Raw genomic sequence first — 144,179 nt, forward strand, 5'->3', positions numbered from 1 at the left:
GAGAAGCAAAGAGAGAGAAAGAGAGAGAGAGAGAGAGAGAGAGAGACCTCCCATTTGCTGGTTCACTCCCCAATTTATATTTTTACCTCCTTGTCTAAATTGTACCTGTCCCATTTGTGGTTGACTACACACCAGATCTTCAGGCTTCTTGTTGTTTTCACTCACCTATATTTTAACTCAGTATTAGAGCAGTTAAGCATAACATTTAAAAATCAACAAAAGAAAAATGACAGAGGACTATTGCAGATGTGATGTCTGCATAGATTTGGTTGCCTAATTCATTGACAGTTAACAATTATAAGCCACATGTTGGTGCATCCTAGTTTCTAGCAAAGTTGAATTTTTTTGGAATTTTTATTGATTTTGTAAGAATATATTAATTGCCCTTTTTGACTTAAAAGTGTCTCCTGTACAGTTGCCATAGCTTAGTGCCTTCTTTATTTTATGAGCTACATCACTTGTACATTTTTTTATTTAATTATTTTCATCTACTTGAAAGGCAGAATGACAGAGAGAGAGAGAAAGAGAAGGAGAGAGATATCTTCCATCTGCTGGTTCACTCCTCAAATGCCTGCAACATCACTTGTACATTTTTTTATTTAATTATTTTCATCTACTTGAAAGGCAGAATGACAGAGAGAGAGAGAGAAAGAGAAGGAGAGAGATATCTTCCATCTGCTGGTTCACTCCTCAAATGCCTGCAACAGACAGAGCTGGGCCAGGCCTAACCCAGGAACCTGGAACTCCCAACACGGATAGCAGGGACCTAAGCACTTGGGCCATTGACTCTGCCTCCCAGAATTCATGGCAGAGAGCTGGATCAGAAGCAGAGCAGCCAGGACCCAAACAAATACTCTTCTGATATGAGATGCGGAAGTTATAGCAGTGGCTTAACCTGCTGCTGCCCCTAAATACATCATTTATCATTAGTTTTTACTGATCTGGATGTTGTTTTTCTTTGCATTCTGGAGAACTGTTTAAATCCTCAGAGTTCCTTGATCTTTTTTCTTCAACTTACAGTAGTCAACAACAGCAACAAACAGCCAGTCAACCAAGCAAAAAAACCAAACCACACACATAAGGGCCTTTCATGACAATTCTTTTCCAATGAGATTTTCCTCTGCCTGACCACCTCCTTTGTTCTTAGCTCTTTGCCCTTTGGAGTCACTATTTATATTTATTTCAATTTTGAATTGAAAGGTCAAGGGGCAGCCCCCATGAATACAAAATCAGATAGCTCTGTACCTTTGGAAGATTAGTATATTAAACAAACAAAAATTCTAGAATAGATCCAAATCTATTTTAATATATTTAAATAAATTTTCATTTTAAACGTACACTCACATGTCTATAATAAAATGCTTCTGACAATGATGAGTAATTTGTACATGATTTTTTAAGAAATAAGCTGATCATTGTATTTAACTTACTTGAGGATCAGAGAGTAACAGCAACTTCCTTACTGTGTTAAGGTGAGGATTAAATGAGGTAACACTTGTAAAGTAAAGTGTTTAGTGGGGCCAGTGCTGTTGCATAGTGGGTAAAGCCACCACCTGCAGTGTTGGCATCCCATATGGGCACCAGTTCAAGTCCCAGCTGCTCCACTTCTGATCCAGCTCTCTGCTATGTCCTGAGAAAGCAGTAGAAGATGGCCCGAGTCCTTGGGCCCCTGCACCCTTGTGGGAGACCCGGAAGAAGCTCCTGGCTCCTGGCTTCAGATTGGTCCAGCTCTGGCCATTGCGGCCATTTGGGGAATGAACCAGTGGATGGAAGACCTCTCTCTCTCTCTGCCTCTGCCCTTCTGTAACTCTGCCTTTCAAATAAATAAATCTTTAATTAAAAAAGTGTTAGCAAAAGGCTTATACTTGTTTTAATCTACTTAGTCAACACATACACTGAGGATGTCTAAAAGACATTCCATATGAGTCAAAAGAAAAGAAGAAAAGAGGGAAGGAAGGAGAAAGGAAGGAAGAAAGAAGAAAGAAAAAACTCATCTGTTTCAGATTTTCTGCACTCTGTCTTCACTGTTTCAATAAAAGGAAATTTCATTTCTTCCAGTTACAAAGTCTAATAGAACTTGGAGGCATACTTGAGAACTTTGTCTCTTTCCCTTCCCACTCCTACTGGCTAAATTCTAATTATGCCCAGAATTCAACTTTTTCTCTCCACATCACTCACTACCACTGTGTCCAAACCACTAGCAGCCTGGGGCTGCACGATTTAATCAGCTCTCTGCATGTACCTTTTCTTTGTCTCTGTGCAGGAGAAAGAAACTTTGGCTGCTGGGATGCTATTGTAAGCCCAACAACCAGAGTGATCATCCAATATATGTCACATCATATCTTTCTTTTGCTCAAAACGCCCATCTATTCAGAGTGAAATCTGAAGTTTTTCCAGAACCCAAAACCCTCTTTGAGCTGACTCTGTTTTGCTTTTCTAGTATAACCTATTACAATTGCCCCTCTAGTTCCTTCTGCTCCAATCACATTTTCCCATTGCTGTTTGTTGGACAAACCAGGCAATTGCTAGTCTTGGCTTTGCATTGGCTACCTTTACAGGGAATACACTTTCTCCAGTAAATATTACTTTCTCCAGAATATTACTTCCTCCAGTAAACCACCTGGCTCATCCTAGACCCCCTGCAAGCCTTGCTCATATTTGCTTTCACTGAGTGTTGTCTTTGATCATCCCATTGAAAATTGCAATCCCCACCTCCTTAGCCCTATACCCCATGGATTTGATCACACTTACATCTCTCTATATTTAATCTATGACACCTATTACCTGTTAAAATGCTAACTAGGCCGTCTCAGCGGCTCACTAGGCTAATCCTCCGCCTTGCAGCGCCAGCACACCGGGTTCTAGTCCCGGTTGGGGCGCCGGATTCTGTCCCGGTTGCCCCTCTTCCAGGCCAGCTCTCTGCTGTGGCCAGGGAGTGCAGTGGAGGATGGCCCAAGTACTTGGGCCCTGCACCCCATGGGAGACCAGGAGAAGTACCTGGCTCCTGCCATCGGATCAGCGTGGTGCGCCGGCCGCGGCGGCCATTGGAGGGTGAACCAACGGCAAAAGAAGACCTTTCTCTCTGTCTCTCTCTCTCACTGTCCACTCTGCCTGTCAAAAAATTAAAAAAAAAATGCTAACTAGACAAAGGGCCACTGTAAATGGGAGAGGAAAAAATATTCATAAAGGAAAGTCAGTCAGGAACCAAAACTATCAATTATAGAAAAGAATAAGCATATGAATAACAAGCATTGAAATATAGTCAACATCACTTTGTTGACAAAGATATTAATTAATAACTTTTAGGGCTTACTTTAGTTGTAGAAGAGTGAGAATTCTTATTCAAAGTTGATAGAAATAAAATCATTATAACCGGCCGGCGCCGCGGCTCACTAGGCTAATCCTCCGCCTAGCGGCGCCGGCACACCGGGTTCTAGTCCCGGTCGGGGCGCCGGATTCTGTCCCGGTTGCCCCTCTTCCAGGCCAGCTCTCTGCTGTGGCCAGGGAGTGCAGTGGAGGATGGCCCAGGTGCTTGGGCCCTGCACCCCATGGGAGACCAGGAGAAGTACCTGGCTCCTGCCATCGGATCAGCGTGGTGCGCCGACCGCGGCGGCCATTGGAGGGTGAACCAACGGCAAAGGAAGACCTTTCTCTCTGTCTCTCTCTCTCACTGTCCACTCTGCCTGTCAAAAAAATAAATAAAAAAATAAAAAAAAATCATTATAACCAATTTGGAAAAGAAGTTAGAAGCACTATTAAAAGATACAATGTTCATGAGACAACATAACTTTGGTAAATTAATTCTTTCTAAATAAAGTACCAGTAATCTAAGAACATATCTGGACAGGTATTTCTATTATACATTAATTTTAGTGATATTAAAAAAGAAAAGAAATTAAGTAGAAACAATGTGATACTCCATCATATGGAAATACTAATACTAATTATAACAATAGGGTGGCCTGAAGGAAGAATAAATTATATTATTAACTTTTTATAATCACTACGGTTTGCTTGCTACGGAGAGAGAGGATGTATTTTTACAAATCAAAAATGTCTAATAAAGAAAAAATAAAACAGGTCATGATTTGAAAATACATGGCTCAGTGTTCCAACAAGTAGATAACAAGTCTGTGTCATTTCAGATGAACTCAATTTTTATCTCAACGCATAATAAAGATGACATTTAAAATCAGTTATGTGATTTCAACTTGGGAGTTGGCCTAGTTCAGTTCCTTAGGTTTACGAATAAGGAAACAGAGATCTTCACACACACAGCGGGTTCTTCATATGTGCATTCATCAACACACAAGCGAGCAGGGTAATTATTGCTCCAATCACAGTTGGTAACAGGACATCTCATATCCAGGTCTGATTCCAAATCCAGCTCTCTTTCTATGAGAACACAAGCCTGGGACACAGTATGCAGACATGTGCATTGCCTGAAGCAATGATTGACTAGGCCAGAATGTGTTTTTGAACATTCTGCTTCTAAATTTGCCTAACACAGATATCACAATGCCCAGAATGAACAGCCATGGTTATGCTTTTCTCTGAGAAAATCTATAGATTTTTATTTTGGATGTTGGAGTTTCGGTTTCTGTTTGCTTGCTTGCTATTTGAAGCACACAAAATAAAGCTTGGAGATGATCTTAAATGCATGAAATAGAACTCAATGCCTAGGGATCTGGATGTTCCATTCGGAGCCACTGTACTGTCTGAGGCTGGCCAGTGACCCTGCCCATCGCCTCAGGGTTTCCGAGTGAGTCCTCGTCTGATCCTTCCAGGTAATCAATGAAGCATTAACACAGCCATGCAGCTGTTGCCTTTCGTGGAACATTTGAATAGCACGTTTTCTGGACTTTCCTCACACCTCTAAATTTCCTTTCTTGCCCTCTACTCAAGCAGGTGCATCATTCGAGTCCATTCACAAATTAACCATAGTTATTGTGGCCACCAAATTTCCCCTTGACCTTCGACTCCTACTCTCCTCCCCTGCTCACAGTTCCACTTTTACTAATGTTCAGAGACTCTTAATAAAGAGTGACCTTTACTTTCACTCTCCCCTACAGATCCAGAGAGGCAGTTTCACTTTGTGGCACTTCTCTCTGGGTTTACTTCCACCCATTATAAGTTATTTTCCAGTACAGTTGTGTTTGTTCTATTAACAGGGCCTGGGCAGAAGACATGAAATAGGCAGCTGAGATGGAGCTCCAGAAATATACTGGGGGAAAGGGAACAAAAAGCTCTCTGGAGAAATTACAACCAAAATAAGCAGACAGCCTGTTGGGGAAAAGATAGCCAAGGTAGTACCTGGTTGCTGGCAGCAGCTCAGTGGACATTGAATCAATAACTTAGGTAGTTTCAGCCACAGTTCTCCTTGAACCAGACTGTTTTGTCTTAGGAAAAGGATGTTTTCTAATGTACAGTTTGTCGGTGGTTACCCAAAGCACCCAGGCACCCTAGAGCACGTGTGCTCAGGTGTCTGTCTCAGCATCCAGTGTTTGCCAGGGACCCAGCAGCTGCCAACTGCCAAACTCTGCGTAAAGATGAAAAACATTGCTCAGAGTGTGGAAAACCCCCTCAGCCTGGCAAGTTCAAACTCGGTACAGTTTTGAGAAATGGAGTCTAAATAAAGAATGCTGAGGACCCTCCTTGAAAGTTTTTGAGAAATCTTGGACTGTAAATATTCGTCTTCTTAAGATTATGCTAAAGGCAATTTGTAATGTTGGGAGTGTCTTCCTTACAAAAACTCTCCTGCAACTGTCCTAGTAAACCCACTGTTCAGCACTCTCAGGTGTGGTTGCTGTTACCTGTTTGAGCCAGAACGAAGACAGGAGGAAGTCAGTTAGCATGTTTGTGTCCATCTGGGGGCAATAAAGGAAGCAAGAGAAAGTATTCACCATTTCTCAACACACAAATGGAAGAAATGCCAAATACCATCCCAAATGGCCAGGTAAGCTCTTTGGCACAGAGAGTGATTTTTGAAAGGGGGCCCAGTTCCCAGTTCACAGCAAGCCTTTATGGTGCCTTTGTGCAGCTGAAGAAAAGGTGCCTCCCCTTCTGGGCAGGTGCAGCCCCAGAATGGCGGTACTCTGGGCTGGGTGAGGAGAATGTGGACAGGATCCCAGCCTCCCTGCCAAGCCAGCTGCTCCTAGACAGCACTACACAGACTGACTCTTAGTGACCCTGGCAAATCACCTGCTCTGATGTCATCTGAAAAACATTGAGCTTCCTTTTTTCATGTGAGGCTGTCAAAGGGAGGTGTTAGCTCTGGACATTGTGGATTTGGATTTCCATGATCACCACTCTTCACTGGGACATCTTGTAGCCATTGCAGCTTGGCACACACACCGGGCAAAGCTGAGTGGGAAGAGATGGGTATTTGGGAGATGGACTTAATCTCACACCTCTGTTCTTTATGGGTTGAAATATTTATTTTATTTTTTAAAGATTTATTTATTTGAGAGGAAAGTTAAAAAGAGAGAGAGAGAGAGAGAGAGAGAGAAAGTGCTTCCATCCCTAGTTTGTTAAAAAAAAGATTTTGCTCTTTAGCCTTGTGATGGGCACACACATCTTCAATGCCTTGTCAGTTTCTTTGTAACTGAAAATTTGGGCCATAAATATCAAACCCATATGTTTTGGGTTGTTTTTTACTCTGAAAGCAATTCATCACAATAAATGTCAAGCACTATCTTTCAGCCTATTCCTATATACCTGTGCAATGTTACTGCTGTTTACTCTTTTTGCTTTAGCATTTGGATTTTAAATGGTTTAAAAGTGTCATTGTTTACTTTAGCTTCCTGGTACTTTATTACAAAAAAAATAATTTATCTTAATTCACATTCCTAAGGGAAACTAAATATTATTTACACTCACCCAGAAATACACTTTATTAGCCATATTCTTTAGTTCTTTTCAAAATCTACTTTTAAAACATAACAAAACATTTCATAAATGCTCAATTTTTAAATTGCCAATGCTGGTAGTTTCAGTGCAGGTCTCACATGTATTCAGCCAAGCAATAATTGTCCTAGAAACTTCTTTGTCCACAGATTGAGTTTACTTAATGGCAGTGAGTTTATATCATGATATCCTACTGCTCATCAACAAGGTTTTTTGACTGTATTATGTGGCTCTCTTTATTACCTGGAGTAGTCACCATCTTTGTTTCTCTTTCATGGTGGCAGACATATTTTGAGCAAGTTTCCTATATTTGCTCTTAAATCCTTTCAGAATTGTTGGGTGAATCTCAATTTTTTTGTACTACTTTTGTTTTCCAGCTACTTGGGAACAGATTTTGTGTGTACCTGAGTTTGCACTTAGGTTTTCTTAATGAGAAACCCAACATGTTTAATAGTAAAGCCAAAAACCAAGTTTTGTCTCTTAGCAGCCATCTGTTTGTGATTTGTAGAACTTTTACATTGCCCTGATAAGTAGCCCCATTGCTTTCTCATTGGTTTTTGCCCATCTTTGGTCAACTAAAGTATGCTATGTTTCTGCTTATCTATCTATCTATCTATCTATCTATCTATCTATCATCTATCTATCTATCTATCATCTATCTATCTTGGAAGGCAGAGAGACATACAAACATCAGTTGGTTCATTCCCCAAGTGCTGGTGCAGCCCTGACTGTGCTAGTGCTGGCAACAATTGGGGCTAGGCCAACACTGCAGCCAGGATCCCAAAACTCAATTTGGGTCTCCACATGAGTGGCAGGGACCCAAGTACTAGACCCATCATCACCAGCTATCTTTCAGGGAGCACATTAGCAGACAGCTGGAATCAGGAGTGGAACTGGGACACTTTAAAAAAAAAAAAAAGCTTCATAAAACCTTTTAATGTTCTGATTATGCATTAATCAGAAAAAATTTAAAAATGTGTCTTATATCCTTAATATCAACTTTTTCACTTGACATTTTCATAGTGTGTGGGGTGATATTCCTACTCATGTATATAGCTTATATTGATCAATCTGTGCAACCAGTTCTTTCATCTTATCTCCTCTCTGTTTTCAAAACACACATGCATACACACATAGAAAAAAATAGAAGATCTACCATGACTTTATTAAGTTTTTTATATTGAAATTATACTATAGAAATCACTATAAAAATCTTGGGCAGGCACTATGGCACAGCAGGTGAAGCCACTGCTTAGGGCACCCATATCCTGTATTGGAGTGCTGAGATGGGTCCCTGGATATCCCACCTTGTATCCAGCTTCCTGGTGATGCATCCTGGGAGGCAGCAGATGATGGCTCATGTCCTTGGGCTCCTGCAGCTCACATGGAAAACTGGGATAGAGTTCCAGGCTATGGCCTGATCAAAAGCCAGGAACCAGGAGTTTCTTCCTGGTCTCCCACATGGGTGAAGGGCCAAGGATTTGGGTCATCTTCCATTTCCTCCCCAGGCCATAGCAGGGAGCTGGATCAAAAGTGGAGCAGCCAGAACTCAAACTGGCACCCATATAGGATGCTGGCACTGCAGGCAGCGGATCTACCTGTTACTTCACAGCACCAGCCTCTCAATAAGTTTTGCACCAAAATAAACTTGTTTTGTAATTCCCTTTCCTACCAATATTTTGAAGGGCCTACATGTGTGAGGCAAGCGTTTCTGCTGTGTTTTCTAATTTGCCCAGCTTTGGGGGAATTTTCTTCTAGCCTTTGATTAGTGTCATTTCTACAAGTACCAGAGGTGCTTTTATGTCAATCCTATAAAAAAGACAAATGAAGATCAACAGCTGTTGATCTGGTAATGAAGATCAGTAGCTATTACTTTAGTTATTTTTGCTTTGTGTACTCATAACCCTTGATAATTCCAATTTGAATTCAATGATTTAGTTTTGCCATTTCAGATAGGAAAAAATGATCTGTTCTCTATGCTCACAAGGACATAGACAAGGTCCATAATTCACTGGCTTTATAGTGTTTACATAAAATAATGCTGTGATAAATATCCATTTTAAACTGTATAAAAGTCACTACATTGTGGGATAATTTTTTCAAGTATTTAGTTAAAAAATAAAAGCTCTCTTTTATACAAATTTATTTCCTCTGGAATCTCATTCAAATCATGAAGACTCAAGTGGTTGGTGTTGACAATCAATGGGTCTTACACAAAATAGTTTTTTAAAGACTATTTTCTTAATTAAATGAGAAAAAAGCCTTTTGGCATTATTTTTCTGCTGTGCCTGTATGTGAGTGCTGGCCACATTTCTGAAGTCAGGCGTCTGTCATCCAAGGATTTCATCAGAGCCTATCTGTTTATTGTGAGATGTGCACAGGAAGGTGAAATGCCAGCCAGCAGACAGAGAAACTGGGAAGACATTCAAGGTTTGGGGGTTTTGTTTGTTTGTTGTGTAATTTTTATAATTCAGACTGTAAATATTAACATGGGAAATTTCTCTTTCTGGTGTCCTTGGACTACAACAGGCCAGCAAAGTAATTTTTTTCACATAAGTGCTCTTCCTCTACTTCCTTTTAGGAAAACAAAACAGAACCCTAAGTCATCCTAACTGCTTCAGTTTGCCCTAATTTTATCAATCACAAGAAAGATTTATCAACATATATCTTAGTTCTTGATGCATATGAGATGGTAATTTTATTTTATAAAATGATTCCTAATTTACGTATCAAATCAGAACTTACTTCAGTTTAATATTTTCAGTACTTTTGCCTTCAAATAATTTCAAGCCTAGAAAAAATTCCTGAGATTCCTGAGAAGTATACAGAGATATTTTTTTCTCTCCATTTGGAAGTAAATTACCACTGGATAGTTTGATGTGTCTTTCCTACATTCAGGGACATTATCCAATACTACTGTAAGACAACCATCAAAATTAGAAAAGGAACATTGGTACCTTGCTATCATATAATCCTCCAGCTCCCTTTAAGTTCTTCCAACTAGCCTGTTACTGTCCTTCACAGAAAAAAAAGATCCAATCCAAGATCATATGTTACACTTAGCTTCAATGGATTTGAATCTCCAGTAATCTGGCACAATTCCTTAGTCTTTGCTTGGCTTTCATTATCTGGTAGCTTTAGAAAATGAGACGCCCAGTATTCCATTGGATGTCTCTCTACTTGCTTTTGGTTACTGTTTCTTGATACTTGGATTCAGGTTTTGTATTTTTGGCAGGAATACCACACATGTGAGGCTGAGTCTTTTAAATGCCACCTCTCATATGATTACAGTTTGGATTCTTCTCTGTACAGGAGATTTTAACTTTGATCAGTTGATTAAAACAGTGTTTGCCAAGATTCTCCAATGTAAAGTTTTTCTTTACTGTTTCCTTTTGTATCCCCTAAGTATTTGAAGGGTTGGGGAAAATTTTATGAAATTATAAAACTATCCCATTCCTCATCAAAATTGTAGTCACAAGCTTTAGCATCATTGGTATTTCCTATTTGTAAATATTCATTCATTTTTTTTTTTTTTTGAAAGCCAGAGTGAGAGAGGGAGAGGGAGAAACAGAAAACTATCTTCTATATTCTGGTTCACTCTCCTAACGATCACAAAAGCCAGGTCTGAGCCAGGCCAAAGCCAGGAGCCATAAACTCCATCCCTGTCTCTCACAGAGATGGCAGGGGACTAAGGATTTGGGCCATCTGCCACTGCCTTCCCAGGTACATCAGCAGGGAGCTGGGTTGGAAACAGAGTGCCCAGTACTCGAACCAGCATTCTGATATGGGATGTAGTATTGTAAGTGATGGTTTAACCAGATGTACCACAATGCCTCCCCAAGATATTTCTTATTTGAATTACCACTATGATAGTTGTCAAATAGTGACTTTCTTAAAGGACTCATTTTATTTATTTGAAAGACAGAGTGACAGAAAGAGAGAGAGAGGTGTGGGGGGGGGCATACAGAGAGAGATACCTTCTCAAATGGCTGACAACATCCAAATCTGGGCCAGGTGAAGCCAGGAACCTGGAACCCTATCCTGGTCTCGCATGGATGTATTTTGGCCATCTTCCGCTGCTTTCCCAGGTGCATTAGCAGGGAGATGGGTTGGAAGTAGAGGAGCTGGGATTGAGCCAGAGCACTGATATGGGATACCAGTGGTGCAGGCAGTAGCTTAACCTATGGCACTGCAACACTGACCCCAGATAAAGATTTTCTAATAATTTGACCTACATTTGTTGACAGGCATTCCAATGTAAAGAAAAGATTTTTCTGGGGCCAGTGCTGTCTCTCTGACTGTCTGTAACTCTACCTGTCAAAAAAAAAAAAAAAAAAAAAAAAAGAAAAGAAAAGAAAAGAAAAGAAAAATAAAAAAGAGAAGCTTTTTCTTAGCCCTTTTAAAATTTATTTTCAAGTCTTCTTGTCAGTATAGATTGATGATTGCTATTTTAAGTAATGAATTACAAGACATTCTTAACATTATTAATTTTGATTTTATATGTGCTCCTTATTTGATCAGTTCTTTGAGTACTTCCTAATTTTGGACACAAAAATAAACTCCAGGAATTTCACATCCATATAAACATGATGAAAGAAAAGAATTTAATGGATTATTGCTTTCATAAAATCAACTTACGGGGCCAACACTATGGCCTACCAGGTAAAGCCATTGCTTGCAGTGCCATATGGGCACCAGTTCAAGTCCCAGCTGCTCCACTTCTGATCCAGCTCTCTGCTATGGCCTGGGAAAGCAATAGAAGATGGCCCAAGCCCTTGGGCCCCTGCACCCACATGGGAGACCTGGAAGAAGCTCCTGGTTCCTGGCTTTGGATTGGCATAGCTCTGGCCATTGCTGCCAACTGGGAAGTGAACCAGCAAATGGAAGACCTCTCTCTCTCTTCCCCTTTCTCTCTCTCTCTCTCTCTCTCCTTTTCTCTCTGTGTAACTCTGCCTTTCAAAAAAATAAATAAATCTTTAAAAAAAAAAAAATCAAGGCTGGCACCGCGTCTCTATAGGCTAATCATCTGCCTGCGGCGCCAGCACACCGGGTTCTAGTCCTGGTAACTCCTCTTCTTGTCCAGCTCTCTGCTGTGGCCTGGGAGTGCAGTGGAGGATGGCCCAAGTGCTTGGGCCCTGCACCCCATAGGAGACCAGGAAAAGCACCTGGCTCCTGGCTTCGGATCAGCATGGTGCGCCAGCTGCATTGCACTGGCCGAAGTGGCCATTGGGGGGTAAACCAATGGAAAAGGAAGTCCTTTCTCTCTGTCTCTCTCTCTCACTGTCCACTCTGCCTGTCAAAAAAAAAAAAAAATCAACTTACTTACAACTTAATGTTCTCATCTTTGATGGCATAGTCCTGAAACTTTGACCTCACTGATAGAGTGCAAAATATTTTTTGTCAGATACCTTACGTTAGTTTTGTTATAGGTAGTTCAAACTGTGCTGAATTGAATCACAAGCAGTTATTTTTCATTGTAATTCTATACATTTAAAAATACCTGCTTCAGAAAAGCTCCTACATAGCATACAGAAGGAAAGCTGTTTGAATTTTTTACATAAGTGCACAACAAGGATCACAACTTAAAAGAAGCTATTGAAGAGGAAATAATTGTGCCCACTTTGGCTTTATCTATAGTAAAACTAGAACAAGGCAGAGATTATTATGACTTCTGTGTAAGGATGAAATGCAGATTTGTGAAGCATTCCATGTTTTTTAAAAAAGATAATTAAATCATTTTTATTAGAAGTTTTAAGATAAGTAAAGCAAAACAGATGTAGTTATTTATATGAACAGCACACGTTCTCTGCACTTCTGTCTCAACCTTAAGTAAAAATTGAGCAACATGAGGAAGTATTTTCTACCTGAACTGAATGCATAGTGCCCTCTAGCGGCTCTATTAAATCAGTGCACTATTTCCAACCGCAAATAAACTTAAGGAGGCTCTAAAGGGACAGACAGCACGTGTAATCTCACTGACCAGTCTGGCTTCTCTGTGCACACAGTCCTCCTGGGCATAGCCACAAGAGGTTTGGCTCAGGTATAAAACATCAGTATGGTGTCCTGGCACATCACAAAAACTGAGAGGAGGCCGGCGCTGCGGCTCAATAGGCTAATTCTCTGCCTGCGGCACCGGCACCCCAGGTTCTACTCCCGGTCGGGACGCCGGATTCTGTCCCGCTTGCCCCTCTTCCAGGCCAGCTCTCTGCTGTGGCCAGGGAGTGCAGTGGAGGATAGCCCAAGTGCTTGGGCCCTGCACCCCATGGGAGACCAAGAGAAGCACCTGGCTCCTGCCATGGGATCAGCGCGGTGTGCCGGTCGCAGCGCGCCGGCCGCGGCAGCCATTGGAGGGTGAACCAATGGAAAAAGGAAGACCTTTCTCTCTGTCTCTCTCTCTCACTATCCACTTCGCTTGTCAAAAAAAAAAAAAAAAAAAAAAAAAAAAAAAAAAAAGAGAGAGAGAGAGAGAGAGGAAATAAACAGCCATTCAGCCAAGAATGCAAATTGAGGGTAATGACACAGTCCATGTTTATAAGAACTATCTCCTAATCCTCTGGGTTTTCATTTCAGATATGGAAAATCAATTTTTATACACTTAGTTCAATGATTAAACCACACAGGCTTGTATAAAACTTTTAGAAATATTCCTTCTTGCCTGAGGATCTTGCTACTTTAAAATTTTTTCAGGTAAACTCTTGCCTTCTACCACCTTTCAAACTTCAACTGCTAATCTTTCCAATTATTAAAAATAATTAGATAACAGGAGTAAATCATCCAAAACACATATACACAGAATAGTTCCTTTTTTAAAAAAATCATTTTAGTTTTTGAAAGGCAGAATTACAGATGGCCAGTGCCGCAGCTCAATAGGCAAATCCTCTACCTGCTGCGCCGGCACACCAGGTTCTAGTCCTGGTTGGGGTGCTGGATTCTGTCCTGGTTGCCCCTCTTCCAGTCCAGCTCTCTGCTGTGGCCAGGGAGTGCAGTGGAGGATGGCCCAGGTCTTTGGGCCCTGCACCCCCATGGGAGACCAGGAGAAGCACCTGGCTCCTGGCTTCGGATCAGCGCGGTACGCTGGACGCAGTGGCCATTGGGGGGTGAACCAATGGAAAAGGAAGACCTTTCTCTCTGTCTCTCTCTCTCTCACTGTCCACTCTGCCTGTCAAAAAAAAGAAAAATAAAAAAGAAAAGAAAGAAAGGCAGAATTACAGAGACAGGTCAAGATAGACAGAGAGGTCTTCTGTCCGCTGGTTCACTCCCCAATTGGCTGGGCCAAGCCAAAGCCAGGAGTCAGGAGCTTCATCTGGTCTCCCACGTGGGTGCAAGGATGCAAAGACTTGGACCATTTTCTCCTGCTTTCCCAGGCCATTAGCAGAGAACTCGATCAGAGTGGAGCAGCTGGAACTCAAACCAGCTCCCATATGGGATGTTGCATGGTGGGAAATGGCTTAACCCGTTACACCACAATGCCAACCCCCGAATAATTTCTTTATCAAGTAATGTGTTTCACTCAAAATTAGTCAAAAACATCTTTAAGAGCCCTAATCATAATAACAAGGGACTACATCTAAATTCTGCTGCTTGATTAGAGTCTTCCGGACAATGCGATAATTCTGGTTCACCACAGACTATGATTTCTGGTCTCTGAACATCTTGAAGCATTTCCATTCTAGATGTTTCCTTGTCTCAGATTTGAAAATGTGGTTTGTTCTCGAGAATCTTTCTTTTAAAAGACCTGGCTTATGACACAAGATCAGAGCAGAAAATGTGATTTGGGCAGCAGACCCAGTGGGCTGTTGGTAGTGGGCGAGTCTGTGGAAGAAGGCAGAACTCTAGTATCCTAAATTCCTCCTTGCTTTGCCATCATGTTCGCCGTGCACCTTCTATATCTTTGCCATTGAAATACCTGCAAGTGATTTCCAAGATGGTGGCTATCTGGTTTGTCCATCGAGTGTAATTATTTTCTTCAGCTTGTCAATATTAATGAAGGAACCATGCCATGTAACCATAAAAACTAAGTCTGTTGATCTGGGATTGCACATTCACCAAGTGTCACTAATGCCAACTAGCAACTCAGTGACCTTAAAGTGCTGATTTCTGGTAATGTTAACATTCAGTTTGCAAAAAGATAAAAGCACAACTCTCATACAAACATACAATGAACCTATAGAATCAAGATTTTATCCAAAGTAATTATTATAGCTCACTTCTTTTCTTTTGTGAATTAATGAGGTATCCAGAAAGACAAGAAAGCTTATTCAAACAGAATTTGAAGAGCTGAGTATTTACAGGCAGTTTAATACCAGAATGTTAGAACAAGTTTGTAGTAGATAGGAAACAACCTTAAAAGGCAATAAACTATAACTATTTATTTTTATTTTATTTATTTATTTGTTTGTTTTCTGGCAAACAAGTGTCCATCCTCTAATCAATACATAGAACTCAAATAAGTAAATAATCCTTGGATGAAATTGTTAAACAATGGCATTCAGGGGCCGGAATTGTGGGTTAGGCTGATGCCTGCAGCACCAGCATACCACATGGGCGCTGGTTCGAGTCCCTACTGTTCTGCTTCTGATCTAGTTTCATGAGAGACTTAGGAGAAGCTCCTGGCTCCTGGTTTGGGCCTGGCCCAGCCCTGGTCATTGTGTGGCTATGTAGGCAGTGAACCTTAGATGGAAGTTCTCTCTCTCCCTCTCCCTCTCTCTTTCTTTGGAACTCAGCCTTTAAAATAAATAAATAAATATTTTAAAACAACAAGACAACAGAAACAATGGCATTCATGTTTCATCCTCTGTGTAATTTTTTGGAGGCCTTTGTACTACACATTCTTGAATAGTTAGTAACAGTGCTGAGGGCTCCAAATATCACTGGAAACCATCCATTCCCTGTCCTCTCAGGTTGCTTGCTAGGGTACTAGGCAGAATGTTACTCCCCAATGTGATTCTAGGAAAAAAAAAAACCTTGCAATCATATGCACCTTAAGGGAAACATTTAAAAAGTTACTATTCAAGCTGGCTTAGTGTGTGATCCTATTGGTAAAAATCTAATTCATACAGGAATCATTGTTCTGTACTCTCTGTTTATTTATTCTTCTGAGTGAAAAGCAGGAACTGGGCAGGTAACAGTAGAGGAGATTTGTGTTTACATAAGTTTAAAATAAGCTGAGAAGGGCCTGTGCCATGGTGCACTAGGTTAATCCTCCATCTGCAGCGCCAGCATCCCATATGGGCACCAGTTCTAGTCCTGGTTGCTCCTCTTCCAGTCCAGCTCTCTGCTGTGGCCTGGGATACCAGTAGAAGATGACCCAAGTGCTTGGGTCCCTGCATCCACATGGGAGACCAGGAAGAAACACCTGGCTCCTGGCTTCGGATCGGCGTAGCTCCGGCCGTTGGAGCCATTTGGGGAGTGAACCAACGGAAGGAAGATCTTTCTGTCTCTCTTTCTGTCTATAACTCTACCTGTTAAATAAATAAATAAAATCTTTTAAAAATAATAAGCTGAGAATAAGCCAAGAGCTCCACCAGTATTAATGAATTTCCTTTCATTCTGTCGCACTCATCTTGAACTCTTAGTCTGAAAACATTGCCTCTATAATCATCTGTTCATTTATAATTTAGCAAGGAGGCTGCCTCAAATAAGATTTTAGTAGTAGTGTTTAAATCAAAGAGTCATTTCTAAATTTTTATAATTTCAATGTGAAGGGAAAGAAAGGAGGGAAAAGAAGGAAGAAATTAAAGTCAACTCTTAGATAAAGAAAGCCATGGTATGATTTTTATCTTAAAGTGGTCACTTATCACAGTAACCGAAGTTGAGCCTGTGCTTATTGGCTGATTTTTTTGTGGGTCAAGAACTTGATTGAAATTTTAAAAAAATGTTGTCTTCAGAAAAGACAATACACACATGCATGCTATTTTGTATTTGATTCCAGATGACTCACATATTCCTGGATCCTGTCCAGGGACTCTGGTCACTCACAATAAGGAGCCACACGAAAGACTATTGAGTACCTGATCTCCCAAGCCTCTCCTAACAGTTGACTTTATAAGTCAGCCATGTTGCAGTTGGAAGAACCAATAGGTTGTTTTCTTTAGAAATATAGCACAAATGCCTATCAAATTGAAAACCTAAAACAGATTATTGAGAAGCAATACAGTCATCCATGCTGCACTAACCACTCCTGAAGTCACTAACAGCCCCATGGTAGAGTAGTAAAAATTGTAGACTTCAGAGTGGATCCTGGCTCTGCCCCTCATAAATTAACTGACCTTTGAGAGTTTACTTACCCTCACTGGGTGTCAGATTTCCTATCTGGGAAACAGAAATGATGAAGGCACAGTCCTCAGGGTAAAGAGCATTGGAACCATAAATCTTTTCTAATCCGTGAGCAGAATCAGAGAATAGATCCCAAGGTGAGGGTAATGCGTACCAGTGAAATGAATGCACAGATTGTGTAGGATTTGTCCTATTTGTGTTTAAAAGTCTGGTAGGGTGATTTTCTTTTTTTATTCAATTGTCAGATCATGGTGTTATAGTAAAAATGTAATTACATTGGATGCAATTATTTAGTGATTGAAAGAGAAACGAGGGTTTATCAACTTTAATTACTTCTTTCAATTGTCAGGAATCTGAACTTTGTAGAAAATAAAGAAACCTTGATAAATTCTGCTTTCTTTTGTAAAGTAAATCTAAAGCAAACTGAAATTCATAAAACATAATGAATTTTACTAATTCAAAACAGAAGGTAAAAATATTTTATCTGCTTAAGTCTTGCAATTAAGTAAAGAATAATCTAAAAGAGTAGCTAAGAATGTTATACAACTCGAATGGATGACACAGCTGTCTTTTATTTAAAGCAAGGCTAAACTTTTTGATTATCTTTTGAACTAAATTGAAAATTTTTGCACTTTTTATTTTACTTTCATCAACATACCAAATTTATGCTTGTGACTTTCCAAATTCATTTGTTAGAATGGTTAGTAACTATGTCTAGCTCTCAGAATAATAACTATCAATTACTCAGTATCTACAGTATACTTAGCTCTGAGCTAAGCATTGTGCATGTATTATCATTAATCCCACTGATAGCCTTATGATATTACTTTTCTCTTTTTAGAAGCCAGGCCAATAGGCTTCACAGATATTTAGAGATTTATACTAGGCCCTACTGTTATGTTCACACATACGCTTCTTTCATAGGTGCCACATGTAACTTCTGAGACACATTAATCATTGTGACAATGACAATGGCCATGAAATGGCGATCATGAAAGAAAGTGAGCCCAAATCCTAAAGTATAACCCCTGGAGCTCCACTACTTCCTTGTCCTGTGGATTCCCAGCTGAGTTCCCACGTGCTGCAGCCCTGTGAGTGCCATAGTGGTCCCTACCGAGACTCACTCTCTCCATGGACAGCTCCTGTGATGGCCGTGGTGGTCCATTCTGAGACTCACTCTCTCCATGGACAGCTCCTGTAATGGCCATGGTGGTCCATTCTGAGACTCACTCTCTCCATGGATAGCTCCAGATCTCCAGTCACCATCACCTGGTACTCTTCTTTGCTATTACTTCTCTTTCTGTGGTGACCAAGATCACTGACGCTGTGGTAACTACACCGAGCTTCACTCTGTACCAAATGCAGGAGCCCACAACCCCTATAATGTCTCTTCCCCCTTGGGTTGCACCTCAGGGGGATGCCTGCTGAACCATTCCCCTAATGGTACAGAGGGAGCAGTTCTGAGGTTAAACATCAGCACTTGTCCAAATGAAAAGGCAAGAGTAACTCTTGGCCTCTATACACATTCCCCACTGAAGTAAACCAGAATCATCACTGCACGTGGTTATTGCTGTGCAAATTCAGTGCCTTGTAATAACGGATACTCAGTGAGTTATTGCGTAAGGAAGAACACATTCACTCATAATTCAGGTAGAGAAGAACAAGACAGCCAGGAGAGCAGTAGCAATAGAGATCAAGTGCCCATTCTGAAGCTGCTGCTATTAGTGTTCCTTGCTTAAAGATTTATGCTACAGTTTCATCAGTCTTATGGGCTTGAGGGGTTTTGCATACATTTTAGAAACACATGTAACTTAATGGTTAGGTGTTTTGAGTTAAAACTCATCATGGAACCACATTTATTTATTTATTTTAAAGGAGAAAGCACATTTTATTTTCTTTTTTTAAAGGTTTTATTTATTTATTTGAGAGGTAGAGTTACAGACAGTGAGAGGGAGAGACAGAGAGAAAGGTCTTCCGTCCGTTGGTTCACTCCCCAAATGACTGCAATGGCTGCAGCTGTGCCGATCCGAAGCCAGGAGCCAGGTGCTTCTTCCTGTTCGCTCATGCAGGTGCAGGGGCCCAAGCATTGAGCCATCTTCTACTGCCTTCCCAGGCCATAGCAGAGAGCTGGATTGGAAGAGGAGCAACTGGGACTAGAACCGGTGCCCTTATGGAAAGCTGGTGCCGCAGGCAAAGGATTAACCCACTGTGCCATGGTGCTGGCCCTCTTTTCTTTTCAAGATTTACTTATTTATTTGTAAGAGTTACAGAGAGAGTGAGAGGTCCTGCATCTACTGGTTCACTCCTCAAATGGCCACAATGGCTGGTGCTGAGCCGATCCAAAGCCAGGAGCCAGGAGCTTCCTCCGAGTCTCTCATGTGGGTTCAGGAGCCCAAGCAAGTGAAATTATAAAAATTTAGAAATGACTCTTTGAACTAGACACTAATACTAAAATATTTGAGGCGGCCTCCTTGCTAAATTGTAACAGATGATTATAGAGACAATACTTTCAGACTAAGAGTTCAAGATGAGGGGGACAAAATGAAAGGAAATTCAGCAATACTGGCTTGTCATGGTTATCCAGCTGTGAAAATCTCTATTGTTGTCTGTTTTTCACTTTGTGCCAGTGAGTGCTTTTATGGTATGGGCTAAATGAAACAAATTGTGGTCTGAGTTTGGGAGATTCTAGAGAAGGATCCTGCATGAATAACACCTCCATGTTATTCATAAAGTTGCTGTACCCTGGAATGATTTTTCATTGCCTTTGTAAACTGTAACTTTCCCATTCTCCTGGACAGATGTGAAAGCATGGAGCTGGACAATGAAATCCGGGACCTGATTGAGAGAAGTGCTCCTGATCCAAAAGGGGTCACCCCAGAGGCCACGCCTCATCACAGAAACCCATGTTCTCCCAAGGTAAGGAAACCCGGCCTGTGTATTTTGTGTGATATGTTCTGCAGCCATCTGTTCACCAGGAACTTACGGGGACAGTCCCCACATCATTTACAGTCATTCATGTACTTCCTTGACGACGGAGAGGATCAAGTGAAGCAGAATAAAACTCCTCTCAACAGTCACTTCCTGTTGCCAAAGAAAGCCTCTGGCAGAAGAAGCTTTCCAGTCTGCCATGGCAGGCAGCTGTGGCCACAAAGGCCATAGGAAAAAAAATGCTCCACGCAGTGACAACTCTTTCGGACGGGGTGACCAAATTTAAGCAAATCCATTTAAATTGGGTTACCCAAACCAGCACAACTCATGTCCATGCTTTTTTGGAGTCATTGTTTCTGTTTTGTTTTGAAAGAAAAAAAAAAGCTTTACTGATTAAAGGAGTTGTTTGAATTTCCTCTTGTTTCGGGGTATTTGTCTATGGTGGTTTTATGTAAGCAAATAAAATTCAAGGGGAAGCTTGAGGAAGAAATTTTGTGGATACAAAATGCATCTTTCTAGAAATGTATCAAAAATGACAAAATGAACTCTTAAGCTCTGTAATTCTCCCAGTTAGAAACCATTTTTCATGATCTTTACAAAACATCTGATGAGAGTTTATTTGAGAGCATGGCTGACATTAACAATTACTTACTCCTTCTCTTTAAAATGCCATTAGTTCTTTCTAAGGTAACCATGTTCATTGTATGAAATATGTATACATAAATACAGACAAAATATAAAAATCATATAGAGAAGGATTTACTGTGGAGATAATTGAACTTGGGCTCCCCTAAATAAATAATTACCCTTATAATTAAGTTACATCCATAAACTTGTATCTTTTTCTTGTAAAGGAGGCCCCATAATTGTATAAACATCAGCACTCACTAAACATAGATCTGTCTCAGAAATCCCCAGATGTGCCACTTCTAGAGAGCATCTCTAACACTTGGGTGTCTTCCTGTGTTTTCCTTACACACACACCTGTTTATTCAAATACCTTTTCTTTTTTCAGTTTAATAATACACTGTGGATACTCCCATACCTCTGTCTGTCATTCATGTAGTGGATAATCAGTATTGTATGCCTTCTTAGACCTTTAGATAGTTTTCCTGTCTAAAAACTCATTTCTGCCTTAAAATGCTATTATGTTTTATTTTTTTCTTTAAACTTACAAATCAACATCTGCTAATGGCTAGGACTTCAAAGGCTTCTTCCTCTCCTTTCCTCCATCTCCTCTCACCCCAAACTCCATGGTATCTACCTCTAATTCACAACTGGAATTCTTTACTTCATCAAATGTGTGCTTTCTCCAGTGGGCTTCCTATCCAATGCCACAAAGAAATTCATGGTGATAATTTTATTCCTTCTAGTATCGTTATGCTCATAGTCTCTGGTTATCTCCTGAGTCTTATTTGCTCATGACTGAACTTCCTTACAAGTCTTTCACTCAGTCTTGAGAATCCTTCCTGACATGATAAAAGCATGCTTACTTATACATACTTATCACCATCCTCTTGGTATTAATCAGTTTTGTTACTCTGGGAACTTCACTGAAACGCATCTTCCTCTAAGATGCTTCTACTCCTATTACCTCATTTGTGAAGGTTGTCCATTCTCCTACCTCCACATTTCCAGGTAAAAAGCAGCAGAATCTTAGCTGGCATTCTCAGTTTTCCTGGTGAACTCTAAGGTAAAAGCTTCTACAGAGGGTAAGAGGTAAGGAAAGTTGGAAACACATAGAATGTCATTGGAAACAGAAGAGATAAATAAAACTAAAATGAGTTGTGCTGAGTAGTAGTGAGGGCCACATTTGAAACCATCCCTTATGACAAAACCACTTGCTGAACAACATCGGGGTTCCTATATCTTTAAAGTCTTCATCACCTCTCTCCATCTTAAAATACACTCAATTCTCCTCTACTTTTCAACAGATATTATGAGACCCCATAGTACTTTAAGAGTAATATTATAACTCACTTTTGCATATCATAGCTCAGCTTATTGGACACAGCAACCAAGATTTTCCCTAACCCATCACACCACTAATAACCTCTACTTTGAACAATTGAATAATCACTCTGCATCTTATTTTTCCCTTGTCCACTCATTTGTATCTGATGCTATCCACTAATTCATCTTTCTTAAAATGTCTTTCTCAACTGACATCTATAATTTTAACCCCTGAAATCCCCACACACATATATATCATTTTTTCCTCTGTTCTCTCCTTCTCACTCACCCTCACTGGCTTTCCTTATATCACCTGTTGTGTTACATTAGTTTTGTTGACAAATCTGTCTATAGCCCTTGAATTATTTTTTTAAAGATTTATTTCTTTATTTGAAAGTCAGAGTTATACAGAGAGAGGAGGAGAGGCAGAAAGAAAGAGAAAGAGAAAGAGAAAGAGAAAGAGAAAGAGAAAGAGAAAGAGAAAGAGAAAGAGAAAGAGAAAGAGAAAGAGAAAGAGAAAGAGAGAAGTCTTCCATCCTCTGGTTCACTCCCCAATTGGCCACAACAGCCAGAGCTGCACAGATCCGAAGCCAGGAGCCAGGAGCTTCCTCCAGGTCTCCCACGTGGGTTCAGGGGCCCAGGGACTTGGGCCATCTTCTACTGTTTTCTGAGGCCATATCAGAGAGCTAGATTGGAAGTGGAGCAGCCAGGACTTGAACTGGCACCCATATGGGATGTTGGCACTGCAGGCAGCGGCTTTACTTGCTACACCACAGCGCTGGCACCATATAGCTCTTGACTTATGAAACTACATGATATGTGTCAGTGACTGCAGACACATGTACTTGTTAAAAATGGAATTCTTTTTTTTCTTAGGTATGCTTTAGTTTCACGCAATATTTACAAAAGTGAAGTCATTACCTTTTCTGCTACATCTGCGTGTCCTCACATATTTTATGCCACTTAATAGATCACTATTCAACCAGTCACTCAGCTGGGTGCACTCCAGCATTCCACCAGCACCACATGCTGCACAATCCTAGGGACCAGCACTCACAGAGCAGTGCTGTCTTTCTTTTAGCTTGCAACTTCCCTAAGGATCTGACTATTCTACCTTCAAAACATCTTTGGATTTTTTTCCTTTTTCTTTTATTCTACTAATATCAATTTTACTAATTACAAGTGCTTTAAACTTAAAAGTAGGTCCTTTTTGCCTATATCAAAAAATCCAAATGTCTTTGCATGATATATAAATCCTACCTCAATCTAGCCTCTGCCAACATTTAGAACAAAAGTTTAGAAGGAAGATCTAATATTTCTTGGGCATCTACCACAACAGATACTGGAGTAAACATTGCATACACATGTTTTGAAAATTGTATTTATATGAGAGGTCAAGACAGACAGAATGAGACCGGGAAGGGACAGACAGACAGACTGAAGAGCTACTTTCCACTGGTTCACTCTCAAATGCCCACACAGCTGGACTGGGCCAGTCCAAAGATGGGATCCTACGACTCAGTTTGGGTCTCACGTGAGTGTCAGGAGCCCATAACTTGAGCCATCATCACTGCTTCCCAGAATCTGCATGAACAGGAAGCTGGATTCAGGAGCTGAACCAAATATCAAGTTCAAGCATTTTATCTAGGCTGGCTGCCTGTCCTTCCATTCTGTATAATTTCTATAAAAACACTTAAATATGGCTGTCTTTTTCCTCATTTTCAGATGAGGACATTAAAGTTCCTAGAAATTTTAAGACATTGCATACAGTTGTAAAGTGCTAATCACAGGGCAAGAAGCCTCACTGTGCATAGTTTTCTTACAGTGCCATGTTGTCTTCTGCATATTCTACCGCTTCTCAAAATGCACCCTGTGTTCTTTGCCACACCATGAAGTTTTATGTACTGTATCGTTCACATGCTGTTTACTCATTTTGGAAATGCTTGCCTCCTTGCCCTTGGATGAACACTCTTTTGTGCCGATTCAAACCACTCATGGTGTCTTTACCTACCCTCTGTGGTCCTGCACAGCAGTACTCAACCCCTTCTCACCTTGCTCCAAATATTTACCGTCTTTATACATCATTCACAGGCTTTGTCCCCGCGGTTTTGTAATCATTTATGCGTATCCATGTTTTCTTTACTAGCCATAAACTTCTCAAGGATGAAACATAAGGATCACAAAGGTACATTTGCAACTTGTCCCTAGAATCCCTCACAAATAGTTCTCAGAATCTGCAGAGGAATAGCGAATGTGTCCTCACCAATCCAATCTCTCAGTTCCTATATGGGAGCCATCATAGGGTCTTGCTATTCTAATCTCCTACAGTTATTCACTGCTGATGGTTTTCTGATGCTCACCTATCACTGTGCTTTCAGTTGTCTGCTATAACACTCTCAGGAGCACTGTTGGATAGCTCTTTCTCACTGTGCCAAGTGTGTCCAATGTGGGATATGCTTTCTTGAGCCCTAAATGCAAGTAAACACTATTGTTCTTGCCACCAAAGTGGCAAGACACCTCTTACCCAAGTTTTACTGCACAAACCCCAGTGGAATCTTGCACTTCCATAGACTGTCAGAGAAATGTGTCACATTCCTTTCAGTTTTCTATTGTTTGGGGTTTACTTGCTGTCTATTGAATACCTGCTCTGACTAGCACTTGGCGAAGTATTTCTACATAGTAGTTATTTAATGTGCAGCCCTCTACAGATGGGGAAACTTAGGTCGAGTGCAGCTATATAACTAATACAGCTAAGAGGATTTGGATCTAAATTTAAAACAGACTAGAATCGTTGCCTTACACTTCCTGTATTTAATTCCCCTCCCTTGGGTAAGATTGAGAACTTGGCTAGAGCTCAAACTGGTGTCAGGAATGATCCCATTATCAGAGCCATCTCTGCTCTCTCACCTCTGTGTCTACTGAGATACTCAGATCAATCACTAAGGCTTCACTCTCTCCCCGGGGGTAACCACTCCCAGAACAGTCCCTGTCAGTCTTTGTTCTTCATCTCAGCAGACCTCTGGCGTATCCTCCACAATCATCTTCTGAAGATGTCTTCAAATATTTCATTCCTTGAGCAAACACCCCTTGGTTTCCAGTTGGACTGTCTACTGAATTACTATTTGCACAATCGCACTCTGTGGATGAAAATCCTACATTCAGAACAAAACAAGAACCTTTATATTGTTTCTTAGATATTGATAGAACCAAAAGTACATACAATAAAATTTCATTTGGGTAAGACAAATGTGAGCCAGTGACAAAGGGTCTGGGCAGGGATTCTTTTGTTTTCACTTTGAATGAAGTCAGCCTAACAATAAGGTCAACTCTTTCCAAGAGCAGGAAATTGATTTCCTTATGATTTTATGAGATGGCAAGAATGTAGCTGAATAAGAGAGAGGCAATTTAATGAAAGGCCATATATATATATATATATATATATATATATATATATATCGGGTTCTTTTTTGCTCAACTACTGTTGTGAAGAATAAGGAAAGAAGGAGGAGTACTACAAGAGAAATGAATGGATTGTCTCACTGCTTTGAGGAAATGGGAAAACATAAGGAACTCCGTCAATATGAAATTATGCTTCACTCTTTTGGGAGAGCTGATGTAGAAGTTGATGAGCAAAGATCACCGAAAATCTGGGAGCAAAGGAAAATAATTGCCAGACTGAGAATTACATTGATTCCAAAATGAGTGCTAAAGGAGATATAGTCTATGAAAAGAGTAATATATGAATGTTAATATTACATAACTGTTGGGCTAGTATTTTGGCACAGAAAGTTAGCCACCACTTGTAACACCAGCATAGGAGTGCTGGTTTGAGTCCCAGCTGCTCCATTTCTGATCCAGGTCCCTGCTCATGTGCTTGGAAAAGCAGTGGAAGATGGCAGTGACAGAGATGTTTGGGATCAAGAACGCAACCTAGACATAGAAATAAAATGCTCAAATTGTAAGACAATCCACTAGACTGAATTTGCTTAAGAACTTTGTTCTATCTTTGGATTCTACATTTTTTTCTGATTTCACTTAGAGGCAGCACTATAAATGGATTTTTAATAACTTTGCATGTGAATTGAAGAAGGATCTCCCAATGGCTGTAGACAGAGTTTAGATCTGGGTATCTTCCCAAAGTACAAAACCCTGAGAAAATGTCTCGGGTGATTCATATTACCAAACTTACGACACTTCACAAGATAATGAGGGGAAATCTTTTTGCAAACTACAGTAAGTTAACACATGTTTTCTGTAACCCATATTGTTAGAAAAATGATCTAGTTTCCCTTTCCTTATTCTGAAAATTAAGTTATCTATTCTTTATAAAAATAAAAATTTGGTTATCAAAATTTCATTTTCTCAAATGTAAGGTGGATTGGGATAATAATATAAATGGGTGAAAATGTGAATACCCTTTGTATATATAAAGTACCAAACAAAGATATCATCACCACTACCATCATCATCTCATCACCATTATGATGTTAGTAGGATTAGCTTGAGCCTCAAAATTTTATTCACTGGTTGTCTTATATAGGTTGAATATACAGGGTGAGATATATTGGGGATGTGATACAACTCTAAACACAAATTAATTTATGTTTCACATGATCTTGCACACCTGGCCTGAAGGGAACTTCAGGCATTTTGTAGTGTGCCTGCATTTTGACTGTGGCCTGTCACGTGAGTCAAATGTGGAATTTGCCACTTGTGGCATCGTGTTGGTACTAAAAAATTGTGAATTTTTGAGTATTTGTGATTTTGGATATTTAAATTAGGGATGCTCAACCTATGCTGGCTTCTTCTTTGAATTTATTTAATTTAAAATTAACTAACTTTAGCAGTCATGGCCATGAAATATTTTGAGCTTTTTTTTTTTTTTTGGTTTGAAAAAAATTGCATTATTGTGTAAGGATCTGTTTAACTTCTATTAGGAAATATTTAAATAGCTAGCTAGAAAAGCCTTGCCTGCAAATTCTCAGACAATGAGAAGGCCTCTCTTTGCCCAGCTACTATGCTTGGTGGCACTTGAAATCTCTGCTAACAACCTGGGTAAAGTCACTTAAAGGAACCATGCATCTTTCTGTTATCTGTAAAGTCTGGCTATTGGTTTTTAGTCTTGTTCTAAAAGTATTATAGAACCTCAAAATTAGACAGACAAGTGGATAAAAAGCCCAGGTTGTGTTTCCAAAACAAAACCTTAGAGTTTGCTTGCTTCCATGGCTAATCTGACATACTTCCCCTTCCATTCATTGTAAAGCTGTTTAAAGGCTTCCACTGAACATGGATATTTGATATGTATCCAGATGAGATCTTTCTCTGTATGCCCAACATGAACTCTATTATATAATGAAAAATACCATGGTACATTGCAGAAAAGCAGGCATGTGTCTATAAAATAAGGGAGACAAAATCTCCCCTAACTTTTGAGAGACATCCATTTGTTGGACAGAAACTTCTCTGCAAGACAAGAGATGTCAGGCAAACGGGGTCTAAACTGGGGCTCCTGCTGCTGTTAAGAGGTGATTTTGAAGATGGTTTCTTTCATACCTAGAGGTTGCCTGTTTCATTGCTGGGAGAATTTGCCCCCAGTTTCCACAAGAGGGAGTATTAGAAAACTGATAGAAGAGGTGGGCATTTGGCACAGCACTTGAGTATGCCTTGCCTGTCAGAGTGTCTGATTTGAGTCCAGCTTCTCCCCTTCTGATCCACCCATGTGCAAGATCCAGACTGAATTCCAGACTCTCATCTTCAGCCTGGCCCAGCCCCAACTGTTGAGAACAATTAGGGAGCAAAACTGCAGATAGAAGATCTCTCTATCTCTCTGTGCCTTTTAGAGAGAGAGAGAAAGAGGAGCAGGAAGAGGTAGCTTGTCTTTTGGAATATATGAGCACAGGCAGAAGAGGAGCCCCTTCGCCTCAGTGAAAGCAGCATTCCTGGCAGCACAGGTAACTGGGATGCAAGGGTGGCGATCCAGTGCCAGAAAGAGGGAAGGAGGAAGAGACGAAGACTAAGTTCAGGGTGGAGTATGTATGGAAATTATAAAAGTTGATAGAAAGACTGTAAAGCACCTGGGACCTTGAAAAGAGAAGAAAGAGAATTCAAAATCCTAATGTTTCTACTGAATGGACACTTGTCTGTTCCCTACCTTGAGAATTATCGCTCTGCCTTTGTCTTCTCTTAGACTCGTAGGACTTCAGCAAGAAAATCTGAAGAAAGTTTGGATGTATCTCCTTATTTATGCAAGAAGAACAGTCTGAATCTCTGGGTTAAGATATTTGTAAACCTGTGACAATATTAAGGAAGCATAGTATTTGGCTTGGGGGATGCCATAAATAACATGTCCATAAGAGTGGTTCTGTAAATGTCCTTTGTTCTTGATCTGTTTAGCTTTGTGACATGAGGTGGATCCCTTAAAGGGACTTCCAAATCTGAGCTGGGTTTTAGAAGCTAGCGCCCCCAGTAAGCTTTTTTTCTCAAGTAAACCTCTTTTCTAGACTTTTTGAAAACATTTTTTAATGATTGTGGAAAAGGGACTAACAAAATGATAACTGTCAGCTGTCATGGAAGAATGCTTCTATGATTCTAATATGCACCTTGTAAACAAAATGTATTGTAGGACTCTTTTTACTTTAGTCTGTACTTGTGGGGAGTAAAGTGTGACCTATGATGAATATAAATATCTTTGTTAAAAACTTTTAAAATTTTTAAAAATTTATTTGAAATTAAATTGGATGAGAAGTCAGCTGTGAGTCTGATTGGAGATCCTCTGAGAGTAATCTGACGTTTCTCTCTTGCACATTTTAGGATCTTTTCTTTATGTTTCACTGTGGAGAGTTTAATTACAACGTGTCGTGGTGAGGGTCTCTTTTGGTCGTGTTTATTAGGGGTTCTGTGAGCTTCCTGTACTAGGATTTCTCTGTCCTTCTCCAAACCTGGGAAATTTTCTGCTAATATCTCACTAAAAAGGCCTTCTAATCCTTTCTCCCTCTCCATGCCTTCAGGAACTCCTAGAACCCGAATGTTGGTTTTTTTAATAGTATCCTGAAGATTCCCGACAATATGTTTTAGATTTCTAATTTCCTCGTCTTTTCTTTGGTCTGACTGTATCCTTTCCTGTTCTCTGTCTTCTAAGTCCGATATTCTCTCTTCTGCTTCTCCCATTCTGTTTGTAAGGCTCTCTATTGTGTTTTTCATTTGATCTATTGAATTCTTCACTTCAGTCACTATCCCAGTTTCCTGTTGTACTAGTTGTTTCGTTTCATTTTGATTCCTCCTTAATATTTCATTTTCACGAGAGAGATTTTCTATCTTGTCCATTAAGGATTTCTGTAGTTCAAGAATTTGTTTTTGAGAACTTCTTAATGTTCTTATCAATTTTTTGAGATCTGCTTCTTGCATTTCTTCAATTTAATCCCATCAAGGTGGCATGTACCAATGCCATCTCACTAGTCCAAGTGATCAATTTCAGTTCGCAATTGATCATAATGAAAGGACTAAGAGTCAAAGGGAGCACATAAGCAAGTCTAGTACCTGCTAACACTAACCGATAGAATAAATAAAGGGGAGAGTGATCCAACATGGGAAGTGAGATACTCAGAAGACTCATAGAATGGCAGATGCCCTAAATAGCACTCTGGCCTCAGAATCAGCCCTAAAGGCATTCAGATCTGGCTGAAAAGCCCATGAGAGTATTTCAGGCATGGAAAGCCAAGACACTCTGGCAAAAGATCTCTGTGAGTGAGATCTCAGTGGAAAGAACAGGTCTTCAAAGAAGGAGGTACCTTTCTCTGAAGGGAGGAGAGAACCTCCACTTTGACTATGACCTTGTCTAAACAAGATAAGAGTCGGAGAACTCAGAGGGCTTCCATAGCCTTGGAAACTCATGACTGGAGCATAGGGAGATTACTGATGCCATAGACAGGAGTGTCAATTGGTAAAGTCAACAACAGGAGTCACTGTGCACTTACTCCTCATGTAGGATCTCTGTCCTTAATGTGCTGTGCATTGAGATTTAATGCTATAACGAGTACTCAAATAATATATTTCACTCTGTGTTTCTATGGGGGTGCAAACTGTTGAAATCTTTACTTAATGCATACTAAACTGATCCTCTGTAAAAAAAAAAAAAAAAAAAAAGAAAGAAAAGAAAAGAAACTATCAACTCCCAACTTGACTCTCACTGGGATTAAACATGACAATAGGTCTGATCTGATTTCATCATCATTAAAAAAAAATCATCTATTATTTTTCACTTTATGTTTCTGTGTGGGAGCAAACTGTTGAAATCCAATCCTTACTTAATGTATACTAAGCTGATCTTCTGTATATTAAGATAATCGAAAATGAATCTTGATGTGAATGGAAGGGGAGAGGGAGTGGGAAAGGGGAGGGTTGTGGGTGGGAGGGACGGTATGGGGGGGAAGCCATAGTAATCCATTATTCGTACTTTGGAAACGTATATTCATTAAATAAAAGTTAAAAAATAAATAAATAAATAAATAAATAATAATAAATAAATAAACTTGAAAAAAAAAATTTATTTGAAAGTTAGAGAGACAGAGGCAAGATCTCCAACCCACTGGTTCACTTTCCAAATGGCCACAACAATCAGGGACATGAGGACATGAGGGACAACCAGGCTGGAGCCAAGATCCTGAAACTCAATCCGGGTCTCCCACACGGGTTGTAGGGACACAAGTACTTGATCTGTCAGTTGTTACCTACCAGAGTGCAGATTTGTAGAAAGCTGGAACCGGGAGCAGAACCAGGACTCAAACCCAGGTACTTCAACATGGCATGCCAGCATTACAAGAATATCTTAACCACAAGAATATCTTAACCACTGCACCAAATGCCACCCCCACACATATCTTCTCCAGATTCTGGAATACAATTAATAAAAATTGAAAGAAATTATTCTTTTTCTTTTCACTGGGGAAAATATTTTACTTTTTATGCTGCTTTTGAAATAAATTTGTCTTTAAAGATGAGTTAGCAGATATTTGTGTATTGGAAAATTTTTTCATGAGTCCAACTCAAAGAAACACACCTGATATGTTTTCGTTTTATCTTCTGTGTTTTGTCCTCACTATAGGCTTCTGATGTCCTGCTATCATCTTCATATGTATGTTTTCTACCAACTTTTATCATTTTAATTTTTGTTATTTAAAAATAGTATCTAAGTCTATGGGAATGATGCTGAATTATTTTCAAGGATTTATTTATTTGAAAGGTAGAGAGTCAGAGAGAGAGAGTGAGCGCTTCCATTTCCTCATTTATTCCTCAATTGGCTGCAGCAGCTAGGGTTGGACCAGGCAGAAGTCAAGAGCCAGGAACTCCATCTGGGTTTCTGATGTGGGTGGCAGAGATGAATCTTCCAGAGAAGAGAAACTGTTTTTTAAAACTTCAAACATAGGATTATAATATTTGAAGACTAAATTTCTCCCCTCCCCTCCCTTCCCCTCTCCTCCCCTCCCTTCCTCTCCTCTCCTCTCCTCTTCTCAGTTTTTGGTGATAGAAATTAATCTCCATGCAAGTGTTGATGAAATCTCTGATATTTTGTTTGGCTATTACCTCAGAAGTCAAGCAGTTCATATTTAGCCCTCAAGAAATCTCAATTTCCATGAAATTTTCCTGAACTATTTCCTAATGGTTCTGGATTCAAACAATTAAGCAGTGTCTTATCTAGTAATTTTTAGGTGTGATATTTACATTTCCCACACAGGTAAAAGTTTCTTTGGGGGGGGGGATAAACTGGGGACTAAATGAGTTCTAGTATGAGTTCCTATAATTTTTTTCTTATTTTCCCCAGTTGAGGAAAACTTAATTTAGTCTTTCCAGGGCAGATGGCAGAGAGGTAAGGATAGGCTTTACTAACTTTTCATCTACCCTCTTTTCTATCGGTTGCTCACAAGAAAGTTATCCTGCATTGATGCAGACTTTTCCTCTTACATTTTATTAGAAATTTTTAAACACCCAACAATGATGCAAGTATTTTATGGTACACACCATATGCCCAGCACCCAAATTCTGAAATTAACATTGTACTCTATGTACATCAGTTCTTCTGTTCATCCATTCACTCCTCTTTTTACTTTTACTTTTTAAGGCATTTCAAATAAATTACACAAAGAAAAATTCATCTTTTCTAAATTGAAACAAAAATTTTTGAAAAGATTTGTTCTTACAATTCAAAACTTTTGTTTTTTAGATGTCTCAAGAGTTTGGAAGAGTCTATTTTGTAATTCAAAGGCTGATTAGGAGCTGATTTTTACTTTTTATTCTCTGACAAACAGCCTTGAAGAACAAGATATCTCTTATTGGGCAAATAAAGGACCACACCATAAAACAAAGAGGATGGTGTGTTTGGGGAAGTCATCATTACTGGCATTACTACTTAAGATGGTAATCTGGGCTGGTGTCATGGTGCAGTGGATTAAGCTGCTTCCTAAAATGTAGGATAATACATTAGAATGCCAGCTCAAGTCCTGGCTTCTCCCCTTCCAATCTAGCTCCCTGATAATGCACCTGAGAAATAGGGAAGATGGCTCAAGTATGTGGGCTCCAGCCATCCACGTGGAAGACCCAGATAGAGTGCCAGATCCCTGGCTCTGGCATGGTCCATTTCTGACCTTTGCAGTCGTTTGGGGAGTAAACCAGTGGATGGAAGATCTCTTTCTATTTACCTGTCCCTGTCTCTCTGCCTTTCAAATAAATGAATTACATGTATAAAAAAAAGGACCAAAAAAAGATAGCAATTTATCTCATATGATGTTATAATATAATATAATATAATATAATATAATGTTGTAGCATTATCAAAGACAGAAGTTTTGCCTTTAAAACTTCCCCATAGTGTGTATGATTTTTAAATTGTTTCTTTTGATATTTTAAAATTATTTTCAAGAATTTTTTATTTTAATTTTAATTAATTTTTAACAGATTCTATGTGATTTGTAGATGCAATTCTAAAAATGTAATGATATTCCCTTCCCTTCATCCCTCCTTTCTTCTCCTACCCTTGCTCCAGCCCTCTTTTCTTTTTTTTTTTTTTTTAGTTTTTGAGATAATACATTTTAAATTTACATTTCACTAAAAAGGCTTTATACTTCACCTAATAAGAATTTTAACAAGTAAAAAGCAAAAAACAAAAACAAAAACCTAGTTTAATGGGAATATAGATAATGACTATAAACAATAATTGAATGGGAAAAATGACCATCTCACCCTTATACAGTAAATTTTAAAGTAATCACAAATCATTGAAACTATAATAGTGTAATGTTCTTAATCATTGGTTTGAAAACAAAGTTTTACAAACTATATTTGCAGCAATACTGATTACCAGCAGACTTTTTTTCTTTCTTCCTCTTTTTTTTTTTTTTTTTTGGTTTTTTGCTTTTTAAATTTTAGCTCCACGTATAAGGGAGAACATGCAGTATTTGCCTTTCTGGATCTGGCTTATCTCACACAACGTGATGTCACTAGTAACATCCATTTTGCTGCAAATGGTCGAATTTTGTGCTTCTATAGCTGAATAATATTCCACTGTGTGTATATACCACATTCTCTTTTTCCACTCTTCTGATGATGGACAACTTGGTGGATTCCAAATTTTGGCTATTGTGAACAGTAATGCTATAAACTTGGTGGTGCAGCTATCTTTTTAAATATTTATTTATTTATTTGAAAAGCAGAGTTACAGATAGGAAGAGGTAGAGGAAGAAAGGTCTTCCATCCCCTGGTTCACTCCCCAAATGGTGGCAATGGCCAGAGCTGGACTGATCTGAAGCCAAGAGCCAGGAGTTTCTTCCAGGTCCCCCACATGGGTGCAGGGGCCGAAGGACTTTTTTCCACTGCTTTCCCAGGCCATAGAGAGCTGGATTGGATGTGGAACAGCTGGGACTAGAACTGGTGCCCATATGGGATGCTGGCACTGCAGGCGGCAGCTTTATCCACTATGCCATAGCACCAGCCCCATTTCTCTCTCTTTTTTTTAATGTAAACATTTAGTGTTATAAACTTCCCTCAGTACTGCTTTTGCTGTATTCCACAGGTTTTGACATGCTGTGGTTTCATTATAATTTATTTTAAGAAGTTTTTTATTTCCTTCTTAAATTTTTCAGTGGCCCACTGATCATTCAGTAGCATATTGCTTAATGTCAAGTATTTATGAGTGTTCTTGTTGTTGAGTTCTAGTTTTATTCTTTTATGGCCTCAGAAGATACATGGTATGATTTCAATCTTTATAAATTTGCAGAGATCTAATTTGTAGCCTAATATGCAGTCTATCCTAGAAAATGTCACATGTGCTGATGAGAAGAATTTGCATTCTGTAGCTGTTGGGTGAAATGTCCTGTAAATGTCTGTTAGGTCTATTTGCTTGATCATCTGTTTCCACTCTGATACATTTTGATTGATTTTATGTCTGGAATGATCTGTCCATTGGTAAGAGCTGGGTGTTGAAGATACCCCCTGTTATTGTACTGGAGATTATCTCTCCCTTTAGATCTAATAGTATTTGTGTATATGTCTGAGTAGTCTTGTGTTGGGTGTATATATATTTATGATTGGCATGTCTTCTTGCTGATTTGAACTTTTTTAATATAATGTCCTTCTTTATCTCTTTTTAAAGTTTTTGATTTAAAATCTGTTTTATCTGAAATCAGGATAACCACACCCACATGCCCTCTGTTTCCATTTGTCTGATATATGTTTTTCTAACCCTATACTTTTAGCCTTTAAGTATCCTTGTGAAGTGAGTTTCTTGTAGGCAGCATATAGTGGGGTCTTGGTTTTCTATCCATTCAGCCACCCTAAGTCTTTTGGTTGATGAGTTTAATCCATTTTTATTCAAGTAAGTGTTAATAGGTAAGAACTAAGAACTGTGGTTTTGTTGATTGGATAATGATTCTACCTGCTCTGTAAGTGAATTCGGCAGTGTTGTGTTCTAATGCAGGACACCGTTCAGAATTTCTAGTAAGGCTGGTCTGATGATGGTGAGTTCTCTCAGTTTTTGCTTATCTGGAAAATAATTTATTTATCCTTCACTTTTAAAGGATAGCTTCACTGGATACAATATTCTTGGTTGGAAGGTGTTTTTTATTTTAGGACCTTGAATATATCATACCACCTGCTTCTGGCCTGTAGTGTTTCCCTTGAGAAATTTGATGTTAACCTAATTGGTTTTCCTTTATATGTAACAACACTTTTTTCTTACTGTTTTTAGGAGTCTCTCCTTGTCTTTAACTTTTGACAATTTTATGACAATCTGCTTTGGAGAAGACTTTTTTGGGGTTTCTTTGAGTTTCTTGTATCTGGATGTCCATGTCTCTTTCAGGACCTGGGGAATTTTCAACTATTATTTCATTTAGCAAGTTCTCAATGCCTTTTCTTTTTCATCTTCTTTAGGAATACCCATAATGTGAATATTTGGTCATTGAATTATATCCCATATTTCATGTAGACTTTCTTCATTTTTAAGTCATTTTCTCTTTATTTTTGTGTGATTGGTTTATTTCAAGATTCTTGTCCTTGAGATCAGATATTCTTTCCTCCACTTGTTCTATCCTACTGTTAAAGCTCCCAATCTTATTGTTTAATTTCACTGATTGAAAATTTCATTTTCAAAATTTCAATTTGATTCTTCTTAATGAGTTCTACCTCCTTAGTATTTTCATTCATGTCACACATTGATTTCCTCATTTCTTTAATCTATCTGTATTCTCTTGCATTTCATTGAGTTTCCTTACAATCATTATTTGAAATCTTTATCAGTCATTTCATAGATAATGGTTGGTCAAACCCCAGTTAGCTCTTCAAGCTGAAGCAAAAGTCAGTGGGTATCTGACTTAAATTAGTGTGGCTTTACCCTATTCAGCCATCTTGGGTCTCCTACATTGTTTATTTTTAAAATAGTAACCAAGATTAAGAGGAAAATTTTATTTTTAAGAAATTTCTCTCTTTTTATGCTTTCTGTTTATTAATATCTTTATTAATAAAGAGAACAGATTTCATGTATCTCAGAGGTACATTTCTAAGATGATAACCAAATTCTCCTCCCTCTCTCTCTCTTCCTCAATTCCCTTCCTTCTTTTCTTTTTTTTAAATTTTGGCAAAAACATAGATTAAATCCACTTTGCAATTATAGGCCTACTTACAACTAACCATAACAATCAAGTGAAAAGTAGAAAGACCACAATTCTACAGTAGTATAAACAAGAGCTATTTGAAAGACAGAGACAGACAGAGAGCTCCCATTCCCTGGTTCATTTCTCAAACTCCTGCAACTGCTAAAGCTGGGCCAGGCTGAGGCTGGAAGCTGAAAACTCAGTTCAGGTCTCCCATGTATGTGGCAGGGACTCAACCACTTGAATCATCACCAACTGCCCTTCAGAGTGCACATAAGTGGGAAGCTAGAATGAGGAGTGGAACCCGGACTAGAACCCAGGCACTCTAGTGTGGAATATGAGGTTCCCAAGCGGTGTTTTAACCTCTAGGCCAAACATCCACCCCTAAGGAAAAATGTTTAAAGGGAATTTTTTTATGGAGGTAACATAATATTGATTCCTTAGCCAGAAAATAGTAACAGATAAAATATTCAGCTAGAAAATGGATAGGGGCTGGCATGGCACAGCCAGTTAAGTTGATGCCTTGCTGGCATTCCATATGGGTGCCAATTCATGCCCCAGCTGCTCCACTTCCAATCCAGCTCCCTACTAATGCACCTGGGAAAGCAGCAGAGGATGATCTATGGGAGACCCAGATGGAGTTCCAGTCTTCTGGCCTCAGCCTGGCCCAGCTCTGACCTTTGTGGCCATTTGGGGAGTGAACCATCAGATGGAAGATCTCTCTCTCTCTCTCTCTCTGTCTCTCTCTGTAACTTGGCATTTCAAATAAATATGTATTGAGTTACAGAGAGACAGAAGGAGAGACAGAGATTTTCCATCCTCTGTTTCTCTCCCCCAAATGGCTTCAATGACTGGGCTGGAACAGGCTGAAGCCAGGAGCCAGGAGTTTCTTTTGGGTCTCCCACATGGGTGCAGGGACTGAAGGACTTGGATCATCTTCTTTTGCTTTCCCAGCCAAATAAGCAGGGAGTTGGATCAGAAGTGGAGCTGCTGCAACTCTAACTGGTGCCGATACAGCATGCCAGCATTGCAGGCAGCAGCTTTAAACACTGTGCCATAGTGTTGGCCCTGACACATCTTTTTTAAAAAAGAAAATGTATAAAAATAAAATACCCTGAAACAGCACAGCTCTTTAAAAATGTGTTGTCCTTGGCCATTTCAGATTTGAAAGCAAAACATATGACTTGCATATCCCTGTGATTATTCTGTGTTGGGGCCGGGAGGAGGTCTGTGTCCAAACAGGTGTGCTATGATTTCCTACTGGAGATTCACATACAAACATATTCAATGAACAAAAATGTATTGTACTCTGTATTGTGAAGGTACTATTTTAGTTTCCATAGCTAAAATGATAAATACTGACCCCACCTTAAGAAGCTTATAGCCTCTCAGGGGAGAAAGGAACATAAAATTAATGACTGCTTTATGGCAAGTGCTAGAGTTGATGCTTTGCAAAGTGCCCTGAGATCACCAAGGAGGAAGTAGATGGTTTTGTTGTGCAGAACCAGGGCAACCCCTCCAAGAGGAGCTGTGACTACTCTGGACAGAACTGAAAAGTCTATATACATGAAGTTTCAGAAAGTCTGCCCTTTGATGAAGGGGACAAACAAGTCAGCAAAAGCCACTTTGCCCTATACTGTGTCTGATGCATACCAAAAACTGAAGTTTGTGAACAAAACAAACTGCAAACAGCATTTCTGGGTTGCAAGAAAGAATTGTCTCCAAGTACCAGCTTGAGAGACCCAAGAACACATCGTCCTTGAAACACCAGAATCTGGGACAGCTCTAAGTATCCTAGTCTAGAATGTATCTTCAGTGAACAAAGAAAGGTGATTTACTGGATTGGAAACCAAGAAGTTCAAGTTTATAGTCTTCAAATATTTTATAAACTTTTGAGAAGATACAATTTGGAACATAACAAATTTGTTTTGGGGTAGGGAGGGGGGTTTACATGCACATAGGCATGGGCACTAAAATAACAGGCACTATTTGAGGTTTGAGAGACATGAAATGAACACACCATACAAAAATCACTATCACAGGGTAGTCATTTGGTCTGGTGGTTATACTGCCAGTAAGGATGCCCTTGTCCCACATAAGAATACTTGGCTTCAATTCCTGGCTGTTGCTCCTGACTCCAGCTTCCTGCTAATGCAGACCCTGGGAGGCATTAGTGATGGCTCAAATAATTGGGTTCATGCCCCCCTTATAGGAGATTTAGGTTGGGTTCCTGGTTTGCAGCTTTAACCCTCCAGCTGTTGTAAGTGAGCTGTTGTAAGTGAGCTGTTAGAAGTGAGCCAGCTGATAGGAGTGCTCTCTTTCTCTCTCTTTTGCATCTGGTCTCTTTCCCTCTGCCCATCAAATAAATAAATACTTTTAAAAATGTTGATTGAATTTAAATCCTAATAGTGGTTGGCAATGAACAAAGAAGGAAAAATAAAGTCTGTTATGTGTGTGTGTATGTGTGTGTGTGTGTGTGTGTATAGTAGTATAGAGAAAGAAAGCAGGGAAAGTGAATACAAAATGCTAGAGTGACAAGCAATTTTGAATCATAGAGGCCAGGTAAGTTCTTCATAAACAGATAACATTTAAGCCATTGCCTCTTAAAGGGGATGAGCCATGTGTGACATCTGGGAAGAGGTAGTTCTAGGCAAAGGAAAGATATTCAAGGGATAGCAGCACAGCCATGACATGGACCAGAGTGAAGAGCATGGAAGGATACTGAGAAAGAGGTCAGACTTGTGAGCTAGATTGTGAAGGACCCTGTTGTCCATTGTGGGGAGTTCAGCTTTCACTTTGAGTGATGTGGAAGTCAGTGAAAGGTTCTGAGTAGAACTTCATGACATGAAGTGACATTTTAAAAGCCTCACCATGGCTGCTGTAATGATAAAAGGGAGGGACTGGAGTAAAAATAGAATGAGGAAACCCTTAGGTTATTGCAACATCCAGATAAGGGATGATGGTGGCTGGATGTTGATCCAAAGATGCTGAACAATTTCCCCAAAGTCAGACAAGTTAGTAAAGAATGGAGCTAGAATTTGATATGGAACCTGAGATCAGTCAGGAATAAAATTAGGAAGCAAGCATTAAAATCTGCAGTTTGAGAAAGTTGCAGAAAAGCACACTTACGTCACCTGGCCCCTCCCTCATTACATGGTGATGTCCCTGGATTCTTGTGGTAATGATTACTCACCTTTCTGGAGGTGTTCAAGTAGATTAGACACAGACTGTTGAGAGAGTCAAGAATGAGGAGAATGAAAGCTGTCACTAACTGTGATGAGGAAGACCTGACCTGTGGGAACCATCAGGAAATGGTTCAGGCAGGTGGAGAGGGCAAGGGACTACTGAGCACCCACTTGGAAATGATGAATAAGAAATTAAGATGTGAGTCTGGCGTTTAGGGGTGCGGTCCTCTCTGAGTGCTCCAGTGAATTGATTACTGAATACTTTGATTACCACAAGGTGTTAAATATTTTGAATATGACTTTTGCAGTTGCCAATCTTTCTTGTTTAATACATAAAACATATCTCCAGGTTTATTTTCTACTAAAAAACACTTGGATCATGTAACTCCTTTGCTCAGGGTTTTTAGCAGCTCCCCATGGCCTGTGGTATGAGGTCAACCCTTCTTAATCTAAAATTTAAATCCTTTCATGATTCCATCAAAATCAACTTAAGTGCACTCTGAACCCTACTCTAGTAAAACTTGGCTCAATGGAATCTTCCACGTCTTAGGTTTTTCCATCTCTGGGCTATTTATTAAGCTACTGTCCTTGTCTCACAATAGCTTAGCTTTTGCTGTCTATCAAAGTCCTAATCAGCACATTATCTCAGCTTTCACTATTTATTAAAGCCCTGACTCCGTTCATCACCAGAGGACACTCCACTTGCTTTGTAACTATTAAGGCTGAAAATGAGCTCTCTCTGCTCCGATCTTTTACTGACTTCATTGCCTATACCACTTATTTGCTGGCTTTCATATAGTGCTTCGTTTTTCATATGCATGTCTGTATTGACACACACAGGGACACACACATACATATATATCTGTGTGTTTTTGTATGTGTGAATAAATTAAATTGTAAATTACATTGTAAACAGGGAGTGATACATAAATTATGGATAGCCCCTTACTTTCATCATATTACTTGTTCCCCATAAATAATTTGATTGATGATCTTCTCTTTAAGTTTTTAAGTTTAATTATTGTTCTTATTATCTAAGCTCCTACATGTATTATCATAGAGATCCACACCCAGAGAAGGACTTTACCTATCCCATTGTATAAATGTGGAAGTTGAGCCTTAGATACCTAAAACATCTTGACCAAAGCCACAAGCAGTGATTGGTAGAGCTAAGAATAAATCCCATTGGCCTACCTCTGGAGCCAGATCTCAGTTATCACTGGGTCTTCTCCCTCCTCCCTAGACAGTAAACTCAAAAATTCATGCAAATTGATTCAAGAAGTGAAGGGGAGGCCCCCATCCTCAGTCTAAAAGGATGTTATAGACAAAGCCATGCTTCTTTTACCTGCCAATGATGTTTCCAAGCATTCACAGAGTAAGATGCTCTTCTCTTAGACCCGTTGAGAATAAATTGTCAGGTCGAATGTTAGTTACAGTGACTGGCAGTTCCTTGCTCCTTTTGTTTACCATATTTCTCATTGTTGTTTGTCCCCCTCTATATAGTATTTTAGTCACTTGATAAATGAAGACTCTTCAAAGTAGTGTTGGAAACACTGAGTGATGCCTCTAACTCTCTGAAGGTTATTTCAGCTGGGGAGGCTTCGCAGGAAATAAGGCTTGACTAAATGTCAGAGTCTTAAAATACATTGCATGGGTGAGAGGGGTGAAGTGGAGAGGAAAGGGCATATGTAACAGAAAACATCCAGTCATTCCTGGGGCTGGCCTATGTGAAGTTCCGTTTCTCTCAAGACCAGCTTGGGATTCTCCAGAAGAATTCTTATGTATTCGTAAATAACCACGTGACTCTCTTGCACTAATGGAAAATCTGCTTGTTAATTTGCATAGCAAAAGAGGTCCAGGAATCGTAATGAAAAATGCAAAGCTATAGGATTTCCATTTACTGGAAGTCATCACAGGGAATAGCGAATGTGTATCAGGATACTGTTACAGGGAAAACCAAATAGACTACAAAGGCAGTATTTCCTGGCAAGAAAAAATGTGCTCTCAAATCATTTTTCTAGGTGGCTGTTACCACACCCACTGGATTATTAGTATCAAATAAAAAGATAAGGCTGAAGGATATATATATATATATATATATTGAACTCAATAAAATGATTGTGTATGTGAAATGTGTTTCAGAAAGGGTTTTTTGCATTGCAGTTTCTTTTCCTGATGAGCAGATTTTAGTTTGGGTAGAGTGTCGGTCTCCCGGAAGTCTCTGCTTCCATCCCCTATACCATTTACTCTTTGAGTTCTGAAAGAATACATTGATTGTCACCTGTATTTTTAGATATGGCTTTAAGACAAGATCATTCCCAGTCACTCAGGCCTGTCTCCAAAAAAGACCAAGAAAAGAGCCAAGGGTAAACACATATACAGGTAAACTAGTACAAAGTCCATAAATCTAGTATATCATTTAATTAACAAGATAGTCATCATTTTACTCAGGCACTGAAATGTCTTGAACACCTGCTCTGTTTCACGCAGTTCTGAGCCAGGGTAGTGTCAACACAGAGATGAGCACAGGAACATGTAAATAAATAATTGCAATGCTGTATGAAGTGCTCTTATTGACTGATTAAGGGAGGTCAAGATAAGGTCAGAGGGCAAGCCTGACATTAGCTTGGTTTTCCAGGTCAGCAGTCTGGAGGGAGAACCCACAGAGGGGCCTTGCAGTAGAGAGAACAGCAGGCACTGTGGCTTGGGGAAGAGGACAGTGTAGACAAGCATGATTCGTTTCAGGATATGGAGGGGGCTCAGTACGACAGGAGCACACGGGAGGGCTGGAGAGTGGTGGGAGACATTGGAGAGAAAAAGCTGAGTCAAGTCTTCGGCTTCCATTTGTTCCCTTTCAGGGAGTGTACAGTTGAGGGGTTGTAGGTTTTATCCTACATCCGTGTGGATATATATATATTAGGCAGGTCTAATAAAAATTTAACTGATTGTAAATGCTATCTTTTCCCTTTCAGCAACACAACCTCTCTTCTTTCATGTTCCTTGACTGCTTTTGCTTGAAGTCCAAAAATAGGTCTTCTGCTCCATGTGATCCGTTTATGTCATTTCCATGCTTTTGTCTGCACTAGCTTTCTGTTGTTCTGTAACCTCAAGGCCCTGTCAAATGACTAGCATCAACTAATGAAAGCTAAAACATTAGTGCAAAAAGAAATATGAGTCATGGAGAAAATTGAGACTTCACTTATGGAAAAGAGAGCCTTAAACTTGAAAATCCAGCTTAACTTTTCTGCCAATAAGATTAGGTTTGCAAACAATGCTCATTTTCCTTTGTAATGAAATATTTTTCCATTCCATAAAAATTAGTAGCTCTTACAGAATTAAGTATGACTCATTAAATTCTAAACAACTAAACTCACATTTAAAAGACACTGCCAGAAAATCTTGCCTTTGGGGAAACCAGTAACCAAGTTGTCAAAAAGTCATTGCCTAAATGCTCTGGGAAAGACAGTGAGTTTATGGCAGTTAGGCTACTGAGGAAACAGCAGGTTTGCCCAGGCTTCTTGTGGTGGTAACTTCCTCCTCCAGCAGAGACACTGCCAGTAAAGGAAGAATGACAATTTACATACCATTGCAAGGCTGATCTGTCCCATGTCTTAGTCACCACCTGTCTGCTTGAGACATCCCGGGAAATCCCTATCTGGAAGAGGGGGAAAAAGAAAAAAAATCACAGTGGCTGTGCTGATATCTGTATTCTGTATAATTCATCTGAAGAGTCATTTCTCTTCACTGGCTTAGACAAACTAGTGCTGTTATTTTCTATCATGGGCTAACTGTGTGTGTTTTGTCAATTTTGTATATTTGGTCTCACTCTAAAAAAGACCCCATAAGAGACCTCTTTTTTCTCTTTATTTCTGCTAAATAAGATTCCAGGAAACACAGTCTCCATGGCCCATTCTGTACAGGGCACACCTAGAAGAAGTGCTGCAGAAGTTTCTACGGAGCAGGCAGAGGTAAGAGCACATTTCCAGGGTATGAATGGGCCACTTGCAGCATCAATGGCATATCCAGCAGTTAAATGTGTGGGGATAATAACAGTAGAAATGGCTAATTTGCTCTCTTTAAAGAAGATCTGTTCTGTATTTGTAGCCAATGTTATTTAATATAGAAATTATATTTCTGGCTGACTGTTGCACTGCCTTTAAACTCTCAGATCTATGTTTCTTCTTTCACAAAATGAGAGGAATTGATATGTCTGAATTCCTTCCAGCTCCCCAAATCTATGGGTTCTACATTTTGCTATTGATTTAAAGTAATATGGTTTTATGTAAAATGAAAAAAAAAAAACAATTGTGTATTGATGTGGTAGAAATAGACCATGTTAAAGTAATAGAGTATCTATAATAAAATATTTACATGTTCACAATTAATAATGTAGTTGTTGTTCAGTGATATGCTTACTATTTGAATGAATAAAACTGCTTAAAGTTTTTTTTTATTTTTATTTTTTAAAGGATAATCAAGGTATAATAGGAAACCAAGTGGAACTCTGATGCTCCTTTAGATATTTAACTCAGTAGAGTCAGAACTAGGATATATTAGATGTTGGTATGGATCTTATGGTAGAGAAAGTGATGATCAAATACTCTGAATACAGATTATACGTTATAAGGATAATTATATGGAATTATTTATAAGGAATAATCTTTCTGTAAACAGGTTCTTACCAGAACCCAAGACCAAAATCTTTGTATTTATTGCAATATAAATTATTTCATTAACAATTGGAAAACAAAGCAAATACAAATGAATAGCTCTGCCAAAACCTTTGCATTTGAATGATTTTGCTTCATTTGAACACATACCTGGAACAACTGAACTATGCACAGTGCTGATCAACCTTAGAGTGATCCCTGAGATTTATGGCTCATGGGTCCTTCTTTCCTTTGTGTCTCCCATCCTTCCCTTCTTCCTCACATCTAAATATTACTTCTATGCTTCAGGACTTAGTACTCCTATGGTGATAAAAAGATTTGCATATAAATTCAGTACTTATCTTTTCAGTAACTCCGATAAAATAAAAATCAGGATAGAAATCTCTTCCCAGAGATAAGTATTTATGGGGAAAAAAGAGCATACTGCTTATTTTTCCTCAATTGAATTTCCAGAAGTCAGGGCCATACAAATGTTAGCTGGTCACAGATTTTTGTCTATACTACAGAGAAGATGTTTTGAGAATCCAAACGTTATGTTTCCCTGCATAGTCTAGAATAGGCCATGGAACTCTAATACGAATCATGATGATCTAGGAAATTTATTTGAAATGGAGTGGGGGAGTGGGTGGGACATTTGGCACAGCAGTTATGCCTTTTGGGACACCTGCATCCCATGAGTGCCTGGGTTTGGGTCTGAGCTCTGCTCCCCATGCCAGCTTCCTGTTAATGAGCACCTTAGGACCCAGCAGATGTTAACTCACCTGGGTCCCTGTCACTCATATGGGACACATGGATTAGTTGCCAGCTTGCAGGCATTTGGAGAGTGAACCAGAAGATGGGCGGTCTTCTCTGCCTTTCTCTTTCTCTATGTGTTTCTCAAATAAATAGATGAAACAATCTTTCAGTAATAATAATAGATGTCCTTTCAGAAGTTCTGATCCTGTGTTCAGAATATTCTGTTTATCAGCTTCAACAGTGGCTTTGGTGTACTTTTGCTGTGAGTCTGACATTCAGTCTCATGGCACCTCTGCTGTGTGAGTTCAGGACTCTACGTGAGGTTGGCTTGCAGCAGTTTCCACATCAAAGATGCTTCATGCTGGGAGCAAGCATTTTCCTTGGTTTTTTTGTTTTGGGTTTTTTTTTTTTTTTTTTTTTTTTTTTTTTTTTTTGACAGGCAGAGTGGACAGGGAGAGAGAGAGAGACAGAGAGAAAGGTCTTCCTTTGCCGTTGGTTCACCCTCCAGTGGCCGCTGCGGCCGGCACACCGCGCTGATCTGAAGGCAGGAGCCAGGTGCTTCTCCTGGTCTCCTATGTGGGTGCAGGGCCCAAGCACTTGGGCCATCCTCCACTGCACTCCCGGGCCATAGCAGAAAGCTGGCCTGGAAGAGGGGCAACCGGGACAGAACCCGGCGCCCGGACCGGGACTAGAACCCAGTGTGCGTCACAGCGCCGACCCCTTAGTTGTTAAGATGCATGCCTCCTTTATTGGACAGAGTACCTGGGCTCAATATTTGGATCTGGCTGCTGATTCCAGCTTTCCCCCAGTGCAGATGCTGGAAGGCAGAGATTATGGCTTAAGTAATTGGGTCTGTGCCACTCATCTGGGAGATCTGAGTTGTATTTGTGGCTCTTGATTTCAGCCCCAGTTTAGTCCCAGTGTTATTAGCATTTGGGGACTGAATCAGCAAATGAGAGCTCTCTGATACTCATTTTCATTCTCCCCCTTTCTCTCTCTTGCTCCTTCTTTCTCTCTGCCTCTCAAATAAAGAAGTAAATTTCTTTATTAAAAAAAAATGATGCTTCATGTTTACTCTGTTCTAATCCAAAATGGGCCTACTTTCTTAGAAGTCCTCCCAAAAAAGGCAGGATCCAACCTACTCTGTGTGCACTGAACCAATGCTTTGAGACCAAGAGAAAATATGATAATTATGAATTTATGACCCAGACAAGACTATTCCATTGAAAACGCAGTCATAGTTATAACATGGACGAAGTTACAAAAACTTAAGAACAGCATCTACACTGGTGTAAAATATCAAACTCTAAAAAGCCGAGGCAAATGTAAGCAGAGAAAAGAAGGAAAAATACAGTTTTCTAGATTATTTCTAATGAAAAAAAGTCCTTGAAATCCCATGACGATTGCAAAATAACTACTCCAATAAACATTTCTGGCAAAGGCCCCCATGTTTTGAAAATATTTTTAATTGTTCATGGATGTCTTTAAGTAGTTTCATGGGCCACCTAACCATTGAGCCTGGAACTGAATACAGCATTAAGGACTGCAGGCATAACTCAATTCATTATATTACTAACTTCCAAGACTCAGAGATGAAATGGTAACAAGACTATTGAGCTACAATAGAGAAAAGAGTCCTTTACTTAAGTGAGTTTTACTGCTGGAAGATTTAGGCAGAGGACAGGCAGCTTCTAGCACTTTTGTGTTTTCTTTATGTGAATACTCCCACCCTGAAAAGAAAACAACTGAAAAAAAGGATGGCTAATTTTTTCATTATGCCAGTGATTTATTATTAGCCTAAGCCTGTATTCATTAGAATACAGCATTATTCAAAGAACTGGCTAAAATTACAAAGCAGCCAATATTCATAACCATCTCTTTTAACATACTTGCATCATGGCCATTGAGGTAACCTAGGTTAGCTGGTCTTTACTCTTGATGGCTCTATTACTCTTCTGATTTTAATCAGAGAAACTCTTCAGAATCTTACTGACCACATGTTCATGGACGCTGCTGCAAAGTTGGCTTTTTAGAAATGCTTGTTATGTAAATACCTTTTATATATCCATGAAATTTACTTGATTTCTATAAGCCATTATACTCTTAATGATTATTTTTTGGGGAAAAGGATTGAAATTCAGATTCATAACATCCTAATTTCTGTCCTATGCATTATAAGGATACATTTACAATTTCTTAGAGAAATGTTTTGGAAACTACTTCATATAAAGAATCCAGCTAATTAATTGGGTTAATTAATTAATTGTTAATTAATCTGCAAGTCTTTCTGAAGGACTTACTATGTTAAAGATTACCTTTGGTAAAATCAAATATTTTTATAAATCACAAATGAGAATTGGCCAAATGCATGGGGTTTGTGAAGGATTGTATTTCTTCTGTTTATTTTGCAGACTGTTTTGTTTTCATCATCATCTTATTTTTTTTAAGTGTGCTCAATCATCAAGAAAGAACTTGACAAATTCCCTTGAACAAAAGATAAGGTGCTTGGAGAAACAGAGAAAAGAGGTAATGTAGGAATATCGGTTAATGTCACATGTACCATAGATTAATGCTGAGGGTAAAATAAGGCATCATCTAGAGTCTGTTAGTTTTGTTATTGTCACAGTATTTATCTCTAGAACACTTGACTTCACTATTTGAGAGCAAATGCTTCTTCCTTACCTACCTATCTTATACTTACTCTCTCAGTATTTGTACCTTGATGAAGGGGAACAAATGAGAAAGTCATAAATATGGCAATTAGAATCCGAATTTTCTCTAAGCACAGATTTTCCTCCTCATGGCCCATATGAGATTATCACCTGGGGCCTTTATGTCTTAGAGTGTGACACTCAAACTATTAATACCTCTAAGTGCAGGCAATTTCAGTGCTCTTTCTGAACTGGGCATCCAGATACATACAAGTTAAGGAGAATTTTCACACAAAAAAATCTTTGCTTCTAAAATATGATTGGTAGCATTTTGAGTTTTGTTTTGCATCTAAAGTATGATTGGTAGTGTTTGGAGTTTTGTTTTGCTGAGTTTAATAAATCTTATGATCTCTTTTCTTGACAAAGGAAGAGATAAGTGTAATGACTTTAGCACTCCATACATTGTCAATGCTGTATCCATTTTATTATTTTTTAAGTATTCTATGTATTATAACATTATATTCTCTTCAGTGGTGCCTTTTATTCCTCCTTAGTACTACATAGAATCCTGTGCCCTTCTAGACAATTACTGAACTACAGCAGAGTAATGATACTATCACATAGAAATATGAGTCCCTAAAACACCAATAGATCAGACATCTTTACATAATAATATTATACAGTCTTATTTTAAAGAATTGTATCTATTCCCAGCATTAGTGTTTCCTGATCTCTGCCAGTATGGACTAGGTATTTTGTTTTTTATTTAGGAGAATGTCTTGCTTATTTTTCATCATTGTAACTGTTTTCTTGATGTCTGTCCTATATTGAAAAGCATTGGAAATTCTCTTTCTAAAGGAAACTTAAAAAATAGTGAAACAGTCTATAGTGTTTGTTCTTCCAAATTGTTTGCAGCCTAAAATATTTCTAAGTATTGTCATGTGACAAAACTAATATTCCTTGAAAAAATCTATGCTTTCAAAATGGTGATATTACCCATTCATTGTGTGTATATTATAAATCATTTGTTAACCTTTTCCAGTACATGATTGCAAGTAAGTCTAGAATTTTTTAATACTAATTCTGCTTTTACAAAGCTTAGAAGTAATATTTCATTATAATAACCAGCGTGGGCTTCTGGTGTTGTGATGCAGTGGGTAAATCTGCCACCTGCAATGCTGGCATCCCGTATTGAAGCACTGGTTGGGGTTCTGGCAGCTGTTCTTCTGATGTAGCTCCCTGTTAATGCACCACGGATGGCAACAGATAATGGCCTAAAGACCCCTGCCACCCACTTAGGAGACCCAGACAGAGTTCCAGGCTCCTGGCTGTGGCTTGCCCCAGACCTGACTGCCATGGCCATTTGAAGAGTGAACCAGCAGATGGAAGATCTCTTTTTCTGTCTCTCCTCCCCTCTCTCTGTCATTCTGCCTTCCAAATAAATAAAATAAAATTTAAAAATAAATCACTATAAGCACTTAAAAATATCAGAATATTTGGAAAAAGATTTTTATACATTAATAAATCTTAAAGCAACAATCAATAGTTACAAATTTTTATTAGATCCTGGTTGGACTAAACATAAAAGATGAAAGCTCCAAGAACTAACAAAAGTTGAAAGTTTCTGGTAAACTGCCAAGATATCCCCAAGACTTACTGGTTTTTCATATATAAACCAGTTATGAAAAGGTGAGAGTGTGGTCCATTCCATCGCCCCAGCCTAGTCAGACCTGGTGGAAGAGACACTGTCTTCACCTAAGGCTTCCAAAATCTCAGTGTCTCAAAAGGCAATTTCATTTTGGTCAAGTTTCCAAATGGGTAGAAATCTTTTCTGACTCATTAAACTTTAATAATTTCAGCTCCTGGAAGTTAATTGGCAATGGGATCAGCAATTCAGAAGCATGAAAGAGCTATACGAACAAAAGGTAAACACTTCTCTCTGTTGGGTGTTTTGTTTAAGCCAGTAATCCTAGAGGGGCCAAGTGGGGGAAGATTCTCATTGATTTGAGCTACAAGAGGATTCATGGGTAGCCCAGTGTTGAACAATGAAGGGTGGGGGTGCCGAGTGTATTACTGTCCTCTAGGTAGGGAAGATTAGTGAAGAGTGTCAGTGAATGCTCTTGAGCATGGTTAGGGAAAGGTGCAGAAAACAACCTCCCAAGGTCTCAAGGGCTCTGATGCGACTTTCTCCTGCCTCCCAGAGTACACCGGTCTTGCCTTCCTTCCTAGCAACCATGAATCTGCACCAAGGTAGTTGAGGTGAAAAACAGTTTCAAGTTCATGCTGTTGCATGCAAGGCCAGGACTCCAATTCTCCAGTTAGAGAGCATCAGCTCTTCTCTACGACAAAGAAAAGTAGTGAAATCAAAAGTGGGAGGGGAAATAGGTGGGCTCCTCCTCCTCTCTGCAGCACACCCCCTGTGAGAGAGGAATGTTTGGGAGAAAATCTTCTTCAACGGGAGAAAGTCAGTTTAGACTCTGTCTTCAAAAAGAGGGAAAAGAGAAAGTAAGCTCCCCTAAATAATTCAGAATTAAGAAACCCAACCACAAGTGAGTAATGCAACATTGCTGTTTTCTTCCTCATTTGGATACTCAGAAGCATTAAATGTAGAAGGTGGAAGACAAGGTTCCCACTGCACAGCAAGTCAGGCCCCCTTGCAGTATGCACTCTAGAGTAGTTCGGGTCTCCATATGCTAAAGAGAAGACACCGAGAAAACGTCTAGGCTGCTCCTTGGGAGTGTGTGAAGACCCAGTGTTAGCCCAGTGTTAGCCACGCGCATAATTCCCTATTTGGAAGAAGGACCCATCTCGCAAGTTTCTTTCACGGGACCCCTGTCCCCAGAACTACAATGTAGCATCCATGGGGGTGGGAGGGTGGGGTGGAGGTGGGGGTCAAGTGCTGAGGACTACAGACACATTTAAGGCCACGTCTGTTTTGCTGTGGTGTGGGCAGGTTCTAACCTAGCGCCTGAGCCTCGCTGCCTTTTCCAGCTCCTGTAAGGCACATCCTGAGAGTGGAGACTAGGATGACAGCCCTAGGGAAGCCTCTGTGCGGATCTCAGCGTTTATTCCCTCTGTCCACCAAGTTCCTTTTAAAATGCAAATATACTGATCCATATTCTGTTTGGTGGGAAGTGGACCCTCTCCTGGAGGAGAAGTCCAGGAGCAGGGCGTTTCTGTCCCCAAGTGCAAAAGCCCAGAAAAATCCAGGGGTGCGTGGGTTTCAGAAAAAGTGTCAGCTACACTCTGTGAACGACTTCCTCAGGTCGCAGAGCTGAAAACGAAACTGGACGCGGCGGAAAGATGCCTCAGCACCCAGGAGAAGGATCGCCCGCAGAGCCGGGGAGAGGCCCTGAGCCGGGACCCTCGGTGGCGCCAAGAGGTGGGCAGGGCCGGGAAACCCACCTCCCTCCGCCACCGGGGAGCTGAGTAAAAGTAGGGGCGGTTTCCTGTTGAAAATCTACCGTTTTGCCAAACCCAACTCACTGCTGAGCAATGCCTCATCTGCGAGGGTGCACGGATTATGCAAGTCCTCAGAAGCCACAAAAAAGGGCCACTTCTCAGGAGCAAGAGGGAAGCAGTCCCTCGGGGAGCTTCCTCCTGTGTTTGCACAAAGAGATGTGGCTTGCGAGGCCCTGGTAGAAAGAAACTCCTCAGGAGATTTGGTCTTGTCTTTCTAGGGCTTTTCACGCTAGGAGAAAATTACTTTTCTTTTTAAAAGATTCATGTTTTTTTTTTTAATTATTGGCGATTAATAATAATAATCCAATTTCTTGTATTTGTACAGTAGCGCTGACTTTACAAACAGGTATTGTTTTTGTGATCATATAAAGATAACTTTTGTGAAATCATTTTTCGCCCATAATCTCATTTAACATTCCCAGGCCACTTGTGAGGATAAGAGTTTTGCCATGTTCAAAATGAGAAGCTTCACAGGCACAGAGGCTGGTGGCTTTGCCCATGCTGACAAAATAGCCCGGTCTCCAGAGTCCGTGTAGCCATCAATCCCTGCTGAGGGGAAATGGTGGCAGGCTGAGATAATGGTTCCTCCTCAAAGATTCTTTTCCTTCTTGGTGTCTGTTAGGGGACATCGTGGATACGGTAGATAACGAGAGGAAAACTCTAAACTCTCACGGCCTCTCAGTTACTTAGGTATAGTCAGAAAAAAACAAGAAGTGCAGTTCTGGCTGGTGATGTCCTGTCACTGATATTGCGCAGCATCGGCCATATTTGAAGACAAGCACACACCTTAAGGCAAGATCTAGGGTCGGTACAGGCGCCATCAGTCTAGGCTTCCCCTTCTTGCTGAGGTCTTTGCCCCAGAGAGTCAGGAAAGCAGGCTTTAGCAATTCCTTTTCATCACATAGCAGTCATTTCCTTTTCCAACTACAGGTTGACCAGAAATCTTAGTATTTTTCTTTCCTCCATTTGCTAGTTGAAGTAATTTTCTCTGAAATTGTGATAAATTAGAAAAAGGATTGTTCATTTTCTAATACATAGGCCCTATCTATTAAAATAAAAGCAGATAGAAATGTCCTCATTTTTAAAGAAACTTATTACCTAAAGTATAGTTCTTAAATTTAATAATTGTATTGGAAATTACCAATTACTAAAATAAGATACTTTAATGCCTATATTAGCTATTGTCTGATCTTGAGTTACCTAAATTCCACAATATTTAATTAGGCTAAAATTTCAATCTTGCTTGAAATCTAAGAGATCTGAGGCATAGTGTCTGGATCCAGAGCTCGCTGGTGTCCAAGCAATGAACCTTCAAGGATTTAAACCAGCAGCCCTCTTGATAATGCTGTTACACGTGGAAGAGTGGTGGCAGTTGGAGCAGTTTGTCTCTTCCTTTTAAAAATAATAATCACAACAATGTAATGCTTTGAAAAATTCTCTGTAGTGTTGGGTCTTCTTTGCTACTGTCTTCTCTGGGCTCTGAGGTACTTCATATTGTTTTGTTGCAACGAGGTTTTTGGGGGTGTTTTTTGTTTTGTTTTTTGTTTTTGTTTTTGTTTTATTTTTCCTTTTTAGGAGTTTCCAACTACTTTCACGGACTCACTTATCTTTTACCTAACAACACTATATGGGAGCTAGCTAATTCTGCAGACCCATTTCTTTGATGACTGAAAGGGAGGATTGTGGAATTTGATATCTTTTTCTGGGGCCACAAAACTTCAAAGCATCAGCACTACATTATCGTAAAAGTATTGTGCTGTGTGCTCTACCCAGGAGCTATGCCAAAATGGAAAGTTCAGAGAAAAACCGTGCCTTGCTGTTCTGTGTCTCAGAAGGGTGACCCCGTTTGACAGGGGTGGCTGAGGCATTAGGACACCTGGACTAGCATCTCCTTTGGCCTTTGTTGACTGCGGTCTTGTTTTCTGGCTCTTGACTTCAGAAGGAGAATGAAAGACTAGCTGAAGAATTACATGAACTGAAGAAAGAGAATAAGCTTTTGAAAGAAAAAATTGTTCTCGTGACTAAGAAGAAGGAACACTACGAATGTGAAATAAAACGCCTCAATAAGGTAGGAAGCCAGATCCAGCATGGGAGATCCAAATGTGAGGTCCCTCTGTAAAAAGCACAGTTCCGGGGCCGGCGCTGTGGCGCAGTGGGTTAAGGCCCCATCCTGCAGTGCCAGCATCCCCTATGGGCGCCAGTTCGAGTCCTAGCTGCCTCAATTCCAATCCAGCTCTCTGCTATGGCCTGGGAAGGCAGTAGAAGATGGCCCAAGTCCTTGGGCCACTGCATACACATGGGAGACCTGTAGGAAGCTCCGGGCTCCTGGCTGCTGGCTTTGGATCAGCTCGGCTCTGGCCATTTCGGTCATTTGGGGAGTGAACCAGCGGAATGGAAGACCTCTCTCTCTCTGGCTCTACCTCTCTCTGTAACTCTGTCTTTCAAATAAATAACAATTCTTTAAAAAAAAAAAAAAAGAGCACAGTTCCACAGAGAGTCACAACAGAAACGGGGCGTAATGTGGTCCCTGCACTGCGGGCTGGCCCAGCATATTCTCTGAAGTTTTACAAATCGCTTCTATGTGTACCTTTCAGCCATACATGGCTAAGGAGGCTTTAGGGAAGTCATATCTGCAAAAAGTCATCATGAGGAAGAGAAATGAGGAGGAATTTTCGAAGACAGTAAGGACAAGTTGTAAGTTTGAAGAACCACTTTTTAAAGCAAGTGGGTGTTTGTGAACAATAACACATCTCTTGGTCAACCGCAAAAGCTTCCTGAGGAAATAAGCTGCTCGCTCTTTACAATGATCGCTGGGGAGCTGGGTGTGATACACTCTATGTGGAAGATTGCTAAATGCCAGCTCCAAGGCTGAGATGGCGGGCTTCCCCAGGGCAAGCCTAAAACCCACCTCCAAGGGGTGCAGGATGAGAGAAGTCAGGCCTTTTAAGGAAAGAGAAGTGGTTTAGTACCTTAGCTCCAGGAAACTCTTCAGAGCCACAGCCTGTGAATCGATGCAAAGGGGTAATGTGTCTAGGTGTGAATATTGTTGCATATGGACTAATGGCTTATGTTTCTCGGGGGAAGAATGAGTGGCGAGTTCAGGGGGAAAAAAAAGATGTCCTTTGCTGTTGACTTTTCCAAGGGCTGAGTCATATGTTGAACATGGGAATGCTGAATGCATACAGATGAGTTGAGCTATGCCATCTCTCAACTAGAAAGATCATGACCAAAGGGATAGAACATGTCTCTTGCAATAAGAGTAGACAAACGGCTGATCTTAAAAATATGTTCAACTCTGTATTTTGGACTGTGTGCCCAAGGTTGGAGGTCACTGGTGTTCAGAAGTGTCATTTAAATCTCCTCAAAGTGTTAGGCATGTGCCTGCAGAGTGGCAGGATGCTTTGTATTATTAGATCTGTTTGCAAGATAAGTTATCTGTCGGGAGAAAATGGGAAAGTAGTGATTGATTCTATGAATGACATACTTTCTCCCCTAATAGAGAAAAACAATGTTCAGACAAAATCAGGGTGAATACATACCTTCTCTTAATCTCTGCAGGAAAATCTTCCACAGATGGATTAGAGGAACCAAGCATGGTTGAGATTATATTTAAAATCACTTCCATTTAATAAATAGATTTTTTTTGACAGGCAGAGTGGACAGTGAGAGAGAGAGAGAGAGAGAGAGAGAGAGAGAAAGGTCTTCCTTTTGCCGTTGGTTCACCCTCCAATGGCTGCCGCGGCCAGCGGGCTGCGGCCGGCGTACCGCGCTGATCCGATGGCAGGAGCCAGGTACTTCTCCTGGTCTCCCATGGGGTGCAGGGCCCAAGGACTTGGGCCATCCTGCACTGCACTCCCTGGCCACAGCAGAGAGCTGGCCTGGAAGAGAGGCAACCAGGACAGAATCCGGTGCCCCGACCGGGACGAGAACCCAGTGTGCCGGCGCCGCAAGGCGGAGGATTAACCTAGTGAGCTGCGGCGCCAGCCTAATAAATAGATTTATTTATTTATTTGAAAGGCAGAATGACAGAGGGGAATACACACACACACACACACACACACACATGCACGGGTTGGGGGAAGGAGAGAGAGAGAGATCTTCTATCCAGGTCTACCATGTGAGTGAAAGGCACTCCAGTACTTGGCTACCATCTGTTGCCTCCTAGGCACATTAGCAGGAAGCTGGAGCCAGATTGGAGTCAAGATTCATAACAGGCACTCCAGTATAGGATATGGGTGTTCCAAGTGGTGGCTTAACTCCCTGTGCCACAACACCTGTGGTTAACACCATAGTATAAGTTTAGGTATATTCTCTAGTTCATAGCCCTAAATGTATCCAAGGACATAAAGCCTATAGATACTAGAACAAAGAAGAATTCTTGGAATTCTTGTTTTTCTCTTGTCCATGAGTATACTTTATCTTTCTGGCACCTGTATGAATACTTAACAAAAAGTTTTTTTTTTTTTTTTTTTTTTTTTTTTAAGATTTACTTACTTATTTGAAAGTCAGAGTTACACAGAGAGAGGAGAGGCAGAGAGAGAGAGAGGTCTTCCATCTGATGGTTCACTCCCCAATTGGATGCAATGACTGGAGCTGCGCCGATCTGAAGTCAGGAGCCAGGAGTTTCTTCCGGTCTCCCACGTGGGTACAGGGGCCCAAGGACTTGGGCCATCTTCTATTGCTTTCCGAAGCCTTAGCAGAGAGCTGGATGGGAATTGAGGCAGCCAGGACTAGAACCGGCGCCCATATGGGATGCCAGCACTTCAGGCCGGGGCGTTAACCCACTACACCACAGTGCAGGCCCCAAAAAGAAGTTTTAAATATTTGAATAATACTGATCTTTTAATTCTCATGATTATAATAAAAATTAATCTGAGCAAAATACATATCTTTTATACATATTACTTTCTCAAAAAGGATTTTTCTGATTATTCTAATTAAAATTATAGGAAATGGGCATTTGGTGCAATGGTTAAGAGATGCCTCTTGAGATGCCTGCATCCCATATTGGAGTGCCTGGACTTCAGGCTAAGATTTGACTCCAACCCAGCTTCCTGCTAATGCACACTCTGAGAAGCAACAGGTGCTGGCTGAAGTACTTGGGTCCCTGCCACCCGTGTAGCTATTGCGGGCATTTTGCATTTGGGGGAGCGAACCAACGGCTGGAAGATCTCTTTCTCCTCTCCTCTCCTCTCCTCTCCCTTTTGGTCTCCCTCCCTTTAATTAAATATAAAATTAAAATTTTAAATTACATATCCTACCCCTGCTATTTCCTAAAAAGGGAACAAATTTCATGTATTTCATATATACAATTTTAAGAGTAATGAAACTTCCCACTCTTCCTTCCCTCATTCCCATACTCCTATATCCTTAGGGCCACAGTCATGGTAAGCTCTTAAATATTTGTTGAATGGGTGAATGAGTGAATTAATTAACTATTGCATAATAAAAGTTCAATAGCCAACTCTGGACCTGAGACTCATGCATTAGCAGATATACTACAGTGCTTATGAGAAATGAGAATAAAAGGATACCTAAAGCCAGAAAATATCCATCTCACACATCTATATCTTAAATCGTCATTAAAGAGTAAGGTGATTACCTGTGCAAAGAGATTTTTTTTTCTCATTTAGTGCATATAATAGTATTTCTTTTTTTTTTTAACTTTTATTTAATGAATATAAATTTCCAAAGTACAGCTTATGGATTACAATGGCTCCCCACCCATAACTTCCCTCCCACCCACAACCCTCCCCTTTCCCGCTCCCTCTTCCCTTCCATTCACATCAAGATTCATTTTCAATTATCTTTATATACAGAAGATCAGTTTAGCATATATTAAGTAAAGATTTCAACAGTTTGCACCCACATAGAAACACAAAGTGAAAAATACTGTTTGAGTACGAGTTATAGCATATAATAGTATTTCATGAAATGGAAGGCATTATTACTCTTTCATTGTATATAAACTTTTTTTTTGCTTTTTCCCACTGTGATAAACAGAAATTATTCAAAATGTTGATTTGGGTGCCTGACTATGCACTCCATCCAGCACAGCACGGCATTTGGGCCCGACCCTCATTGCACAAGCCTACTGACCCATTTGCTCAGCTGACATTTCTAAGATGTCAGTTTGGTAATAAACATATGGATTTCAAAATTTCATACAACTATGTGTACTCAATTCAATTAAGCTGCTTTGAGGAACATGTTCAAGGATTTCCTATTAATCAGGGTCATGCAGAGAAGCCAGATGTTTATCCAAAGTGGGAGAAAGTGTCTGAGTCTAGACAGCCACTGCCATCTTTGGGAAAAACTGATTTGTTTGACACCACTGTGAGTGTGTCTGTACTTATAGGAAATAGCCACTATAGAATAGGTGACAAGTGTTTCTTCAAGGAAGTTGGAAAACCCCAACATGAAACATGCTCTCCCAGTGGGAGCATACATGGTAATCTAGCAGAATATTACTCAGAACATCATCTGAGGCTAGCAGCATCAGCTTCTGAGAAATGTAGGTTCTTTGTCTCTACCCTCCGATTCACTTATTCAGAATCTCTGAGAGCAGTGCCCAGGGCTGGGCATATTTGCTACCTTTGATGCTCTCTAAAGTTTGCACATCATTGGTAGTGTAGACATTTGATTGAAGTAGAGAATCTAGAGAAGTCCTATGGTATATTTTCTTTTATTTTTTTTTAAGGTTTATTTATTTATTTGATAGAGTAACAAAGAGAGAGAAAGAAAGGCAGAGAGAGAGGTCCTCCATCAGCTGGTTCACTCCCTAATTGGCCCCAACAGACGGAACTGAACTGATACAAAGCCAGGAGCCTAGAGCTTCCTCTGGGTCTCCCATGCGGGTGCAGGGGCCCAAGGACTTGGGCCATCTTCCACTGCCCTCTCAGGCCACAGCAGAGAGCTGGATTGGAAGTGTAACAGCCGGAACTTGAACTGGTGCCCACATGGGATGCCAGCACTGCAGGCGGCGGCCCCACCTGCTACGCCACAGAGCCAGCTCAGGCCCCTGGGTTGTTTTCTTTTAATCTTTTGTTTGGTGGGGAGGGAGTCCAACATCAAAGATCCCAATTTAATAATAATGGTTGAATAACATCATCATTAAGAAAAGAGATTCCGGGAAAAATACATATGTACAGAAAATCAGAAAGAAGAAAGCTATTCAGTCATATAAATCGCATTAAAAATGAAATTCTACCTTGTAGGTGCATTTGAAGCCATTGTCACAATTATAGAGGAATTCCTAAGGTGTAATCTGAGATCAACAGTGCTCTTGTCTTAAAACATAGGCTCTTCAGGATGCCTTGAAAATCGAGTACTCTTCAGTTTCTGAGGACTATTTGAGGAAGTCTAAAGTGGAATGCAGCCACGAGGAGATGAGAACAGAATTGGAAGTTCTCAAACAGCAGGTGAGAATTTGGAAGCGGCATAATCGGGGCGGGGGGTGGGGGAAGAGGCCCAATTTTCATGCTTCTTTGGATATTTTTGGTTGCTGCTCAAAATTTATCAAAGGTGTTTGCACTATTTTATCAGAATTATGTAGACTTAAAGCTGATAGCAAGAATATAGATAGGGCAGTTCCCTACCACATGTTATAAAAGAGGAAATTGGGTTTCAGATGGCTCAAGTGGTTTGCCCAAGATTGCACAATTGAATGAGGGACATGTTAATTAGCCTTTGGGTGAGAGTTGATTACTAGCGGGTCTAGAGAGTTTCATGTGGCATGATTTATTTTGGGAAAACATTGTTAACATTGTTAACCCAGACTCTGGTAGCAGTTGCACTTTGATTCTGTAGAAGCTGAGCTTCAGGCCTTTTAACAATAAGGTCAGTTTTAAAGAGAATATTTTGTGCCAATTATAACCACTGAAGAGCTAGGTGTGCTCAGCTACTCCCACTTATGGATGGCAGCACCTATCTATTTATTTTTAAAGATTTACTTATTTATTTGCAAGTCAGAGTTACAGAGAGAGGGGAAGAGAGACGGATCTTTCATCTGCCAGTTTGCTCCCCAGGATAACCACAACAGCCAGGGCTGGGCCAGGCTGAAGCCAGGAGCCGGGAGCTTCACCTGGGTCTCTCATCAGAATAGCAGGGGCCCAAGCATTTGGGCCTATCTTCTGCTGCTTTCCCAGTTCATTAGTAGGAAGCTGAATCAGAAGTAGAGTAGCCTTGGGGCAGGTGCTGTGGCGTAACGGGTTAAAGCCCAGCCTGAAGTGCCGGAACCCCACATGGGTGCCACTTCAAATACTGGCTGCTCCTCTTCTGATCCAGCTCTCTGCAATGGCCTGGGAAAGTGGTAGAAGATAGCCCAAGTCCCAGGGCCCTTGCACCCACATGAGAGACCTGGAAGAAGCTCCTGGCTCCTGGCTTCAGATCAGCTCAGCTCTGGCTGTTGTGATCATTTGGGGAATGAACCAGCGGAATGGAAGACCACTCTCTCTCTCTGGCTCTACCTCTCTCTGTAACTCTGTCTTTCAAATAAATTTTTTAAAAAAGTGGAGCAGCAGGACACAAACTGGTGCCCATATGGAATGCCAGCATTGCAGGTGGCAATTTTACTTGCTATGCCACAACGCTGGCCCTCTTTCATTTATCTATCTAGTTATTTATTTATTTTTATTTTATTTTTCAGAGAACAGGTTTTTACAATTTGTTGTATAAATTATTTATTTTAAAAGTGGCGCAATGGAGGAGAAATGAAGAGGAGGAGGGGAGAAAGAGAGAGAGAGAGGAGAGAGAGAGAGAGAGAGAGAGAGAGAGGAGATTTTTTTCATTTGCCAATTTACTTCTTTTTTTTTTTTTTTTTCAATTTACTTCTCATATGCCTGCAACTGCCAGGTCTGGGCCAGATGGAAGCCAGGAGCCAGGAACTCCATATCAGTTTCCCCTGTGTGTGTGGCAGGGGCCCGAGCACTTGGGCCATCTTCCACCGCTTCGCAGGCTCATTAGCAGGGAGCTAGATTGGAAGCAGAGCAGCAGGTACTCAAACTGATGCTCCAATATAGGATGCTGGTGTTGCAAGTAGCAGCTTAACCCTCTGTGTTATAACACTGACACCTGGTTTATTATTTCAATATCAAATAGCTGAAAAATGTTAAGTCTCAAAGGGAGCAGAACCTGACCCAGGGCCCGTAGTATACCTCCACCCTGCTGGGGTACAAGCTGAGCCAAGCAGGGATGGATGTAAGAGATGTGCCCACCCAGATATGCTTGGTGTGAGCATGGAAATGGGTATGGGAGGTGGACATGAGAGATAATACATTACAAGGACAAGGCAGGCAAAGCCTGTTGAAGCCTCACTGAATGTCCAGAGTGCATCCGGAAGACTGCAGTGTTCATCAGTGGGCCAAACATCCCTGCCCATCCTAGCAATTTGTTGATGCACAACAGCGTCCTCCTCCTCTGTCACCCACCATCACTCACTATTGCCAAGAGGCCAGCACGATCAAGTACCTCCTCACCTCAGCTTCTGTGCAGATGAACAGTACAGGGCGGCCAGGATGTAGCACTGCCTAAACGACTCACAGCTGGAGCTTGCTTAGTTGAGAGGCCAATCAGTCACATCACATTTTTCCAGTGAGATGCTACATAGACAAATACGGGTAAATAGCTGGAATAGTTCATAGCAATCCTGACAAATACAGGGTACATATAAAAATTCTAGTTCCTGAAGCGCACAGTATCAGTAATATATTAACAGTGTGAGAAGGAAGTTAAGGAAAGTGTTATTTTTATGATACGCCTGGGTGTGATTATTGTCTGTTTTTGCTCTGAAGATGTGCCATTTTAAGGAGTTGAACTTGTGGCACAATGGTTTAAGCCGCTGCTTACATAGCCAGCATCCCATATGCTGGTTTGAATCCTGCTGCTCCACTTCCAGTCCAGAAACCTGCTACTGCACCAGGAAGCAGCAGATGATAGCTCAAGTGTTTGAATCCCTGCCCAGCCCTAGCTGTTGCGGCCATCTGGGGAGTGAACCAGAGGATGGAAGATCTCTTCCTGTTTCTGTCACTCTGCCTTTCAATAAATAAATAAATCTTGAAAGGGCCATTTAAAAGGATTCTTGATGTGATATGTGGAAAAATTCAGCAAGTGTGTTGTTATTTACTTTTCAGTTTTCAATTCATGGGAAGTATCTGGCTAGAAATACATCTAAAAAGTTCAGAGCACTTTGTAGTCAAGTTATGCTTTCTCTTCTAACAGTTGCGTTTGAACAATCTGACTTGTTGCATTCTGGATCATTTAAGAGAAAGCTTCAAAAATTCATGGACAAATGGAATTAAAAGATAAATGAACATTTTCCATGAACTTTTTGAAGCCCCACAAATGTACCTTAAAAATAAACCCCTGAAGATAATAAAGGTAATATTCAGATTTTAAAACTCTGTCAAGATTCTCAGCCCTTCAAGCACTGGTGGTGCTAGTCACAATTCCTCCAGAGATGAAAATTTAAAAATGGCTCTTTGTGTTCAGACACCTGAATCATTTTTGTTGCTGACAAATATTCTGCACTGGTTTTGAGAGAGTCATTCTTAACACGGGGAGATCACAGTGCAGGTTCAACCTGCCAGTGACAGCGATTCTTTTTTTTCCCATCATTCCTAAGGGAGAACAAAAGCATCTTCTTAATTTTAAGGTAGCTCTCTTGCTGACTTTATACACATTTTAATTGCACACATTTCTAATTGAGCACCCACAAGCATGGCGTCACTGAATGCCACATGAAATATTCAAGGCTTTATATGCTCAAAGACACTGAGTTAGAATCCTAACCCCTACCTGACTAAAGTCATGACCTTGCTGAAATGTTCCATTCTGATCGTATGTCTTCTCCCATTTACAATGCCTCTGGTAATTGCTTATAGAGCATTTGTTTCACTGGGTCTGGAATTGAACCTCAGCTCTCAATTAAAAAATTCAAAATATCAGCCTAGCTAGATGTAGTGTTTTTTAAATGTTTCTGGTGAAAAAAACCTTAAAAATGAAATATATATTTTTGTGTGTGTTGTTCTAAATCTATACAGAATGTGTAATTTTTTCTCTTTGTTATTACTGACTTGCAATTGATAAACCTCTAGTTAAATTTTGTTCCATGGTTCAGGAGGAAGCTACAATGTGCATTAATATTAATAGACAAGAATCTAGCTACTGGGTTTCAGTATAAGTAGTCATTTATATCCTGATCTTAGAGGAATTCTTTTGCTTTATTATCTTTCATTTGTTTTCATTGCTTTACATGCTTGTCTCCAAGCCATCAGTCATTACTATGCCAACTAAAAGCGACTAGAAGTTTGGTCACTTGTCTGGAGTATTTGGAATACCTCTGGAGAAGTGTTTGACTATAATAGTATGTGTTTCTTTTTCTTATATCAAATACACCCAGAGGGCAAAACTTGGGGTTACCTTTTTAACAACCATGCTTTGCTTTTCCACACACGTAGGCCTCTCTTTTCTGTTTTGTGTTCAGCCTGGAAGCTATACTTGGAGACTCTGGCATGTTAGTATTCAGTGCCACAGCTATTGTCAGTAAATTGTCTTTTACAACTTCCAGCAGAATTCCTTCCTCAAGCCCCTGTGCTGAGGATGGATGACCTGCTCCAAAGCAGTGATACTTAACACTAGGTCTGGGATTTCATCACAGTCACAGAGTATGCAGCAGAATAACCAGTGAAGGGAAATTTTTAACAATAAAATTGTTGTTATTTTATTTACAAATTTCTGATACATTCTCATTCTGAGCAAAGCAGATGATAAAATTACAGTCATAGGTGTTTCTCTGTCTCAGCGTATAGACGGATTCATGAAAAGAGGGTAGAGAAGGCCCAAGTTGGAAAGATCCAGATAGCACCTTTCCATTTAAATGGACTCAGTGAAAAGTAAGCAAACAATAATAGCAAGTTGATGCTTTTTAGGTGCGAATATATGAAGAAGACTTCAAAAAGGAGCGATCAGATAGAGAAAGACTTAATCAAGAGAAGGAAGAGCTGCAGCAAATTAATCAAACTTCTCAATCCCAACTGAGCAGGCTGAATTCTCAGGTATGTATCAAAACAAAATAATCTTTGCCACTATAATTGTGTCTTATTTTTATTTTCTCATTAAAAAAAATAAAGGCTTTTCGACTTCTGCTAATTGACATTGGATTTTCATTTTTTTGGAGAGGTCAGCACCTGGAATGGAGTCACTCTTAAATAATCTTGTAAAGAGAAGAAAATGACTGGCAATTTCTTCTAACTTAAGTATATGAAGGAGTTACACAAGAAATTGGATTCCAATATTTTTGTAGAATGTAGTTCTTTTGATCTTTTCTCATAATATTTATCTTGGTAGAATGGGAGTTGAACTACCTAGTCCTCAAATACAGTGAAGTGGTTTTTAAATTCTTGTCATTTTCTTTGAAGGCTTATGTTGGAATGTTCTTGTCTTCCAAAAATGCACGTATTTCTAAATACCATTTGGGTGTTTAGTGAAATAGAGGACTTTGTCCAGTAGGTTCCCAGATTTCATGTGACTAGAGAAAATTTAATGAAGCTCAAAAATGGTCACCAGCTTATTAGGACATAATAAGTGTAAATACACTAAAATTAAGTGTAATAGAATATATTAAAAGTAGACTCAGGAAATCATCATAATGAATAAATACTGTTGTTAATGGAGGAAAATGTAGCTAACAAAATGAGCCACAACATGTTTGATTTGCAAAATCTTGCAATTCTTTTCAATAAATCAGAAATTACTGTGGGACTTGCTTAGTCTTAGAAAAAAATTTAAGTTCTTAGTCATCCTTTTATTAATACAAAGTACATTGTGAATTAAATTTAATTTCCTCTCTGATTTTTTTCAAGGATTAATTTGAAATTCCTAATTATTTATGGAAAATTATTTGACAGTACCATTTCCTCTCCCAGAAATTAGAATGGATAAAATCGTAGTAAAATATAATTAATAACTTTCTGAGAATAATTAATAAATAATTTATATAATAATGGGTGAGAAATGTTCAGGAATACCTGGTGAAGGAATTATTTTCTCAATTTTTACTTGTTGCATACAAGGCTGTTTTCATTTCTTTTAAGCTGTCACTAAACAATGTATTTTACTTCCTGACGTATTTTTAAACTTTTATTTATTTTTATTTTATTTTCAAGGTTGAGGCACAGAGGCCAACAAACAGATGGAGAGACAGAGTTCTTCCATCTGCTGGTTTACACCCCAAATGCCCAATGTAGCCAAGATGGGTCAGGCTGAAGCCAAAGGCCTTTAACGCGATCAGAGTCCTATGAGGCTGGTAGAGACTCAAGTTCTAGAAACATTATCAGTTGTTTCCCAGGGTGCACCCTAGCAGGAAGCTGGAATGGAGGCGTATTGGCCAGGACTTGAACCAGGCATTCTAATACAGGATGCAGGCATCCCATATGACATCTTACCTATTGTGCCAAATGCCTTCCCCTCCTGCCATACTTTGATTTTAGTCATTCTACTATATTAGGTTCATATTGGTGATAAATAGGTGTCCAACACTGGCAATGTTCTTGCCATTACAGAACGTAAATATATCCATCTTACCTAGTTAAAATGTTGGAATATGACCCACAAGTATTTTTCATTCATGCATCATCTAACTTTTTATTGATATGAAAAAATAAATGTACTAAGTACAGTATGGTATAATTGTGTTTATAAACTGAGAGACAATCTTAAGGATACCTATGTGATACTTTGAAATTATTTTTCTTTAAAATAATGATAGCCAAAATCATTTATTTTTTTCATTAAGTCCCATTAACTCTGGTAAAGATGGGTAGAATTCATAAACAGATGCAGATGGGTCAATTTATTATTATATTTACATTATTATAATTATATAATAGTATTTATATTATTTATTAATTATATATAAATAGCATATTACATGCCATAGTATAATAAAAAGAACTGACATTATGTTAGTTGAATAAGATAGTCCATTGGAATGAACTTTAAAAAACATTTTTTTGGGTCAATCATACTAGCACTGGTTACTTACATGCCACAATGTCTTTGTTCTATCACTGAGGATATTTTAAGCCAATGACAATGGTAAAATAGGCAACCATGTTTAAGTGAAATATACTTAAGGAACTTTGAAATAGGAGGAATTGAGGGGATAAGACCAGGTATTCCTATCTGCCCTAATCCCCAGTTGGTAGTAGCTTTGAGAAAGTTACTAATGGTTTCAATTCTTCCCTTTCTTCATCTACAAAATGACAAATTTGGGCCAGATGATCTCAAAAGTGTTTCTTAAAACTGAAAACTTTATCTCTGAAAGTAAGACCTAGTCTCTCCCAGTATACTCACCTGTCTGTATATGTAATGATATCTAACTCCTGATTTCACAAAATGGTTCTTTGAGTTAAGTGAAAGATATAACCTTTATAAAAACCATCTCATGTTATGGTGCCAGGTACTTCAGAAACAATTTTAGTCTATTAGAAGGGGTTACATCTAGGCTGGCGCCGTGGCTCAACAAGCTAATCCTCCACCTTGCGGCACCGGCACACCGGGTTCTAGTCCCGGTGGGGGCACCAGATTCTGTCCCGGTTGCCCCTCTTCCAGGCCAGCTCTCTGCTATGGCCCGGGAGTGCAGTGGAGGATGGCCCAAGTGCTTGGGCCCTGCTGTCGCTCCCCCTCTTCATGGAGGAGCAACACAAGACCCTGCGCTGTTCTTTCGTCTGCTCGGCCCTCCCCGGGTTTGCTGCTGGTTCTTCCCGGGTTGGCTACTATCCCTTCCACCTCCGTGGAAGGGCAGTTCCCCCTGGCCGCATTCCCCACTTCTGCAGGGGAGCGGCACACCGCCGGCCGGCTTTCTCGGGGGCTGCACGGGTTCCCTTAGATGTTCCCCATAGATGTTCCTCGTGCATGCCGTCTCTCTCCTCCTTTATAGTCCTCCTCCGCCAATCCCAACTCGGCTGAGTACGCTGCTCTCCAATCAGGAGCAAGTCCTACAGTTAATTGGTTGAACTGGAGGCAGCTGTGCGGAAGCTGTTTACTTCTCTCCCAGCGCCATATTGTGGGAGAGCAGATGCATAGAATAAGTCTTAATTCCAGTAACAGTCTAGTCCGGTTTGCTCCCCACAGATCCCCCTTTCTTTTTATTTTTGGCGTTGATACGCGCCTGTCTTCGGTGTCCCGCGGCACACACTCTGCTCTACTTGCTAGAGCTGCCACAGGCTCTTACAAGTCCTATCAATCAGGAAAACCGAATCCGGGTCCTCTCTTCGCCATTGTGAGGAGGTTTTTAGGCGCTGATGCGTGCCTGTGTTCGGTGCCCTGCAGCGCATGCTCTGCTCTGCTAGAACTGCCTGCAGGTGTTTACAAAACCTATCAGGCAAACCGAATCCAAGCCTTCTCATTGCCGTATTGTGGGGGAGACTTATTAGTGTTGGTTTGTGCCTATCTTCGGTGACCTGCAGCTCATACTCTGGTCGAGCTTTGCTGGCGCTTACCGCCTTAAATCAGGCAGACCGAATCCAAGCCTCCTAATTGTTGCATTGTGGGGAAGCTTTACTGATGTTAATTCGTGCCTGTCTTCGGTGACCTGCGGCTAGCCGCCCAGGTACTCATCGCCTCACTAATCGGGCAGACCGAATCCAAGCCTTCTAATTGGCATGTTGAGGGGAGGCCTTATTTTTCTCTATTTCTCTATCTCCGGGCATTTCTATTTCTCCCATTTTACTTCTATCTTCCAGCATTCCTATTTTTCTTTTACTTCACTTCCAAACTTCTGTTTCTCTTATCCCCGCAGCTTCCCGGCACCTCGCCCCGCCAGCGGGTTCCCGGCTCTGCGCCGCTTCAGCCCGCGCGCCTCTCTCATCTGCGCAGCTTCCCGGCTTTGCGCGGCTCCGCGGTCTCCACGCTTAACCCTTTCGCGTCTGAACCACGGCCTACGCCAGCGTTCCCTATCTATTCACGCCCCGTGCTCTCTCTGCACGCGGCGGCTTCCGCGAGTAACACAGCGTAGCTTGCGTCTCCGCCACTAGGATTCAATCTAAGTTCCCCGGGCTAGCCTGGCGAATTCAACCCAGCGTACGTCTCCGCCCCACGATCTGGCTTCCCGTCCTTTGCTCCCCGGGCTAATCAGACGGATCCCAATCTGGCTTACGTCTCAGCTTCTGGTTTCAACTTTTCGCCCCCCATTCCCGGGCTAACTTGAGAACCCCAAAGTGACTTTCGTTTCCGCCTCGGCCTGCCCCCCGCGGCTTCAATTTCCCTAACATTTTTCTCTACCCGGTATGTTTCCCCAAGCTTTCCTCCAACGATATTCCTCCCTCATTTCTCCTGGCCTCTCCCCACAGTCCGCGTCCGAGTCTGTTTGTTCTAGCTTTCACTTTCGCTTTCGACCTTAGAGATTTCTCCCAGCTTCCCCCCGTAGTCCGTATCCGAGTCTATGCCTAGGCTTTCAACAGCTTCTTCCGGCACCCTTTTCGTCCGGCTTTTCCCTAGGCTGTTTGCTAGTCTCTCTCTCCGGTATTTTCCCTAGGCTGTTTGCTAGTCTCTCTCTCCGATATTTTCCCAATTCTTCCCGTTTCTTCCCTCCTAAGTTTGCTATCCGAGTCACGGCACCATTATGTCGCTCCCCCTCTTCATGGAGGAACGACACTAAACCCTGCCTAGGCTTCATATCCGAGTCACGGCACCATTATGTCGCTCCCCCTCTTCATGGAGGAACGACACTAAACCCTGCCTAGGCTTCATATCCGAGTCACGGCACCATTATGTCGCTCCCCCTCTTCATGGAGGAGCAACACAAGACCCTGCGCTGTTCTTTCGTCTGCTCGGCCCTCCCCGGGTTTGCTGCTGGTTCTTCCCGGGTTGGCTACTATCCCTTCCACCTCCGTGGAAGGGCAGTTCCCCCTGGCCGCATTCCCCACTTCCGCAGGGGAGCGGCACACCGCCGGCCGGCTTTCTCGGGGGCTGCACGGGTTCCCTTAGATGTTCCCCATAGATGTTCCTCGTGCATGCCGTCTCTCTCCTCCTTTATAGTCCTCCTCCGCCAATCCCAACTCGGCTGAGTACGCTGCTCTCCAATCAGGAGCAAGTCCTACAGTTAATTGGTTGAACTGGAGGCAGCTGTGCGGAAGCTGTTTACTTCTCTCCCAGCGCCATATTGTGGGAGAGCAGATGCATAGAATAAGTCTTAATTCCAGTAACAGTCTAGTCCGGTTTGCTCCCCACACTTGCACCCCAAGGGAGACCAAGAGAAGCACCTGGCTCCTGCCTTCGGATCAGCACGGTGCACAGGCCGCAGCACGCCAGCTGCAGCAGCCATTGGAGGGTGAACCAACAGCAAAGGAAGACATTTCTGTCTCTCTCTCACTGTCCACTCTGCCTGTCAAAAAAAAAAAAAAAAAAAAAAAAAAAAAAAAAAGAAGGGGTTACATCTAGCAGTTTAATTTAGTTGTACACTTGGAATGCTACTTTCTTTCCTTGCAATCTGACTTTGATGTTTGTTTGTTTGTTTGTTTTTTTTCCTCAAGGCATTCTGCTTTGTGCTGTGAGGGAATAAAGGACTCAGAATATAGTGAAAAAGACATAGACAGTCTGTCATTATCAGCTGCAAATTCTGTGTTTGTGAATTTGCCTACTCGCTTAAGTGTATTTGTCACCACAAATCAATACCTGTGGCATTTTTGAGACATCTTGTAGCACACTAAGCATCAGAATATCAGTCACTTGTCATGCATATTCCTAGCTGAGGCAGAACAAGGTGAGGTGAAGCTCTGTAAACAAGCGTGCTTCTATTGGTCTAGTTAGCACCATGTTTTTCACATTTGTGTGCTTTATGTTGATGACTTCACTGTTTAAAATTGCTTTCAAGCATGGTGCAAAAGTCCTTTTTGTGTTTCTAAGTACAAGAGGCTGTGCAGTGCCTTTACAGAGAAATATGTGTGTTAGCTAAGTTCCGTGCAGGTGTAAGGGTTAACAAATCCACAATATGTATTAAATGAGACTAAGGTATCTTTAAACACAAACTCATAAAACAAGGTTATGCATTGATCAGTCAGCAAAATTTTGTGACCAAAGTCTTGCAGGAACTTAACCTTGTATTTCTTCTAGGACCAATGGTTCAGTATTCACTGATTCAGTGTTTCAGGTGACTTTACAGAACATGACTACTGCAAATAGGGAGAAGTGACTGTACATAGTATATGTTGAATTGAAAAGTCATATAGTAAATGTGCAACACTAAATGTGAGGACTAAGGAGGAGCAAATAATTCTAATGGGTGGGACTTGAAAAGGTATTACTTGGGAGGGGACTTTTTTTTTTTTTTATTTTTTATTTTTTTTAAACTTTTATTTAATGAATATAAATTTCCAAAGTACAGCTTATGGATTACAATGTCTTGCCCCCCATAACGTCCCTCCCACCCGCAACCCTCCCCTTTCCCACTCCCTTTCCCCTTCCATTCACATCAAGATTCACTTTCGATTCTCTTTATATACAGAAGATCAGTTTAGCATACATTAAGCAAAGATTTCAACAGTTTGCTCCCACACAGAAACATAAAGTGAAAAATACTATTTGAGTACTAGTTATAGCATTAAATCTCAATGTACAGCCCACTAAGGACAAAGATCCTACATGAGGAGTAAGTACACAGTGACTCCTGTTGTTGACTTAACAAATTGACACTCTTGTTTATGGCATCAGTAATCACCCTAGGCTCTTGTCATGAGTTTCCAAGGCTATGGAAGCCCCCTGAGTTCACCGACTCTGATAATATTTAGACAAGGCCATGGTCAAAGTGGAAGTTCTCTCCTCCCTTCAGAGAAAGGTACCTCCTTCTTTGATGACCCGTTCTTTCCACTGGGATCTCACTCGTGGAGATCTTTCATTTTTTTTTTCCCCAGAGTGTCTTGGCTTTCCATGCCTGAAATACTCCCCTGGGCCTTTCAGCTGGATCCGCATGCCTTAAGGGCTGATTCTGAGGCCAGAGTGCTGTTTAGGACATCTGCCATTCTATGGGTCTGCTGTGTATCTCACTTCCCATGTTGGATCATTCTCTCCCTTTTTGATTCTATCAGCTATTATTTGCAGACACTATTCTTGTTTATGTGATCCCTTTGGTTCCTAGTCCTATCATTATGATCAATTGTGCACAGAAATTGATCACTGGGACTAGTGAGATGGCATTGGTACATGCCACCTTGATGGGATTGAATTGGAATCCCCTGGTATGTTTCTAACTCTACCGTTTGAGGTAAGTCAGCTTGAGCATGTCCCGAATTGCACATCTCTTCTAATGAAGAACTGGATTAAGGATTCCTCTGGGTTGCCTTTAGAAATCTCTCTTTTTTTTAAATAATAGGTAAAATCCAACAATTTTATGTAGTACAAGCAAGTGGTATTTATCCCACGTAAGCAAGGCTGTCAGCATTTTAAAAAATCAATAAATTGGACATACTACACAAACTGCAAAAATGTTAAATGGTTACATCAACTTTTGTAAAAGATATTTGGCATAAAAAAACTGAGCAAACAAGAAACAGAAGAGAAATTCCTCATCTAGATAAAGAATATCTACCAAAACCAACTTTAATAGTGAAATTGGACAGTTTTCCCTTAAGTTGGGGAAAGGGGGAAGTGTCTTTTTCTCACCACTACTTTTCAATATTATGGTGGAATTACTAGACAGTGCAGTAACACAAAGAAAGGATACAAAATGCATACATATTGGGAAGGAAGACATAAAACTGCTAGCAAATGTCATTATTGCATGTATAGAAAATTCAAAAGTACATCATAAGTACCCCTGGAACAATGTTAGTGTAGCAAAGTGGCGAATTACATGTACAATTTAATTGTTGTTCCATGTATGGGTAAGAGCTAGGATTTGAAATTTAAAAACAAAATTAAGCATCATTTAAAATTGCATCAGGTTAAAAAGCAAATCCCAATCGGTGTCTTTTAACTGGACAGTTCAGGCCATTAACGTTCAATGTGACTAATGAAAAGTGGTAACTTTGCCCTGCCATTTGCCAAAGATAAGTTCTAATATATGCTTTGAATTCCCTGTGATCTTTTGCTGTGAGGTTTCCTTCCTTTATCTTCTTTCATACTGATGACCGTGTTTCTGTGTTTCTGTGTGTAACACATCTTTAAGCATCTGTTGCAGGGCTGGACGAGTGGCGACAAATTCTTTCAATTTCTGTTTGTTATGAAACGTCTTTATTTCACCTTCATTCACAAATGATAGCTTTGCAGGATATAATATTCTGGGCTGGCAGTTTTTCTCTCTTAGTACCTGGGCTATATCTCGCCATTCCCTTCTAGCTTGTAGAGTTTCTGATGAGAAGTCAGCAGTGAGTCTGATTGGCGATCCTCTGAAAGTAATCTGACGTTTCTCTCTTGCACATTTTAGGATCTTTTCTTTATGTTTCACTGTGGAGAGTTTAATTACAACGTGTCGTGGTGAGGATCTCTTTTGGTCGTGTTTATTAGGGGTTCTGTGAGCTTCCTGTACTAGGATTTCTCTGTCCTTCTCCAAACCTGGGAAATTTTCTGCTAATATCTCACTAAAAAGGCCTTCTAATCCTTTCTCCCTCTCCATGCCTTCAGGAACTCCTAGAACCCGAATGTTGGTTTTTTTAATAGTATCCTGAAGATTCCTGACAATATGTTTTAGATTTCTAATTTCCTCTTCTTTTCTTTGATCTGACTGTATCCTTTCCTGTTCTCTCTCTTCTAAGTCCGATATTCTCTCTTCTGCTTCACCCATTCTGTTTGTAAGGCTCTCTATTGTGTTTTTCATTTGATCTATTGAATTCTTCACTTCAGTCACTATCACAGTTTCCTGTTGTACTAATTGTTTCGTTTCATTTTGATTCCTCCTTAATATTTCATTTTCACGAGAGAGATTTTCTATCTTGTCCATTAAGGCTTTATGTAGTTCAAGAATTTGTTTTTGAGAACTTCTTAATGTTCTTATCAATTTTTCGAGATCTGCTTCTTGCATTTCTTCTATGTCATCATCTTCATAATCTTGAATTGGGGTGTCTTTTTCATTTGAGGGCGTCATGGTGACTTCCTTGTTTTTATTACCTCGGTTTTTGCATTTGTTATTTGGCATATTGGAGATATTTGGTTTCTTCACTGTGGTGCTTTTTCTTGTTATACTATGACTCTAGATTAAGTGGACTATCTGTTTTTGATGGAGCCTTAGGGCTTGAGATGGGTGTGGCCTGAGAGCTCTGTTTGGTGTCCCAAAGGTGACACTCCCAGGTTAGGAGTGGTAAATCTCTCTTTCTCTCTCTTTCTTTTTTTGATTCAAAAGGGAAGTAATTCCGCACAGCTGAACGAAGTTGGAGGTAGTTAGCAGGCAAATGATATACCCACAGGAGCCAGAGATCGGAAGCTCTTTCCCAAGGACCACACAGGGAATCTGTTTGGCCCTCAGAGTGGGTTCAAATTCTCCTTCAGTCTCCCACTGGGTTGCCAAAGTTACGGAATTGTAGCGTCTCTGGAGAGTACTCAGGTGAATTCCGTGAGTTCTCTCCCCCACCGTCTCTTTTTTCACAGTCTCAGTTCAGTAGCACCACAAATTTACTAGGTCCTAATCTCCTGTTAATTCGCCCCGCCCAGAGTCAGGGTTTTCTGCTAGGCTCAGGGCCGGTGCAGACCTGAGGTCGCTCTGCTTATGACGTATGTCCAAGATGGCGCCTGCTCTTTGTCTTGCTCGCCCTTGAGAGGTGAGCAGAGAGAGAGAAACCCGTGTCCGTACCAGTCACCTTTTTTTTTCTCTCTCTCTCTCTCTCTTCCAGTTAGCCTGGTGAACTTTTCCCCCCCGGGGGTCGTTCCCTCTAGTCTCCTCTCTCTGCTTGCCTGCCGGTGTCTCGGGCTATTGAGGTTCGGCTCACCTTGTGTTCCAGCGCTGGTGTGTTGAGTCTGCCGCTGGTGTCCCGAACTGTGGGCTCCCACGCTCTCCACACAGGTCCGCTGTGAATCACGCGTTCTGGAAGAGTTTCTTCTGCTGTTTCCTCGGGAGGGGACTTTTGAACTATGCTGTACAAGGATATGGAACATGGAGTTCAGGGAAGATGGTGGCATGACTAAAAAGTCAAAGGAAAACCAGCTTCCTGTACATGTGCCATATGTGGAAGGAACCTGGAGTAGGTGGCCATGCTAGATGAAATTGGGCCTTGAACAGTGAGAAGCCACAAAAGATAGCAGTGTGACCTTGAGCAAGTTATTCAGAATCTTGTATCTCTGTATCCTTGTCAATCAAATGGAGATAATTATGTTAATTATCACATGACCATTGAGAGGATCCAATGAGTCATTGCATGTAAAACACACACATAAGTTTATGGCATATATTTAGTGTATATATAACTCATTTTTTTTCATTTTGAAATATAGAAAGAAGAAAGACAGAGACAGAAATATAGAGATATTCCATCTGCTGGTTTATACCCCAAAACTTACCAACATTCAGAGCTGGGTCAGACTAAAGTCAAGAGCCAGGAACTCCACCCAGGTCACCCATGTGGGTGGCAGGGACTCAAGTACTTAAGCCGTCACCTGCTCCCTCCTAGAATGTCCATTAACAGGAAGCTGGATGGGAAGCAGAGTTGAGACTCAAATCTAGGCATTCAGATGTAGGGTGTGGGCATCCCAAGTGGCAACTTAAGAGCTATACCAAATGCCTTTCCATGTGTACAATTTCTAAAACTTACTTTGGAGAACTTAAATGTCATCCAGTAAGCAGTGGAAGCTGTTTCTGTGTCTATATCTAAATAGATCAATACAAAACTGAGAATTATAATATCATCAACAAAACGAAATAACGATTTAAAGCAATCTAACTTTAAAATTTCATCTGGGAATTTTGAGAAAGAATCCATGTATGGATGGAAAAGCCAAAACATGGCTATTTTCATTGCCATTGTGTGTGCTATTGATGCTACATTCCGTGGGCCTCTGAGCAGATCATGGACAACTGGGTCAAAAGTAGCTTTGGAGCTAATTATTTGAACTCTCCTTGGTAAGCAAATGCTTTTTTGTTGTCCATAGATCAAAGCTTGTCAGATGGAGAAAGAAAAACTGGAAAAGCAACTAAAACAGGTATGTTGATCCTTACCTGAGCCCTCTTGTAATGGCTCAAATGGCAATTTTAAGTTTCACCCACACATTATTTCCACAAAGAGCATTTCTCATGGTCTGAATTAAAGGCATATTCAAACTCTGCTATGGATGGCCTAAAGCAACTCATGCTTCTCATTATTGACTAAAACATCAATAGATAGATAGTTCTTAGGAACCACTACAGCCTTTCAACCCCCACACTCATGAAAAACACATGCTTCACAGAGCATGTTACCAATAGCTCAAGCCTTAGTGTGAATTCACCCAAAGGAGACTTTTTTCCATAGGCCCACAGATACCTGGGAAATGCATTTCCTTGGTAGTTCTTGCAGTTGTTCACCCAATTCACAGTGGAAAATGAAACCAAAGACATTTTTCTTTTTTCTACAAAACAGAAAATTTTCTTGAGCACTGAAGGATTCCATCCCCATTGGTTCCCTAGTCATCTTAAAGAATAGTTATTATTTCCCTTCATTGCTAATTTCCTCCCTGGACTTTGGTTATGTCTCTGGCTGCAATTTATCAGCATTCTTTTCTATGATTTTCTTTCTGTGTGGATCCTACATGAAGATAACTCAGAAGCAGAAAGCCTTTTATACATACTTTTTAAGTGTTTCTAATTTTTCCAATGGGAGAAATAATTACAGTTCATCTTTTATAAGATTTGGACCATGAGCCTCACCTGTGTCAACCATGAGTCTATATCGATACACTAACTGTTCTGAGTCAGAAATACAACAGAATAGGCTACGCCTCAAGATTTAAAGCAAACCGTGTTGTATAAATTGTCAGTGTGACTCCCCGACTCCACCCACTTTCAGTGAACTGACGGCATTGTTCTCCTCAGATGCATTTCCCTACCTGTAACTGTGGCTTGGTTTTCCACCTGCGGGATCCATGGGTACCAACAGTCCCTGGGGCTGTGCAGGATCAACAGGAGCACCCAGTAAGTAAGAGTTCTCTTTTCAACAAATACGGACTTGGTATTTTTTTGGTAGAAATTATGTGTATTTCTGGGATTTTAGCATATAACGGTTTCTATAGAACAAACCTTTATTTTATCTCAGCTTCCCACTTGCAAAGTTCGGATGATCTATACACACTCTACTTATCTTTAAGACATCTAATCCACAGGGTATATGAACAAATTGACAGAAACTTGTCAAATTGAGCTATGGTTCCTTGAATGAACATATAACATTTTATGTGGGTCATTTACAACTGGTGTATCTGAGTCTACCCAAAGGATGTTTTTACATGCAAAGAAAAGCAAAATGGACATAGGAGAAAGAGAGAGAGAGAGATGTTTTCTTCAGTTGTAAAATTATACTGAACTAGTATGGCTATCACTACATATGTGCAAAATAGTTTTTGACATTTTCCAATTGAAAGGATTTTCTTAAAGAATTCAAGAAAAAGTGACCTACTTAAGTTGTTCTCCACGGCTGTGTCTACCCAGGCAAAATGAAATGAACAGTTGAGCAATTATTTGTGAGTGGAATTGATTTGGACAGTCAACCTAAATAAGCCAGACCCGAAGCAGCCTTCCTTTGCTTCTCCATACCAGTATTCCACCCACCCTTCCCCCATAGATGCTTCTTCCTCTAGTTTGCCCGTGTAGACAGAAATTTTATACAGGGAAAAAATATGCATTTTTCTGCATTTTGTGCTTTTTCAGACCACTCTCTCCATCCATTAGTGTTTCTTTTTAATTAACAGAGTTTCTAATTGTGCCAATATATAAGATTTTTATCAGGATTTTCCTGGCAGAACCCTTACCAAAAGCATTATTCCCTTGGTTGCTTGAAACCTCTCATACTTTTTCATTTGAGTGTGACTCAAAGTCTTCTTCCCAAGGGAGAAGGATGCCAGGATTGAATGAGCACCTCTTATTTGACCCTGATATTACACAGTACCCTGCTGAGCACTTGGTTTTTTCCATGTAACTGCCAGTTGCTCATTCTGTCCTCACTCCATGCCCCATTTCCTTTTTTCTCTACCTGTTTGCTATTTTTCTGTCTGTACCAGAAATGTTTCTCGGTATTGTCAAACACAAGCGATCATCCCCTGAAATTTTTTTTCAAGGATGTCGAAGTAAACTAAGATTGTGAGAAACAAAATATGATAGAAATTTACTTCAGAAAAATATTCTTGGGAAAGGTTAACTATAAAAGCAATAAAACAATCAAGTGGATCTGGGAGCAAAAATGGCTGCATTTATCTATCTTCATGTATGAAAAGAAGAGAGCAATTGAACTTCCATCACTCATCAAACTTTCTGTGTTAATTAGAAGAGGCAACACAGTGCAGATAATATAGAATTATCATCAAGGAAAGAATTCCAAGCCACATTTAATCAGCTACATTTTCAAGTAGCATGCATAACAATAAATTTTTTTTAATTACTAGAGTTAATTTTAAGAGAATATTCTGTATTTCTTTCTTACCTCGAAGCCTAAATTAAATCATGTGCAATAGTGTTGGTAGATATATAATATATTTACCATTTTTTGGCAGCTCTCCTAGAACATAAAACTGAGGGTCACATCACTTATCCTATGTGTGATTTGAGACAACTAAAAATAAACGAGAACATAAAAAACAGAGGTGATCTCATTTCCTCCTCTAGTTTTTTCATGGGCCGAAAGGAGCCAAGAACCTAGATGTCTCATTGGGTTGATGTGGGGTCAGATTTTACTGAATGTGCCACTTCTCAGTGTTTTGTCAGGTAATCGAAGTTGGGGGCCTGCTTTTCATGGCCAACCAGCCTGTGAATACTCCCTCCTGGCTCACTGCTAGAGACATTTTCCTACAGTTATTTTTAGGAAATAATTAGATAATAAAACAAAATGTCTATATCCTCTGTATCTTGTGGGGAAGTCAGAGGCAGAGGAAAGAATTTGGAGCAAGAACGAAGACCTACTCTGTGGGCAGACAAAACTGAGTCTGCTTGGTTCCAAGGGGCTAAGTACAAGGGTGGCAGCCTTGGAGCTACCTTGATCATTTAGGCCTATAGCCTATTATTACTCAATGCAATTTGCTTGAGTGTTCCCTGGCATTCAATATATAGCTGTTCTTAATTAGGTGTAAGCCTAGGAGAAAATCTAAAGAGAAAAATCTGGTCTCTAACTTAGACTTTATCTTTGAGTATCTTAGAAAATAGATTATTCTTGGGAACAGTAGAAAGGGAAAGATTTGCCCTACTTTACCATCCTGACCCTCTACCAGCCATGTCCTCATTTAAGAGCTTACATTTCTTCCTTGAACCACTAGAAAACATCAAATGTGTTTTTCCCACCCTGGCCATCTCAAGGCCTACAGTGTGATGGTTTTAAAAAGAGTATTTATCAGGGCCGACACTGTGGCATAGCCAGTAAAACCACCACCTGCAGCACAGTCTTCCCATTTGAGCACCTGTTTGAGTCCTGGATGCTCTGCTTCCAATCCAGCTCCCTGATAATGCAGCTGGGATGGCAGTGGAAGATGGCCCAAGTGCTTGGGCCCCTTTGCCCACATGGGAGTCCCGTATGATGCTCCTGGGCCTGGCTTTGGCTGCTCCAGGTCTGGCCATTGCATCCATTTAGGGAGTGAACTCGCGGATGGAAAACCTCTCTCTCGCTTTCTCTCTGTCTCTCTCTAAAACCCTGCCTTTCAAATAAATAAAATCTTAAAAAAAAAATACTTACTGATAGTAAGTTGATTTGCTTTATTTATGGACTATAGTGAGTTTTTAAAAAGTGTTTATATTTGGGTACATTCCCAAAGCACATCTGTGAAAGAAAGAAAGAGAGAGAGAGAGAAGGAAGGAGGGAGGAAGGGAAGAAGGAAAGAAGGAAGGAAGGGAGGAAGGGAGGATGGGAGGAAGGGAGGAAGGGAGGATGGAAGAAAGGAGGAGAAAGAAAGAAGAAAACAGCCGTCAACCCTAAAGTAGTAAAAATTTTGACCAAACCCAAATCAAGAATGGTTTTAGGAGCAAGTAGGGAGGGATGGTGGCTGTAGTGATGGAAGAGAGTGGGATGAGTGAGGTTGGCAACAGGATTGAATAGAAAATTACTTTTGTGTTGCCCATTTAATAAAAGCCACATAGTATAATTATATTTTTAATGTCCCACTATGTTTTGTTTGAAGTCCATATTGCTATAATAATGTTTTATTGTTCCACACAGCCAGACTATCAGTGGCATGCTTTTGAGCAGCTTCCGCCAGATGTACAGCACAAGGCAAATGGTAAGACCACAGCCGTATTGAGCATTCTTTCATGTTTACATTTTAATGGGATCTTTTGGGGATGTTTACTCAACATACATTCACTCGTACTGGGAAAGGGCCTTATAAAGTTGTGTTGCATACACAATTCTAATTTAATGCACCTGGGGTTAAATTGAACTCCTTAAGACAAAGAAAACGTTCAGATGCAGAAATGCATGAATCTCAATTCTGGCTTCTGTTCCTATTCCACTCTGAGGGTCAGAATTCCATCTGGGGTTAGAAATAAAAACTTTAAGTAGAGCTGCATTGTAACAATAGCAAACTCTGTGAGTCTACTACAAAGGACAGATGCGCACCCACTATCCCAGGTTGAGTTTGCTAGACAGATGTTTTAAATGTCACTGGCAGACAGAGGAAACCAAAGGCTCAAAACTGTGTTCCCTTATGACTAAATGTCAGACTCCAATGCAATGCTCTCATTTTAGGCTAGGGTTGCCCACAACTCCCACCTCCAAATATGCTGGGAAAAACAATAAGATACCTATAAAGTACTCACTGTTAAGATACTGTTCTAGATTTTTTTTCTTTTCTTCTTCTTTCCAGAATATTCTGTGCTTCTACTGCTTGTTTCTATGATCTCATGAGGCCACCTAGGAGAAGCCCATATAAAATGCGCTATAACTCAGAATCCCACTTCTGTTCTCTTCATGTATAATCAAAATCAGAATTGCCTGCTGCATGTTTAAAGTCTCACATGACACACACCTGTGAACTTAACTTGTTAATTTATATCGATGTGAATCTATCTAGACAAGCTCAAATTTCAGGCTATGCTTGAAACTTGATCTCATTCAGTTCAGGACTACAAACACAGAATTCTGGTTTTTAACACAAGTGGTCCTATGGTGGTATACGAGTAGAGATGCAGGGATATCACATGTAGTTTTGTAGGTTGTGACTTCATAGATCTGAGAGGATCCTCGGGTGAACAGAGTCTCCTGGAGTTGTACAGTACATACCCTGATTAGCTTTCCACATCAGCAAAATCCATAGCTTAGAGTAGCATCATAAAGAAGAAATATAAAAGTGGTATTTCTGTGATAAAATGTCCACGTATTTATCAGAAACCATAGGACTTTTTTTTTCTTTGTTTTAAATATAATCATTGGTTTTAATGAAGTTCTTGGGTTCCAGCTATAATGGAGTTTATTAGAAAGACACACTATTAACCAGAGGGATTGTGGAATAATGTCTGTTTTAGAAATCCATTGCTGTATAATAGCTTAATTGCCACACAATAATTTTCCATTTTATATTGGTCTGGAATCACTACTAAAGATATTTTCTCCTTGAATTTGAGTTTATTTGCTAGAAAATTCAGTTACTCAGTACAAAATTCAGTAACATCATACAGTCATTTATACATCACTATTGGATTTCTCTGGACCAACGTGATAGAAATTAAAAATTATAGAACATATTCCTAGAAAGGAAGTATGATGTCTTTCAGAAACCACATAAAATACACAGAAATAAAGTGTGTAGTCAGTGCATGAGACCTATTCAGTTTTTCTCTTTAGGAAAAATATAATGAGCTTTATAATATATAACCATACTGTGTAATAGAATCAACAGGTATAAAATTACAATGAAAACAAACTTCTATTGTGTACCAATATTTGATAAAAATATTATTTACTTTATTCTCCATAACAATTCTATGGAAGAAATTTTATTATATATAATTTTACACATGAAGAAACTGAGACTTGAAGACTCTAAGTAACATGCATTAATATCATATTAAAATTTAGCACTGCAATGAGTTTCTTTGATGCATGAGAAGACTTCACAAGTTCCATGAAAATGCATATTATGAAGAAATAATGCATGGATTTCAACATTTTTTGCAATAAAATAAACTTATTTTCTAATTCCATTTTTCATGTACTTTCTGAAGTATCTTCCCATAGAATTCTAAAACATGTGCTTTGAATTATGAGAAACCTGAATCGCAACTCTTGTAGGCATCTGAGGAGTGAAGCAGCAGATGAGTGGTCTCTCTTTCTCTCTCTCTCTCTCTTTCTCTCTCTCTCTCGCTCTCTTTTCCCTAACAAATAAGTAAATCAAAATCAAATCAAATAGAGAAAAGATAGGGCAAGCATTTGGCTTATCAGCAAAGATAGTGCTTGGGGTACCTGTTTCCCATATTGCAGTGCCTGGACTCAGGTCTCAGCTCTACTCATTCCGGCTTCCTGCTAATGCATACCCTGGGAGGCAGTAGGTAATGGCTTAGATGTGTCCCTGCCACTCACATAGGAGTTAGGTTCCTGGCTCTTGGCTTCAGTCTGGCCCAGCACTGGCTGTTGTGCACAATTGGGAAGTGAACTAGGGGATCAGTCACTCCCTTTCAAACAAAACAAATAAGTAAATACATTTAAAGATCATTTTAAAAAAATCATTTTCACAGGGGATTTTAGGGTCTGCATGTGGGTGCCAGGAGCTCATTTTGGATGAAAGGATGCTCAAACTGTGAGGAGGACTATGGCTGAAGGGGACCAGGGCAGAGCCCTCTAAAGAATAGAGACTCATTGAAGGGGCCCTGGCCAACGAACAAGGGTGGTAGGTACTGAGTACCATGTCAAACATCTTATGCCAAATAATTTCCAGCTTTGCCTATGGTTCCTTTAAGGGGGTTTTGGAGACACATGGAAAGTCAACTCTCTTTTCAAAAACTAAAGATTTTAAATGAAGATTTTTAAGGAATTTGTGACTTGGCTTTCTGTCCATATAACATTAAATAATGGTGTTTTGAATCCACTGAAGTTTGCAAATGTTAATGAGTTTCAGTGTCTGTTTAGAGACATGGTTTTACAAAGCGCATTTCATCTTCTTTCATATGTTATCAGAAAGGCATGCAAAATGACCTCGATGTCACTGGAAAAAATATGGCATAATAGAGTTAGCAAATATGTTGTTTGTGTCTTCCTTTCTGAAATGTCCAAAAAGGTAGTTTTCTGACTACATTGCATGCCAGTCATTTCTGTGCATTCCAAATGTTTCATATGGTGCAGAGTTGAACTTGTCTAATGAGCATGAGCTCAATTTTTGCATATTTGGATTGATGTGCAAGACTGTGTTCGGAGCAAATATCATTTTTTCTCTAAAATATAAAAGATCAAAACCTCACTATTATAATTGACCTTTACTAATGTTTAATAACAATTAATTAACTGAGAATTGTTTGAATTAATTTTCTGGAACTGCCGTGACAAAGGGCCACACACTGGGTAGCTTAAAAGAGCACAAACTTATTCTTCCCAGCTCTGGAATTCTGCAAGTCCAAAATCAAGGTGTTGGCAGGGTCATGCTTCATCTAGATCTCTTGGGAAGGCCCTTCGTCTGCCTCACTCAGCTTTGGTAGCTCTTGGTATTCCTCAAGTTATGGCAGTGTAGCTCCAATCTCTGCCTCTGTCTTCACTGGGCTATCTTGTCTCTGTGTTTATGTTGGTGCCAAGCTTTTCCTCTTTTCATAAGCATACCAGTCATAGTGGATTAGGTTCCACCCAACACAATTATGACCTTGTCATAGCTTGATGACCTCTGAAAAGGCCCTATAGTATGTCCAATAAAAGGCCAATATTCATAGGTTCGCGTTTAAGAGTTAAACATCTTTTGGGGGGCACAATTCAATACATAACACTAACTACATGCCAGAAACAATTGTAGGTGTTTTATATATATTTATATACATATCATTAATATTTATAGCAGTCCTAAAATATGAATACTGCTGTGGTCCCTGCTTTACAAATATGGAAACTGAGTTACAGAGAGATAATTTATCCTGTCCAGCACATAGACAAGCCCAGGCAAGTCTGATTCCAGAACCTACATTGCAACCACTAAGCAATAGGGATTATGCTATGCTATACAGTATGGAAAATATAACAATATGTTGGTTTTACATGCATTTGATTCAAATAAATTGTGATGGCCCTGTTCTGAAAGCCATTATCTGTTTCAGTGTGTGTCTCTTTATAACTGCCTTTATATCTCAGCATTACATTTTATTTGCATGTAATAAAAATGACTGATTAGTTGGAGTATTTTTTAAGTTCCTGTACAGGGATCATTGTAAATAGTAAAACCTGATTAATAGATGTAAAAAATAAAAGAAATTGAGAGACTGCATTAGCATACCTTTTAATACAGATAGAGTATTAAAAATATTTGGGGGGGGGGGTGTATGTTTGGCCTAGCAATTAAGATACTCACATCCTACATCAGAGTACCTAGATTCAAGTTTTGGCTCTATTCCCAATTCCTGCTTGCTGCTAATGCATACCCTGCAAGACTCAAGTAGTTGGGTCCCTGCCACCCACGTGGGAGTTTGAGATTTAGTTCCCATCTTCTAGCTTTAGCTTGGCACAGCTCCTGCTGTTGCAGGCATTTGAGGAGTGAAGTAAAAGATTAACAATTTTTTAACAAATTAAAGTTTTAAAAATGTTTTTGATAAAATAAACTTTTTTTAAAGATTTATTTTTATATTTGAAAGACAGAGTTAAGTAGAGACAGAGAGAGAGGTCTTCCATCCACTGGTTCACTCCCCAGATGGCTGCAACAGCTGGAGCTGTGCCGATCCAAAGCCAGGAGCCAGGAGCATCTTCCTGGTTTCCCATGTGGGTGGAGGGGCCTAAGGACTTGGGCCATGTTCCACTGCTATCCCAGGCCATAGCAGAGAACTGGATCAGAAGAGGATCAGAAGAGGAGCAGCCGGGACAAGAACCGGCACCCAGATGAGATGACAGCACTTCAGGCCAGAGCTTTAACCTGCTGTGCCAGTGCCAGCCCCATTAAAATAAACTTTTTAAAAAAATTTTTTTACCAGTGGCTAACATAGAAGATTACTCAGAATTTAAAGATGATAGTTTTATGCCTTTAAATATAGAATTATAGGAGAAATGCCTCCTCACTCATATTATAATGCTATAAAAGTCAGTTTTATCAGTAAAGTTAATGATTTCACTAAGGGAATATTAGATAAGCTATAGAACTATATTTTAATATACATTAACCCATAAGTTATAAATATTTTTAACCATGGTCTTCTAAGTACTAAATATTGTAGTATACATAATATAATATATCATATGTAATATAATGCAATATAATATATATGTATACAGAAAGAGAGAGAGAGATCAGCTAGATAGATCTTAGCTGGGAACACTGCATATAAGTCTGCAATAGTTACAGTTCCACCAGCTAAGTAAAATTATAGTAATTCTTTTAAACAGAAGATAAAAACCCACAGGAATGAAAGTGATGCATATGTGATATATTGCATCCCACCTGGTGAGGATGCTTGCTGGGTGTCCTTACTGTTGGTGCGTAAGGGTCCACATTCTGGGTGGTTAGTGAGTGCATGGACACCGGTCATCTCAGTCCTGTTCATGGCTCTGTTGCATCCGCCCCTTCCCCTCCTACTATTCACAGAGCTTCCAATTCAGCAAATCTCAATGTGGAGTCAAGACAGGACCCTGGCCACCTCATCCCTGGTTCATATCTAAGTTCACTTCTGCATCAGGGTGTTTAGCCTGCGCTCTTGTGAGCATAACAGCTCAGACTGTAACATTACAGTCAATCATCAGGTGCTCAGTTACTGAGTGGAGTTCCTCACCAGTCAGTGAGGCAAAACCACCTCTTTGCAGCACTGTAAGGACCTGGGCCTCCCTTGGGGAATTTGACTTTCCTTCCATTATGACTACAGAGCCACGTCTCAGGGCAGAAGTCTCTTCCTACCTTCGCTCTGCAGGGAACTGCTGTCTCCCTTCCAGAAACAAAAGACCTGCCTTTGGTTTTATTCAGATTTCCATTCTACCATAGATTACCTGACAGGCTACAGCCTATCTCATTGGGAATAATGATTCTTGGTGCCATACCTATTTCATAAAGCACTTCACAGATCACAAAGAAGTTCATTTTTCCGTATTTTAAGATACCTAGGGGGGCCAGTATTGTGGAGTAGAGGGAAAATCCTCCACCTACAGCACCAGCATCTCATATAGGCACCTGTTCAGGTCTCCATTGCTTCACTTCCGATCGGACTTCCTACTAATGGCCTGTGAAATCAAGGAATATGCCCAAGTGTGTGGGCTCCTGCCACCCACAAGGAAGACCCTGAAGAAGTTCCCAGCTCTAGGCTTCAGCCTGGCTCAGCCTTGGCCATTGTGATCATCTGGGAAGTGAACCAGTGGATGGAAGATCTCTCTGTCTGTCTCTGTAACACTGTTCTCCCCCCACCCCTGTAACACTGACTTTCAAATAAATAAATAAATGTTTTTAAGAAGATACTTAGCGATAGGTAGTATTAGCAGGTAATCTCTTCACTTCAGATTGGTTAGATCAGTGAATTATATTTCTGGGTTCAAACTTTTGTTCTCAGCGTTTTAAGATACCTTTTCATCAACAGCCCCAGATCACAGCAGTGTGTTTTCTTATGCATAGGAAAATAACTCACGGTCTTCCTGCCTGCTTATGTTACCAAAATGCTAGTTCAACATGTATTTGGTATACCAAATGTACAACATAAGTATAAAATAAACATTTAAAAAAATTATCATTAATGAGGTAAATAACTTCTTTCTTCGCATTTTTATGACTATTTTCCTGTGACCAAGAATAAACCTCTTGAAATTGTCTCCATAGTGATGCTCATTTGTGACATCCTATTTTCGTCCTAGTAAAATATACCACCATTTTCATACCACTCTTTAAGATACATTATGATCTTTTCTTTGGCTTGGACAGTCATGTATCCAGTACTATGTTTTTTAGAGATAGCTCATTTTGCAAGTAATCTTTCTCTGTGGAGTATATATTGAACCTAAGAGCAATATCTATGGCTTACTTTCACAAGAAAATGCTCACGCCACTGAAACGCCAGCATAAATGAGAATTAGTATAGAACTCTCCTCTCCAGGCATGATTAGAACTGTGTCACAACTGATTTCACAAAATAATAGCGCATATCAATGCTTAAAACAATAACCCTCCAATTCCCACCTCTCAGTATCTCAGTGTAAACTTGTGGGGAGCTCATAAATAAAATGTCTTTTTTTTTTTTTTTTGCAAGTCTAGAAGTTTATGTTAGCTCTAAACCGGAAGAAGAGGTGTGAATTTTTAATTTTTTAATCTGAAATATTTTGCTGCTCTTTTTCATAGGTTCCTCGTCAGAAAAGAGAGTCAATCAGTAGACGCACAGAGCCGTGGAGGACGACAGCGGCAGAGACGGAGTTTGACTGAGAGTGCTTTGTTTCCGTGTTCACTGAGGCTTGTTTCTGCACAGCTGCATGTTGTCTCCTCCGTGACTTGTGCCTGGTCATGTTTCCTTTTCTGTGAAGAGAGGAAAAGGCTTCTGACAGCTGAGATCCTGATCATGTCTGAGGAGCCAGTTTTAACCAGGAATGTCCCTGAAATGAGATTGGGCCTATGGATTATGCGCCACTCCTTGAAACTCTCTTCAGCATATTGCTATTGGACTTACAAAGAAGATTTTATGATTTAAACAAATCCACTGTTGGTGCAGTGATACTATATGCTGACTTAAATATATATGTGTGTGTGTGTATATGGTCAGGTGAGTGGTGCAGTGGTTAAGTCACTGCCTGGGGACAACTGCATCCTATATTTCAAGTCCTGGCTACACCATTTCATTCTTGCTATTGCACACCCTGGGAGAAAGTAGGTCTGGGTTCAAGTACTTGGGTCCTTGCCACCCATGTAAGAAACCTAGACTAAGTTCAGGACTCCTGGCTTCAGCCCAGCCTAGTCCCAGATGTTGTGGGCATTTAGGGCATGTGCTACTGAATGGAAGATCTTCTTTGCCTGTCTTTATTTCTCTGTCTTTCAAATAAAGTGAAAATAATTTTTAAAGTAAAATTTTAAAATGTGAATTCACTGGGGGCAAAAAGCTTCTGCAGTTGTAGTTTTTTAACGTTGCTTCTATTTTCTTCATAGGGGCTGAGTTCTTTAGCTAATTTGACTTGATCCATGTTCTTCATTGTTGGCCTCCATAAACCTAAAAGTAGTATGGAAAAGGTTTATACACTTACCTAAATTAAAGGAGGGTTTCACTCCAAATAAAACGGTAAACTTGCAATGACTCTGCAGACACACTGTTTCCTTAAGATGATAAGAAACTACCAGCCTGCTTCAATTTTAGGTGACCTAGAATCTGAACGATAAAGTTCTAATGGGATGGTGATGGATTTGACTGTGTTCCATGTACACATACAGAAGTAATCCAGGCATATATGAATTTATGATAAAAATCTGTGCTTTTCTTTCTCATGGATTTGAGTATTTTTTGGTGAGAAAAATAATTCTGACTTCTCAATTAAAATGGAAATTTAATATATCTAAAATGTCATTGCAATTAAATTATAATGACAGATGTCTAAAAGTTGAGCAGATTTAGAGGTATCAAGGTCATCCAATTAATCAGTATCTGTTTGTATTCAACTTGTGATCTTCTCTGCGAGGATATATTTAACAGGGTCATGAGACCCACAAACACCTGTGTTTCTAGAAGTACCTAAATAAAACCAGGAGCATCGCTGAATATGCAGTCAAATAAAGCAATGCAGACATGCTGCTGAAACTAGCTTCAGCTTGGGAAAGTTATGCTGTTTAATTCCAGCTCAAACTATTTTTGTTTCAGTGTCTGGATATACATGGGAAGGTGAAAGAACCTTAGAAAATTAAACAGTGTCAGCTTAAGTCCTTAATTCCTCTGAACCATAGGTCTTGAGAAAGAATTATCCTTCTATTACATTAATTTTCAGAAACTTTTTACTACTATTTATCAAAGAGACAAATCATTCTCAGGTGTTACTTGAATAAAAGTGAGTAATAAAAAACAGAAGTAACAAGTCAACTACCTGAAGATACCATGGCATATTTTTAAATGTCTATGTCCTTAGATTAGTGAAGTGAACTGTAATATTCATTTCTAAAGGTATATTAAGTTTGCCAACTGAAGTGTGCCCTCCAGAATAAAAACTGAACAGATAGGGGCCAGTGCTGTGGCGTAGCAGGTAAAGCCGCTACCTGCAGCGCCAGCATCCCATGTGGGCGCCAGTTTGAGTCCTGGCCGCACCACTTCTGAGCCAGCTCTCTGCTACAGCTTGGGAAAGCAGTGGAAGATGACCCCTCCACCAATGTGAGAGACCAGGAAGAAGCTCCTGGCTCCTGGCTTCAGATCAGCGCAGCTCTAGCCGTTGAGGCCCTCTGGGGAGTGAACCAGCAGATGGAAGACCTCTCTCTCTCTGTATCTGCCTCTCTGTAACTCTGCCTTCAAATAAATAATAAATATTTTAAAAAAACTGAACAGATAAGAAAACATTCTTGATAGGCTACTTACACGTCTATCCAGCAGCAGTGAAACACGATTTAACTATCCAGTTTGAAATCATCGTATTACCAATTAGTGAGTTACCAAACATTGGCAAGATTTTGTAAATGCTAACATAATGGGAGAAAATCCAATTTAAATGAGACCTAATTTCATTTGAATTCCCGATGGTGGACTACAAATGTGGGAAGAGGATCCCATGCTCAGAGTGCGAAGTCCATTCCCACAAGGCAGATTTCCACAAGCATGGGTCAGCCAGTCTGTCTTGGGTCCCCATCCTGGGATCATTTGTCTGGAGACTTCTCTGCTGCAACTCATTGTAAGGGTTGCACCCTTTGCTGTGGCTCTTATTTCATTATTACATATGGAGTTTGTGGAAATTGTGGAGGAATCGCTGTGTCCCTTTGCAAAAACAGGAAGTCATATGACCTGTCTTTCTTGGGAAATGCGAAACCAGGCATATTTTAGGTTTTCAGTGATCACAGGGAACGTGCTCTCTGACTTGAAGCATCACCTAAAGAGAAGAATGCAGTCACTTTGTTTTTTTTTTGGGGGGGGGTGGGGGGTGGAAGAAAATCTTTCAGGGTTTGGGCATGGGGTGGTTTCTCTTAAGCTTGCTTTTGTTTTGTTTTCAACACTATTTTCCTTGTCAACCAAAAGAACATTTTGGACTAAATTGCTAGTGTTAATTAGTGTAGAATAACTACTGGATGATTCACCTTAGCTTATTCTCTGTGCTCTTTCACCCTACAAGTGACGCAGAACTATCCCTTATTATGGATTATTATTCCAGGCCAGAGAGATGTTTAGTAATTGTCCCGGGATCTCACAGCAAGTAAAACAGAGAGGCAAGATTCAAAGGAGAGCCACCTGAGTTTCAGGGTGCTTTCTAGCTTACCATAGCACTTCCCTCTTTATAGTTTGTACAGGTTTTCACCAAGTTGTATTACAAGAACATGTTTCTTAGGAGAAAATATTTTAATAAGAGAAAACACTTCATATTGTATGAAATTTGAAAGAGAGTGGGTTCTGGCACAGCAAGTTAAGCTGTTGTCTGCAATGCTGGCATCCTAAATGAACACATTAGAGTTCCAGTTGTTCCACTTCTGATCCAGCTCCTTGCTTTGTGCCTGAGAATCAATCAATTCTCTCTCTCTCTCTTTCTCTCTCTCTCTTTTCCACTCTCTAACCCTGGTTTTCAAATAAATAAATGAATCTTCAAAAAGCTAAATAACACATTTATTGAGGAAAAAAGAAATTTGTAAGAGAACTGTTACCTTAGTTAGGTAACTATTGGGAAAAGAAAAATGTAGACTTGATATTAAGGACATGAAATAGTGCAAGAATTGTTCTGAATGGTTGCTTTTATGTAGTTGCACATCTAATGTAGCTTGGACACCAGTAGAATAACATCTCAGAGGTAGGGGATGTCCCAATTTAATCATTTGATTTCACCATTTTTGTTAATATCCACTTATCTTCAAAAATGTCACTGCTATAATCTGAAAGTTGTACTTACAAAATTTATATTTATTAAATAAAAGCTTTATATAAAAAAAGAAAATTGATTTTTTTGTTTGGCAGTGCTTCATCAGAACAAATTTCTACAGGGAGGGAGATAATGGGTCAATTCTACTCATGTGATACCACGTTGACTAACTTTAAGGGTTTTAAAAGATGCTGATCACCTTTGGGCATGTCTGCTAGTAGGCTGGCTTATAATGCTCTGATAGCCTCACATAGAAATTATGAGGGCACTTCAAAGAGCACATTTAAAATTGAATGGATAAGTTTCTTTTTGGTGTGAAAAAAATTTTGATATCCATGCATAGATTTCTCATAATATGCATTTTCTTGAACTTTTTGAAGACTCCTTTATATTCATGTATTTCAATTCATAAAATAAACTTGTTTTAAATTTAAAAAAAAAATGGGATGAACCTGTATCTTCAGGAGAAGACAGAGTCATTCACTAGTCCCAATTGTCCCCAGCTTAAAGACCCTTTTGTCCCTGTTTTGTTTCTTCTGAGGACCCCAATAATAATAAATCCTAAAGGGCTATAAAGTCCATTTCATTGCTGTTGCAGCTGTACTATGACCATTCTTTTCCAGGCTCAAATTTGTTTAAAGCCCAATTACACAGCTCGAAATAAAAGAATATACTTGCCTTAATTCCTACCCTTCAATAATTTTAGAAATAATTTCTCTTCCTAGTTTCTTTCTTACATGTCTAACTCTTCATTTTCATTAACATTTTGCTCCTAAGGAGAAAGGGGTTACATGGGAAAAGTATTTCTCTGTCTTTGTGATTCCATAGAAAATAAAACATCTGGGGCAAGTGTTTGGCCTAGTGGTTAAGAAACTACTTGGGATGTCCACATTCCATATTAGAGGGCCTGGGTTGGAGTACCTGGCTCCATCCCCCATTCCAGCTTCCTACTGAAAGCATCAGATGATGGTTCAAGTAACTGAGTCCCTGCCACCCACATGGAGACCTGGACTGAGTTCCCAGCTCCTGGCTTTGGTCCTGGCCCAGCTGCAGCTGTTGCAGGCATTCAGGGAGTAGACCAAAGGATGGGAGCTTTTTTTTTTTTTTACTGTATCTCAAATAAATAAAAATTGAAAATAACTAATTGAAAATAAATTATCTATGCCTTTTCTAAAAAAAAAAGAGAAAATATCTGTCAATATACACTTACCCCTACACACTTCACATCCACACACATACATGTTGACATACTATACATTTCACCTACATGTATACCCCCACACACAGCATCTTCCCCACACTGACACATCTCACATTCACACACGTCAGCCTTCGCCTCCTCAGTCTTACCGACAACACCATAGCTTCCTGGTTTTTCCATCTGTGACCAGGTAGATTGACTTAAATTGAAAAATTTATATAATAAAGCTAACTTCCTCTATTTTTTGTCTCAAATCCCTGTGCGTGTAATTGCCAAACTGACCAACTCTATTCTGAGCTTCCTATGGGAAGTGGTAGTGTTGAGATGTAGGAGTAGTCAATTTTGCTGGTAATTGCTGAACCATTTGAGGAGTTTCCATGTTTGGGGTAGGTCTCGGGGAAGGGATTCTCTGTGCTCCCTGCACTTTATTCCATTCTAACACCAGAAAGAAGAGCATAGTTTATGGGAGCAATGACATACTGTTGTGGTAAACTAGATCCAGCCCCTTGGGCTTCGCAATGTGCTTAACTTATTACTGAGACTTAATTTGCTGGTAGAATCCATTTTATGAATGGATTTTCCTGAGTCTGCTCTTCACTGGCATAAGGGTATTTAGATGGACTCAAGGCTTCATTTAAACGTATGTGGGCTGCCCTCTTCCCACCCACAGCCACAGCAGGGCAAACCACATCAGTCAAGCACAGGCTCACAAGGAGCTCGAAAGAGAAAGACTCCCCCTATTCACAGATGCCTCTACAGGCAGGAAGGCTGGTTGGGCTGAAGCAGAAGATGAATGGAAAAAAAGAACTGAGGGAGGAAAACCGCTCTCATGATGATCCCCTCAGAAACACAGTTTGTAGAAGCAGAGAACAGAAATCAGAACATGCAGCGCCCCCCAGGAACAATCAGACGCTGGGAGGAGAACACCGCCACAAGAATCAATAGCAGAAACCGAATCCCGCTCCTGACACGTTCATATCCAGAGTGTTCAGAGACCTCGGAGCTGGTGAAGCTGCTCATCATGACTCTGCATGCGTGTTTGCCACTCTCGGGGCTGCTCCTTTGCCCTGGAAACACATGCGTGACATCTCAGGGTCTGGTCTGGACTGAGATACTTTGCGTTTCTCTCAAGGGGATACCAACTTGAGCAAGGCTTGGCATATAAAGGATGAAAATGCCCTCTTCTCTATTTCTTTGATTCTGTTTGAATTGTATGAGTTCTGCCTCCCCGGTGTTTCTGGGAGGGAGAATCTAACATCTTCCAGCTTCCTGACCTCCCCTGAGTTCTTCAGACCAAAACCACATGTTTTTTCCTGCAAACTTTTTTATAGTATTGTTCTAATAGGTCTTTTAGATAACTGAAGGTTCAAAGGGGCCAGACAGATGTTACAGTGGATGAAAATAATACCATCCCCAAATTCTCTCAGGAGATGTGGTAGCTTGAACCTTCCAGATTCCCCTTTCTTAGTCCAGATCTCCCTTCCAGTTGCTAACAGAGAGTTTAGCAATGTGAAATGGGGCGATGGAATCTTCTCTTCTAAACCTACTCTGTCAGTTTCTCCTTATTTTCATTTGCAAAATTCTCATGCATCTATTTCCCCAAACCAGAAACCAGCCCCACCTCCCTCTGCCTCACTTCCTCTTTGGAGCTTCCTCACTTCCTTCCTTCATGGAGGCTGTTCAACCCTCTCTGCCTATCTTGAACGTCTCTGTTCCTACATAGAGCTCCCACCTTTGGCTTTAACCTACACCTTCTTTCTTTTTTTTTTATTTTATTTTATTTGACAGGTAGAGTTGTAGACAGTGAGAGAGAGAGACAGAGGGAAAGGGCTTCCTTCTGTTGGTTCACTCCCCAAATGGCCACTACGGCCGGCACTACGCCAATCCGAAGCCAGGAGCCAGGCACCTCCTCCTGGTCTCCCCTGCGGGCGTAGGGGCCCAAACACTTGGGCCATCCTCCACTGCCTTCCCAGGCCACAGCAGAGAGCTGGACTGGAAGAGGGGCAACCAGGACTAGAACCCGGTGCCCATATGGGATGCCGGCGCCACAGGCGGAGGATTAACCAAGTAAGCTACAGCACCGGCCCTAACCTACACCTTTATCATCTTCATCAGTGTGTCTACTGTAATGCATGTCCATTAGACACTGTTTGCACCCTCAGCGTCCCTCAGGAGTTGCTCACGTTGTTCTAGCAGCACTGTGCCCTAAGCTTCTGCTTCTGCTGAATGGTTTCTGACTATGGAGCATCTTAAAATGGTGCTCCTATTCCACATTGCTGCCCTAGCCATGGTACCTGAATTCTTCCCTGAAGTCTCCATCACATATGACGTAATGTGGACAGCCAACGCCTTGCGGAGAGCAGTGAAGATGGTGTTAACATATGCTCTACTGATATGATTATGTATAGCCCAAGATTTGCTGGAGTTGCTCAGGTCTTCTGACAGGAATGTGTGGTAACAGAACTCATGCTGGAGAGAAAATGAATCCTATACCATCCCACACACTCGGAAAAAATAGCAGAGAAGGGGGAAATGGAAAGAGCACAATTCCAGTAGTGTTTCCCTTTGGCTCCCAGTAAAACCAGCAGAGGCTCCTGTGTTTCCAAATCCCTTCTGAAAGGAAGTAGCCCTGGGCAGTAGTCATGACAGCTACTACCAGGGGCATTGGAGAAAAAATGCTCAGGGCTCCGAGCCTCAACCACAGTTACAGAGAGAAGTTCCACTTTCGTCTTGATTGTAGATCAGAGCTGCATTAAAGAATTCCTTCGAACCAGCAGGTAGACAAAGCCAAACAACAAAGGAAGGATCATGGTTCCAGGAGACCGAGGGAAAAATGTCAATAAAGAACTGGCAGGGACTACAAACAGCACAGAGTCTCCAAAAGCCAGCAGAGAGAGAGGAACAACACATCCGCAGCCCCTTCCTCGGCTCCCTGGCCAGGGAACTCCATCCTATATCCTGGGTAAGTGGAAAGATCCCTGACCCCTACCATTGCCGCAGAGCAGAAGCCCTAACTACGGAACTCCACGTTCTTCCCTGGCTTTAAACCCTGTGTAAAGGGTGAAATGGTGTCCAAGTGACTTCTTTGCTTCAAAAAAAGGAATCCACATTGCCTCCCTCTGCCCTACAAAGCCCCTGCCCCAAGCTACTGCTGTATAACCGCTGCCAAGCTCCATTCTACTTGGTGAGCAGCTAGTACCCCAATGCCACCAGAAACCCCCAGAGCCAGGCTCCTCTACATCCTGCAGTGGCAGGATTACTGGACACAAATCCTGGAGCTACTCTTGCGCTCTCCACACCATCTAGAGAAGTTCCCCTATGTTTCTTGAAGCTCAGCATCATCAGTGACCACTATACAACCCCAAAGAATCTAGCTTGAGCAAGATACCTTCTGCATTTCTAAGCACAGAGTGCTGGGAAGCTAGAGCACAAGTTACAGCATCACCCTTGCTTGCCCCGTGGGTACTCTAAGAAGTCCCTTCTGGTCCTGCAGCTCTAGGGCTGTGGTTGTTGGTACAATCCATGGAGTAAGTTGTACTCACCTATGAAACCTAGAGTATTTTATCAGCACTGCTCTGCTTTAGGCTAACAGTGGCCAGTCCATAAACCACTCTAAACTGACCCTCAAGCTGTGAGAACTGGGTAAGGAGCCTACTGAATCCTGAAGTTCTCGATCTGTGATTGTTGGTTCTATATGACTCAGGGACACCTGTGCTCATCTATGGGGCCTAGGGAGGGTCCTATTTGTATTCCTCTACTCTATGCATTCACCTACTAGTGCATAATCCACAATATTACATGCAATCACTGTGTGAAGCTTAGGTAAGAAACCTCTGTGTCCTGCAGCTCTGTGACTGTGACTGTGGGAGTTATTTTCCAGAGTCACCTGAGTTTACCTGAAAGGGAATGGATTAGGCCCCCCACTGCAACCTGTAGCTCAGGGTGTGTGATTGTCCATGGACACCTATGCTTACCCATAGAACCTGGGGAAGGCCCTATCTGCATTCCACTGATTCAAACTTACATCAACTGGTACACAATCCCCAGCATGAAATGTGAGGCTTGGATAAATTTTTCATTGCAAGAGAAGTTAGAGAGAAGAAAGAAATAAAAGGCAGCAAAATAGGAAAGGAAGAAGTCAATATATCCATGTCTGCAGATGACATGATTATGTACCTGGAAAATCTCGATAAGCTGTTAGAACTGGTAAATCAATTCAGCAAAGTTTCATGATATAAAACCAATACACACATGAAAAACAAAGGCATTTTTATACATGAAAAATTATCTTGCTGAAAAGGAAACCAACAAAGCAATCTTATTCACAATAGCTTCAAAATATAAAATATTGAAAAACAAATTTAACCAATGAAGTGAAATAACTGTGCATTGAATATTATTAAACATTGCTGAAAGAAATCATCAAGGACACAAAAAAGGAAATATCCATTCCTTGTTCATGGATTTAAAAAAGTTAATATTGTTAAAATGTTCATACTACCTAAAGCAATCTACAGATTCAGTGCAATCTATCAAAATAACAATAACATTCTTTACATAATTAGAAAAATTTATATGGAGCCACAAAAGATGCAAATTAACCAAGTGATTCTGAATAAATAAATAAATAATGCTGAAATCATCATGATGTCTAATTTCAAAGTATACTACAAAATTATGAAAATTAAAACCACAGAGTACTGGCATGAAACAGACACATAGATCAGTGAAACAGAATAGAGCTCAGAAATTAATCCACATAATGCAGCCAACTGATTTTTAACAAAGGTGCCAAGAACATACATTGCATAAAGGATATTCTTTTTTCAATAAATGGTTCTGGCAAAATTAGATATATATGTGTAGAAGAATGAAATTAGATCCCTACCCTTCACTACACAAAAAAATCAACTCAAGATGAATGAAAGACCTAAATATAAGACACAAAAAAGAAATTGCTAGAAAAAAACATGGGGAACATTTCAAAACAGGAGTATAGGCAATACTGTCTTTTAGATAAGACTGCAAAGGAACTAACAACAAAAACAGAACTAGACAAATAGGATATTATGAAACTCAAGCTTCTGCACAGCAAAGGGAACAACAGAATGAAGAGATATCCAACAGAATGGGAAAAATATTTGCAAGCTACTTATCCAACAAAGGATTAATATCCAAAATATATCAGAAACTAAAAAAAAAACTCAATAACAGAAAGACAAAAAATGCAGTTAATAAATGGGCAAAGGACATCAATAGACAGTTCTCAAAGAAGAAACATAAATGACAAACAAATATGTGAAAAAATGCTCAATATTGTGTGTCATCAGGGAAATGCAAATCAAAACCACAGGAAGATGTCACTGCACTCCTGTTAGAATGGCTATTATCCAAAAGACAGAAAGTAACAAATCCTGGCAAGGATGTGGAGAAAAATCTATCACATTGCAGGAACATAAATCAGTAAAGCCCCTAAAATCTGGAAATAGAATTGACAAATAATCTAGCAATTCTGCTGCTGGGTATATATCCATAAGGCATGAAGTCATTGTATCAGAGATTTCTACTCTATCATGTTTATTATAGTACTGTTCACAAAAGCCAAGATATGAAATCAATCAAGAGGTTCATCACGAGATAAATGGGAGAAGAAAATGAGTATACACACACACACACACACACACACAGTGCAGTATTATTCAGCCATCACAAAAGAATGAAATCCTGTCTTTTTCAGTAAAATGGATGGAACTGGACAGCATCATGTTAAGTGAAACAAGCTACATGCAAAGACAAACACTTCATGTTCTTCATAAGTGGGAACAAAAAAAATTTTATAAAGAACCTCAAACTGAACACAGAATGGCTCACTACTAGAGACTGGGAGGAACGGGGAGGTAGAGTTTGGATAACAGATGTACCAAATCAGAGGAATAAGTTCTTAGTTTTACACAGCACTGTTGGGCAGACCATAGTTCACAATAGCTAATATGTATTGTATAGGTAAATAGAAGAGAGAAACTCCAAGCTTTCAATTGTAAGGCAAATTCAAAGAAGGTGAAACACTGATCCCCCTGTTTAGATCAGTATTCATCATATGCATATGTTGAAATACTATAGTGAAGTCCATATATGTGTCTAGTTACTGTGAATAAGTTTTTAAAAACAGAGTTAATTAGACAAAAGCAAGACCATGTTTTTTAACATTTGAAAACCATTGACCTGTACAACAAAGACAATTTCCATCTTACGGATTTCAAGACAATTTATAACCAAACTAAGCAGCTATTTCTAGAGAAGTCTCTCACTAGCAATTGTCAGCAGCCCTCTGCCTGGCCTAACAAAGAACTTCCCTCAAGGGAGTCTTTCCCAGGGAATTCATTGATTTCATCTTGTACTCTACCATTTACACAGGCTTCGTACATGTGTTTAACCATCTTACCAATAACATTTGTTTGTCAGCCTGTTTCCCTTGCTTTTCTACCTGCTCCTAGAGAACAGGAAACCTCCTTGTTTTCCTATCTCTAACATGCAGCACAGTAAGTACCTCCAGGAGTTTGAACAATGTATTTAACCTCTGCTCTTCAGGAGTTTTCCTTCAGTAAATATCTCAGATGTCAGTTGGAGGCTTCCAGCCCTCTGCAGTGTCTTGGGGTTCAGTAGGAACCCCAAACCTCAAATCGGCCACGATGTGAACTTGGATTAAAAACCAAAGCCGTGACCGGCGCCGCGGCTCAATAGGCTAATCCTCCGCCTGCGGTGCTGGCACACCGGGTTCTAGTCCCGGTCAGGGCGCCGGATTCTGTCCTGGTTGCCCCTCTTCCAGGCCAGCTCTCTGCTGTGGCCAGGGAGTGCAGTGGAGGATGGCCCAAGTGCTTAGGCCCTGCACCCCATGGGAGACCAGGAGAAGCACCTGGCTCCTGCCATCGGATCAGCGCGGTGCACCAGCCGCAGCGGGCCGGCCGCAACGGCCATTGGAGGGTGAACCAACGGCAAAGGAAGACCTTTCTCTCTGTCTCTCTCTCTCACTGTCCACTCTGCCTGTCAAAAAAAAAAAAAAAAAAAAAAAAAGCCTTCCAGAGCTTCCACAAGTAATCAGATCTCTGCCATGAACTCCTCTTGGTTTGCAGTCAATCCTGGAGAATCCTGGAGTCATGGGGAGAGACTGCATGGGCCTGCCACTACAATCTCCTGCTTAATGTTTGTGTGCCCTGCCTTTCCCTCCACTTCAAGTTTATTGTTGTGTTTTTGTTTTTACGTTGTCTTCTGTCTAACTTCATACTGACTTTCTCCCCTAAGTAGCAACAAGCATTTCCCTCTTTTGTCATAAATATAGTTGCTTGATAGACATCACTTGCATTTCAAATATGTCCTTGGAGTCTAACCAAGAGAAGGACCAATTAATTCTATAACAAAAAAAAGAGCCTCCCCCCCAAAATTGCAGAGCTCTCTCTCAGACAAATTGTGATGTATTCAATTTTCTCTAGGTACTGAGGCTTAAAATGAAAACAGTAGTTATTGATTTATGGAGCTGTTTAAATGTTCAATTGTATAATGTATATGAATAACTTAACTCAGTGGCTAGCATGTAGCAGGGACTCAATATATCCTTTGGTTTCTGTATTTGTAAAGGAAAAGTCAACATGAAAAAGGCTAATAAGATAGCATCAAGAATTGTAAAATGTCTCAGATTTTATCATGTTTGTAAGACAGCAAGTCAGCCTGCCACAGTTGCGTAGATGATGGCAGAAGAGAGGAGACGCTAGGGTCAAAGACAGAAAGACTTTATTACTCACAAAATAACAGCAGCCGTCGAATCAGCATTTTCAGAGTCCTAATCCCCACAGGGTGAAATGAAGAGGGCCAAGTGAGAGAAACATATGTAATGGGCTACATTGCAGGGAAGAAACCCTGTGCTTAGAGAACCCGCCTTCCATAGTGGGCAGTACCCTGCCTGCACTTTACTCCACAAGGGTACATTATCTTTGTCTGTTCACTAGTCTGCCATTTATTCCAGAAGCAGACATTATCTGTCTCTGAATTCTGTTCACCACCAAAATACTTTTACAGACATTACCCAGAGCTAAGCTGGTCAGAGCCTCTGGATTTCTTTTCTTTCTTTCTTTCTTTTTTTTTTAAGATTTATTTAATTATTTGAAAAGCAGAGTAACAGAGACAGAGAGAGACAGAGAGTAAGATCTTCCATCTGCTGATTCAATCCTCAAAAGGTCATGATAGTCAGGGCTGGGCCAGGCCAAAGCCAGGAGCCAGGAGCCAGGATCCAAAGACTCCATCCAGGTCTGATACATTGGTATCAGGGACTGAAGCACGAGGGCCATCTTCCCGTGATCTCCCAGGCCCATCAACACAGAGCTGAATTGGAAGTGGAGCAGCCAGGATTTGAACGAGTGCTCCTTTGAGTTGCTGACATTGCAGGCCGTGGCTTAATCCACTGTACCACAACACTGGCCCCAGTCAGTGCCTGTTTGCTGGACACACAGAAGTAGAGGAATTCCAAGGAGATTTCTCTCCCAACAAGTATTTGTGAGTAAAATCACAATTTTTCTAAATATGGTAATAAATTCTCTCTATACATTCCTGGAGCTAAAACTTGAGCTAAATACAGATTAACTTCTTAATTTATGAAATAGGGATAATTCCTAATAATAATTTGATTTTAGATGTATCCTGAAACTCCTTGTCAAGTATATGTTTTAAACTCAATTATTGGGCAATATCTTTCTTTTTTTTTTTAAGATTTATTTTATTTATTTGAAAGAGTTACAGAGAGAGGAAGAGAGAGAGAGAGAAGTCTTCCATACGCTGGTTCACTCCCCAGATGGCTGCAACAGCCGGAGCTGCACAAATACAAAACCATGAGCCAGGAGCTTCTTCCTGGTCTCCCAAGTGGGTGCAGGGACCCAAGGACCTGGGCCATCTTCTGCTGCTTTCTCAGGCCATAGCAGAGAGCTGAATTGAAACAGGAGCAGGGGAGACTAGAACCAGCACCCATATGGGATGCCAGCACTTCAGGCCAGGGTTTTAACCCGTTGTGCCACAGCACTGGCCGCTGTGCAGTATCTTTCCTTATTTACCCTTTTTGTATTGCATGTACATACTCAAAGGAGGACACAAAATAAATAGATCCTCCTGTTCTCTGAGGAAAGTTATTCCAGTTTAATACTCCATTAAAAGTAATAGAGAAACTTGGCTAATCCTCTGCCTGTGGCACCAGCACCTCGGGTTCTAGTCCCGGTTGGGGCACCAGATTCTGTCCTGGTTGCTCCTCTTCCAGTCCAGCTCTCTGCTGTGGCCCAAGTGCTTTGGCCGTGCACCCGCATGGCAGACCAGGAGGAAGCTCCTGGCTCCAGATCAGCGCAGCACACAGGCCGTAGTGGCCATTAGGGGAATGAACCAACGGAAGGAAGACCTTTCACTATGTCTCTCTCTCTCTAACTCTGCCTGGCCAAAAAAAAAAGTAATAGAGAAACTTGTCACTGTCTCAATTTTCACACACCTGCCTCAATATTCTTTAGGAAAATTATCTCTTTTCCCACCAGACCTAATAGGAACTAAGGTGCCCTGTGCCCTCTGTTAGTCAACAGAAAACCACGTGATCCAAACCAGACCAACTGGGTGCTCCTTAGGTGGACGTTGAACTTCAGCCAGTTGAGTGCCCTGAGGAAGCAGTGACTGCTGCCTCAAGTCCTTCAGACTGACCGTGTCCTGTAGGTCCCATCATCACCACCTGTATCTCTTCAGTCCATTCTTCAGTCAACCAGAGTTAAAAAATCTTAATTAATCACAAGTGTGGAAGTGAAAGTTCAGAGAGTTTTGTCGATGTATTATGAGATAGATATGTTTTCATATATACATGGTATGCTCTATAGACTTTTTTTTTTTTTTGACAGGCAGAGTTAGACAGTGAGACAGAGAGATACAGAGAGAAAGGTTTTCTTTCTATTGGTTCACCCCCCAAATGGCCGCTATGGCCAGCATGCTGCGCCGATCCGAAGCCAGGAGCCAGGTGCTTCCTCCTGGTCTCCCATGTGGGACCAGGGTCCAAGCACTTGGGCCATCCTCCACTGCCCTCCTGGGCCACAGCAGAGAGCTGGACTGGAAGAGGAGCAACCGGGAGAGAATCTGGCTCCCCAACAGAGACTAGAACCCAGGGTGCCAGCGCCGCAAGTGGAGGATTAGCCAAGTGAGCTGCGGTGCCGGCCTATAGACTTTTTTTTTACAGTAATTAAAAAGTGGAAAGTAGAAGTGGTGGTAGCCTTATAAGAATATAACCAGATATGATTTAATCAGGTAAGTTAAACTATTCAAATGTTATATTTGCTGGTCAACAAAACATTAACTTAGATTGTAGTGCAATAAATTTCAATATATTTTAAAGTGGAAAACGTCATAATAAAAAATAAATGCAATACTTTATTTGAATTTTCTCCTAACTCTGACAAAGTCCCTGAAGAAGGTATTTTAATGATGTGAACTTGGAAAATGTTACCATGAAATAAACCACTAACCCTTGTCTAATTTCATTAATTCTTTTTCTGAAGTGTTTACTTGAATGTACCTGATAATTTATATAGTAATCAGTTGTTAATAAATAAGCCACAAGAAATGGAATTCCTTTGTCTAAGAACTATCCCAACTAAATTCTGCCTTAAATGCCAGTGGAAAGATGATATTTCCTTCCAGAAAAATTAAATTCTTGTGTTATAAACTTACAGTTCTTTTGTAGTAAAGTTTTTAATTTAAATTCAGAGTAGCTTCTCAATGAGAGGTTAAGGTAAAACTCCTATTGGCTTCAGACTTTCTATAAGTTAACCCAATTTTTGACAGTTTTATCAGTTCTACACCTATCCTGATTCTCATCTTGATCAGTTGTCTGTTCTGGATGTTAGTATCCATCACTGTCATTTTTAGAAGTTTCTTTCATTCACAGAAAACTGTACTGTGTGTGCCTGTGATGAGTGAAACAAAAGAAACAGAGGCGCTTCCTATTCTTTCATTGTCTAAGGAAAATTATTAGCAGCTGTGGGACGATGCATTGAAGCAATTGGATGTTGAGTTTCCGTCTGGTCTCCTAAAGGCTCTAGCAGTATCATCATCTGTACGGTATCAGTCAAAACTGGGGAATCTGAATAAAAGAAAAAACGTTAAATTTTTAAGCATCCCAAGAAAATTTCGTAAGTATTTTTTTGCAAACATGTTTTATTCCAATAATAGGGAAAATATATGCCCATTTTCTCCAAAGAACAACTAGTCTTTAATTTATTTTTTATAGTCTTCTTAGTTCCATAAGCTTCTAATAGTATTCATGACAGAAATCCATCTTCCCTATAAAACATTAAAGGTTAATTCTAGAACATAAATTAATTATAAGGAAAATTTACAAAGGCAAAATGGGTTTTTAAAAACTTAAAAAGTAGAAAGTCAATGTTTCTGACATAAATTCATTAAAAATCTTTTAAGTTTTATCATGTGCTTTAAAAAAACCTTTAATTATCTTTGTCAAACTTTTAATTTAAAAAATGTATTTATTTATTTGGAAGGCAAAGTGACAGAGAAAGAGGGGGAGAGGCACAAAGGAAAGAGAAAGCTTCCATCTGCTTTTTCTCTCCCTAAATGACCTCAATGGCTGAGCTGGTCCTGGTCAAAGCCAGGAACCTAGAACTCCATCCGGGTATCCCACATGGGTCACAGAGTCCCCAAAACTTGGGCCATCTTACAGTGCTTTCCCAGGTTTTTTAATAGGAAGATGGATAAGAAACAAAGCAGCCACGTCTCAAATCTGATCGCTGATATTGGATGCCAGCATCACAAATGGTGGCTTAACCTGCTACACCACGGTGCTGGTTATTCCTTGGTGAACTTTTAATTTACTTTGGACATTCATTGTGGCCTCATCACCAAATAATTTAGCATCTGTTTCTTTTCTTTTATTTATTTATTTTATTTATCTTAGCAGTTAGGAAAATGCAAAATAATTAAGCAAAAATCACTTTTTCTTTTGATCTTTCTTTTGTTTGTTTGTTGGCAGTGGAACTAGTCAAGGCAGTTGAAGAGCTTTTATCCTTAAGCCCTGCAGGAGATCGACTTTTACAAAAAAAAAACAAAAAACACTGAGTTAGTGGAGCAAAATTTTGTAGAAAGACCACAGCACTTAGACTCATGTATAAATTCTGGTCCTGACTACTAGGTCTGAACATGAGCAACTGTTCTTAGTACAAGTGAGCCTCAATTTTTATAACTGAAAAAGGACAAAAAGAAAACTATTTCATAGAATCTGATACAAAATTAAGTGATATAAATATGTAATGTTTGTTTCTCAGTTCGTTTTCAATGTATGTTAGCTCTGTCTTGCTTACTGTGATGGTTAAAGTGATTTCTCTTGGAAAAAATGTTTCCCAAAGTGTGCTTGGTAGGAAGTAAATACCAGCTATGCCAGAAAGAAATTCCTGCCAGAAATAATAACACCAACATAAGAAATGCTTTGTCAAACCTAGCTTTTACTTTAGCACTTTTCATATGTGTTTATGTAAAATTGCAAAACTCACACTGAGAAATGCTCTCAACATGCCAAGATTTGAAGTCATGCTTATAAAGAGACCTTAAATAGAATTAACACAAAATCAAATGTCATTCAAACACTTAACCTCTGCATGATAGAAGTATAAAAAAAAGTGTTTCTCTAGGCAGTTTGGATAGAATATACTTATTAAAAATTCTAACACAGAAAGAGTTATCACATTACACATCACCCAAATATATAGGAGAATTAGCTTCACGAGCAATCTAAAAATAAGTCCTAAGAACCTTACAATTCTTTTTTTTTTTTTGAAAGATTTATTTATTTATTTGCAAGTCAGAGTTACACAGAGAGAGGAGAGGCAGAGGGAAAGAGAGAGAGGTCTTCCATCCGATGGTTCACTCCCCAATTGGCCACAACGACCGGAGCTGTGCCGATCCGAAGCCAGGAGCCAGGTGCTTCCTCCCTGTCCTCCACGTGGGTGCAGGGGCCCAAAGATCTGGGCCATCCTCTACTGCTTTCACAGGCCACAGCAGAGAGCCCGATTGGAAGTGGAGCAGTTGGGTCTTGAACATCCCATATGGGATGTCAGCGCTTCAGGCCAGGGCATTAACCCTCTGCACGCGTTAACCCTCTGCGCCAGTGCCAGCCCTGAAAACCTTACAATTCTAACAATGGTGTTCAGCCTGCAAACCCCTGAAGAAGCATCAAAACACACAAATAAAAAGACTCATCCTGACCCAAGTAAGAATGGAGTATCTGGATATATTTCAAACAATTTTAAATTGCAAGATAATAATCAAACATTTTTTAAAAGTTATCATTTAATTTTCTAAGGTTTAAAAAGTCCATTGACCTACATAGCAAAAAATAGAGGGCCACCTTGCTGCGCCAGCCCAAAGTAAGAATGTAATGGAGCAGAACTTAATGTATTTTTTCCACATTATACTTTGATTCTTCATTTATTTTTTCAGTCATCTTTGGGATATCAGTGTATACATAACATAAAATTTTATATGAATGCATTTAGAATTTCTTAGCAATTTATTATAAGCCAATTATAAATACTTTATTTCTTAGATATATATTTCATTACAGTTCTACCCCATCTAGGGTTACTTAGAATATAGCAATGGTACATTCAAGGAACTTGCCTCTGAGGGTATGTCTTCCAGTTTTGAAAATCTGATGGTTTGCATAGGTCAAAGTTCAAAGCTGAGTTTTATTGTGCCACAAGTATTCACTTTTGAAACTTAACGGCACGTTGTCTATTGACCATTACAAAAAATCAGTTTGTAATTTTCATTCAGTGTTATAATTCTGAAGAATTTCAAGTAAAACTCTGATTTTAGCATTTTGGGGTGTATCTCCTTTGGGAAAAAAATCATACTACTTAAGGAGAAGCTAAATCATAGGTGTTAGCAATCTGGCAGAATACAGCTTTTTATGTCATATTCTTGGTTTCAGACAGTATGGTGTGATGAAGTCAAACTTGTGTATGTCACCCTAAGTAGAGGAATTTCGAAGACCTGGAAATATTGCAGAATGAAGGGAGCTTAGGCATATTCATTTTTAAAAACATTTCTTAATATCAATGTCTAGAGGCACCTCCAATTTCCAAGAGACAATAAGACTGTCGATTAGTTTCAACATAATTCCTGTATGCATCCTAGTTTCTAATTAGGTTATTTCCATAATTGGGAGCACAAGTACCCATAAGAGTATTTGAAGCTATTTAGGTAATAGGAAATTACTTCTAAGGGTATATACTCCAAATGTTTTCATTTAATAGTTAATCTGAGAAAAGCGTTTTTATAAATCTCACAGTCAGTTTTAAAACTAAAAAGTACGCTTTGGCTACTAAGCCTTAACTTTTTTTTTTTAACTTTTATTTAATGAATATAAATTTCCAAAGTACAGCTTATGAATTACAATGGCTTCCCCCACCCCCATAACTTCCCTCCCACCCGCAACCCTCCCCTCTCCCGCTACCTCTCCCATTCCATTCACATCAAGATTCATTTTCAATTCTCTTTATATACAGAAGATCAATTTAGTATATATTAAGTAAAGATTTCAATAGTTTGCACCCACACAGAAACACAAAGTGAAAAATACTGTTTGAGTACTAGTTATAGCACTAAATGACAATGTACAGCACACTAAGGACAGAGATCCTACATGAGGAGTAAGTGCACAGTGACTCCTGTTGTTGACTTAACAAATTGACACTCTTGTTTATGGCATCAGTAATCATCCTAGGCTCTTGTCATGAGTTGCCAAGGCTATGGAAGCCTTTTGAGTTCGCCGACTCTGATCATATTTAGACAAGGTCATAGTCAAAGTGGAAGTTCTCTCCTCCCTTCAGAGAAAGGTACCTCCTTCTTTGATGACCTGTTCTTTCCGCTGATCTCACTTGCAAAGATCTTTCATTTAGGGTTTTGTGTTGTTGTTTTTTGTTTTTTTTGTTTGTTTGTTTTTTGTTTTGTTTTGTTTTGTTTTGTTTTGTTTTGCCAGAGTGTCTTGGCTTTCCATGCCTGAAATACTCTCATGGGCTCCTCAGCCAGATTCGAATGCCTTAAGGGCTAATTCTGAGGCCAGAGTACTAAGCCTCAACTTTTTATATTTATTAATTTCTTGGTATAACATATAATAGACAAAATATTCTAACAGAAATTTAGCAATGAAAGAATTAAGCTTATGATTTAAAATTTTTCTTCTGATAACTTCCTAACTGTTCTTTGCATTTCAGGAGATATCCAGATTTATTGCTAAGGACTATATATGACTGTAAAAGTTAGCATCAGTCATACAAACATGGTATTTGCAATTTCTTGTACTGGGTTGGTTGCTTGAAAAAGAAGCTGAACTCCAAGTGCAGTATGCTTGAAAAGGGTTCTTTTTCTCTTATTAACATCTAGCCTGATCTCTTTACAGACTTCTGTTTCACTGTTGTATAGGAGCAGAGTATGATGGAGTGGACAGGAAGAGAGACCATGGCAGGTTGACTGGTGAGATGTGAGAGGGAAACATCAAAGACTATCCATCTTCAGAGGTCTGGCAGCAAGGACCTATGCACACCCTCAATTTTAAACAATTTTACTTGTTTGTGTAACTATTTCAAATTTTGTCTAAGTAGGTAGGTGAAAGGGAGGGTGATAGGGAAGAAGAGAAGGAGGGAGAAAAGGCAAGGGAGGCAGGGAGGGAAAGTAAGAAGTGCAAAGTGCATGGGGTGAACCAAAGGAGGACTTTTCCTAAAACATTAGCATTTACCTATTAAAAGATAACTACCAATATTATTCTTCACCCCTGCATGTGCTGAATATTCTAAAATAAGCAAGGCTTTTGAATCATGAAAAACAAAATACATCATAAAATTGTTAATTTTAAGGTCATTTCACACTATTAGAAGCTGTTTATGGAAAATGCAAAGTTTTAGCTTATATTGTGTTTGAATGATGACAAATTTAAAATTATTAGGATATATTTTAATGGATTTCCAATATAAAAATAATATATGTGTACACATGCACACATAAATTTGGTTGGCATTTAATTTACCTTATATTTCTAAACCTTTATAAATGTATACATAGATCAAGCTATATGTTAATATGGTATATATAATAACACATGTACAAAATATATGTATCTTAAAACTTAAAACTCTCTCTGTGAGCTCTGTCCTGTCCTTCTCATTCAAAAAGGCCTTACAATTTCTGTCCTTGCTCTATTTTTCCTCCATTGCACTAATGTCTTCCATCATAGTCTATTTATTAATTTATTATGCTTATTATTCATTATCTGTCTTTTCCCTGCTAGAATATTAGCTCACCAGGGCTTGAATATTTTCTTTAATTTCTTTACAAATATATCCCAAGCATCCAGAACACATTTTAAAAATTTATGAAATAGTAATTTATGTATACATATGATTTTGAAATAATCAGCAATGTAAAAAAAACCACCCACTTCTAAATGTTCAAGATCATAGAATATTAGATTTAACAGGAGACTGAGCTCTCTTCAGTGTAACTGACTTAACTTAGCTAGATACGGTTATCATACATTAAGAGCATTAGATAGGAGAGCCAAGTACAGTAGTTCTTTTTACATTGACCAATGTTTTAATCAGTTTTGTAACAGAAAATCTTCTTGAGCTTTGCTTTTATTTAATTTTCTTTAAATTTCCCAAGAGAAGATTAAGGATTCGTTTTCTAATTATTATGTAATATGATTCTGGCTTAGTGATTTATTAAAATAATATCCTTTTGACCCTTTTAATCTTCTCTGAGAAAAAAATCCTATAATCTACCTCACATAAATAATGTAGACTTATAGTGAGGATATGCAATATGGACAAATGATCTGCCTAAACTTCCATTGTATTATCTGCATAATCTACATTGTTTGACAGGGACCTAAATTGAATTCTTAGAAACCATGATTCATCCTGAGAAAAATAACATCCTCATCTCGTCTCTTGCACCCCTTCTTCTTTACAGAATACCACAAGTCCATGATCAAGGACACAGCAATGCCAGATTCAACCTTCAGGTATGTGTGTCTGTGTGTGTGTGTTTCTGTGTGTTTGTGTGTGAATACCAAGAATCCATGGAGTTGTGGTGGGAAAAATACATGCAGACCCAAACCTTTTTGCTCTCTTGGTGTTCTTCAGGGCATGTCATTAGTCACTATCTTTCTTAAACTTTCATATACATTGGGGCCTGCATCGTGGTATAGCGGGTCAAGCCACTGCCTGCAGTGATCCATATGGGCTCCAGTTTGAGCCCCACTGCTCCAATTCAGATCTAGCTCTCTGCTAATGCACCTTGGAAAGCAGCAGAAGATGTTCCAAGTCCTTGGTCCTCTGCACCCACATGGGAGACCCAGATGAGTTCCTGGCTCCTGGTTTTAGCCTAGCCTGGCTATGGCCCTTGTGGCCATTTCGGGAGTAAACCAGTGGATGGAAGATGTCTCTCTCTCTCTCTCTCTCTCTCTCTCTCTCTCTTTCTCTCTATCTCTTTCTGCTCTCTCTGTAATTATGACTTTCAGATTAAATAAATAAATCCTAAAAAAAAAAAAAAAACTTTCACATACGCTGACTGTAAAACACGACCATGAGGTTAGACTTCCCTTGCTTTGAAGATCTGAAGTCATAAATGAAATTTCCAAGTACAGAAGGGACAAAGAGAAACCTTCTTTGGATATTTTCTCTTTCTTGGTCTCTGCAAGTGCTCTTCTCTCTTGCCTATGCCTTCTGTTCAGCATGACGCCATCCATTGGTTCCTGAGGATGTTAGTTTCTGTTGCTTTATGATGTACTGTGTGCAGCAGATACTTGATTTTCCTCCTAAAACCTCCTTTTCTTATCAAAGAACCATATTTGATGCAGGTGTTAGGTATCATGGGAGATTAATCCAGCCTCAGTCTCAGCCCCAGAATATGAACCTTGATTTCCTTGAACCAATCAAAACAGAGTAGTTCAGTTTCCTGTGCCTATTTCAGATGGAATTGGACAGAGGTACAGGATCCAATTCTAAATAATAAGACATGAATGTACATTGGTGTGCCTATATGTCTTCTGGGGAAAGGTTTTAAGCTCTCAAAAGGAGACATGAGAAAGAGAATCATGGTTTTTTGTTTTGTTTTGTTTTGTTTCATCTCTGAATGTTGATCTGTGGGGATGTTAGGTTTGGAGATACTTGTTTTGCAAACATGAAAGGCGAGACTGGTAGAACAAAAGAACAACTCTAGACTCTTAATGGTATTCTTAATTTGTTGAAATAACAAACCCTAGAGACTCTCAACATTCTGAAGCACCAGAATGTACGACAATAAAATTTCCATGTTGACCAAGCAAGCCACTTTGAGTCAAAGCCAAAAGCGTGTGTTTCAGGGCTATGGCAGGAGCTAATTTGCACATTTTGAGCCAGGCTTCATTGTTTGTGGTAGGAATGAATCTTTACTCATTTTTAGTTCTTATTTTTGCCAACATCAGCTTATAATTTCATTTTGAGAAATCATTTGGAATTTTTGAAGTGGTTTGCCTATTGTTAGTCTTCATGTAAGCAAGGGAAAACACAAAGGGCATGTATGAGAAAAAATATGAAGGTCTAACTAAAATTCAAATCATAAATAGACTCATAATAAATCTTATTTCAAAGCTATTCTTTGAATATAAAACTTTGAGCTAAATTTTAATAGACTTCATGATATGGATTAGATGTATTTCAATATGTTGAGTCATAAAGCTAATGGTAGTGATTTTGTTGTTGTTGTTGTTGTTGTTCTTGTTTTTTTGCTTTCAAACTTTTATTTAATGAATATAAATTCCCAAAGTACAGCTTATGGATTACAATGGCTTCCCCCACCCCCATAACTTCCCTCCCACCCGCAACCCTCCCCTTTCCCACTCCCTTTCCCCTTCCATTCACATCAAGATTCATTTTCGATTCTCTTTATATACAGAGGATCAGTTTAGCATACATTAAGTAAAGATTTCAATACAGAAACATAAAGTGAAAAATACTGTTTGAGTACTAGTTATAGCATTAAATCTCAATGTACAGCACACTAAGGACAGAGATCCTACATGAGGAGTAAGTGCACAGTGACTCCTGTTGTTGACTTAACAAATTGACACTCTTGTTTATGGCATCAGTAATCACCCTAGGCTCTTGTCATGAGTTGCCAAGGCTATGGAAGCCTTTTGAGTTCACCGACTCTGATCATATTTAGACAAGGCCATGGTCAAAGTGGAAGTTCTCTCCTCCCTTCAGAGAAAGGTACCTCCTTCTTTGATGACCCATTCTTTCCAGTAGTGATTTTTTTAAAAACTTATTTTTTCATTTGAAAGGCAGAGTTAGAGAGAAAAAGAAAGAGAGTGATTTTCCACTCCCTAGTTCGCTCCCCAAATGTCTTCAATGGCCTGGACTGGCCCAGGCAGAAATCAGAAGACTGGAATTCCATTTGAGCCTCCCAAGAAGGGTGGTAGGGGCCGAAGTACTTGGGCTGTCCTCCACTGCTTTCCCAGACACATCACGAAGGAGCTGAATCAGAGTGGAGCAGCTGGTACTGAACTGGCACACATCTGGAATGCTAGTGTCACAGGTAACAGTTTAACCTGCTACACCACAACACCAGCCCCAATGTTAGTGATTTCATTTGTTTTCTTACCTAATAAAATTAAAGGTACATTAATCAAAGACTCCTCCAAGTGGAACTGGATTTTAAAACTTTCAAAGAAATTAGATGTGCTGCTGTTGTACTCTGAGATGTAATTCACAGTAGTTTGAGAATTTGCATTTTTTCAGTCAGCAGTCTTTTATTCTAGCATTGCTACCAATGTTGAGTGTCATAGAAGTTCTCACATTCCCAAAATTCTTTTGACCACATGTTTGGGATTTTCTATATTTAACAGTTTGACTATTTGCTATACAAATGAAAATTCTGTTTTGAATGCCAATAGAAAAATTATTAAATAATAGTTTAGAACTCTATCTTCCTGGGGACAGCCAGCACTGTGGCATAGCAGGTTTAGCATACATCTGCCTCTGACACCAGCATTTGGGCACCAGTTCAAGTTCCAGCTGCTCCACTTCTGATCCAGCTCCCAGCTGATAGCAATTGGGAAAGCAATAGAAGATGGCCCACACACTTGGGTCCCTGCACCCTTGTGGGCAACCTGGAAGAAGCTCTTGGCTCCTTGCTTCAGATCAGCTTGGCTCCGGCCATTGTGGCCATTTGGGAAGTGAACCTGTAAATGGAAGACTTCTCTCTCTGTCCCTCCCTCTCTCTGTCTCTGTCTCTGTATATAACTATGCCTCTCAAGTAAATATATATATATATATATATATACACTACCATTAGCTTTATATATATATAGAGAGAGAGAGTTTTATATATATATATACATATATATGTATATATATATATATAACTCTATATTTCCCAAATCTATCTCTGGGCACAGATCCAGAGCTGAAATTTCACTTTTTATTTTTTATCATTTTCTTATTTAAAAATTGTATTAACTTGTAATACTTGTATACTTCATGGAGTACAGTGTGATATTTCAACACATATACACTGCATTAATCAATCAAAGCAGGCAATTGGCCTTTCAATTTCCTTACCTTTCCTTTGTATTTGGAGTCTGCCAGCTCTTGTCCTCCAGTTTTCTCTCTCTCCCTAAGTTTTTTTTTTTTTTTTTATGTATGATTTTCTTGAAATACAGAGAGAGAAATAGAGAGTGAGAGAATTATCTTCCATCTGCTGATTCACTCCCCACCTGTCTGCAGCAGCCAGGGCTGGGCCAGGCCAAATCCATGAGCTGGGAATTCAATTTGAATTTCCCACTTGAGTAGTAAAGACACAAATTTTTGAGCCATCCCAGGGTGCTCATTAGCAGGAAGCTAGAATTAGAAACAACTCTGGAATTTGAATCAAGGCACTCTGATATGGGATGGGGGGACCTCAAGTAGCATCTTAACTGCTGCACCAAGCACCTACCCTCTGAAGTTCTTTATATAACATATAATTCATACTGTGAACTATAGTCACCTTACTGTGCTGTGGAAAGTAAAACCTATTACTTACGACTGTGTTTTAGTACCATTACCCAAGCTCCAGCTATCCTTCCTCCATAGTCTTTCCCGGGATTACTACTGTCAGTGCAAATCTATGTTTCTTAAACTCCCACAAAAGAGAGAAAACCTGTAGTATTTGTCTTTTTCTGACTTTATTATTTCCATTAGCATAATGATCTCCAGTTCCATTCATTTTGTTGCAAATCTCAATATTTCATTCCTTTTTGTTGCTAGATAATATTCTGTGGTATGTAGAACTGCATATTCAATTCATCCAATGGTGGACACCTAGATTAATTCCATCCCATCTACTGAGAAAAGTACCACTTGAACCTGGGAATGCAGGAATCTCATTGACTGGTTTTGATGGACTGCCACTTTCCTATCTTTCACACAAGGGTTAGGCTAGGCTGTTTCTAAATGTTTTCCACTGAAGAACCTCTAATGGTAACACATTAATGAATGTGTTTGGAACATGGACACTATTGAAAGACCTATATCCCAGATGAAAACTTCAGGCCAATTTTTCAGTATAAGTCATGATATATATTTGTTTTCACAAATAAATAAAATTGGTGTGTCTAAAAGCATGCCACATATATTCTAGGCACATAATATTCTTCACAGGAATGCATTCTATGGTTTTCAAACTAGACAGAGAAGATAATTTGCCGTAGCAGTAAAGACACCTGAATCCCACATCAGAGTACCTGGGTTTGATATCTAGCTCTGTCTCCTGACTCCAGCTGCAACTAATATGAGCCACCCTGGAAGGTAGTGGTGATGCCTCAAGTAGTTGAGCTCCTGCTCCTGACATAGGAGACCAGGATTGAGTTCTCAGGTCCTGGACCAGGCAGAGCCCCGGCCATTGCAGACATTTGGGAAGTGAACCAACAGGTGGGAGATCTTTCTCTCTCTTCTCTGTTTTCTCTCTCTGCCGCTGTGTGTGTGTGTGGCGGGGGGGGGGGGGGGGGGTTGTGCCTCTCAAACAAGCAAATAAAGAAATAAAGTAGTTAAAAACTTGACAAAATAGTTTCTTCCATTTCTAAAATAAGAATTGTTTTTTGTTTCTAATGATGTTATACTGCAATATCATACATTGTCAGTAGGTGCCACCACTGAACAAAATTTCCCAGAATGTGAACGTATCTTAGTTCAACATCCATGAACTAATTACTGCATTTAAAAACTAATGTCATAAATGTAGAAAATTTATAGAGTGGCTTTATTTAAAATAGGGGTATTTTCCATTAGGAATCTAGAAAAGTCCAATTTTTTTTTTTTTTTTTTTTTTTTTGACAGGCAGAGTGGACAGTGAGAGAGAGAGACAGAGAGAAAGGTCTTCCTTTTCTGTTGGTTCACCCTCCAATGGCCGTCGCGGCCGGAATGCTGCGGCCAGCGCACCACGCTGATCCGATGGCAGGAGCCAGGTGCTTCTCCTGGTCTCCCATGGGGTGCAGGGCCCAAGGACTTGGGCCATCCTCCACTGCACTCCCTGGCCACAGCAGAGAGCTGGCCTGGAAGAGGGGCAACCAGGACAGAATCCGGTGCCCTGACCGGGACTAGAACCGGGTGTGCCAGCGCTGCAAGGCGGAGGATTAGCTTAGTGAGCCGCGGCGCCGGCCTAGAAAAGTCCAATTCTAAAGATGAATCCTATAAATAAGGCAATGTAAAATGTAATAAAATCAGTGGAGGGCAGTAGATGCATCCTGTGGGTAAGGTATCTGTACCATCCTGGAGTCTGAAATACCAGACATCCTACCATAATAGATTATGCCTCTATTCAACCTTGCAAAATCCTGAAATACAAAGATAAACTTGGGGACAGGCACTTGGCCTAGACGTTAAGATGCTGGTGTAGGACACCCACATTCCATGTCAGAGTAACTGGGTTCGATTCCTACCTCCAGATCCTGACTCCAGTGCCCTGTTAATGTACATCCTGGGAGACAAGTGTGATCATGATGGCTCAAGTGATTGGGTTCCTGCCACTCCCATGGGAGACCTGGCCTGTGTTCCAGACTCCTGTCTTTCGCCTGGCTTAGCCTCTGTTATGTGCATTTGGAGAGTGAACCAGCAGACTGAAGCTCTCTTCCTACCTGTCTGACTCTGTCAAGCAAAAAAAAAGAGAGAGAAAATTATTCCCAAATATATTAAAACAATTCTCTTTTTCTTAGAGAAAAAAATAACACTTTTAAGGGTAATGGTAGAAAAACACATGAGGTTTGAAATTGGACAGACTACTAAATAAGATAAGAGTCGGAGAACTCAAAAGGCTTCCATAGCCTTGGAAACTCATGACTGGAGCATAGGGAGATTACTGATGCCATAAACAGGAGTGTCAATTTGTTAAGTCAACAACAGGAGTCACTGTGCACTTACTTCTCATGTAGGATCTCTGTCCTTAATGTGCTGTACATTGAGATTTAATGCTATAACGAGTACTCAAACAGTATTTTTCACTTTGTGTTTCTATGTGGGTGCAAACTGTTGAAATCTTTACTTAATGTATGCTAAACTGATCTTCTGTATATATAGAAAATTGAAAATGAATCTTGATATGAATGGAAGGGGAGAGAAAGAGGGAAAGGGGAGGGTTGCGAGTGGGGGAGGAAGTCATCGGGGAAGGGGGGAAGCCAATGTAGTCCATAAGCTGTACTTTGGAAATCTATATTCATTAAATAAAAGTTAAAAAAATTAAAAAAAAAAAAGAAATTGGACAGACTAAAGCTTGTCTTAGGCAATTTTACTCAAACTTTTTTTAATTTAGATTCCTCATATCAACTTCATAGCTTACACATTATATAATAATGTATATAAATCATCTAGCGCATTCTACACATTCAGAAAAGCCATCAGCAGGGATTGCAGTTCAGCAAAAACTCAGAAACTACATTATTACCATGGCATAGATATAGTAGTGTTTAACATTATTATTAGGAGTGAAATTAATTTGTTCTAATGTACTATGAATATAGCACTTAAGATGTAAATAAATTTCCATATCAAGTCAGTTTCTACTTAACTTTTCTATTCTTTATTCGGAAACTGAAAATGTATTTAGATTAACTAGTAGCAGGATTTGAGGATAGAAAAAAATGCCAATTTGTTCAAAATACTTGAAGAAATAGTACTCAAAGCCACAGGCCTCTGTGGCTCTGTGTATGTGCTCCTGGCTCCAGAACCCACCACGTTAGGCCAATCAGTATCTGCGTAGATTAATGTGCAGGGGTTAGAGGAATGAAGAAAAGGAGCATCCCCAACTGTTGCCCTTAAACAGCTTCAGCCTACAGTTCTTCATAGCATCGTTCACAGGCCTGGAAGAAAACCCACCAAGGTGACATCTCCTATAAGACTGCCTTAGAACCCTCTTAGCAGGCTAAGACATGATCGGGTTGCCTTCTGCTACTGAGAGTGTCACTTCCAATTAACTGCTAGTAATCCGCTGTCAGCAAAGCAAGTCTGGATGATAAAAATTGCAGTAACAGCATCAATGAAACACAGCTGGGCACTGATGCCTGATTTTCTTGGGCCACTGTAGCAACATACTGAAGGCTGGGAAGTTTAAATGACAAAAACTTATTATGTTGTGTTTCTGAAAGCTGGGAATGCAATATCAGAAGCATCAACAGTGTTGGTTGCTTCTCAGGACTTTGAGGAATCGCTTCCCTGTCTCTTTCTTGCTTTGGGTGGTTTTCTGGCCATCTTTGTCTTATAGAAACATCACCCCAGTCTCTGCCTTCAGGTACACATGTCAGTCTCCCTGTGTGCACAGCTGTTTCCAAATGCCAACTTCTTTTAAGGACACTAGTCAGATTAGATTAGGGGCCTGTCCAACTCCAGCATGGCCTCATACTGACTAAACTGAGATTATGTTTGGAGTTACATACAGGTGGTTAGGACTTTACTGTATGAATGCAGATGTGAGGGCAATTCAACCCCTGTCAGTGTCTCTTTCTAGTTTAAAAATACCCAGTGAACAGCACAGGGCACAGAGCTTTGGTGCAGATTGCCTTTCCTTCCAGCAGAAGCCCTGCTTCTGTGGAGGAGAAAACAGATAGAGGCAGAGCAGATGCAGGCCAGAGTGTGCTCTGAAGGGGATGACTCAGGCTTGCTAATACAGCCCATGTTGGACAATTGATCAAACTAATGTTGTTAAAAATCCTTGGTAGGCCATCCAACAAAAAAATATGATCCTGGCATTTGGAATTTTGGCAGCTGTGTTTTAAACACTCTATTCATTTTTTTTTAATTTTCCCACATGTCTTTCTCAACGCATTGATAATGGATAGTTAAGATCCCTATGCTTAAAGTGAAATTTTGGAGTGTGAAAATAAATGCTGTGTGCATACCTTTACAGGACTTTTGTTCACACTTTTGCTATTTGTAAAAAAAACATATTTTTCAGTTTGTGTTTTGAGAGGTGGGGAGACAGGAAGACAGAGAGCTCTCATCCACTGGTTCACTTCCCAAACACCCACAATGATCAGAGCTGGGCAGGAGCTGAAGCCATGAGTGGGAACTCAATCCAGGTCTCCCCCATAGTTACCAGGAGCCCCATGATTTGAGCCATCACTGCGACCTCCCATGATTCACATTAACAGGAAGCTGGCTCCGAAGCAGAGTAGTGGGGATTCAAAACCACTCCAACATGGGATGTGGGCTTCTCGACCACAAGGCCAAATGCCACTCCAGGTTTGTTGGTGCTTGTTGGTTTGTTAATCTTTCATTTTTGGTTTTCATTATTTTCTGAATCTTCTTACTAGAAACCTGGATTAGCTTTAGCTCAATATCTTGAAACCTCCCCACCCTTTAGTCTGTTTTCTGGTGAGGGGGTGATAGCAGTGTCGTTTCCCTTAAAGAAGTATTCGATTGTTTAAAGCAAGATTAATAAGGTTGCCTGGGTGTTAAGCAACAGCCTACCTTGGCAGTAAGTGATTTATGACTGCTGTGACTCTATGTGCTCCTTTCATGAGGAATTGTGCATAAAATTCCTAAGACTGACCAAAAGAAGGTTGAAGGTCACTTAACAATTTAAAAGAGAAACCCAGACAATAACTTTTTCACTGGGATGTGGTTGACATGAAAACAGGGAAACACATGGAGTGGCTGGACATAATACCACCCAACGAATCCAAGACCGCTAGGACCTTATAAATGAATTGGCATCAGCTCACTAAACTTCTGGCACTGATTGAAGACAAGGAAGAAAGCTACAAGTATGTAGCAAGGATTCTTGTGTGGAAAATTGAACAGTCAACATAAGCGTCAATGATAGCTATTCTGGAAAGTTAGCTATCTTGTCTGATGCATAACCAGCCCCAAGATCTTTACCTTAAAGCTTTTTCTCCAGGTTCTATTTCATTTGTTCTGCAGCACATTTAAAACACTGTTTGATCCAAAAGGGAGAATCAAACCTATGCATGATGTCTTCAACTTTCCTTTTTGTAATAGTCCTACAATAATGACTGTCCAATTTGAAATATGATCTTTTTCCTGGGCTTACTTAATGATGGCCACACTTTCTGAAGGCCAAGCAGCAGAGAATAAACTGTAGAGACTGGGTGATCCTCCATGTTTGGAAAGTCCCAAAGACTTCCTTTTTGGTCAAACATTAAGAACACAAAGGTGCTGAGCTCACAGTAAGTGCTTAGAAGAACACCAGATGTTTGACCAAAGCAGGTGAGAGTGGATCTTGTCTGACCTGCACATCTGGGATTTGAGGCTACCTAGTCCTACCCTGCATGCCGTGTGGAAAATGGTACCATCCAAACACTGACATCATGGGCTCATTGAGGTCTCTTTGTGTGTACAGCAAATCACACCCTATGTTGGTCTTACCATTTTGCATTTATATGAGCACATTCAAGACACACTGCACATAGCATATAACTAGATGGGGAACAAACAGATGGGTTTTTTTCTTTTCCCAGTAAAACATAACTAAAGGGTGCTGTAGAGGCTAGGTCACATTGATCTCAGCTAGTCTTTATTTTACCATCTGGCTCCTTTTCCAGGGCTCCCTCAAAAGGGATACCCCTAGCTAACCCATCAGGGCCTTCTCTCCCCTACATCAGTCCATGTAGAAACAACAAAGGCAGTTGATTGTGCTAGTTTTCTGTGTAAGCCCCCATACCAGGCTTGTTAGCAGAAGCCTCCTTCTTCACCCAGCCTGGGCGGCCTCCCCTTCGCAGTCAGGAGTCCTCATTTAAGTCTCTTTTAATGAGAGGAGCTAAGAGCTAACTCAATAGTCCCAACCTTCCTCTTAAAGAAACTGCACTCCACCTCCTGCAACAGCTATTTCCAGCAGCATTCCTGATAATACTCTGTAATGTTCGCCTATGATACATATTCAGTGCTCACTCATTTTTATTTGCAGAACCAGCAGGGCTATTTTTCAGAAGAACGTGTTATTGAAATCCCACTTGAAATAGGACCCCATCACCTCCTGCTGTCCCAAATTACATCACAGATTAGTGGTTACATTATACCAACTTATCTTGGTATATAGACCAATGAAAAGAACCCTTTCACCAATCCAAGGTTATTCCACTGAAGTTCTGCTCTGTTTATCATTTTGTTGGGTGCAACCTGTTTATTGGGGAGGGGTGTTCATCATTCAAAACAGGGAGGGCAGAGTGGAAAGGCTATTTCTGTTTCAAATTATCTCAGTGATTTACTTGAAGCTAAATGAGCCACTTCAGCTAGAAGGGCTTAAATAATTGCTTAAATAATGCATGGGTGAGGGATCACTTGCTGAACCTCAGTGGTGGTTCTTTTGATTTGAGAACGAGACATATGGGCTCCCAGACCTGCTTGTGGACAGCACCAGGAAGTCTATTTTCTTCTATTCTCTTTGTCCCTCTTTCCAACAGACAGGTTCTTCAAATGCAGAATGGGGCATTCAAAGGTATATCCAGCACAAATTTCACTCTGATGTATGATTACAGCACATATGGTCCATCAGACTTGCCTTTACAGAATCTTGTTATCACTTAATAAAAATCTGAAACAAACTCATCTCTCTTTTTCACACCCACCATTCACTTGGCTGACCCTTGCCTAACATTATGATCAACTCTCTTCCTCTAAGTTGCACTTGTAAAGTGCCACCACTCTATCACACCTGTCATTTTGCAGATGAAGTCTTTGATGAGAAGACTGGGTAAAATTGTTTAATCTCACCTTAGCAGTAGAGTGAAAGGTGTACACACACTAATAGTCAATGGTTTTGCTCAATGTTTTGTGACCTGTCCAAAAGCTGTAGTTGTTGCTGTTTAAATACTGATTTCCTATGGGAGCCAGTTCGAGACCCAGCTGCTCCACTTCTCCAGCTCTCTGTTATAGCCTGGGAAAGCAGTAGAAGATGGCTCAAGTCCTTGGGCCCCTGTACCCATGTGGGAGACCCGGAAGAAGCTCCTGGCTCCTGGCTCTAGATTGGTGCAGCTTTGGTTGTTGCAGCCAGTTGGGGAGTGAACCAGCAAATGGAAGACCCTCTCTCTCTCTCTGCCTCTCCTCTCTCTGTGTAACTCTGACTTTCAAATAAATAAATAAATCTTTTAAAAGAATACTCATTTCCTCATGGTAAGGAAAGACATTATTCCTGTTATAAACTGTGGCTCTCAGAGTGTGGTCCCAAGAACAGCAGTGTCAACATCAGTGAGGGACTTGGATTGGAATTTGAGCTGGAAGCTCAAGGAATGTGTGCCAACCAATCTGCTTGAACAGTCGCTCCCAGGGCTTTAGTGCACACTGAGAAACACTTAGCAGAAGAGGGGTTTTACCAGCACCTTCACTGGGTAAAACAGGGGAGAGGCCCTCTTACGTTGGTGAAAGCCTTTTTAATAAAGCACCATAGTGTTCACTAAATAATCTCCCACTTACTGGTTATTATTTTAATCACACCTCAAAAATACTGTGATCTATATGATACAAAAGACTTTAGATAGCTTTTTCAAAAATTATTTATTTATTTTGAGAGGTAGAGAGACAGAAAAACACAGACAGAGCTCCCATCCAGAGGTTCACTCTTTAAGTACACACAGTGGCTGAGGCTGGACTAGGGCCAAGCCAGGAGCCAGGAATTCAATGCAGATCTTCTGTGTGGGTGGAAAAGACCCAACTACCTGAGCCATCACCACTGCCTTCAAGGGCTAGCCTTAACAGGACGCTGGAATTGGGAGTGGAATCAGGACTCAACCCCATGAATTCTGATATGGAACACAAGGGTCCAAACTGGCATCTTAACTGCTAGGACAAATACCCACCCCTAAATAATCCTTTGAAACATTTTGTCTTTACTAAAAGAATGCTGAAATTTCAACATTTTCTTGTTCTTACCAAAATCTATTTTAACGCCTTAAGGATATTCTCTGAAAAGGGAAGCCCTGTTGAAAAGAGAGTAAACAATTATGAAGCAAGAAGGCTATGTGGGAACACTACAGATGTGTATAACAAGCACAGTTCCTATTAAATAACCCACAGAGTTAACCTGCTATTAATATTTTAATAGTGACAATCCTCATCAATACGATTTTCCCTTTTCTCATAACTGAAGCTAAAGCTTTTGTTGAGAATATTGCTATTGGTCCCAAGGACACTGTAGCCTTCTCCCAATCAGTTTTCTTCTAGAGTAAACTTTTTAAAAATCCCCACAGGTCAACTAAATACAACCACTCAAATAAAGCTTTGCTGTTACCCTTGGTTGATTGACCTGCTGGTAACTTCCTTTTGTCTTTTCACATTAATCCCCTAGTGCATATCTTGAGCCGTCACGACCTCCAATTACCTTCACCAGGCTTTTCAGTCCTGTGAGACTTCTCTACTCATTCAATATTTTCCAAACCAAACAATTATTTTGTTAGTTTTCTTCAACTTGTCCTTTGACTCTCTAATATTTACTTTTTCCTGGCATCCATTTAATATCCGGTATCACCACCTAGTTATAAATATAATGATACTTCAAAGACACATGGAAAATAAAATTAAAACATAAGTTTATTTTAGAAGAGAAAAGTTTGAAATCCATGCTCAGTTTTTTATAATATATATCTACCATGAACTTTGTGAAGAATCCTCATGGGTAAGCTAAGACTTTGTCCATAGTGACGGGGTAAGATAAAAACCGCCCCTCCCTCTACGGGGAAAAATGTGTTCACACACACTCCACGTGTGGAAGGAGGTTTCCCTTTCAGAGACCACAGATAGAATTCAGATCAACCTTCTGAAAGCCTTGGCTTTACCAACTGGTTTGTTCTGGGGATACCGAGACATTGCTGATTCTACATAAACCCCTTGCTTTCCATGCCTGCGTGCAAATCACAGAAGAGCGGTCCTTCTAGACAAACCAAAGATAAAATCATGCACTCAAAGGGCAGACGCTTTGACAAAGGGTCCCCTGGCTATACAAAATACAGACAAGGGACCCTTCCCTAGCTGATATAGCCCTCAGGACTTGGCAAGCACAATCTGGATGGATCTCAACCCCGCTCCTACCCCCAATCCATCCTGGTGCCGTTGTTTCATGGGAAAGCTGCATTATGTGATTCACGGTGCTGCTAGTCTCTTTCTCCAATTACTAAACACTGTCTAATGCAGTGACTCTCAAAACATGATTCTTGGACAAGTAACACCAATACTTAGGAATATGTTAGAAACAAAAACTCTTGAAACCCACTGGAGATCTCTTGATTCAGCAAGCAGCAATCTGTTTTTTTCTTTTTCAAAAATTTTTTTATTTTGAAAATTGGAATTACAGAGAGAGGGAGGGAGAGACAGAGAGAGAAAGAGAGGCCTCCTGTCCTCTGATTCACTTCTCAGCTGGCTACAACTGCTAGTGCCAGGCCAGGTCTAACCCAGGAGCCAGGAGCTCCATCCAAGTCTCCCACATGGGTGGCAAGGGCTCAGATAATTGGGGTATCTTTTGCTGATTCTTCCAGTTCATTAGAAGGGAGCTGAATTGGAAGTAGAGCAGCTGGGACATGAACCAGTACATATATGGGATGCTAGTGTTGCAGATGTAGAATTTTACCCATTGTGCTACAATGCCACCCCACCTCCTTTTAAGATTTGTTTATTTGAAAGATCTGTTTATTTGAAAGATTTGTTTATATATATAGGTTTATATATACACATATACATATTTACATGTTTATATATACATATACATATTTATATATACATATTTTATATATTCATATACATACGTATATATACATGTATATATGTGTTTATATATATAAGTTTTTATAAATATATATATAGGTTCACTCCCCAAATGGCCACAATAGAGATCAGCCTTGTGGTGTAGCTGGTAAAGCCACTGCCTGCAGTGTCAGCATCCCTTATGGATGCCAGTTCGAGTCCCGGCTGCTTCACTTCCAATCCAGCTCTCTGCTATTGCCTGGGAAAGCAGTAGAAGATGGTCCAAGTTCTTCGGCCTCTGCACCCATATAGGAGTTTCAAAAGAAGCTCCTGTCTCTTGGCTTCTGATGGGCCCAGCTCTGGCCATTGCAGCCATTTGGGGAGTGGGCCAGCAGATGGAAGGCTTTCTCTCTCTCTCTGCCTCTGCCTCCCTTTAACTCTGCCTTTCAAATAAATATACAAATCTTAAAAAAAAAAAAAAAAAAAAAAGGCCACAACAGCCAGAGCCTAGAAATTCATCTGGGTTTCCCACATGGGTGGCAGGAGTCGAAGTAGTTGTCTGTTGGATCCCTGGGCACATTAGCAGGGAGCTGACCAGAAGCAGAGCAAATAGGACTCTAACTGGCACTCTGATATGGGATGTCAGTACCACAGGCAGTGGCTTAACCTGCTGTGCCACAACCTAGGCCCCAGCAATCTGTTGTTAATTAAATCCTCCAGATGATTCTGTTGTCTTTTAGAAGGGCACTGGCTCATACTAGGTACTTAGTAAATATTTGTTAATTGAATGGATAAATTAATTTCTCTTTCAATATTAAGTCCAAGTATCCTCTCCTTGAGAACAACCCCCTTCCCTAGAACTCCCTCTTTATCATGGTGGAATGGAATTTAATGCACTATATGAAATTATTGGCTTTCTTTTTTCATTCCATGACTTCAACTGGCCCTCCTTGAGCACAGAAATTATGTTTACTGAATTTCATTTTTGTAGTCCCCAGTACAGTGCTTGGGCCATGATAGGGACTCAGTTCACAAAGAAGCAAACAATGAAGGAAGACGCAAGTAATCCAGCAAGCAAAGAATAATCACTGGGCCTGAAATGGTATTACCACTCAAAGCACCATGAGTTTTCTTTATGTAAAATTCCAATCAATTCAAAACTTGACGCTTAGAAAATATATTTAATTATTGTGCCTGAAATAATGTGCTGCTCTTTTTTTTAAAAGAGTTATTTTATTTTTTTGAAAGACAGAGTTGCAGAGAAAGATAAAGACAGAGAAAGAGGTCTTCCATCCGCTGGTTCACTCCCCAGATGGCCACAATGGCTGGAGCTGAGCTGATCTGAAGCCAGGAGCCAGGAGCTTCTTCCTGTCTCCCACGTTGGTGGAGGGGCCCAAGGACTTGGGCTATCTTCCACTGCTATCCCATGTCATAGCAGAGAGCTGGATCAGAAGAGGAGCAGCCAGGACTAGAACCAGCACCCTTATGGGATGCCAGTGCTTCAGGCCAGGACTTTAACCCACTGCGCCACAATGCCGGCCTCCGCCCCCCCCCTTTTTTTAATGTGCTGTTTCATAATCTTTGGTTGCTTTGCTTACTCATTGTTTAATACAATGTGTGTGTGTATGTGTGTGTGTGTGTATCTCATTTTGGTATGTTCCTCTAGAAAATGGTGAAAAAAATTGAAATCAGTTGTTCACTAAGTAAACATGCTCTTTCTCTGTCAAAACCCAGGTGAAGAGATAAGCTGTGGTTCCTACATAAATGTAGTAGTTGGTCATGTCTGGACTTAATGACATCACTTCCATCATCACAAGGAAGTCCACCCTCAGGAGATTGAAAGACCAGTAGAATCTCCATGATTTGAGACATTTAATACCCTGTAATAGGTTAATATTATTAGTTTATGTAATAAATATATAAATTTATATAGCCAAAATATATTGGTTAATCTATATAGCAAAATCATTTAAGCCACTTGTGATTTGCCAAGGGTAGTATTTGTGTCCTTTTTGTATGTTTACATGTAAACAGGGTCAGGAATTGAACTTGGATGAATCATTAGGATGCTGGATCCAATCAGTAGCAAGAGTCTGAGGATACAGAAAAGTTGGTCTTCTATGGGTGAATTTCCAGGAGAGAAAATTTATGAAGAATATACAAGACAATCCAAGCATCTTCCTTCCTAGGCAACTGCCTCTCAAGTCGCTCCAAATGATGTTCTTAACAGGTTTATAACTTCCCCTTGAGTATCTTTCTTCAGCACAGTTTATAAAAGAGTTAATCTTAAATCTATAAAACTAGGGGCCGGCGCTGTGGCTCACTTGGTTAATCCTCCGCCTGCGGCGCCGGCATCCCATATGGGTGCTGGGTTCTAGTCTCAGTTGCTCCTCTTCCAGTACCTCTCTGTGCTGTGACCTGGGAAGGCAGTGGAGGATGGCCCAGGTGCTTGGGCCCCTGCACCCACATGGGAGACCAGGAAGAAGCACCTGACTTCTGGCTTCAGATCAGCGCAGCGCCAGCCGTGGTGGCCATTTGGGGAGTGAACCAACAGAAGGAAGACCTTTCTCTCTGTCTCTCTCCCACTGTCTATAACTCTACCTGTCAAATAAATTAAAAAAAAAAATAAAAAAGCTTTAAATCTATAAAACTATTCTACCATAGGACTGGAATATATCAAGATACAAGCTTCATGTAGTATTTTCATTTTCTATGGCTGTCACAACATAATACGATTGTTTAGCTGACTTAAGCAATAGAAATTAATTTTCTCACAATTCTGGAACCCGAGACTCCCAGATTAGGTGTCAGCAGGTTTGATTTCTTCTGAGAGCTGTATCCTGGACTTAGAGATGACTGTACTCTTTCTATGTCCTCACATGCTCTTTCTTCTGTGTTTACAGATCCCTGGTATCTCTCTGAATTTTCAAAATTCCTCTTCAAAGGGTGCAGTCAATTGGGTTAAAGCCCACCCTAATGACCTCAATTTAATTTAGTCTCTTCCTTTGAGGCATTATCTCCAAACACAAATACAGTCATATTCTGACGCACTATGGGTCAAGGCTTTGCATAAGAATGGGGTGAGGGAATAATTCAGCCCATAACATATTAGAAAGCAAAGCAACATCCTGCCTGTCACAAAGTGGAGTTAGGAGCAGGTTCACCCATTAGTCAGGACCTTAACATGCACATACTCTTTTCTGGTTAGGGGTCTTGCTTGACACTTTCTGGGTGTCCAACTCCTCAGTTAACTCCCCTCTAATGTTTTGATTTTACCTGGAATCTGTGACCATTTCTCAAATGTCTCTCATCTGCAGTAAAACTGTCTTTTCTGTTCTATTTTTTATTGTAGTAAGATATACATATATAAAGCTTAATATTTTGAAGTGTACCTTTCATTGTTTTGTCATTAATTACACTTACAATATTATATAATCATCATTTTTGTTTCCAGAATTTTTCAGCATCCCAAACATAAACTGTTCTTGCTAAACAATAACCACTAACTGTCCCCAGCCCCTAGCCTCTCAAAATCTCTATTTTAGTTGAAGTATCTACGAATTTTCTAATTCTAGGAACTTCATACAAGTGGCATCATACAATATTTGTCCATTTCTGCCTGGTTTATTTCACTTAGCACAGAATTTTCAAGGTTCATCTTTGTAGTAGCATACATCAGCACTTTACTCTTGGTTAACAAAATAGTGGAAAAGGAGATCCCCAGCATGGGTCTTCCCACATAAACAATGATTTGCCAGCCATTCACAGAAAAAAACACCTTTGGGGAAAATTTAGGATACAGGTTGAAAATTTCAAAAACCTAGCAAACCCCAGCAAACCCCAAGACCAAAGAGATGCTCTATGAGAAGACATGCTTACACCCCAGTGACAGGCTCACTGTACAAAGTCCTGTCTGAATAGAGAAAACAACTCTGTCTCTACAGATGTGGCTCCAGCTTCTACTGGCTAAAGAAAGCACAGAAAAGTAACTCAACAATATCAGAAAAATTATTCTTGGGCCATATGGGAACATCAACAAAGATATAGAAATCATAAAAAGGGAATTAGAAATTCTGGATTTGAAGGCAATCATGAATGAAATGAAAAACTCAATATAGTGTTAATAACAGATTCAATCAAGTTGAAGAAATATCTACAAAATCAAAGACTAGACATAAAATATCCAATCAGTGGAGAAGAAAGAATATAAAAGAGTTAAGAAACCTATGAGATTTGTAGGACACCATCATGTGAATCAGCATATGCATTATCAGCATCTCAGAAAGAAAGGGAGAAAAAAGAAAGTACACACCTAAAGAAATAATGCTTGAAAAGTCCCCAAATATTGGGAGAGATATGGATATCCAGAACTATGAATTTCGCCAGTCTCCACATAGGATCAAGCCAAAGAAGTCTATACCAAGATGCTCTACAATTAAATTCTTAAAGTTCAAAGAGAAATACAGAAAAAATATAAGTAAAAATAAGAAATTTGAAAGCAAGGGAAAAAAAGAGGATCTTGAGGAAATGGAAAAATTCCTAGAAACATAGAATGTGCCTAAACTGAATCAAGAAGGAACGGAAAGACTGAAGAGATTAATAAACATAAGGAGAAAGGATCACTAGTTCAAAAGCTTCCAACAGGACTCGTGTTGTGGTGCAGAGGGTTAAGCCACCTCTTGCGACAACAGCTTCCAACATTGGAGCACTGGGTCAAGTCTCTGTTGCTCTGATTCAGCTTCCTGCTGATATGCTTGGAAATAAGTAAAAGATGGCACAAATATTTAAGCCCCTGACACTCATATAGGAAACCAGGATGGAGTTCCAATTTCCTGCATCAGCCTGGCCCAAACTTGGCTATAGCCATTTGGGGAGTGAACTAGATTATGGAAAATATCTCTCTCTCTCTCTCTCTCTCTCTCTCTCTCTCTCCTGCTCCTCCTGGAAAATACATAAATAAATCTTTAGAACTAAGAAAGAGGAAGGATGGAAGGAAGGAAGGAAGTGAAGAGGGGAGGGAGGGAGGGAGAGAAAGAAAGAAAAAATTAAACCAGAAAGAAACAAACAATATAATTCCTTCTTGCCAATGATATCATTCTACATATAGAAAAAGTAAAAATTTAATAAGAAAAGTTGATAAAATTAATAAACAAATTTTATAAAGGTGTAGGATACAAGGATGGTATACAAAGAGCATCTGTATTTTTATACAAAGGAATGAACTATCCAAAAGGAAATTTAGACAGCAATCTCATTCACAATAGCAAGAAAAGGATTAAAATATTTAGAAATAAATGTAATGAAAGATATGGAAGACTTATACACTGAAACTCATAAAATATTGATGAGGGAAATTAAATAAGACCCAAATAAATAGAAAGACATCCTATCTTCATGAATAGGAAGAAAAATATTTTTTTTTACTTTTATTTAGTAAATATAAATTTCCAAAGTATAGTTTATGGATTACAATGGCTTCCCCCCCCCGTAACTTCCCTCCCACCCTCAACCATCGCATCTCCCACTCCCTCTCCCATTCTATTCACATCAAGATTCATTTTCAATTCTCTTTATATACAGAAGATCAATTTAGTATATTTTAAGTAAAGTCTTCATCAGTTTGCACCCACACAGAACATAAAGTGTAAAATACTGTTTCAGTATCAGTTATAGCATTAATTCACATTGAACAACACATTGAGGGCAGAGATCCTACATGAGGAGTAAGTGCACAGTGACTCCCGTTGTTGACTTAACAAATTGACATTCTTGTTTGTGGCCTCAGTAATCTCCCTAGGTTCTAGTCATGAGTTGCCAAGGCTATGGAAGCCTTTTGAGTTCACCAACTCCAATCTTATTTAGACAAGTTCATAGTCAAAGTGGAAGTTCTCTCCTCCCTTCAGAGAAAGGTACCTCCTTCTTTCATGTTCCCATTCTTTCTACTGGGATCTCACTTGGGAGATCTTTCATTTAGGTTTTTTTTTTTTTTTTTTTTTTTTCTCCCAGAGTGTCTTGGCTTTCCATGCCTAAAATACTCTCATGGGCTCTTCAGCCAGATCCGAATGCCTTAAGGGCTGATTCTGAGGTCAGAGTGCTGTTTAGGACATCTGCCATTCTATGAGTCTGCTGTGTATCCCACTTCCCATGTTGGATTGTTCTCTCCCTTTTTTATTCTATCAGTTAGTATTAGCAGACACTAGTCTTGTTATGTGATCCCTTTGACTCTTAGACCTATCAGTGTGATCAATTGTGAACTGAAATTGATCACTTGGACTAGTGAGATGGCATTGGTACATGCCACCTTGATGAGATTGTATTGGAATCCCTGGCACATTTCTAACTCCACCATTTGGAGCAAGTCCGATTGAGCATGTCCCCAGTTGTACATTTCCTCCCTCTCTTATTCCCACTCTTACATTTAACAGGGATCATTTTTCAGTTAAATTTAAACACCTAACTATAATTGTGTGTTAATTACAGAGTTCAACCAATAGTATTAAGTAGAACAAAAAAATACTAAAAGGGATAAAGTATTAAATTGTACATCAACAGTCAGGACAAGGGCTGATCAAGTCCTTGTTTCTCACAGTGTCCATTTCACTTCAACAGGTTTCCTTTTTGGTGCTTGGTTAATTGTCACCGATCAGGGAGAACATTTAAAAGTCCATACTACCTAAAGTGAATTACAGAGTCAACATAATCCCTATTAAAAATCCCAATGACATTTTTTCATGAGATAGAAAAAAATCCTAAAATTCATTTAAAAATTTAAAAAGGCTGCACAAAGGGTAAATGAGTCTTTTCAAAAAAATATGTTGGGAAAATTAGATATTCACCCATCTGCAGATGAATGAAAGCAGACCCTTCTCTCACAATATATGCGAAAATCAACTCAAGATGGATTAAAGTCTTGCATGCAAATTCTACATACAGGTAAACACTTTTTAAAAAAATATTTATTTATTTGAAAGGCAGAGTTACAGAGAGAGAGAGAGAGAGAGAGAGAGAGAGGTCTTCCATCCACTGGTTCACTCACCAGATGGCCACAGCTGCACTGATCTGAAGCCAGGAACCAGGAACTTCTTCCGGGTTTCCCATGCCAGTGCAGTGGGCCATCTTCTACTCCTCTTCTAAGCCACAGCACAGAGCTGAATCAGAAGTGGAGGGACTTGAACCCGCACACCCATATGGGATGCTGATGTTGCAGGTGGAGGCTTTAACCCACTGTGCTACAATGCCAGCCCTCAGGAAAATACTTTTTTTTTTTTTTTTTTTTTGACAGGCAGAGTGGACAGTGAGAGAGAGAGACAGAGAGAAAGGTCTTCCTTTGCCATTGGTTCACCCTCCAATGGCCACCGCGGCCGGCGGGCTGCGGCCGGCACACTGCATTGATCCAAAGTCAGGAGCCAGGTGCTTCTCCTGGTCTCCCATGGGGTGCAGGGCCCAAGGACTTGGGCCATCCTCCACTGCACTCCCTGGCCACAGCAGAGAGCTGGCCTGGAAGAGGGGCAACCGGGACAGAATCCGGCGCCCCAACTGGGACTAGAACCTGGTGTGCCGGCACCACAAGGCGGAGGATTAGCCTATTGAGCCTCAGCGCCGGCAGGAAAATACTTCTTAACATTGGACTTAGCAATGAGTTTTTGGGATATGACTCTGAAACAACAGGTAACAAAAGGAAAAGGAAAAGGGATTTTATCAAACTACAAATTCTCTGTACAACAAAGAAAACATTCTATAGGGTGAAAAACTAACTTATGAAGTGGGATGAAAATATATGCAATTCACCAGATCTGGTGAAGAGTTAATATCCAAAATATATAAGAAACAACACAATAGTAATCCAATTAAAGTATAGGCTAAGGGTTTGAATAGACATTTCCCTAAAGAAGATATACAAATGCTCATCAAGTACAAGAAAAGGTGTTAACATCATTAATCATCAGAGAAAGGAAAGTCAAATGCACAATGAGTCATCACTTCACACCTGTTTATAATGGATATTATCAAAAAGACAAAACAGAACTCTTATGTGACCTAATAGTCTCTTCAATCTCTTTTTTGTGCATAAGGAAATGGAAACTAGTATGTCAAAGAAGTAATAGCAGGTCTATGTTTGTAGCATTATTCACAATAGCCAAGATATGGAATTAACTATCTATTGAGGCATGAATGGATAAAGAAAATATGATATACTAACTTGTACTTATACAGTGGAATATGATTCAACCTTAAAAAAGAAGGAAACCCTACTATTTGCAAAAACATGGATGAATGTGGAAGACATTTTACTAAGTGAAATAAGCCAAGCACAGAAAGACAAATACTGTATGATGCAATTTGTGTGTGGTATCCAAAACAGCAGAGAATGGAATGGTGCTCGCCACAATGGCTGTGAGTTGGGGAGAATCGGAGTAATTAGAGAAATATTGGTCATAGCATACAAAGGATCATTATGGAGGATGAAGACACTCTGGGTATCTAATACACAGTATGGTGACTAATTAGTGCAAGGGAACTTTAAAAAGTCTGTGGAAATGAAATTAAAAGATGTTCACTTTGGTGCCAAAACTGTTGAGATCCATGCATATTAGGGCTCTTCAAAAAAGTCATGGAAATGCCCATAATGAAAAAACTATGCATAGATTTCAACTTTTGTATGAAAATAAACTTATTTTTAATTCAATTTTTCTACAAGTGATTTAAAATACCTTCCTGTGTTATAACAGGTATATTTAAGTTATATACTTAAATTTGCCAAAAGAATTTATCTTAAATGTTCACACCACCAGAAAAAGCTCAGTTAGGTGAGATGATGGACCTGTTAACTAGCTTGATCGTGATAATCATTTACAATTTATACATATATCAAAATATCAAGTTGTATGCCTAAACTATTTACTATTTTATTTGCCAAGTATACCACTATAAAGTTGATGGACAAAAAATCAGTGTGTCCTAGCACTAGATTTCTGTTGTCTTCATTGTGTGCCAGCCTTGATAACATAATTGTACTTCTACAAATAGAGACAGGGTTTCCACATCACTCCTCATGCAGTATCTTTGGAAATTCTCCTTGAAGTGACTTTGAAGATGCTTTCTCAAGTCCTATATGATGACACCATACAATTTTGTTAGACTGTCAAATGGTTAGGCTCATTATTTGTGGGTTACATATCCTTTTTTATACTAAAATGGTAAAATGACATGCTTTATTCAAAAACTTTAACTTAATCAACATTTTTTAGTGTATTCAGGTGTACGATATTAGGTAAGCCTTTATGAACCTTACAGCCTGTTAGGAAGACTTATAATAAATCACTTCACAATACAGTAAAAATTTAAAAAGACAATTCTTTTTTTAGACCAATGTATGCATGTACATCAGTTTATTAGTTTGCCTGTTGATGGATACTTGGGTGGTTTCTACCTTTTGGCAAATGTGAATAATAATACTGTAGTGGATAGTAAATCCTTCTCTGCAGAGGGTAATTCAGTGGTTTCAAGTTACTTTCTATGGAGCATCTTTTTATCTGTTTATACATCAAACTTTCATTTAAGTATTAAAAAATAGATTGTTCTGGTAAAGTAGAGCAAGCCCTGGCTTTGAAGTCAAACAATCAGTACCATTTCTGTGTAGCCATGGACAAACAAGTTAACTCCTCTGTCTTTTGGCTTCTCCATTGGTTAAATGGATCAAAAATAATTTGGGGGGCATACATCATTGTGAAGATGGCTGGGACAGCAGTGAAAACCTAGTATAGTGTCTGATGCATAGCAGTAAAGAGTAGTTTCAAGCCATTAGTATCATTTCTCAATGGTCACACATTCCAACCACCAGATTTTAGCCTAACTGAGCTGCTCCATTCCTATGTCACATGTCTGGGCTCTGTTCTGCTTTCATCTAATAGCTATTAAAAGTTTATTTTCATTGCTTCCCTGGACCACAACATTCCCTCAATTTTTAGTCTTTTTGACATTTCATACTCAAAAGCTCTGTTCTATCCTGGTTGACATACAGATCTACATTCTAACATCTACCATGAAGAAAAATCATTAGAGAATGCATTTGGAGGCTCAAGATCATTCTTGTCTGAATTACTTTGTAGTATGTATATAAAGAAGTATTTGAATAGTGGCAAAGGCTTTCAATAAGACTCTGCCCATCAAAATGAAGAAATGAAGATGGTTAGCATTTGAAGCCTATGAATATGACATTCAAGAGCCCTATCACTGAAGAACTGGATTATAATCATGAGGCAGCATTTTGTTTGACCAAAGATACATGAGAATCCTGGAGGGATACCAGTTCATACACCTAAATCTGAGCACAACATTGGGAAGCCCTCAACTTGGTCCCAATATGTTCAAAAAAAAAGCACAGAGATTCCATTTAACCTGAGACTGTCCTGATATTCAGTTTTTATGATCTATGTTGAGCCAGTCGTTGTCCAGCAATGAAATGGGGAAAAGAGACCAGAAATCTCTTGCCTCTCTCCAAATACCCTTGAATCTGCAAACTCTATCTGCACATTTCAAAAGATCCACTCAGAATTTAATCACTTCAATATTGAACCAAAATATAAATAATGATCCAATCAAATATTTTGGTCTTTTGAAAGGACATGCATAATAGATCTACTACACAGAGATATTCATAGAAGATTTAGGCTTTAAGTTTTATAAAAAGTAGGACAACAATGACAGGAGCTGTGACTTCAGGCTTACTTTATACTAAGTGTTCAGAAGTTCAGGTGCCAAAATTCAGCCTACTGGTTAAGATGCCAATATCCCATATCAAAAAATTTGTATTCTATTCCAAGTTCTGGCTCCTGACTCAAGCTATCCACCAGTGTAGACCCTGAGGATCAGCAGTGATGACTCAGGTATTTTGTTTCTCACCACCCATGTAGGGCAGCTGGATCAAGTTCCCAACTTCCAGCTTTGATTCTAGCCCCTTTCTAGACATTGCAGGCTTTTGGAGAGTAGTTAATTAATGGTCTTGGGCTCTCAATCTCTCTCTCTCCCACTCTGTCTCAAATAAATAAAAAATAATTTTCTAAAAAAAAAAAGTTTACACTGCAAGCCTACAATTGGCTTTTAAAGATAATTAGTCAGAATTAATCCTCAACAAAATCTGTTTTTTTTTAAATCCAACAATGTGAATATTCTTCAGTCATCCAGATGATTAGTATTTGAGTGAAATATTTGAATGGAGTCCATATTTTGCTAATATGTGGCCAATGGGATCCATTATCAGAGATCAAGTTTTTTGTCTCTAGTCTTTCATTTATACTACCATTGTCTTCAACAGGCAGCCCCTCCCTTATGAATTATATGACTAAAACAATTATAGTATTACCAAGTATTAGAAAGCGGCTAGCATGTTGAAGCCCAGTAAACATTGTCAGCAGGAATATATGAATGATCTCTATCACTCTGTATTTTTAGACACTTTTGAATCAGATGTTTTAAAAATATATAAACAAGTTATAGTGTGTTTCTATTCACAATCACTGCAGGGTCTGTGCTATCAAGATTGGCTCTTACATTGGTAAATTGGTCGAATTTTGGCCAAATTTCTAATGTGTTTTTAAACATTGTAAGGCATATTATTTATAGGCAGATACTTATTTATTTTCACAATATAACCATTTGGTTTCTATCCTGTTCTTTGTGAATTAAGCAGTTTAAACAAATTATCTCTGCTGTTCTTGTTTTTATTTTCCCTTAATGCTGATTTCATTAAAAGGCCAAAAAAAAAAAAATGCTTGAACATTTGGAATCATGACTGTTTCTAAGTAAAATGTCCACTAGATGGAACTATTGTTTCAAAGGAACAAGGGGAACGTCTTGAAATGGACCTATTTCTAAAACTTTCACATAAAAACTGATGAACAACTCCTCTTTATTTTCTTTCTTAATTTTTTCTTTTTTTATATAAATTATATTATTACTTAAAATGCATGCCATTTGACACATTCTGAAAATTTTGCCTTTCTGTTAAGATGTTGTTCTATTATCTCAATGCGGAATTATCTTAAAAAGTTTTTTATCTGTATGTTTCACAGGTTTAACAACAAATGAAAATATCTTAGTTTAAAAATAGGCCTTCTAGGGACCCGTGCTGTGGTGTAGCCAGTAAAGCCGGCACCTGCAGTGCCAGCATCCCATATGGGTTCTGGTTTGAGTCCCGGCCGCTCCACTTCTGATCCAGCTCCCTGTTACAGCCTGGGAAAGCAGTGGAAGATGGCCCAAGTCCTTGGGCTCCTGCACTTGCATAGGAGACCTGGAAGAAACTCCTGGCTCCTGATTTCAGATCGGTGCAGTTCCAGCTGTTGCAGCCATCTGGGGAGTGAACAAGTGACCAGCGTTTGGAAGACCTCTCTCTGCCTCTGCCTCTCTGTAACTCTGCCTTTCAAATAAATAAATAAGTCTTTAAAAAAAAAAAAAAAGAGTTTCTAATCAGAACCCTGGGAACTTGCTTAATGAGTCAGAAATAAAAAATTCATGGAGTGTCAAATAAAACCCTCAACATAACTCACCCAACAAAAAGATAGTAAACCTCTCAAGTATGGAAAAATACACACAAATATTAAACATAAGTGTCTCTCAGGTATGTCTGTCAAGTTTTCAAAGAAAAAATGTCACTGTATATTCACACATTCTTGGGCAGAATGCACAACTATATTTAAAGTGCATATTTTACTGTTAGCTAATGCAAATGGAGCAGCAAAGGTATCGGTTACATTCCATTCCTGTTTGCAGTGATTGTCATGATAAAAAAATTCCTTCATTGGCAGACATATGTTAGAGGTTGCCATTATTTTAGTATACTTAAGGCAGCTTCTTGAGAAATTCTTTGTTTTCTTACTGTAATGTTTATGACTAATACTTTATTTCTGCAACTTCTTATAGTATATCATGCTTCATAGTTATGACTCAAATTAATTATTAACATGATGTTTAGAAAATATGATTCTAAGGAAGCCATGCTCTGATACAATAATATAGAAGCGTGGCAGTTGACGGCTTCAGGTTTCTAACTCAATGGCAAGCCTCCTTTGCATGTTGCTCCACAAGTACACACTTTCCACCAGTGACAAGGGGAAACCAATCAGCCCCTTGGCAAACTTTGAGGCAATAATTGAAGATATCAAAGAGCTTGCATTTCATGAGGCAACTGAGTCACCATGATGACGTCACTGAAAATCCTGTGGTTCTTTTTTTTCCCCCACAAAAGCTGGGGAAGGATTTAAAAATTGGACAGAAATAATTATAATACTGTCTTAGAGTTTATTTTCAAAGTCCACACAACTGAGCAAAAGTTCTCTCAGTTTTGAGAGCAAATGTTTTTCCTTACAGATTCGCTTAATACAATTTCAGAAATAAATGTTCTCCAGAACTAACATACCAATCTTATATTATTCTTTTAAGTCATTTGTCAAAATGAAGCTTCAAATACTAGGTTTTGATTTAATATTATTTTATATATACAAATTCCAAAGTAGTTCACACTCTGTAAATTTTACTTGTAAAACCTTTGTGCTTTGAAAAGCTGTTTTCCAGTCTTAAAACTCAATTAAGTGAGTCTACTAAGGGATTGTGGGTCATTTTGTTATATGAAGCGAGAGCACACTGTTGATGTTTGGCATAAACAGTAGAGGTGGAATGGAAGCCAGCCTGCTCACATCACTTATGTAGTAAATACAAGACAATGGAAGCCTTTCATTTCAGTTCTAGAATGAATGTGTGTTTCTGCATTTGTTCATCCATCCACCAACTCATTTTTAATCGATATTTGTCACATGCCTAAAATGCTTTTTGAAATATTCAGCATTTCCCATGCCTTTATTTTATTATGCTGCTGTATCTTTCTAATTTCAATACTAAATGTTCCACATTTTAAACAGTAAAAATAAATTCAGGGTCTGTGTTTAGCAGTCATTGTGCTGCCCCTTAGGATATTTGTAACCCATGTGCCTGGGTTTGAGTCCAGGCTCCACTTTCTATTGCAGTTTCCTGCTAATGTGCAGGAGGCAGCAGGGACTCAAGTAACTTCGGCCTCTTCCAGCAATGGCTGTTGTGAACATTAGGGAATGAATCAAGTAGAGGTTCTCTCTCTCTCTCTCCCTCTTTCTCTTTCTGCTTTTCTAATTACTTAACTTTAAAATTCTTTGACTGTGTTTCCTTTCTCTCTTCTAAGCTGAAATACAACTGGGATCCTGACATGTTCATCTTAGCATCTTAAAAACTCTTATCATAGTACCCCCTTTACCCGACCTGAGACTGGACTATGATTGCTCCTTCTATCTGTCACCTGGAAGGAGTGCCTCTTGCTAGCAAAGACTAACACTTGCATCTGTACATTCTATCTCATCCTCCTTCCCCACTTGGAGTCCTCCCCATAGGACTACTTTCTTCTTTAACAACTACTTCCCACTAGCATACAATGTTCAAATCTCTCTCACAACATTTTTATCTAGTACACTCTTTAAGGCAGCACCCTGTCACTTTTCTCCTGTTAACAGCCAAACTTTTTGAAAACATTTTCTACACATGCTGTCACCATGGCCACAGCTTCCACAGACTTCTCAACCCCATGTAATCTGGCTTCCATTCCCATCACGCAAGTGCAATTCTTCCCAGACGCAGCATCAGTCGTCTTCCACATGCTAAGCCAGATGGACGCTTGTCAGACCTTTCTTTATTTTGCCTCTTTATCAGTGATTACTATTGGTCCCTCTTTTTTTTTTTCAGCTTTGTAAATAGGTGCATTTTACTTTTTTTATTTTAATTTTGATGTTTAATGTTTTAATAGATTCAATGTGATTTTGAGATACATAATTATATTCCCTTCCTTTCTCCCTCTCTCCTTTCCCCTCCAGCCCTCCCACCCTCCTTTCTTCTCCCTTTCTTTCTGTCTGTTTTTGTACTGGAGATAGCATCTTTTAAATTTACATTATACTAAAAAGGCATCATACTTCATCAAATAAGAAGTTAACAAGTAAAAAGCAAGCAAACAGAAAAACCAAAAAACAAAACAAAAAAAAGTTAACAAGTAAAAAAGTTGATTATAGACAATGTCTATAAACAATAATTGAACAGGAAAAAGATAATTTCATTCACATCCAGTTTTTTTGTCAATTAGTCATTCATAATTTCTTTCAATGAAATAGAACCAATGACAATGTAACATCTAAATTACTATCTTATAACATCGCAGGAAATATTTAGATGTTATAAACAATAATTGAATGGGAAAATGATGATTTCACCCAAATATAGTAAATTTTAAAGTAATCACAGAGCATTAAAATTATAGTAGTGTAACATTCTTAACCACTGGTTTGTGTAAAATGAAGTTTTATAAAACTACGTTTGCAGAAATACTGATACATACAGACATTTCTTTCTTAAATTTTAGCTTCCACATACCAAGGAGAACATGTGGTACTGGTTTTTCTAGATCCAGCTTATTTTATTTAACATGATGTCCTCCAGTTGCATCCATTTTCTTGTAAATGGCAGAATTTCATTCCTTTTTATAGCTGAAAACTATTCCATTGTCTATATATACCACATTTTCTTTATCCATTCATCTGATGATGGACATCTTGGTTGAATCCAAATTTTGGCTATTGTGAACATTACTTCTATGAACATGGTGGTGCAGATATCTGTTTGATACATTGTGTTCAAGTCTTTTGGATATATACCCAGTTGTGGCTTTGCGGAATCTATGGTCAATCTATTTCTGTTTTTTTAAGAAACCTCTGTTCTGTTTTCCACAGTGGCTATACTAATTTACACTCCTAGAAAGAGTGTATAAGTGCCCCACATTTTCCACATCCTCATCAGCATTTGTTACTCTCTGTGTTTTTGGGTTTAAGCCATTTGACAGGGGTGAGGTGATATCTCATTGTGGTTTTGATCTACATTTCCCTGATGGCTAGTGATGTTGAGCATCTTTTCATATATTTGTTGTCCATTTGTTTTTCTCCTTAGAGAACTGTCTATTGAAGTCCTTTACCCATTTCCAAACTGGATTGGTCATTTTACGTTGAGTTTTTAAAATTGCTAGGCATCTGGCCGGCGCCACAGCTCAACAGGCTAATCCTCTGCCTTGCGGCGTCGGCACACCCGGTTCTAGTCCCGGTTGGGGCACCAGATTCTGTCCCGGTTGTCCCTCTTCCAGTCCAGCTCTCTGCTGTGGCCAGAGAGTGCCTTGGAGGATGGCCCAAGTGCTTGGGCCCTGTACCCAATGAGAGACCAAGATAAACGCCTGGCTCCTGCCTTTGGATTGGCGCGGTGCGCCGGCTGCAGCGCGCCGGCCATGGCGGCCATTGGAGGGTGAACCAAAGGCAAAGGAAGACCTTTCTCTCTGTCTCTCTCTCTCACTGTCTACTCTGCCTGTAAAAAAAAAAAAAAAAAAAAAATTGCTAGTCATCTTTTTCCTTCAAGCTTCTGTGACATTTTGTGTTCCCTGACATCTTCTTATGTTCCAATCTCTCTCTTAAAATGTTAACTTTGTCAGTGTTCCATCCTTGGCCACCTTCTTTTCTAACTCCATAGACTTTTCCTGAATGATCTAATGCACAGCTTCAGGTGCCATTAGGCTGGTGACTGTTGTTTCTCTACTTTATCTCCAGCCCTAACTCCTCTTTTGATCTTCACATCTACCTAATGAAATCTACTAGACATTTATTTTTGGATTACTCATATGCACCCAAAGTGCAGTGTACCCTAAATCAAACTCATCACATTTCATCCCTTGACCTAAATCTGCTACTTAATTTTTTTGTTCTTCATTGCACTGAAATGCAGTACAATTCATTAGATTCTTAAGTAAGAATCCAGAGTGTCTTCCATCTCCCTTACTCTATATATTTCAGTCAGATACTTAACCCTAACAATTCCATCATCTAAAAAGCTTTTAGATATGCTTGCACTTCTCCAATCTCTCTCCCATTACCTTGGTTAAGATCTCCATCATTTCTTACCTGAATTTCAGTCATCGCATTCTAACTTGTCCTTTTGCCTCCAGTCATGTTTTCTGGCAATTCATTTTCCACATTGAAAGTAAACTTGACAAATACAAATTTGATTATTCTCCCTGATTAAACACATCAATCACTCTAATGACTTGTTGGACAAAGTCCAACCGCCTTAAGATAGTTTATAATGGCATGTCTAACCTCATTTCTGCTCACTACCCTGGCCCCATGTGATCATGCCCCTATCAACCTTGATAGTCTAACTCTACTAAAATTTTTGGGTCCCCTCCACCTTCTCATGACTTTCCTTACCCCTGGACATTTACTCATAGAATAAGCATATCCTGATCACACTTATTCCAACTTCCCAACCCCTTTGCAAGACTAACTTCACATCTACCAAACCACTCAGCTTACACATGCCTTCCTCCAGAAAATATCTAACCAGATAATGCATCTGGGTCCAGTGTTAATCCTGTGTACCTGCAGTAGCGTTATATACTTTAATAATCATATTTGGTTTTGCGTATTTACATGGCTATATGTATGTGAATACATACAGGAACTGTGTCCATTCCGTGCACAGCTATAACCATACTGCTTAATACACATGCCTGGCACAAAGCAGTAACCAATGTCTGTTGAAAAAATCATAGGTGTTCAATGTATACAATGTATCATTGATTTTTTAAAGTATCAAATCTACCACATTCGAGAGAAAAACTCCTGTAGTTGATTAGATAGCTTTGTTTTCTGCCATCTTCTACCTGTAAGGTAACAATTTCCTCTAAGCAAGTCAGTAACACAGTCTTACACATAGTCATAACATGGAAGAATACAGCGAATCTATTAAATTGTATTTTCATGTCTACATAGATTGGGCAAGTCCACGCAGACTGTCATCACAGTGTTCAGGTCATCCTGTGAAAATCAGCACTGATATTTAGGAAGGCTGGAATAAATGGATTGGTTGAGAAAAGTCTGTCAACTAAGTACATATATGTATTTCCATATTGTTCACACATTGTAATTTACATTGAAGAAATAATTTATTATAGATGACAATGAACTATTGGAAAAGTCATTTTATTTTGCACTGGATAACTCAAGTCATTTACAAATTGAAGTGAATTTGTCAGTTCAGTTACAGATTCATATCAACAAGAACATGTTTTTGAAGATTTATTTTACTTATTTGAAAGGCAGAGTTGCAGAGAGAGGGAGAGGGAGAGATACGGAGAGATACGGAGAGAGGTCTTTCATTTACTGGTTAACTTCCCAAATAGTCACAACGGCCAGGGCTGGGCCAGGTTGAAACCAGGAGCCTAGAGCTTCTTCCAGGTCTCTCATGTGGGTGGCAGGGGCCCAAGTACTTGGGTCGTCTTCCGCTGCTTTCCCAGGCACTTTAGCAGGGAGCTGGATCAGAAGTGGAGCAGCCAGGACTTTAACTGGCACCCATATGGGATGTTGGTGTCACAGGCGGCAGCTTTACCTGCTATACTACAGTGCTGGCCCCAAATGGAACATTTTTAACTGTCCAACATAGTAAACCATATAACCAAATTAAATGAACATCAGTGTGTTTATTCTAGGAAGTTTTCAGTATCTAATTGACAAGAGCTGGACAAGTGAGGGTCACCTATTTCATCCTATGTCCATAGGATGTGGTGAAAGAAGTCCCAAAAGGTTTGGGAATAGTTTTGGGTCCTCCCAAGAGACTGACAAATCTCACAGGTTATTAATAGGTCCTAATAGAACTTATCAGTGATGCCTTCCAGCCACATGGTCTTTCCATTACACTGCACTATTGCTGATCACCTCACTTCCCCTCATTTGCAGCTATGATAAGACATCTTCAGCCTTACCCAGAGTTTCCAAGTCTTACAACACAGAGAAAATGTTTCAATAATGTACATTTTCGGATTTGGATTGTAAAAACAGGAGAGATTAATGAAATCTTATCTGGAACCACAATACATAAAACAGATAAAATCAATGGATGGGTTTTACAGACAATTTAAATATTCAGCAGTTTGAAAGTCATTCTAGACTGAGGAGAGGGTATATTATGTTGCAGGAGTTTTGCTATTCAAGCACGCCACTGCTCACCTTGGCAGTAGAGCTAACTTACAGAGCAAAACATATGTCTTAATAGTGTTAGGCTTTTCAACACAATCAAGCACTAAGTAATTACTATAATAAGTCAACAGTGCAACTCAGAGCTCAGCCCAGATCAAATGGTTGAAAATCAGGTAGTAAGAGTGATGGTCCTATGATTTCTGTCCCTCCTTCCTACCTTATACACATTCATTCAACTAATTTTGTTTCACCTGGAGGACTTTAGTCAACAGCATCTTCCCTGTGCCCAAAATGACCCTTCAGTTTAAAGACCTGATGAGCAGAAGCTAACAGAAACATGTTTGTTTAAAACATAGTTCTTGATCCAGACACTGCCCAGTCATTCAAACAGTCACATAGGTCTACTCTTTTAAGTCCCCAGTAATTCTTTAACACCTATTTTACGTTGTAGGTCTTTCATGAAGCATGTCTAACCCATCTAAAGGACACCAAGATTGCACCCTCCTTGAAGGCTTGTGGCATTTTGCTCAGATAGTTCCAAGTGTAAGACAGCCTTCTTTGTGCCCTCTATCTGCCAGCCTCTCCACTCCTCTCCTAGCTCACCCTTTACATCTCTATTTCTGAGGCAGCTGCTCTCTTACTTACCTACGCACACACCTGAGAAATCATCCTAGTACCTTGGAAAGAGAATGGGCTTCGGGAATCACAACTCCTAGCCTTACCATTTAACTTAGTACACTGGTTATGCAGCATTTCTGTACCTCAACTTCCCCATTTGCAAAATGGGGATAATACCTATCTTGGAGAGGGAGACAATCCTTAGTAAAGATAGCACACACTATACATAAACTGCAAAGGCTGGGGCTATCACAACTTGGCACACATTTTTTTACTTCTCATGGTATGCAGCTTTGGGTCTGCCTTTTGGTCTGCAGATTGAAGTAGTTAAAGTACTAGACTTTCTGCTAGGCCTAAATGGCTACACAGCTCTTAGCACGGCTTCTCAATTCACCTTGTTCAGGGAGATTTTTCTTTCTACTCAAACAGCTTTATGGGCCTCTGCACTCTCAAGGAAGCAGGATATGACAGAAAGAACATTGAATTTGGAGACAGAAAACCTTGATTTAAACAAGGTCTTAACTGGTTGTATGATGTTGTGAGAAGTCAGATGGGTTAATAGGCAGTCAGTGGAAATCCAGTGGAAATCAGGGTGCAGAGTGCTTGCTTTCTCTCAAGGGATGTCTTTAGCAAAAAGTGCCTGCCTGCCCACTCCTTGAAAGCTTCCAGTTTTACCATAAGAATAGCAAGGGAGTGGGGATTCCATCCTCCTGAGCTCACAGTTTACAGTAAACAAGTTACCTATCCCACCCTTCTGATGGCTCTTGTTTTATCAGGAGCAAGTCAGGATAAAAGATTGTGAATCAGGTCTTTTGATGGGTTGTGTCCCTGCCTTGTATCTGAATGCCAGGTTGTTTTTTTTTTTTTTTTTTCTTCCTCAAAATTGTGCTTAAATACTGCAGTACCACTAGCCCCTTCAGGTTTTTTCCTCTCTTGAACCGCCCCCTCCATGCCACTCTGGCTGGAGGTCTTTGACTCTAATATATTAAAATTTGCTTTTAAATCTCTCTGCTTATCCACTTGGAAATCCTGCTTCCATGTGAGACAAAGAACCAAGGTAATAATATTTTCTCTGCCACCGTTCTACCCGTAACAATGTGGAAGAAGTCAGACGCTTGTATCCTCAGTTATTTTACACCTTCAAAAAGTTCATGGAAAATGTGTGTTAATGGAGAAGCTATACATAGATTTCTAAGTTCTTGTGTGTCAGAATAAACTAATGTTTGAATTCAAAATTTTCCATGACTTTTTGAACTGCCCTCATATAAAGCAATAATACTCATTCTGTTCCTCTCACAGACATTTTGCCAGTACCACAGGGAATTGTGGAAGTGACTGCCATTCAGAAACTGGAAAGAACAATGCAAAATTGAGAGAAGCATTCCATTATTTTATTTCTATTTTGAACAGGCAATGTATAATCTCTTATAAAATTCAGTGCAAGTGGATATAACGTGAAAGGTAAGTCCGGCCATCATTGCTATATCCCAACCACACAGACCCCTCCCTACCTACAACAGATGTTATCATTTTCTCATTTAACCACCCCAAGGTCTCCCATTAATAAGCAAGTTGTTCAGTTTCCATACTACTTTCCAACTGCACCCCTTCCTCCTTTAGCCTGAGGCTCCATTTAACACCTGTGAAGCCAGCAACACCCAGGGCTGACGCCTGCAGTTGGCCTACTTGCACTGCTAAATGTATTTACTATTAGGAGTCACTCAGTCATAGAGAAAGATCCTGCCACAAGTCTGAGAAAGCCATCATTCTCAGCACTCAATACCTTCAGGGACACAGGGTCCAATGAAACTACATCTTCTGCTCAGAATCATAATAACTAAATGGTCCCTAATCTCACACATTCCAACTAAAGCTGCGATCCACTGAAAAATCTATTGCTTTACTTTTTTCTTCTACATACTCTTGCTTAACTTAGTTACCTATAAACTTGTTTATTTGCATTTTCCACTGTATTTTCTTTAAAAAAAAAAAAAAGTGTACTTGAAACAGTCTTAATCCTTGGCTGGTTTATAAGTGTGATATTTACCTCCTTTCATTTTCGTAAAAACACAGCCCGCATTAGCCTGAAGTGTCAACATTATGAAGCTCTTCTTAATCATTAGGTGAAGAACCTACATTGATGTTAAGTTTTTGAGGTTCTTCAGTTTCATTTTTTTTTTATTGATTTGAAAGGGGGTGAGAGAGAGCCAGAAAGAAAGAGAGAAAGGGATCCATCTCCCATCTGCTGGTTTACTTCACAAATGCCCACAACACTTTGGGCTGGGCAAGGTCAAAACCAGGAGCCTGAAACTCGGTCAGGTCTCCAGCATGGGTGACAAGGACCCAGGTTCCAGAGCTATCATCTGCTGCCTTCCAAGGTGTTCATTTTTGCAGGAGACTGGAAACAGGCACAGAGTTGGGACTCAAACTCAGGCATACTAATAAGGAGTCAACCGCTAAGATGGAACTCCAGCCCTAAGCATGTGGTTTTAACATTAAAGTGTCTAACTTGAAATCACTTCAAATGAGTGTTGTAAACCCCTACATTTCTTAAGTATTATGTTCTTTAGAGTCATCTTACACATAAGTCTTGAAGTTCTAAGACCACACTTAAATTGATCAAGATTACCTTTATGTTACTATTTTATCATCCATTTTACTCTTTAGCCACATTTTACCCTAGCTTACTACAGTATAATTGAGAAAGGGAATTGTGTATATGTATGGTATACAACATATCTAGATATATGTATATGTTATGGAATTATTAAATCAAATTGACATGTCTATCATCTTCATGTATTTGTGTGTGTTTGTGTGTTTGTAGGGTGAGAGCAGTTAGGAAGTAATTTCCA

The 144,179-nt window shown here is 39.8% G+C and overlaps 1 protein-coding gene and 1 non-coding gene across 5 annotated transcripts; both read left to right on the plus strand.

The window, feature by feature from the left end:
* The first annotated feature begins 12,518 nt into the window (after nucleotides 1-12,518).
* On the plus strand, nucleotides 12,519-12,622 carry LOC127483334 (U6 spliceosomal RNA). The gene has a single exon (XR_007909529.1). It is a non-coding gene; the product is annotated as a U6 spliceosomal RNA (small nuclear RNA).
* Nucleotides 12,623-19,987: 7,365 nt separating this feature from the next.
* On the plus strand, nucleotides 19,988-87,645 carry TNIP3 (TNFAIP3 interacting protein 3). 4 transcript variants are annotated; one of them, XM_051819819.2, is made up of 12 exons: nucleotides 27,693-28,013; nucleotides 43,264-43,350; nucleotides 47,236-47,313; nucleotides 49,298-49,363; nucleotides 50,704-50,820; nucleotides 52,840-52,968; nucleotides 58,202-58,321; nucleotides 62,828-62,953; nucleotides 73,971-74,021; nucleotides 74,890-74,988; nucleotides 78,209-78,269; nucleotides 85,479-87,645. In XM_051819819.2, the coding sequence occupies exons 2-12, from the start codon at nucleotides 43,285-43,287 to the stop codon at nucleotides 85,508-85,510; spliced, it is 945 nt and encodes a 314-aa protein (XP_051675779.1). In that variant the 5' UTR covers nucleotides 27,693-28,013; nucleotides 43,264-43,284; the 3' UTR covers nucleotides 85,511-87,645. The 4 variants fall into 4 exon arrangements, with proteins under 4 accessions (XP_051675778.1, XP_051675779.1, XP_069903769.1 ...); XM_070047668.1 differs by having other exon boundaries at nucleotides 27,736-28,013; nucleotides 47,199-47,313; XM_051819818.2 differs by lacking the exons at nucleotides 27,693-28,013; nucleotides 50,704-50,820 and adding an exon at nucleotides 19,988-20,097 and having other exon boundaries at nucleotides 85,479-85,650.
* The last annotated feature ends 56,534 nt before the right edge of the window (nucleotides 87,646-144,179 follow it).

This window comes from Oryctolagus cuniculus, chromosome 8, assembly GCF_964237555.1.
Source record: "Oryctolagus cuniculus chromosome 8, mOryCun1.1, whole genome shotgun sequence".
Taxonomy (NCBI): Eukaryota; Metazoa; Chordata; class Mammalia; order Lagomorpha; family Leporidae; genus Oryctolagus; species Oryctolagus cuniculus.

Bases quoted from the DNA above. Each gene is read 5' to 3' on its own strand.
- TNIP3 (XM_051819818.2), top strand. From the start codon at position 19,990: ATGGAGCTGGACAATGAAATCCGGGACCTGATTGAGAGAAGTGCTCCT. The intron at 20,098-43,263 runs GTAAGGAAACCC...CTGCTAAATAAG, and splicing joins GAAACCCATGTTCTCCCAAG to ATTCCAGGAAACACAGTCTC. The intron at 43,351-47,235 runs GTAAGAGCACAT...ATTTTTTTTAAG, and splicing joins TTTCTACGGAGCAGGCAGAG to TGTGCTCAATCATCAAGAAA.